At 42.2% G+C, this 144,179-nt stretch overlaps 1 protein-coding gene across 1 annotated transcript; it reads right to left on the reverse strand.

Moving 5' to 3' along the window:
* Positions 1–117,625: 117,625 nt before the first annotated feature.
* On the reverse strand, positions 117,626–118,444 carry OLIG3 (oligodendrocyte transcription factor 3). The gene has a single exon (XM_042937420.1). It carries the CDS (start codon positions 118,442–118,444, stop codon positions 117,626–117,628), a length of 819 nt encoding a protein of 272 aa, XP_042793354.1.
* Positions 118,445–144,179: the final 25,735 nt, after the last annotated feature.

Here is a 144,179-nt window from a genome sequence, read left to right on the forward strand (position 1 = left end):
CCTAACCTTAATTACCAACCCCTGTAGTCCCAACTAGAGGAGATTAGGTAGGCATGGGCATGTATTTTAGACCTGGAGATAATCTGAAGAGCACATCTGCTCTGGGTCTCTGCTTTGGAGATGTGAGAAGTACCCACTTCGCAGAGATAGCTGAGACTTGGGGGGACAGGAAAAGACAGCAAAGTGGCCACCTATGGTATTTTAGACCTCTCTGTGCTAGTGTCTCTACTGATCTGTTAAAGACCTCATTATTTTAAAGACATTATAAAATCTACCCATGGGGGCGATTTTTCTAAATTCGGAATAGTAACTGTCCCCATCTGCCAGAGCTGTTGAGAGCCTTTGAAAGAAGGATATATGTAAAGCTTGGTGCCTGTCATTCTAGTGTTATTTTGTGGCCATAAGCCATGCTTGTAGGGCAGAGAGAATGTCATTTAGCTATTTTAAAAAATACAGGGCTTTTGGGGTGCCTGGGTGGCTCAGTCGGTTGAGCGTCCGACTTCGGCTCGGGTCATGATCTCACAGTTTGTGAGTTCTAGCCCCGCATCGGGCTCTGTGCTGACAGCTCAGAGCCTGGAGCCTGCGTTAGATTCTGTGTCTCCCTCTCTCTCTCTGCCCCAACCCACTCGCATTCTGTCTCTGTCTCTCTCAAAAATAAATAAACATTAAAACATTTTTTAAAAAAACCAGGACTTTTGAATTAGAAGTCCTCTGAAAAATAAAACCTTCTACCTTATCGTTTCCTAAATGAATAAAAGTAAGGCCAAGAGGGGTAAAGTGACTTGCCAAGGTCACCCAGCTAGTTAGGGATGGGAAGGAGATGGGTGCCCAGATCCCCTCATTCCTGGTTTAAGCCTTCTTTCCACCATGTTGCAATATGCTTGTGTTCAAGTCCAGCATATGTAGCTGCGAAGGCATCCTCCAAGACCCCCCCCCCCCTTGGGGAATAAATTGCATTGTTTAGAAAAAGCGTTTGCTTTCTGGGACCCACCAGTACTTCATTTCACAAGGTGGTTCCGCAAGAGAGTTACATGCAGCCGCTGTTCTTTGTCATTATTTGATTGGGTGGGCCACTGAGCCTCGGAGAACCTGGAGTGCACATTCTCAGCGTCAGAGACCGCAGCTCCTGGCTAGACACAGCCACTGTTTCCCTCCCTCCAAAAAAAAAATGCCCTCAACCACGAATGACATGTGTTTCAGAGCAAAGACTGAACATCGACTTGCATCGACTAGCAATGGTATCTCTTCAACATCGCACAGAGAGTCAAGTATCTGGGTTCTAGAGCGGAAGGAAGTTTGCCTGCATGTAGGCCTAAGATGAAGGTGGGAGTAGATACACTGCGGAAAGAGGAAAATAGGCCAAACGGAAGAGTGTGAGAAAATTAGCTCAGCTGATTTGATGTGAACATCTGCAGAAATTGTTAATGGGCACTGTGTCTAATTAAATCCACCAGACATATGCATGCCTGTTATCTGTGGAACGGTGTTCTTCCCCATGCTGCACCTGTTGCTGGCAGGGGTAGACTTGCACTCTATCAAGCAATGTCACGAGGGTTCGAGGGAGAGAAATTTGAGGCTCCCGTCTGATTCACTTAAAGGCAAGCATATCACCAGTAGAAGACAGCCAGACTCAGAACTCAAATGCACACTAAGAGGCAGACGCACTGGGACCTCACTACTGTTCAAACCACCCGTCTGGAGCGCCTCACAACTCCTGCGGAGAGAACAGACCCCTGGGCAGTGTAGATTTCAGAGTCGAATTCACGCGGTGAACCTGATTTCAAAGAAAACGTTCAACCTGTTTTGCCGGAGGACAAAATGATCAAGTTCAAATCAGTCTCCGTTTCTGTGCACATGACTATGATGCAAATACCAAATGATCTTTGCGCATCCACACTGGCTTGTTTTTGACAGATGTGTCCTTGGTTATTCTGCATTTGGTCAGACATTGCTTTGTGTCTACTCATGTCCCAGCCTTTCCTTGGAAAAATGGTCTCCACTAATTCAGACAGAGCATCTCCCCGATGCACTGGGTGTGGGCTTTCACTCATTCCAGTGGATTGCCAGCGGGGGTACATCGCATTGAGGAGGCAGCAAGGCGTAGGGATTAATAATGCAGGCTCTGGAGTCATCCCAGCTCCCTGCTTGCTAGTTAGATAACTCCCTCCAAGCTACTTCAGCTCCTTACCCTTGGTATCCTCATCTGTAAGGTGGAGAAAACAGCAGCACCCACCCCGCAGGGTACTTGTGAGGGTTAAATGAAGCAACCTGTCAAGTGCTTAGGGTTATCCGGGCACACGGTGGACATGCCCATCAAAGTCAACTGTTTTCATTAGCTTTTCCTGAGCAAGCTATCTCCAGCAGGTGCCAGTTGTAGCTCAGCATTCAGATTTAAAGAGGAGAGACACGTAAATTAGAAACCAAGCCCGAGGTTGAATAGAGCTATTCTGAGACCTGTGATATTACGTAGACCCCATATGTTATTTATCCCACTTCCGTGTACCAATGGTGATTTTATCACATACATACCCTGCCTCCCCCAGCCTCCACCAGCCTCCACACAGGTACATGTTCATGGGCTGATGTGATGTGGTGAGTTAAAATTTAGTCTGACAAGCAGGAGAGTTGAGTTCTTGGTTAGATTTTACTTCTAATTCTGTAACAATGTGTATAGTCACTACTGCTTAAATTTGTAGCTGAAGTTAGAATCATGAGGGAGTATTTTAAATCTAGTATTTCTCATTCATGACCTAATGAGGACGTTCTAGGAAATAGATCCTCGGGGAGAAGGGAGGGTGTGGAGAATAGGTGGTAAGAGTTGGATATCCAGGCCCGCGTTGTATCTGTAACTAGTTAGGTGCCCCTCCCCCTTTCCTCATGCCCACACGTGCCACCCCAGAGTGATAGAACCCAGAAGAACGAGGTCGTGGTGTGAAGTATTTTGTGGTCTTACTAGGAGGTTTGGAATGCAAGTGGGAAAGATGCTGTGTGCACGGAAGTATCCTTGCCAATGACTACTATAACTTCTGCAATAACAAAACTCCAAGGGCAGGGGGATCATCTACAGCAGAAGATGCATGAGATTACTGTAGTTCATACTGGACTCTCCATGAGGCCTCTTAAAGGATACTTTGCCATTCTTATCTCTTCATCTGCTCTTCTTTCAGCTACGTTGAGATCTAAAAGTTGATTAAGGGGCGACTAAGGGTGGCTCAGTCGGTAAAGCGTCCGACTTCAGCTCAGGTCATGATGTCACAATTCGTGAGTTCGAGCCCCGCGTCGGGCTCGGCGCTGACAGCTCAGAGCCTGGAGCCTGCTTCAGTTTCTGTGTCTCCCTCTCTCTCTGCCCCTCCCCTGCTTGTGCTCTCTCTCTCTCTCTCTCAAAAATAAATAAGCATTAAAAAAAATTTTTTAAAGGCGATTAAAACACAGTGCACTATTCCTGTCACAATGAAATCGAATCCTTATTTTCAATCTATATTTAAAATTGTATCCTCCATATAAAAAGAGTTTCTTCAGTTAGACTTGTAAAGAGCATTCTGTGATGCTTTAAATGACTATGTTGGTCTACTTTTATAGGCATTTGGGACATTTACAAAATATAATGTCAGACAGAAAAAAAACGGTACCAAATAACCGCTACCGTTTATACTCACATCTCCTCCCTAGCCCGTCTGAGAAATTTCTTCTCAAATTAACCCCCATGGAGTAAAAGTCTGTGTAAACAGATGGACTTTGCACCTTGCTCCAAAGGTCAGCTGGCTGGAGCACTGTGATTTTGGCAGCAAATCTCTTAGTCAAGGACCTTCCCATAAGAAAGGCTTCATCGTCATCTCCATTCAAGTGACACGAACGGGACTCGGCTTCCATCATAGACACGGCATTTAACGACGCTTCCAAAGGGTTCTGTTAGCACTGACGATGATGGCTGGGAGGCTGTGAAGAATGTTATATCATCCCAGGCGCGTTCACATGCAATCTCACAATGGAAAGTTACAACCCCATAGAGTAAGAAATGCAGATGCAATTTTTTTTTTCCAGGTTAAAAAAAAAAAAGGTATATAATTCAGTTTGGATTGTGGAATTTCTCACATCAAAAGAACTTCAAAATGTGCTTGACTCTATCTCAAACGAATCCAATTTTAACATTTTTCAGTGCGTCATCTAGATTGGTCAACATACTGGCCACCCTGGGTTAGAGCCACGGGACTTCCGCGTCCTTCAGACACAGCCTACTGGGTACCCCTTGACTGGCCCTGCCGTAAGAAGAACTAACTGACTGGGAGGCAGTGGTGGATGCTGCAGCTGCATTATCCTGAGGGAATCCGATTTTCCCCCATAAGAAAATTCAGGCATGTGATTATTTCCTGTCCGTCTCTTCATGGAATCGTTGGACAGTACCCATTTTCTGTTCTCAAGTGGAAACGTTCGCGTAACTGTGTGTTTGACAGAGTCCAAAGTATGTTTCTGAACAGAAGTGCCTACTGGATCTTCTCTAGGACCACAGAACAGTTCAAAACAACTTTGTTCAGGATCGGCTAATTTTCTTTCTTTCTTTCTTTCTCTCCCCCCTGCCCCTGCCCCAACCATTGTTGGAGTGTCGCACGGGCATCTCTCTCATCTCTCAGATTGATGGCATCGTCTAGGACTTCCCACATAGACAAGATAAACGAAAGGCTTCCATGGACAGGTATGTAACTGTGGAGACGGCAGTGCTGCAGAAGAGGCCTCCTGACCAGAAAGAATGTCTGTCCCACAGTCAACTCTCTGGCTCTGCAGTCACCTTTGACATGACTTGTTGAATAGGAGTTTGTTTTCCAATTTCCATGGTTCAGCCATAGGCCATGCAAAGTAAATACTAGTAAATGAGCAACAGTAGATTCAAAGGAACATAAGACCAGAAACCCTCCTCCTTTGGAAGACAGTTTGGGTAGCATTCACATGTGAATCAATCTGTTTGGGGTCTTTGAAGTGACTTTGATTAAGAGTTGTAGCCCAAGAGTGGTGAAATGGGCAGGGTCATCAAAAGAATTGGCAGCTCCAATCTGGACGCCCAGCCTGTGCACCACATCCAGAAAGAGCCCAGGTAAATGGCCTTCTGGGCAGAATGCTTTAGGCCTCAGAAAAATGAACCAGGAACTCACTATCCATGGAGATTTGCATACAAGTGGGTTTTGTTGGAAGTAAGCAAAATATTCCACGAGACTTCATGTTTCTACAGATCTGCATTGAATTAAATGAATTCATAGTCCAGGAAAACTTTTTTCAGTGCTCTTTAAGAAGCAAAAAGCAATAACTTTCCTTTGAAAAGCAAGCAATTTATATATTTCCAATAGACACAATTTATCGGTTTATGAATAAAACCAAAAAGTAACAATTAATGCCCCCAATTTCAGGAACCACATAAAATCAAACACAATGCATTAAACTCTCCTTAATTATATTAGAAATGCTAAAATTAATGAATATTGAAATTTTGCAAGCTTACCAGAATTTGACAATCTTTCGGTATAAGAAGAAAAATAGCAATTTGTTGAATGACTAAAATTTCTATCCGCTTCACCTCAAAAGAAGAATCTTGAAAACAATTTAAGATTATTTTATATTCCTTTGCCTTTTGTCTTTAATTCAAGCCACTATAAAATTTGCATCTGTCTCATTCACGTTTTCCAATCTAACTCAATATTATCTTCACTTTGAAATGCTTTCTACTACTTCAACAAACTGTGGAATTATCTTTTGATTTGCAAAAATAGATTAATTTTGGAAGTGAAACAAAAAGGAAATAGCTGAGACCAGTGGTGAAGTTGTCATAGTGGAATGAGCCTAGGCTTTGGGGTTGGAGAGAAATTAATCACCAAGTGACCTCAGTCAGTTTCTCCTCCTTTCAGGCCTTAGTTTCACTATATGCAAAATAGGACCATGATCCCTCTTGCTGAGTTGCTCTGAAGATTAGAGATTTAAAAAATGTGAACCATTCACTACACAGTTATTTGTTCAGCAATGGTATCTGTTATTGTTAAATTTCTTAGGCCTATTTTCTGATTTTCATCAGCTCTGTTACCAGGTTCCTTTTAGGTTTATGTTATTTTGTCTTGGGGCAGGACTGTATTTCATGCACAGATTTCCAGTTTTCATGGGATTTGAACCATAAATATAGAATTGATTTTTTTTTAGGGGTGCCTGGGTGGCTCAGTTGGTTAAGCATCTGACTCTTGATTTCGGCTCAGGTCATGATGTCACAGTTCATGAGATAGAGTCCCACATCAGACTCCATGCTTGATGTGTGGAATCTGCTTAAGTTTCTCCCTCTCCCTCTGTCTCCCTCTGCCCCTCTCCCCGGCTCCCTCTCTTATGCTATTAATAACTGTGATAAATGTATTCTAGAGCAGTAGTTTTAAGTGGACATGAAAAACAGAGCTACATAATTATTGACTCAAAGTATAATGAGGACAAACACTCCCTTCTAACAAGTGTATCATTACCCAGTTGATTCAGAAGGAGTAAGAATTCTCTAACTAGAGGGGGAACTCACAGTCTCATTTTCTGTGCTGCAGACAGCTGAAATTCATTGCACACTCCATCCTCCTGGTAAGACTCTGGTTCTTTTCATCTAGGATCAAAAAGGAGCAAATGCTACTGTTCTTAGCAAATTTTATTTTCTCCAAAGCTGAAAGATCCGTCCACACTGTAAGAAAACAGACTGACCGATTCTGTATTATTCTTTACGAGATACTGAGGGCCCCGAGGAAACGGTACTCTGAGTAACCGTATGGATACTGAGCAGCTCTTACCTTGCAAGCCAAAGCTTTTCCTCTGAGTCTACCGAGATGAGATCCAGTGGAGCTGATGGCTAAGGTTCCCCTGTGCACCTGGTATGAAGGAAACCTGGATCAAAGGGTTAGCAGGTGCATGTTTACATCGAATTCATGAAGGGTGAGAAAAGTTAGGATACTGGAGGCTTTTCAGAGAATAATATGCCCGTGAAGTATGATGACACACAGAGGCAATGAGTGCTGTTAGAATATCTTCCCCTGTTTGAGATCATCAGTTTGTCCTTCTCAGTCTCAACTAACACATGCCATCAAGACTGTGAGTGCAGTTTATGTCAAAGACTAACTATCCTGGGCCCTAACACCACTCTCCCTTCCCCCCAAATAAGTCTTTCCTCCAAGAAATTAAAAATACCTTCTGCAATTCACAAAACACTCCTGTTAGTAGCATTTTGACTTACTAAAAGAAACAAAGCCCTTATTTTCCTCTTATATCTCTATCCTTCCCCATGTTAAAAAAAAGATCCACTTTTTTCCTTTATCCCAACACTTCTTTAAAGAGCAAAATAATTCCAAATTGCCATCAAAAGTTCAGAAGGCAAGGAGGAATCATTCTTTACACACTTGACCGGTGAGGTAAGAAATAAGGGGGAACATCTCTTGATGTGGCAGAGACCAGAGTCGGGGGAAGGTTCGTGAAAGCAGAGCCTTTGGAGATAAAAGCTAGTAAAGCTAGAATCAGAAGAAAAAAAAAGACGCCCCCTTCCCTACACAAAGTAATCAATCCTCAAGAGGAAAAGAAAGGAGAATAAGAAAAGAGATTTTATGGATGAATGCGGCATGCTGTCATCTCCTAAAGCCAAGAGAATGGAGAAAGTTCCCACATGAAAGGAGAAAAGAGGAGACAGGTAGGGCTATGTCACAGCAATGACTTGTTCCAGCCATTACCTATAAAAAAGAAAGCCATACTGAGGAGGGCACTTGTTGGGATGAGTACTGGGTGTTGTATGGAAACCAGTTTGATGATAAATTATATCTAAAAAAAAATATATATATATATTCCAAAAAAAAAGCAAACCATGTTTTGTGTTTACTTGTTCATGTGCTTTGCTAGCTCAAGGAATATTTCTATTTATTTATTTTAATGTTTATTTATTTTTTATTTTTTTGTTAGTGTTTATTTATTTTTGAGACAGACAGACAGACAGAATGAGCAAGGTAGGGGCAGAGAGAGAGAGGCAGAATCTGAAGCAGGCTTCAGGCTCTGGGCTGTCAGCACAGAGCCTGACGTGGGGCTCCATCTCATGAACTGTGAGATCATGACCTGAGCTGAAGACAGACACTTAACTGACTGAGCCACCCAGGCACCTCATGTTTATTTTTGAGAGAGAGAGAGAGAATGAGAGAGAAAGAGAGAGAGAAAGAGCATGAGCAGGGACAGAGAGAGAGGCAGACACAGAATCTGAAGCAGGCTCCAGATTCCCGAATGCAGGGCTCGAACTCATGAACTATGAGATCATAACCTGAGCCAAAGTCGGACGCTTAACTGAATGAGCCACCCAGGCGCACCTCAAAGAATATTTGTATTAGAGTTGTATTTGACCATTACAGTTATCATTTCTAACTGGTGACCATTCATACCTAGTGGAAACCTAATTAATGTTTGCGGCTAGGACCAACATTACTGTCAAGTAACCCTTGACTCTAATGATCCTTGATAGTTTGAGCCTTTTTAGATAATGTTTGAATTTGAGATGTCTTGATTGTGACCTACCTCCTATAACACGAAGTACTGATTACATTGGATTTGACCTGTGGTTCAGATGTGGCTCCTTCTTACTTCGTACAATACCTCCTCATAGTTCACAAAATTATCTCACATGAGTTGCTTTTACAATGAGATATGTAACATGCTGATGTCGTAGGTAAGCACACTAAAAGGCACAGAAGCGGCAAAGCCAGGCCTTCGGCCGCAATTCTAATATTCCTTCCACCAACTGGTATACAAATTAAATGCACTGGGCATGACACATGCCTTCTATAAGTCTGCAAAAACACACAATGGTGACTGTTAGTGGTATCGAGTGGGCAGAACTGCATAACACTGCCCCAGATGTCTTACTAAAATTATCCTAAAAACGACTTCAAGGATTGGCAGGACCACCATCCTTCAAGGCATGAATGATGTGACACCTCTGATTGACACAGACCCAGCTCAGACCTCAGGAAGAGTGGGGGGAAGACAAGCCAAGTCACAATCCAAATTAGTGCAGCGGCTCCTGCAGCTAGAGGAACACAATGTGTTCTTTGACTAACCTTTCAAAGCCTCGTGTAGCTTGAGCTCTGAGGTTGCTTGTTAAAGAAGGGCAGGGCGGGGCCGAGCTGACAGCCTGGAACATTGACCACCATGCTCCGACTGACGTGTAAATCACCCTCTGACTTGGGGTCTCGAACTTAGACAAGGAAATGTCATCTCCAGACTTTGCCCATCATGGCTTTATGCAGAAATGGCCCCTCTAGGTGCCTCTCTCTACCTTTGCCGACATGTGACCCAGGGCTGGTTGAGATAACATTTTTGGACTTTATTTCCAAGACTGGTTATAGTTTTTAAAAACATCCCTCTTATCTGAAATTGACCCATATATATATATATATATATATATATATATATTTTTTTTTTTTTTTTTTCTGAAAATACCACATCTTTCTATATCCAGAGGATAGGAAGTAGAGAGCCTATCTTGTCACTGTAGCGGACCCATTCACCAGGTTGAAATTCCTCTCTGGTACCTTTGCGGCTGCTACCTTCAGGACTGTCCTTCTCCCTTCTCCCTCGACGTTGGCCTCTTTTCCATACAGGTGATTTGGTCAAGATATCACCGCATCCTGAGATGGTCGATCTACCCATGTGATTTATACGGTGTCCATCTCTTTTTTTCAGAAATCTCACTGCTTGTTACTCGTGACTGAGCAAAATGAAACTAAACGCCAGCCACAACGGATAGCAACTTAGCAATTCTTGAAAATACTGACATAGAGGAAGCGAGGACGTATGTCTACATACCTGCTCAAAAGGTACAAACTTCCTGGGGTGTCTGGCTGGCTCAGTCAGTAGAGTATGCAAGTCTTGATCTCAGGATCCTGAGTTCAAGTGTCACATTTGGCATGGATCCTACTTAAAAAAGAAAAAAAAAGAGATACAAATTTCCAGTTATACAATAAATGAATCATGGAGATGTAATGTACAACATGGCACTATTATTAATAATACTGTATTGTATATTTGAAAGCTGCTGAGAGAGTAGAACTTAAAAGTTCTTACCACAAGACAAAAAATTATAACAGGTTAAGTACACTTATTGTGGTGACCATTTTGCAATATATACAAATATTGAATCATGCTGTATACCTGAAACTAATGTCATATGTCAATTACATCTCAATAAAAAAGGTGTGTATAAAATTAAGCATTTTGTCTCCCCTATGTTCATCCCTGTTAACATTGCCAATCAAGAGTTGTTTACATCAGTGACCCTTACATTTGTACATGAATTTCCTGGGGGCTTTTGATTCAGGAGGTTAGGGGTGGGGTTTGAGATTCTGAATTTCTAAGGCATTGCCTGATGATGCTGATGCTGTCGGTCCATGGGCCACACTTTGGGTAACAAAGGCCTTAATATTACTTCATAGAGATTGGCACAGCTGAGAGTGAGAGGGGGTGAATATGATCAAGGTAATACAATTCAGATTCTTCTAATAATTTATAAATATCTGATAAAATAGAGATTATACTATTGGAGGTCTGATTATGCTTTAGAACGCCTATCGGTTTATAATCAAGAGAATATCAAAATAAATCGTGACCCAAATTTCCCAATATTTACGTTCTTTAGTTTGCAAGGCACAGACAATTCCCAACTCTCTTTGTTTGTGAATTAAGTACTAGGACGTTCTCTTAAAACTGATTGTTTCCGGGAGTGCCTCGGTGGCTGAGTCGGTTAAGCGTCCGACATCAGGTCAGGTCATGATCTCGCCGATGGTGAGTTAGAGCCCCATGTCAGGCTCTGCGCTGACGGCTCAGATCCTGGAGCCTACTTCGGATTCTGTGTGTGTCTCTCTCTCTGCCCCCCCCCCCCCCCCCGCTTGTGCTTGGTCCCTCTCTCTCTCTCTCAAAAAAATAAATAAATATTAAAAAAAAAACAAACCCTGATTGTTTACTTAGCAGAATTCAGAAGGGAATTATGGAAGAGTAGGAGCTCTACTGAGGCTTACAGCATCAGGAAACTGGATAAAGTCTGGAACTTCCATCATACCTTGAAGGGCTCCCCCAAGACCACTCACGCCAAGTCAGCTTGCTGCAACCCCCCAAAAGTAGAAAGCAATGTTTTTGGGTAAATGAAGTCATCATATCACATCACTTCTTAATATTATATTTAGTTTTCAGGGATATATATATATATATATATAGAGAGAGAGAGAGAGAGAGAGAGAATGCTTTGGAATTCAGATTGTTGCACAAATATTATACACCAGGCCATTTAGCTACGGACTGTGGATACAGGGTGGACAAGACAAACAAAATCGTCTCCTTCGTTGAGATGTCAGTCTGTATTTTCTTTCTGTTTTTCAATGACATCTGTCTTCTTACAACTCTGGAACTTCCTCTTCCAAACATTCTTTATTTTTAAGCACAAAATTGAATTTTGATTCCTAATTCAAACATTCTGTTTTTAATAGGGGCAATGGGAACATTTGTAAATATCGCTATAGTTGGAAAGATCATGAATCTGGCAACTATTTTTTGGTGGATGTTTATCCAAATGCGTATGTATAAGCTTCTTTCTGGCTGCATAGTGCCTTGCATCTATATCTAATTTGGGGGCATAATATTGCATTATAATCTTGTCTACAAGTCTTTCACCTTAACTGGGCTAGTCAGTTCCTGGTTGAACCACCACTAGCCATTGAGTTGCCAAGCCAGATAAGGGGCCCATCTGGGCTCACTAAATCATGTCGATGGAACTTTGTAAACAACTCTCAAATCGTTGTTCTCAGGTTCTCAAAATCTCATTCAGGCAAATAGAATAGCCTCCTCACTTGCCTCTCACTTTGGACCTCCCCCTGACCTCCCATCTTGGACTTCCGGTCTGATGTCTACAGCGTCCAGAGGAAAGCTCTCTGAAATGTTAATGGCTCACGACACTCCTGGTTTCAGTGAATTCTCATTGCTATCAGAATAAATCCAACACAGTATACAAGTTCCATGAACAAACACATGTGAAAAACGTTGCACTCTATCTACCTCCTTTGATTCGCAGTACATTTTACTACATTCAAGGTTCTGAGAAGTGCAGTTAAACAGACTTCTCTAGTTTCATTGAACCCAGAACGTCTCAGACTTATTTTACTGTGAAATTTCTTTCCCCCAGTAATTCCTGCCCACATCCCTCCAGTCAGCATTCTCTGGGACACGATTTAAGGAGCTCACTTGGTGATGTGCAGAGCTCTGACCTCACACTGGAACCTGTGTGCCATTCTGAGGGACCCTAAGCTGGTCTTCCTCAGAGTGGCTATATTCCCTTGCTGTGCTTGATTAAACACAGCTAATTCAATCATATTTTAGAGGTATATTCTAGATTTTACACTTTTGAAATCATTGAGCACAACTCATTGATTTGACACTTGAAGCAAGGGTTCAAGATGGAGAGACTTCTTCAGGGTCACATAGATAATAAACTAGACATTGAAATGCAAAAAACAAAATCTGAGTATAGAAAACGGCAACTATGGTGCTTTGGGGTAGCAAGTGAGAAGAATGTCTGAAAGAAGAAAATAAATTGGGAAAAGGACAAAAAGCAAGCAATGACTGTCTAGAGCAGAGCTTTCCAAAAGGAATATAATACAAACTACAAATGCAAGCCACAGAAGTAATTATAATTTTTTTCAGCAGCCAAACAAGTAAACAGAAACTGATGAAGTTAATTTGAATAATGTATTATATTTAACTTAATATATGCAAATTATCATTTCAACATGTAATCAATATTAAGAACTATTAATGTTATATCTTGCGTTCTTTTTTTTTTTTTAAGTGAAATCATCAAAATCTGGCATGAAATGGGGCGCCTGGGTGGGGTTGAGCTTCCAGCTTCTGCTCAGGTCATGATTCGTGGTTCATGGGTTCAAGCCCCGTGTTGGGCTCTGTGCTGACAGCTCAGAGCCTGGAGCCTGGAGCCGGTTTCAGATTCTGTGTCTCCCTCTCTCTCTGCCCCTCCCATGCTCGTCCTCTCTCTCTCTCTCTCAAAATTAAATAAACATTTTTTAAAAGCTTGGTGTGAATGACATATTTTTAAATTTATTTATTTATTTTGAGAACGAGATCATGTGCATGAGCAGGGAAGGGGTGGAGAGAGAGAGAATCCCAAGCAGGCTCTGTGCTGTCAGCCCAGAGCCTGATGCCTGGCTCCATCTTGTGGACGGTGAGATCACTCACTACCTGAGCCAAAATCAAGAGTCGGGACGCTCAACCAACTGAGCCACCCGGGCACCCCTCCCCTCTCCCGGTGCGAATTTTGTACATGCAGCATATCTCCGTTCAAACTACCCACATTTTCACGTGCTCAGTAGCGATATGTAGCTAATGGCTACCATACTAGACAGTAAAGACATAGCGGTGATCTAGAGTGGTGGTTCTTAACTGAGGGATAATTTTGCTCCCCGGGAAACATCTGGCAATGTCTGGAGGTATTCTGAGTTGTCAGAGTTGGGTGGGGAGGAACTACTGGCATCTAGTGGGTAGAATCCAGGGATGTTGCTAAACATTCTACCATGCACAAAATGCTCCCCTGCCCCCACAACAAAAAAATTACCCGGTCTCAGATGTCAATAGGAGTGAGGTGAGAAACCCTACTCTAGAGAATTGGTGAACTAATGAGAAATGATCTATTCTGTATAAAAGCTCTAATTCTCTCACTCACTCATTCCAAAAATACTAACAGAGCTGCAAATACCACTGGGAACTCTGTTAGTAATTTAGACATCAAGACACATCAAACATCATCAAATAGGGTCAATGAATGGCATAAGGGTTATACCATATGAGATGCAGAAATGGGGCAAAGGAAGGAGCAACCAACATGTTTGTTTTTATCCATCACAGGCTCAACCAAAGGTCTTACGTGCAGATGCCTGAAAAGGGAAGATAAAGAAAGGAAAACAAACAAAACAAAACAAAACAAAACAAAAAAAGAAAGAAAGAAAGAGAAAGAAAGAGGAAGAAAGAAAAAGAAAGAAAGTCAAAAATAGTGTAATCAGAAGGAAAATGACTTTTGGAAGAAACTAAAGATAAATGATACACTAAGGTAGGTGACTGAGAAGGAAATGGAAAGATAAAGCAGAGTGAAATGGAATCTAAAGAGTGGAGTCAAACAGAGAAAGGCCAGTGACATTAACCACGACTGTCCATATTCTAATATTGTAATATCTGTTTCCCCTCTCCACCTCTCCATTCTCCATGGTCTTTCCTAAAGGATCTTCTCTGTGGCTACTTCGGACAATGATTTTTTTTTTTTTTCCTCTGAAAGTAAAAAGAGCTTATTTTCTGGAAGGATGTCAACTTGCTGTATGTTGGGATTAGAAGGCGGGCCGATTGGAGACACACGGGGTCAGTGTCTGGACAGCGATCTGTCATGAACCAAAGCCTGTCATAGATGGCCCTAGAGATGCAGACAAAGACCCACGATCATTATTTTCCAGAGAGAGCCTTTAAAGCACCTTGGGGCCGCCGTTCAGCACGGGGCCCTGAGCTCCCGTGTTGGACCACCTGCCAGGAGCTGTGCGTCAGGCTGACCTCTCCCAACCCAGTGTGAATAACTTCCGAGAGGTAGCCCCACATAAGGGCAGGGGCTGCAAGCAGGCAAAGAAAGCGAGGAGATTTATAGCTCTAGGATATCTCTCTCTTTTGAAAATAAAATGGCACATTAGGGGGAAAAGGGGGCTTGTCTGAAAGGACCTAACCCCAGGCATGACCAGTTCAATGTTCATTACCCAGCGCAAAAGCTTGGGTCAGTCCAGGCAAGTCTGTGGAGAAAAGAAAGGATTGGTGTGTTTAGTAAGAGACAAGCAGAGGCTCTCTCAAAACTTTTCTGATCCATTTTTAAAAAGTCTTACCCCAAATGCTATTTTTCCCAGAAGGCAATGTTCACCTGAAAGCGTTGGAGGGACCATCCCCACGACAAAGGAAGACTCATGTCAGCATCTAGAAACATGTTAGGTTCTACTGTAAAATTTATCGATATCTGGGAAAGAACCCTGTATGCCATTAAAAAGCTCTTCAAGATAAAAAGAGAACTAGGTTTTGTATCTTTTGCCGTCATTTTGATTTTTTTAACCTCTAAGAAATTGCTTAGACTCTTAAAAACCCTGCTCGTTCTCTTAAGCCCTGATGATTCTTTTAACCACTGAAAAGACCAAACTCTTTCTAACAATAAGATGATGGCAGATGCCCTGATACTGTTCCCACAAGGACAGAGAATGAAACCCCGAGGTCATCTCTGCTTTTCAATAAGAAGCGGGATAGCGAGCGAGTTTCACCATCAGAAAATATCGCCTTCTTGGAGGATGGTGTCCTTTCTAGAGTTCTGAGGGACAAAGAGGAGCTCTGGGCAGGAGAATCTGAGGTTCAATTTCAGAGTCCCACCATGGGCATGTCTGAGGCTGTACCAGGGAAATCCATACACAATGAAAACACAGACAAGGGAGATTTGCACAGCTTTTAGCTTAGGTCAAAAAAACATGTAATTGGTTAAGTAAGAGGGCACTAACACGTGCCATGTCACGCTGGATTTTCTCGAAAAATAAAAAAAAATAACAAAGTTAAACTTTCAGTCAACCTGAAAATATTTGCTTTTTATGGGGGCAGGGCGGAACGAATGGAACAGCAGCGTTTTTTTTTTTTTTTCTTTTCTCTTTCTTTTCTTTTCTTTCTTTCTCTTTTTTTTTTTTTTTTTTTTTTTTTTGATTGCCCATTTTCAAAGTCTTCTCAGAGCAAGAATGATAGGGGAGTGAGGCAGACAGGAAATAGGTGTGGGGGGAAAATATTTAGGAAAGGGTTAAAGATACAGCACAAGTAGAAAAGATAGGCCTCTATGACTTGTGGCCAAAATATATGACCGGACACCATGATAAATGTTTTTCTGGGTTTGAAATTTGAAATTTTCTAATTGGAGGGGTCAGTGACATATGGAATCAGTAGCATATGGGATGTTGTGGATAATGGAGACCGAAGCAATATTTTACCACTTCTAACTCTCAGGTGGCAAATACTTTTTATGTAGTATAGGTTGCACAGGCTCAGGAAAGAAGAGATTTTAATTGTAGAGAATTTTCTTCTTTAAACCATAAAACAACATTTTGGAGGAAAAAAAAAAAAAGAGAGAAAGGCTTGCCCTCAAGCATAAGATCAAAGATCAGGATTTGTGGGCCAGAATCATTTTTATTAACCGAACTCTTGGTAGAATGCAGGGCATAGAAGACATATGTGAGATTTAAGAATGAGTTTCACATCCGGATTTAAACCCTCATGTTTATAAAATGCTCTTCATTGAAAATTTTTCTTCGTTTTAGTGAATAAAAATTATATCATCAGACTTTAACATTTCCCCCCCATCTGCTTTTAAATTATCTTGACTTCTTCTTTATCAATAATTATGATCATTTTGACCTAATAAGAAAGCCCCATCTCCTGTGTGTATCTCCCCTCTGACCTTTAGTCAACTATCATGTGATTTTTAAAATCAGTTTTTAAATGAGGAGGAGGACAATGATGGTGAATAAAATGATAAGAGGATACTTAATGTCTTCTTTTCTGAGGTCAGTGGTGGCTAGTTTTTTTTTTTTAATTTTTGTTTAAATTCGAAACAAACTTTACTTCTCTATCATTAATTCCTTCTGCAATTTCAAATGTTCTATCTGGTCTCCAAGTAGAAAAACTTGTATTGAAAAATAACGGTTGTATTGATGTCCCGGGTTTTATGTTGGGACATAAAACGGTGGGCAAATGGTAAATCCACGAATAAATACGTGTTTTCACCCAAATGAAAATCCAGGGAGAGTTTACTGTCCTTACACTCTCTCTCCTCCTCGCTCATGGAATAGGCACGAATGTGGAGGGAACACTGACCCCCAGCATCCACACAAAGAGCATTGGACAATAAGGAAGGTCGACTCTTTCTACACAAACCTGCCTTTGTGCTCCGCGTGGGGCTTGATCCTTGCGGCCCGAGAGCTCAGTGGATGCCAGGGAGATAGATGTGATGTGTTTGCCTCATCCAGGGTAGCAGCTGAGCCACTTTCACACAGGCAGGCAGGTACAGCCGAGCCTGGTAACAGATGAGAACCCCTAGGGAGCCCTTGACTATGGAGAATGAAAAATCAAAAGAAACCATATTGGACACAGATACAAAGGGAGTCCCCTGCTCCTTTTCTCTCCTCCCTTGTTCCCTTTCTCCCCTTCCTTAGGAAACGTCAATGAATGTGGAAAGCTGTCTTTCCCCTGGAAGCATTTGTGAGCACTGGGACTCCAGATGCTATTCTATGCAAATGGTTTCCATCCTTTCCTGCCCGGGGAGATGCTTTTTTAACCCATCTGCATATCCATTTTCTGTCTTTTCTGGGAGAGAGAGGCAAACGAAGAGATGAAAATACTTTCCAGACAACTGTTTCCACTGCTTCACTCTGGTTGAATGGAAATGTGGCCCCGTGGAAGTAGAGTCGGGTCGCTGTGGCTGTCCACTGCACGGTGTCAGTGCCACTGGCGTGGATGCGGGGAGGGGAGATGTTCGGCAGCAAAGCCCGGAAGGGAGTCAGCGAAGTACTAGTTGAAAACTTTAAAGACACTAGGTGTTTTCCTCACATTTGGAAGTGGGGGGGTGAAGGTATTTGAAAAGAGTTGGCATCCAAAATTATGGAAGTACTTCAATGTCATGGGACCAAATTTTCTATTTCACTGTAAAAGATGACCCACTTCTACTTCCCTGTTTACTTGCAAAGTACTACAGTATGAATGAAAGTCGTTTTTGCTGTCATTGTTTTTCATTTTATAGTACCTCTCTATGAGGTCAAGCCGATTCGATCATTCCAGTTGTATGACTGAAATTTTTAAAAAAATACAAAGAAGGGTAGAGAATGCAATACCAGGATTGTGGGGTAATAAATTATAATTGTGAGGTCCAACCACTCTTCAAAGCTGGATGTCAAAGAGGATTCCAGGCATTTCAGAGTTTGACACCTCAGCGTTCCTTATCCCTTCAGCCCCTATTGATATTGAGTCAGACATAGAACGAAAGCTCAGATAACGTACAAATAAACTTGACATACACTAGGATGTTGAAGGGATATTTGAAATTATTATGTTACATATTCTTTATTAAATATGAATCTAACTAATATCCTGAGAAAATGGGTCTCATTGATGTTATATTTTAAAATATGACACGGGGCGCCTGGGTGGCTCAGTCGGTTGAGTGTCCGACTTCAGCTCAGGTCATGATCTCGCAGTCTGTGAGTTCGAGCCCTGCGTCGGGCTCTGTGCTGACAGTTCAGAGCCTGGAGCCTGCTTTGGATTCTGTGTCTCCCTCTCTCTCTGCCCCTCCCCCGCTCACGCTCTGTCTCTCTCTCTCTCTGTCAAAAATAAATAAACATTAAAAAAATTTTAAAAAAAATAAAAATAAAAATAAAATATGACACAGTTTAGGATAATTATACTGGGCTTTGACATTTCTGGTAGCATTATTGGTCTGCAATTCTATGCTGGTGTTACTTACAAGGAGTAAATCATTCACCATCAAAAAATAAAATTAATCCTTTAAAGGGGATCCAGAGTTTGCTTTGCCACATTTATCTCCAAGGACATGTGCACACACGCACAAGGCAACCTACACCTTAAAAACAAGATTCCTGCGGGGAGCTTGTGATACGTGAAAGTCCCTTGTGCTAAAATTAAAACACAGATAATGCTTTTACTGAGAACCAACCTATACTCCCAACCACACGTATATAAGATTCTGATATTAACACAGGAGTGTGGTGGCTTTTGTGTTTTTTTTTTTTTTTTTTTTTTTTTTATTTTACTTTTGGGACAGAGAGAGACAGAGCATGAACGGGGGAGGGGCAGAGAGAGAGGGAGACACAGAATCGGAAACAGGCTCCAGGCTCCGAGCCATCAGCCCAGAGCCCGACGCGGGGCTCGAACTCACAGACCGCAAGATCATGACCTGGCTGAAGTCGGACGCTTAACCGACTGCGCCACCCAGGCGCCCCTTTTTTTTTTTCTTTAGAGAACACACAACTACAGTTAAGAAGAGAGCATTTACAATGGCGGTAAAGAAATCTCAGTTCAGGTCCTGAATCAAATTAAATAATAATAGACTAATCTAAAGATACAAAGTATGGAACACATGTGCTCCCTCACACTCATGGCAGACATCAATAATCAATCATGACCCTTTACACCCTACTGCGCCTCAGAATCCTTCTCAACAATGCTACAAGGAATCACTACTATTAATCAAGCTGGCATATAGGTTAGGATAACTCTCTATTTGCCCATCCCTGCACTAGTCCTTTCATCTGTTTGTGCCTCAGTTTCTCCATTTCAGGGAAATGACCACAAAGATTAGAGTCTTGTATGGATATAGAGTTGTGGATTTCTGGACTTGAGCATCAAGGGATGATATATCTTTTTTTTTTTTGAAAGTAAAAGTAAGTCAGGTGATGTTAATATAGGAGAGTTTGGGTTAATTCTGTTTATAATAAGTTGCATTATGCATAATGTAACTGTATTCATGTTTAGAATTCTATCACGGCTGCGTCACCTCAAGAAACTGTTACTCATGATATCATTGGTAATCAGATGTACAATAAATCAGAGATTTAATACAATTCATAGCCAAAGAATGCTTCTCTAAATACATTGATTGCATAAAGGTATTGCTGAGTCTGTTACTGGAGGTCAGTATCTTTCCTAAATATATTCCTCTATAAATTAAAAAAAGACTATTCTTTCTGGCATCTGAGATACTCTTCCTCCTCTTTACATCATTAGCCCCTGTCTTACTTCATCTTGACTGAAATGCCAACACTCCAGAAAGGCCTTTCCTTCTAAGTGCCAATCCAAAGTAAATTACCAACACTCCTATTATTTTATCTCATGCATTCTGTTCTTTTCCTCTATGGCATCTACCACAATTAGAAAAAAAGCAAACCATCCATTATCTATCTATCTATCTATCTATCTATCGTCTATCTAATTTTTCATCTATCTATATCTATCTAAACTTATTTAGTAGCTATCTTCTTCAAAAGGAAAGGTACTGTGTTTGTTGTTTTTGGTGTCTGCTTATCACCTAAGACCCTTACTTACTCTAGAAACCTTGACTGCACATTAGCATCGCCTATGAGGCTTTTTAAAGATCCTTATGTTCGCGCCAAACCCTGGAAGAATTCTATCAAAGGGAGGGAAACCCAGACATCAGTGTGTTTTAAAGCTCTATCCCTGAGAACAGCTAAGACTGAGAGACTACAATGATGTTGGGGGAAGCGTTAATGTAAGTTGCCACGGCAAACCCAAGTTTTTTCATGTTAAAATACCCTAAATAATTTTAATAGTGCATTGCATAACGACACCATACGTAGCTGTGGAAGTTATGAAAGCCATGGAAAATATTAGGATCTAATCCAGCACCATCATAAAGGGGTAGGGGGTGTGGAGACAGATATATTGACAGCGCAAGACAATGTTTTTGCTCTATGTGCCACATTCTTGTACTGGCCTATGAATGGACTGAATTCAGAAACAAAGTGCTCCCCTTTTCAATGAGCCTAGCAGTTTGCCAGTGATGAGTACAAAAGCAGGGGAGAGGTTTTATGCTCATTCACAATCGGAGCTAAGCTGGTGGGATCATATCTCCCGAAAGTGTGGCTAGAGGCGATTAGAAACAAGAGGAAGATTTAAAGCTTGATGCTTCCTAGACATTAATTGGGAGTGGGTGACTCAATTCAAATGCAGCCACCTGCCTGTAAGACATGTACTTAAAGAAAGGATTTATGCAAAGCGTCTGATTGTCTTTGGCTGTGGATACCCGCTGAGTCTCCAAAGCACGGAATTGGTGAGCTTTGGGTGGGCAGCCCAGGGCCTGGCCAAAGTACTCCACGCAGGAAGCAACTGTTGGGGGTGGGGGACACAGAACTGGGGTCAGAAGAGCTGATTAGCTGCATTGCTGTGTCACTTACCCTTTTGGTAGCTCTGTGCAAGTTGCCTATCCTCTGGGTCTCAGTTTTCCCAATTTTATGTCTAATAATAAATTACCCAGAAGGACTGTGAGGGTCAGCTATAAGGCCCTTTGTAAATGCCGATCATTACCATCACTCTGCACCTCCTTACTGGAATATTACATAGGTTACTAGATAACATCATTTATTTTTGTTAAAAAAAAAAAAAAAAAACAACCCTTGGAAACACTACATTTTGTCAAATTATTCAGTCATTTGTGGTTGGATCAAAATCATAAACTAAGCACAAGTCCCAGCCTTCTTTTCCCTTCGTGAAGCCCTAAAATTAATAGAAAATTTGTTAAACATGTAACAAGTCTGGGAAATAAGAAATAATGTCTCAAGTGGATCAGAAATTCTGGAAATTCCACAAAAATTGGGAAAATAGGAAATAAAATTGGATTTAAGGAGAAAAGCAAAGACCAGAAAATATACGTGGAGAGATCAGTCCACAATGTAAGAGCAGCCCTGAGGGTGTTCCAAGCTCAGACTTGGCACATACGGGGAGATGAATGGGCCCCTCGGGTGGCTGGTTGGGTATTACAATAAAGGCAGCTGGGCACACTGGTCCTTCATTCCCTCCCTGCTTGTTTCAAGAAGGAAGCAAGGGAGACACCTTCCACAAGTGGGATCGATGATTTTGGATACCTGTGCCAGAGGGATGAAGTGGGGACAAAGCCCAGGGTGGTTGGTAAAACTCAAGATGGGTTAGAAGACTTACTGTTGGGGCAGCCCAAACAGTAACATATTCAACCCCTCCACCGAAATCACTGGAGGCTGGCTAAGTGATACTGGCATTTGTAGGCACAGTATTTATAGAAGGACTACCAGATCCCGAGATGAATATCCAGCCACGATTCACCAAGTGCTTGAATACAACCTACACCAGGTAAAAGAAGTACCAAGCTCAGCAAATCATTCATAAGTAGAAGGCAAACCAAATAAGATATTAGAGTAAGTATGATCACAACACCCAAAGTAGATGTGAGTGTATTTAGTCATGTAACAAATCAGCTAGGTATTTCAGAAATTAAGTATTTGACTATTGAAATTAATAGCTAAAGAGTAGAATGGAAATAGCTGAATTAGTGAGTCAAAACAGAGAGGAACTAGGTCAAAGAAATGGATCAAGTGGAAGAAATATTGAATGATGAGTAAAAATGAGTACAATGGACCCAGAAATGCTACCTGGTGTGGATTTTTAAAAAAGAGAACAGAGAAAAGTATATAAAATAAATAGTAGAATGATCCCTGTAGTTTAGGAAAGAACTCTTTGAGTGGAGGCTGGGGGCTTTGGAGACACAGGTATATCCCTTATAGCTATAACTTATGGAATATATACACACACATAATGAAAAGTAAACATAAAGAAAAAGCTCAATCATTTTAGAGGTCTAGGTTAGGCGAGGAGGGAAGGTGCATGTCAGGATTTTCTGTCTTTATGGTTTTACTCTCAGGAGAGGAAGACATCATTTGTACAGAAGTAACCCCTGGTATTATCTTATCCTGGAATGAGTCTCAGACTTTCTAACTTTCAACTGCTAGTACCTTACTTCCGTTAGAGAAAAACTATGGTTTTTGGTCCAGGGGACTCAGTTTTGTAAAAGAGACTTCTTAAAAATTAATGAAATTGATTTATCCTTTTATCTAGAACACAGTATGACAATGTGAATCAAGAACCTTATATTTCATTTCACTTGGTCAATTGACTCTACTCTAATGAATCTAATTGAAGGCATTCATCATAAATTTCAGAAATTCTGCGTGTACACAATCACAAAAATTAACTCAAAATGGATTAAAGACTTAAATGCAAGACCTGAAATTGTAAAACTCCTAGAAGAAAACGTAGGGAAAAATCTCCTTGACAGTGGCATTGGCAATGATTGTTTTGAAAAATACAAGCAACAAAAGCAAAAATAAACAAGTAGAACTACATTAAACTTCAAAGTTTCTGCCCAGCCAAAGAAACAATCAATAAAATGGAAAGGCAACCTATGGAATGGGAAAAAAAAACATTTGTAAACAACACATCTGATTAGGGGTTTATATCTAAAATATAAGAGATTTGTACAACTCAATAGCAAAAAAGAAAAAAAAAGCAAATAATCTGATTTTATTTATTTATTTATTTTTTATTTTTTTTTAAGGTTTATTTATTTATTTATTTTGAGAGAGACAGAGAGAAGTGCAGGCAGGGAGGGGCAGAGAGAGAGGGGGACGGAGAATCCAAAGCAGACTCTGCGCTGATAGCACAGAGCCCGATGTGGGGCTCGAACCCACGAACTGTGAGATCATGACCTGAGCTGAAGTCAGACTCTTAAATGACTGAGCCACCCAGGTGCCCCTATTTTTTATTTAAAAAAAACTTTTTTTTTCATTTATTTATTTTTGAGAGAGAGAGAGAGACAGAGCACAAGTGGGGGAGGGCAGAGAGAGAAGGAGACACAGAATCGGAAGCAAGCTCTGAGCTGTCAGCACAGAGCCCAACGCGGGGCTCCAACTCACAAACCACGAGATCATGGCCTGAGCCAAAGTCAGTTGCTCAACCGACTGAGCCACCCAGGCGCCCCAAATAATCTGATTTTAAAATGGGCAAAGGAACTGAATAGTTTTCAGAGAAGATGTATAAATAGCCAACAGGTACATGAAAAGGTGCCTGATATCACTAATCATCCAGAAAATGCAAATCAAAATTATAATGAGATGTCTACATCGGGTAGGATGTCTATTACAAAAAGTCCGGAGATAACATATATTGGTGAGGATGTGGAAAAAAGGGAGCCCTTGTGCACTGTTGGTGCGAACATAAATTGGTGCAGCGTCTATGGAAAGCAGTATGGAGTTTTCTCGAAAAATAGAACTGCCATATGATATAGCAATGCCACTTCTGGGTATATATCTGAAGGAAATGACATCAGTATCTTGAAGAAATATTGCACTCCCGTATCATTACAGCAGTATTCACAATAGCCAAGGTATGGAAACAACCTGAGTGTCCATCAACAGATGAATAAACAGAGAAAATGCTAGATATTTTATATATTTATATATTATATTATATAGATACATTATATATATTTATATATGAAATATAATATATATAGTGGAATATTATTCAGCCTTATGAAGAAGGAAACCCTGCCATTTGTAATTATGTGAATGAAACCGGAAGGCATTATGCTAAGTGAAATAAGCCCAGCAGAAAAAGGCAAATATTGTATGGCATCAATTTTACATGGAATGTTAAAAAAGAAAAATTGACCGAGGGTTGATGGGGGGTGGGAGGGAGGGAAGAGTCGGTGATGGGCATTGAGGAGGGCACCTGTTGGGATGAGCACTGGGTGTCGTATGGAAACCAATTTAACAATAAATTGCATATTAAAAAAAAAAAGAAAGAAAAATCGAGGGGCCCCTGGGTGGCTCAGTCGATTAAGCAGCTGACTTCGGCTCAGGCCCTGAGCTCTCAGTTTGTGAGTTCGAGCCCCTGGTTGGGCTCTGAGCCTACAGCTAGGAGCCTGGAGCCTGCTTCGGATTCTGTGTCTCCCTCGCTCCATGCCCCTCCCCTGCTCGCGCGCTCGCGCTCTCTCTCTCTCTCTCTCTCTCTCTCTCTCTCAAAAATAAACAAACATTAAAAGAAAGAAAAGAAAAGTCGAATGTATACAAAGAGTAGATGGTGGTTAACAGGTGCAGGTGAGTGGGAGAAATGGGGAGATGTAGGTCAGTGGCTACAAAGTTACATTCATGAGATGAGTAAGTTCCGGGGACCTATTATACAGCATGGTGACTAGAGATAATAATACTGCATTATATGCTTGAAGGAGTAGATCTCAGGCATTCTCACCAAAAAAAAAAAAAAAAAAAAGGTTAAAGAAAAAAAGAAAAGAAAACGTGTATGTAAGCTATATTCGCTGAGGTATTATTCATATAGTGAAAAATGGGAAACATTTTATGATTAAATAAATTGTGGCATATTCACATGGCAAAATAGTATGTAGTCAACAAAATATTTCTGGGGAAGTTTAAATGGCGTAGAAAATTGCTTTTACAGGGTGCTTGGATGGCTGAGTCGGTTAAGCGTCCTACTTCGGCTCAGGTCATGATCTGGTGGTTCGTGAGTTCGAGCCCCGCGTCGGGCTCTGTGCTGACAGCTCAGAGCCTGGAGCCTGCTTCTGATTCTGTGTCTCCCTCTCTCTGTCCCTCCCCTGCTAAAGCTCTGTCTTTCTCTCTCTCAAAAATAAATAAACATTAAAAAATAGAATAATGTTTCAATTAGTATGTGTCAGATTTATATTTAAAAACTTTCCACCCAAGCCCTAGAGATAAGAGATGTATGTTTCCTTTGGAAAAAGAAAACAGCACCCTACTCGAGTCACCACAGACCGTGTCACCAGATTCAATGTGGTGGCTCCAACTCATGAGCTGCGAGATCATGACCTGAGCTGAAGTCAGATGCTTAACTGACTGAGCCACCCAGGCGCCCCGAGGAAAGTTCTAGCATTTTAACTGCTCTCAGTCACTTAACTTTATGTGCAAATAAGAATTTTCTGAGATATATATCTCTCTCTATATATATAGAGAGATATATATATATAGATATATAGATATATTTTTACATATCAGATAGGCTTTGGCCCACGCACTCCTCGCCTATAAAATTAGCAAACCCACAATACCTGAAATGATGGCCTCCTGCTCCGTTACAGTGTTTTCCCACTTCCCTCAGCCTCTGTAATCTCGAGCACTGCAAGGGAGGAATGTGGTGTAGTTAATCTGGGTGAGGGATTGTTTCCGAAGATGGCTCATTTCTTTCTTGCGTGGACTGTTCAAAACCACGAAGAACATGGGACTTCTGAAGGACAGCACTTTGACTCCTAAAGCTTTCCTAGGACGTCCTTTAGGATTGGGTCCCCAGCATGCTCTTCCCATTTGGAGTGCCTGCTTAGATGGCTTGTACCGCACCTGGTATCCGCACCCTAGGTCTCCCTCACCCAGCACACGCAATCGTGTGTCAAACCCAGGACGAGTCGGAGCAGATGCTCCTGGGGTCCCCACGATCCTGCTCCGGTAAGGATGTCTTTCCCCTCCTACCTTTGAGAGAATTGGCACGTAATAACACGTCCACAACCCAACCAAAAGCCAGCCTCTTCTATACTGTTTGCCATTTTTTCCCAGCATAATTCCTTTATAAGGATCTGCTTGTCAGTTCTGCTCATCAACACAGTTCATGTGCTCCAGCATCTCAAGAAGGGTGGCTACAAAGACGACGAGCACGTCACCTGTCCTTGTCCCAGCCCAGCTGAGAAGCCAGCTCTAGCAGCTGCACAGAAGCTGATGAAATTCTGCTTTATATAATAATCTTATCCTTGGTTTATCTTATTTTTCTGTATCTATTTTCCTTTCACCTTGATTTACATACCCACTTACTTTTGCCACATTTTGTAATTATTTATACAATACCTCCAACTTGGAGGGCGGGGAAGGAAAGTGTATGAACACTTATTTATTAGCATAAAGATTTCTTCTACGTTACAGGACAGAAGCCAAGGCTTCGTGGTACCTTTTGTAATCATTGGCAGCAATCCAAAAGATTGGACTGCTGTCCTCTGGTGGAAAGAAAATAGATCTTATTTTATTTTATTTATTTTTTGAAGTGTATTTATTTTTGAGAGAGAGAGCAACAGCGAGGGAGGGACGGAGAGAGAGGGGGACGGAAGATCCGAAGCAGACTCCATGCTGGCAACAGAAAGCCAGATGTGGGGCTCAAATCCAAGAACCGAGAGACCGTGACGTGAGCTGAAGTCGGACGCTCAACTGACTGAGCCACCCAGGTGCCCCTCCCCCCCAAATAGATTTTAGTTTCAGAGAGAAATGGCTTTGACTGTTTTCCCCTCCATATACGAGTCTGGAAGCTCTTATCCTCTTTGAGGGTTAGTAAAGAGACACAATGTAAAGCATGGGTAAAATAATGCATCCGTGATTAAAAATAAAATTTGAAATATTCATCTGTTGATTTGCTCAGAATTTCCTTACTAATCTTTCCCTCCCCATTTCCTCCTCCTACTACCATGGAAGGTTTCTTTACTCTCTTCTCTTGGGGTAATATTGTGGCAAAACGGAAAGAGGAGGTAAAGCATCACCCACTGTCAGCTTTTGAGTTTCCAGGTGAACTTTTGTAATTCATGGCAGAGAAAGAAGTATGAGAGAAAAGAATCTGGAGACACAAATCCAAGGCCATAAAGGGCCAGGGCGTAAAATTTTTGCCACAAATAATAGGGCAAGAAAATGCAAGTGAATTGATCATGAGTCTTCTCATTTCAGAAGAGATGGAGATCCTTAGGATTGGAGGAGAGAGAGAGAGAGAGGCAGAGTAGAAAGCAAGATTGAGACCGGGGTGAGCATATTTAATAGGAAACCATGAACTCTCTTCTAGACACGTCAGGTACCATGGTGAGGGGAAGACAGAGCCTCTGTTTCTGAGATCGGAAGAGCCCAGGATGGGCTCTTTCCACCCAAGCCCTAGAGATCCGTGCACACGGTCATGGTAACATAGCAGAAGAAACACTGTGTCTAGGCAGAGCGAGCCTGAGACAGCCCTTCTGACGGCCTCTAAAAGATTCCCACACACTTTTGAGAGGAGTTCGAAGTGGCAGATGAGGGACGCCAGACCTGGAAAGCTTGGTTGATCATTTTTCTCCCTACGCAAACTGCCTTACGGCTCTTTTTGACGCCCAAGAAATACCCATAATAATAATGAGGTTGTGTAGTGTAGTGATTAGAATGGGTGTCTTTGGACCAGTCTGCCTGGGACTAGCCGGGATACATTATAAACTATTCTTCACTTCTCAGTGCCTTGTTTTTCTCATCTATATAATGGGAAAGGTGGTAACATTTAGCTCGCATAGCTGTGAGAGGATTAAATAATTTAACCTGTTTAAAACCTCAGAGCGGTGCCTGAACCGGAATAAGAAACTGATATGTTAACAAAAATGGTAATGATTAGCGTTACTATCATGACTACTATTATTTTGTATTCTCTCTTATACCTCCCTTTCTTTCCTGCCTTCTTTATTTGATGAACTTTAATGTATCCTTCCAAACGATAACTGTGTCTGCCTCCAATTGGGAGCCCGCCAGAGCCAAATGACTGGGAGAAAACCAAGTATCTGAAAGAAGAGAGAGGCTGCTGTTCGGGACAGACACAGTTTATAGCTGTGGTCCAAGGATGGGCATGTGGCTTAGGTTGGGCCAGTCGGAGAACTTGCTCAGATATGAAATGTTCGTGGATTAGAAATAGGGAGGGGCACGTAGGTGGCTCAGTCAGTTAAGTGTCGCTCTTGATTCCGGCTCAGGTCATGATCTCACGGTTCACGGAGCCCCGTGTCGGGCTCTGCACCGAAGCACGGAGCCCGCTTGGGATTCTCTCTCTTTCTCTCTCTGTCTGCCTCTCCCCCCTCAAAATAAATACATAAACTTGAGAAGAAAAAAGAAATGGGGAGGGGTTGGGAGAAAGGGTGATGGAGTACAAACCAGGTTGTTTGTCTTCAGAACTGAAGTGGAGGGAAGTGTGTGGAAACGGCACAAACGAATTCCTCATTCAAAACGTGTAGCTGTGAAGGGAGGGACGGAGGAGTCCTTGCCGTGGTGAAGATAGAGAAATTGGGGAACTGGTTTTAGATGGTTGTATACAGGGCTGTTGAATTCACCCTGGACAATGGAAAGAGTCTAGTCCGTGACGAATATGTGAGAATGGCCAGAACATCAGTGGTTCAACCAGACGAGAAAATTTGTAAAAGGGAAAGAATATGTTTTTTTTGCATAAAAATAAAGCAAGAGGGTTGTGGGAGTAAAGTCACATTCGAAGGCTGTCTCAGGAGGCAGAGCTGCAGGGGTCCAGCCACCCAGCATAGGAAAGGCAGGAGTATAGTCAGTCCACGTGAGCAAACATGGTGTCCTGGGGTGAATCGTGTTCCCCTCACATTCATATGCTGGCATCCTAATCCCCAGCACTCCAGAATGTGACTGTATTTGGTGACAGGGCATTGAATGAGGTAATTAAGTTAAAGTGGGTTCATTAGGGTGGGCCCTAAGACGACTACTGTCTTTACAAGGAGAGAAGATTAAGACACCCAACAACACAGAAGGAGAGGCGACCACGTAAGGACCCAGCAAAAGGGGGACACCTAGGGAGAGAGGCCTCAGGAGAAACCACACTTGCTTATACCTTGATTTTGGTCTTCTAGCATCCAGAATTGTGAGAAAATAAATTTCTGTTGTTTAAACCACCCAGTCTGTGGGATTTCGTTATGAATACACATGCACAGAGTTAACCGGGATAGGGAGTTTTACCAGGGCAGAAGGAATCAGGGGCTGTGATAATCCTCTCACTGGGGAGTAGGGCCCTCCACCAAAAAGCATGCAGACTGTTGGTCCCAGGCCAGACTTGTCTATGTGCTCCTGTGAAAGGAACATTCCATACGGGAGGAGGAGGCCGAGGAGGAATGGGCTGCTCCTCTGGAGATGGGGTGGGGGTGGGGAGGCGGGCAATAGAAGGCTGGGTCCCTATGTGGCACTTCTGAGTATTTAGGAAAGCATCTTAATTTCCAGAAGACACAGAATTGCGTGCTTAGCAAAACTTCTTGAGGCTCAGAATAGGACACTGGATCCAAGTGGGGAGACAAAACTAGTGAGGATAAGAGCCAGGAGACCCACTGTGTCAGCTCCCGAAGTTCCTGCCCACCTGACATCTTGCTACCACTGCACCATCACTGGATGGTTCACTTTGAGCTCTAAACCATGACCAAAAATTCCCAGATACCCTATAGACATGAGCACCCATGCCCACCCAAACCTAAAGGTGCCTAGCCAGGTCTAGCACCCTGACCGGTGCTGACCTGTATCCCAGTAAGAGTGGGTAACACTTACTTCAGGAAACTTCCATTAGGACCTAACCCTGATGGCTTGCTTTGGGCCATCATCATCACTTGGCGTTTCCTCTCCCAGCACTCCTAGAAATAAATCTTATGTTAAGCAGAAGCTCGTTGGATTTTCACCCTTACAATCTCTCTGATGTAAGAGTACAGAGCAGGAAATGAACATATTAAATTAATTAATGCTGGATACATAAGTACCAATGCTGATAGGATCTTAAAAGTCCTCATGACCCTCAGGGTATCTGTATCGTTATAAAACCGCCATCCCGGGATAGCAAAGGGAGGGACATGAGAGATTTTCCGATGTCAGGAGCCTCTAGAGCTCTCTGTCATTCTCTGTTGATCTATGACTTCTTCCATGCAGGTGTTTTAAGTAGTTTTTTTCCCGACAATCGCCAACGCATTCATTCCCATTCGCTTTTGGCTCCTTGTTGGAAAATCTCGGATTCTTTCCCCCATTGCCAACTTTTCGTGTTCTTAATTTGATTAAATCATTTGCTTTCTCCACCAGTGTACAACATCTAAGTGTTTATATACTGATTAATGTGCTTGCAGTCTTTTAAATATTTCCTTCCATCAACTCGATGAATGTTCAAAAAGAGAGTCAGATTTTGTCTCTGTTTTTTAGAGACTATGTCCTTTTCAGTAAGGCTAAAGGTAAGCCACGACTCAACTTAAAAAAATGTTTAGTGAAAAATAGAACAGTTCTTCTTGGAACTTCACGTCTCCTTCTTCACTGTTGCGGATATCCCTTTATTTTACAGTTTTGCAGAAGGAGTTGGGAGGACAGGCGAGTCAGAGCTTCGGCTTGTGGCCTCACTGCCTTGTTCATCTCCTCAACTTGCTGAGACAGAGGAAGGTCAGGGAAGGGATAGAGTGGAGAAGACAGAAGAGGTAAGAAGAGACAGAGACAGAAGCAGAGATAGAGAAGCACAAAGAGAAAGAAAGAGAGATAAGACAGATGCAAAGGGAATAAATGAATAAGGGAGTAACATATGGAAGCCAAAAGAGGCAGAAACCAGGCATTAGAACTTTTAATTCATCTTACATCTACTTGCTCGAATATAAGCACAGAAATTAGGTGCTTTTAATGGGGATGTGTGCACGCTATTTTCAGCCAGGATAGATAAGTCCTTGGAGCGCTTACCAGCAGGCTAAACAAATTGTCTTAACTGCCTTCAATGCTCTGAGCAAACTTGCCATTTTTATTCATGGGCCTCTGATCCATGGCTCCCAACGGATCCATGAAGATTAAATAAATTATGTCTCCAATCATTAGTGAGCCCCACTCTCTTTTTCATGGCAAAGGTGGGGCTGGCAGTAATGTCGTGGACAAAGTCTCAGCTTTATATTGGGCAAGGAAAGGTTTTTGTCTTCCCCTTTATTTTCATGCAAGGGGGCCACGCGGAGGATTGAAGACGGTGCCTGGGCCCAGCTCGGCCCATCCTGCTGATGGGGGATGGTCAGCGGGCAGAGAGGGGCTGAGGGACCATCTTGCCAGCTGGGGCCCCATAGCTGAAAGGATGACTTCAGGCAGTCCTGCCCGTTCTCCTCCAGCAGCGAGGCTCTGCCTCAACTGCAGAGGGAGAGAGAGGTGGGGGGTGGGGGGTGGGGGGTGGGAGGGGAGGTCTTCTGTGTCCCTCAGGAGCATGCCTTCCTACAAGATAAGAAGAACAAAGGCTCGCCTGGCTATCAGGAAAAATGTCCCCTCCGCCCCTGCAAGGACCCCAAGTGCCTTCCCTTGCAGTGACGTGCCCCTTCATCATGTCACCCAGACGAAGGCCCTCCGTGTGTCTGCCTCATGCCTTCACTCTGGCGATGACTTCAAACTGGACCAACAATCCGGGGCAGCGGGGACATGGGAAACCTATTCTGAAAACTGCCACTTTCCTCTGCCCTCTCCCCCCCACCTCCATCCTCCTCCCCAAAGGTTGGTTCTCCTGTGAGATGTCAAGCTGATGATTCTAAATCCCAGATGTGTCATGCTCAGTTAGGGAATAACGGACTGTCAAATAGAGCAATAAATCTTCCTGCGCGGTGACTGCTGTGCCGGGCCACCATGCCATCGCACTCACAGACCCACTAATTCTGTGTGATGAGCGAGGCTGGCGGCAGCCCCTTGCTCTCCCGGGACTGGCCTCAAGGTGCAAACATATTGAGAGGGGATGATTATTGCTGGATCGGTCCGGCTTTCCCGGCCCCTCGGTTCACGACTGGAAATCCAAAGACAATTTGCCACGTGAACACTCCGAATCATGTTGGCTCCACACCTCTTGGGAACCTCTCTCCTTCCTGAGATCTGACAACTTTTACAGAGGATGCCAGATGATCAGGCTTTCAGTATTTAATGTTCATTGTCGCTCTTATTTATTTATTTATTTATTTATTTATTTATTTATTTTACCTTTGGCAATCATTTACTCCCTCGGTGTGTGTGTGTGTGTTGTGTTATGTTTATAAAACCAGCGTTTCTATCAAAATCATGAGGTGGGAAACTGGGATTTGACTCTGCTCGCTTTTGGAGAACTTCAATGACCTTAACATTCTGCGTGTCTAGAGACTCCAGTCTACTTAGCTGGAGGCAAGCTTGGGGAAGTCCTCCTAGTCTCTTTGTCATTTTATTTGTTCTCCAACTCCTGGGGTAAGAGACTCTATCATGGGAAGGATGGGGAGGTAAAGATATTTAGGAGTAACATTGACATCTGTCTCCTCCGGCAAGGTAAAAATGTTGGTGTAGATAGAGAAAGTAACACCCAACTACAGGCTTTTCTAAATATTGATTTCATAATTTGCTTGGGTTCCACAGAGGCTACTACAGATGAAGCAAAATACAGATGAAGTTTTAACCTTCCTGGAAAATCCTCAGTGAGTCACTATGTAACTGGATCTGGAACGTGTCCTCTCCAGGTAAAAATCCTTCCATTCTCACACAAGAGCTCTCTCACATAAGAGCTACATATGCCCATGTATCCCCATCTCCAGCTCGAGTATTATGTGTGTTGCTTTTAAAACCACAGGCTAGGGGCGCCTGGGTGGCACAGTCGGTTAAGCGTCCAACTTCAGCCAGGTCACGATCTCGCGGTCCGTGAGTTCGAGCCCCGTGTCAGGCTCTGGGCTGATGGCTCGGAGCCTGGAGCCTGTTTCCGATTCTGTGTCTCGCTCTCTCTCTGCCCCTCCCCCGTTCATGCTCTGTCTCTCTCTGTCCCAAAAATAAATAAAAAAAAAAAAAACAGGCTATTTGCCCCACGTAAAATTTTATTTGTGCCCATTAATTCTTGCATAGTTAATCATCTGGAATATCCCTTCTGAAGATTCCATGATGAACTGATTACTGGAAGGAACCAGTTAATATGAAACATCAAAGATGTCATCTACTTCGTGTTTTTTCTTGAAAGCCTAAATTCTTCCTAGCTTTTGATTTTCTATCATGACAGTTTATGGAAAAGCAATTTTTAAAAAACATGTGTTATCTAGGGCCCCACTATCTCAATCTGCCAAAAGGAATTCAATGTTGGTGCTTGTGCATGGGTGGCTTACGATCACAGAATTAAATAATTCTTACACCAGAAGAGCTATCAGTGTGGCTTCATTCAGAGGAAGCCTGAAGTAGTGAAAGAAAGAAATTCTGACTCTTTCCCTCCCTGACCCTGGGAAGTCACTTATATTCTCTGAATCTCAGTTTCTTGAGCTAATGTGTATAACTTCTGGGCACATAGTAATAACTCAACGTGTAATTGCTATTAAAAGGCTATTACGCGGGCGCCGGGATGGCTCAGTCGGTTGAGCGTCTGACTTTGGCTTGGGTCATAATCTTGAGGTCCATAAGTTCAAGCCCCATGTCAGGCTCTGTGCTGACAGCTCAGAGCCTGGAGCCTGCTTCAGATTCTGTGTCTCCCTTTCTCTCTGCCCCTCCTTCCCCTCCTCTTTCCCTCCCTCCCTCCCTCCCTCTCTCAAAAATAAATAAAAACATTCAAAAATATGTTAAAAAGCTATTATTCAGTGAACAAGTTGTTTCAGAGACAGAGAAAGAGTTATGTCAAGACAATGACCTAGGAACAAATGAAACAATGTATTCAGTCAATTAATTATTCAGTGTTCAAATAAGCATGCATATAGACTGCTTATTTAATGAGCTTGCAAGGTCTATATTGAATACAGATCCTGACTTGAACATAGTTGATCAGGATGAAAAGGCATTAAAAAATGTTTCAGTTTGCAACATACCTTTTCCAAGACCAAAATCCCCCAATTTCTAGAAGCTGCTTAAATGATGGATGTCTTAATACTTGATGGGTAAATGATTCCTTGCCCTTCTCCTCCAGCAACCACAGTAGATGAATTCCCTTCTTGTCTCAAAACCAAGATCTTAACATAACAACAAAAAAGTTGAAGAAACGCAAATGTTCATCAGGAAGAAAATGAATAAATAGTTTTTTTTAAGATAGAGATATAGTGTAAAACAGTTAAAAATTAATGGACTAGATCTACATGTATCACTCAAAGATATGTTGGGTGAATAAAACACGTTGTAGAATAGTAGGTAAAGAAAATACAATTTGCATATGGACTAAAAAAGAAAAGGCTCTACATTGTTTACAGATCATTAATTATGTAGTAAAGAGAAAAAAACATGCCTTGAGAAGGATATAGTGAAAACATGAAAACGTGTCAAGGAAGGGTAATCACCAACTTCAGGAGACCATACCTCTGGGGAGAGACAACGGAGTGTCATAGGCAATGTTATAAACTGGGCCTTAATCACATTTCCAGTATTTAGTTTCTTTAAAGGAAAGATTTGATGTGCAAATAAACATATCAGCCAGGGACTTGACATAAAAGAAATAACTTCATTATGGTCTTTAGATCATTTTTGAAGATTTATTTTATAGGAAGAAACAATACTCTCAGCTAAAAGCTGTTGTGTTCTGTTTACAAGTGTCGTAGACATTTAAAGGCTGGTTTCAGCTCAGTTGTGCACCTTCCAGTCCCTGATAAGGAAACAGATATGGAAGAAGCACCTGTTCCTTCTTCACATCACGTGACAAATAGTCTCTTTCACAGCAATTGGATGCGAGCGTTCTGTCTGCTTTATCCTTATTCTTTCCTCCTGTCTTGATTCTGGCAGTTTGCCAGTCTCGGCGAAGACCGATTTAGGTTTTGTTTTTGACGCTCATAGACATGGCTTGAGCCCTTACTCGCCGTTGGGGACTTTCCTCCTCCTTGTCCCCCCACCCACTCCCCAGGTCAGTGCTCCTGGCTGCAGTCTCCAGGGTCACAGAAATCAAAGATTCCCTAGGCTTCCCCATTGCCCATGCCTGTAGATCTCTGCTAGACCAGCAGCAATCTGTGTCAGAGCACTTTGTGAGTGGGATCCTTCCTGGAGAATAATTCCAAGGAAAGAAGCTACAGATAGGAGAGGGGACACTTAGACCAATTCACAAGTTACTTGTACAGAACGCAAATTAGAAAGAAAAGAAAACAAGGTAATTGTTACATTTCTTCACAGATCAGACTGCCTAACTTCCAACCTTCTGCTTAGGAGACAAATGGGGATGGGAAGACAGAAGTGACATAGGAAAGCTTTGAATCAGAGAGACAATCAAAGGCTAGAGGAAAAGTCCATTTGCCAGCCATTTCGTGCTGAGTTAACTAGAGCTCTGAGGCCAAATATGAGTCCTGAATATAAAATAAAAGTTTTACAGTGAATTATTATTATGTATTATACTCAAGAAGGGATTTTTTTTTTAAATCAAGATAAAATGGTACCTAAGAATCTCTACACACAATAAATTTTATTCCCCACTATGTGTCATCTTTTAGAATACCTTGATTGGTCATTAATACATCTTTATACACAGATGCTTAAGTAAGGATTTCTATTGACCAGAATCAACTTCCCAACTCTATGCCTGACAGTTAAGTGCCACATTAATGAATAATTTAGCTGTTCAGTCCAGAAGGACATAATCAAGGTGCAATGTCTGCCTGGTAGTAACATGCCTCAATTGTAGACCAGCCTCATCAGCACAGTGACTCTTAGAAACTAAAACCAACAGAGAAATCGACAGAAACCTTCAGTGACTCTCCTTAGAACTGAGGTTCAGGAGCAAATGCCAGCCATTGGGAGTCACTAAACCAACTCGACCGTCACTGGCATCCTGAGCTACAGTCAGTTTAAAATTGTCCGCTCTAGGGGCGCCTGGGTGGCTCAGTCGGTTAAGCGTCCGACTTCGGCTCAGGTCACGATCTCGCGGTCCGTGAGTTCGAGCCCCGCGTCGGCTCTGGGCTGATGGCTCGGAGCCTGGAGCCTGCTTCCGATTCTGTGTCTCCCTCTCTCTCTGCCCCTCCCCCATTCATGCTCTGTCTCTCTCTGTCTCAAAAATAAATAAACTTAAAAAAAAAAAAAATTAAAATTGTCCGCTCTTGACTAAGACAGTGTCTGCTCTATTTGGGTATTTCCAGAAGATACAGCAAATGGTTAGCATATAGATTTTGAAATAAACGAAGCTACCTACTTTTAGCTTGGTGTTTTCTCTTGGGCTCTGCCTTGACTTTTCCTCTTTTCACTAGCCACAGCCCCCACGAGGTCTCACCACACCCTCCCAGTCTGCACTCACACCTTCCCTGGGAGCCCCCCAGAAGGTGCTGGCAATTCTTTGCAGCCTCGCTTTTTCGTTCCACTTTTTAAAACGTTAATTGTTTATGTGTCCGTATCTTCCTCTAACCCTGGAAGCTGGGACAAGGTAAAAACTCAGGGGGGTGATGGAGGAACCCAGACCCGGGTGAGCGTGAGCCGTCATCATCATCTCAACGATTTTGTTTAATTTCAAAAGTGAGACCCAGTCAAAGGGCAGCAACCTCTCCTCCCTTTATGGAGGTGAGATTCTTTGTGCTTTTTTCTCTTCCTCACCCCCACAGCACTCAACGACTTCATGGCATGAACTGCCAAGCTGTCCCCACGTTGTGGCAGGGTTAATTCCCACCCATCAGTGATATATGTTTGCACACAAGTCAACAGGAATTGCTCAAAACACAACAAAACACACACAACACACAACTCACACACACTCACACACACACACACCCCTAAGAATCAGCTTTTGGGTTGGTATATAGACTTTTAGATTTAGATTTAATTCAGCAAATTTGTAGAGCCCAGAACCCTGTTGGTCTAATTCCATCTAATAATCTCAGGGGCAAGTTTATAAGATTAAATTAAGAAAAGATTTTAGGAGCCTGGAAATCCGCAAAGAATAGTATAGATTTGTGCTATTGAATTTTTTTTTACTACATTGTACTTCTTTTTTTTTTAATTAAAATTTTGTTTTAATGTTTGTTTCTTTTTTCTTTTTTTTTGTTATTTAAAATTTTAAACTGTGGGAATTTTAGAATTATTTTTTTCTTCTGCATGTTTGTTTCTTAAGAGTGTGGTATGGAAATAAAGGGTGGAAATCTTTATATATTCAATGGCATTCCCATGGAAATTTAACCTGGAACTATGTAACAATCCACAAATCGCTCCATTTCAAATTCTGGTTCCGTTTCAGCCTTGCTGACCTGCCTGGATTCATACAATTTCTACTCTATAGACTCTAGTTTATTCAGTAGTGCGGCTGCTTCTTTTCTTTAGAAAAAAATCAAAAGTAAAAGGAAGATGTGGTCTCAAGAAGCAGTAAATTTAGATGGAGCAAGCCAAAGCAATTATCTTCCCAGATTCTGATTACAACCAATGCATATCACCATCCCTACGTCCAAGTCTTTTACTAAATCCAAATATTGCAAAAACTAGCTTGCTGAAGTTTAATCTTCTCTTAGTTCCCTTGACCTTATAAGAAAACTGAAATAAGATAAATCATTTAAGAATTGTGAGACTAAGTAATTGGAGGGGAAAAAACTTCCATTAAGAGGAAACTCATCAAAGCAATCCCTATTATTCAATGCCATTGAAAAATATGACCTATGTCTGTACGTTTTAACATGCAGGTTGACTGCAATATATCTTCTACCTGACTTCATGTTCCACTACACTTTCCATCGCTCATAGTGCTTTAGTCAGACTCTTCTTTCTGTCCCTTAAACATAGTCTGCTTGTTGCTACCTCAGGGCCTTTGCATCTGCTTTCCCCACTGTTTGAGGTACTTTTCCCTGATTTGTCACATAACTGCCTTTTCCTCATTATTTTGATATTTATGGAAAGAGCCTCCTTAAAGAGGCCTCTCCTGACCACCAAGAGTGTTCACATCCCTTCCCCCCCAAGCCTAGCCACCTCATTAGCGTTCAACATTTTCTTCACAGCACTTTCCATTCTGAAGTTCTTTATACGTCTGTTTATTTATAAGCTGTGTCATCTGTCTCCTGCCTCTAGAACATGTTCCCTGGGCCCAGGACCTTCGTTGACTTTGTTCACCGTTCTACCCCCAGTGCTTGGAAAAACTGCGTGGCAGACGGTAGGCACTTGATTGATACTCTGAAATCAATTAATAACGGAATCAAGGAATATGACCTTGGGAAGTTTGCTTGTGCTTCCTCAGTTTCCCCATTAGTAGAACAAGAAGAAAATAGCACCCACTTCACGATGATGTTTCGGAAATTAAATAAGAAACTGGCTGTGATGTCTAGCCCAGCTCCTCCTGATCTCTCAGCCAGACCCTGTCACTTCGCATGGAATGCAAGCATTCTTCCCTCCCCGCGGCCCAAAGTTTCTTCTGCAGTAAACATAAACCTCATTCCACAAGTTTAGGTATGCGAGGATGAAAGGTATTTTTGTACTCAATTTAATTTTTATTATGAGCCAGCATTTTTGCCGGGTGGCATGGATTCAGAGCCACAGGTCAGTCTCTGAGCTCTCTCTTTGGTTCCATTGGTCTATTAGTCTCTTCTTGAGCCATCAATACCATGATGGGTGTTTTCATTTATTTTTTTATTTTTATTTTTATTTTTATTTTTATGTATTTTTCTTGATATGAAATTTATTGTCCAATTGGTTTCTATACAACACCCAGTTCTCATCCCAACATGTGCTCTCCTCAATGCCCATTGCCACCTTCCCCTTCTTCCCACCCCCCATCAACCCTCAGTTTATTCTCTTTAAGAGTCTCTTATGGTTTGGCTCCTTTCCTCTCTTTTTTTTTTCCTTCCCCTCCCCCTTGGTCTTCTGTTAAGTTTCAAGATCCACATAAGAGTGAAAACATATGGTATCTGTCTTTCTCTGTATGACTTATTTCACTTAGCACAACACTCTCCAGTTCATCCACGTGGCTACAAAAGGCCATATTTCATTCTTTCTCATTGCCAAGTAGTACTTCATTGTGTATATAAACCACAGTTTCTTTATCTAGTCATCCGTTGATGGGCATTTAGGCTCTTTCCATAATTTGGCTATTGTTGAGAGTGCTGCTATAAACATTGGGGTACAAGTGCCCCTATGCATCAGCACTCCTGTATCCCTTGGTTAAATTCCTAGCAGTGCTATTGCTGGGTCATAGGGTAGATCTATTTTTAATTTTTTGAGGAACCTCCACCCTGTTTTCCAGAGTGGCTGCACCAATTTGCATTCTGATGGGTGTTTTTAAATTTTATTTGGGTATGGGCGTCTGGGTGTCTCAGTTGGTTAAGCATCCGACTCTTGATTTTGGCTCAGGTCATGATCTTGTGATATGTGAATTCAAGCCCCACATTGGGCTCTGGGCTGGTGGCATGGAACCTGCTTGGGATTCTCTCTCTCCCTCTCTCTGCCCATCTCTCTCTCTCTCCCTCAAAATTAAGAAATAAATTACAGTGTACCTTAATATTTGGCAGGACAAGTCTCTCTTCTTTATCCTTCTTTATAAAAAGCCGTTTCATCATTTCTGAACCTTCGTTTTTTCATATGTCTCAGAATGAGTTATTTAAAGCCCACTTGAGGTTTTAAGTACTCCTTTTCCCCTGGGCTGTGGATGAACTTCAAGGAACTTACAGGGTACTAAAATTGATGGGGAGCAATTGATCCCCAATGTTATCATTATTCACTAAGGCATCCTTCTTTTCACTTGCTGCAAAGGAATGGAGGGATTTCAGGGGCATTTAGAGAGAGGAATGGACAGGCTTGCCAATAGATTTATAGGAAGGGTTAAGAGGAGGAAGCGTACAGGATGATTCCTAGTTATATAGCATAAGCAAATGGTCGTATGATGCTGTCATTGCCTGTGACGGGGAAGAAAGAAGAAAAAAAATCAGGAATTTAATTCCGGAGCAATTAAATTAGAAATGCTTACGGGACAGCCAAGTAGCACTATGTAATAGGTGGTCAGAGCTGTGCAAGGAGAGCCTGGAGCACAGAGAAGACATGCAAGCTGGATGAGGACCACTAGAAGGAAGTGTGCACGTGCAAGAATGAACAGCTAAGTCAACAGTGACCAGCGCAACGGTATTTAAAAAATTTTTAAAGTAACTATTGGTGTGGTTTTTCAAATCATCCAAAGCAAGAGACCATATTAATGGGTCACTCTAATTTGCCTTATGCCGCTAACTGGCAACACTCTGCCCAGCCCCTGATTCAGGCCTATCGTTGCTTCCCCCCCCAACACAAGGAGTGGCTGGCCATCGCTGAGCCGGGCAGCAGGCCCCACCTCCACACACGTGGTACATGCCTCTCAACCCACCTGAGTCCTCACGTCAACGATATGCGTTGCCGACACGTGCTGTGACACCAAAATCCAACAACAGTATACGCTGATATAATTTCTGAGAGCCGGATTACTGCCGTCTGTTTTGCTAGACTCATCTCAAAGTGGTAAGCCAGGAAACATCCTTCGTGCATATCCTCTGAAGGTCAAGGGAAGAAGAAAACGAAAGAATCTCTAATCCTCCAGGGCCAGGGTCCCCTCGAAAGTGAAACTCAGAGGAGACTTTCTGAGAGCCTCCAGAGGAAGGCAGAGAATTTTTCCACCCTCTGACTTCTATCGCTCTGAGAGATGGGCTGGTTGTGCACAAGCTAAGGAATGTGGGCATATTAGGGGTTGCCGAAGATTCTCTGGATTATGATGAACTGATACTCAAAGTCTCCTGCCCTGTCCCTGGCCATGTGCCCCCCCAGCCTTGTTCTAAAAGAAGGGTTTTAACGGACATACCGGGGACGGGAGAATAACCAAGAATTTGGGTCCTGGAAAAGTATTCTTACGAATGGAATCCTGGTGCCGAGGGTACATAAAGAGACATTTGTCTTCTATTTTTCTCCTGCTAGATCAACCTAGGGTGGGAATTATAATAGCTAGAAGACAGAATACATCAGTTTACAGTCAGTTCAGATGCAATCTGTTCGTACAAATAATGACTCAAATGTGGTGGGAAAGCCATCTGTCACTTGAAGGCAGACATACCGTTACGTCTAAGAAAGGAAGCTCTGGAAGAATAGATAAAGCCCAAGGATCTTAAGCTTGGGATGCATTTGAAGAAAAGTGGCTGAGTTTTTCTCTCCCAGAGGATACATCGTGTCACGATTGTGGCCTTTTGGTCTTGGGTAGTTTTTCTATTACTCAGGATTATTCAGTTCAGGTCTCGGACCCCTTGTGATTCTTCTGGCTCCACTAAGATACGTGAGAAAGTATCCCGTTTAGTGAGGCAGCCTACGGCCAGGTACTTTGTTAGCTATTGTGTGCCTATGCATACGTGTGTTTGCCGTATGCAATACACGTGCGCGCACGCCCATCTCTGTGGTTCTAAATCCAAACCCCCTTTGTAAGTTAAGTGAGCCTAGAGAGTTGGAAACACCACGGCAGCAAAAGGCTGAAGCTTGCGGCGAGGGCGGAAAGCTGCCTATGACATAAAACTGGATTATAATGTCATTCACTAACTGACAGATCATTTAGTGTCTCGGAAGAGGCTGTTTTCACACTGCCGAAGCTCTCACAGGGGAATTCCGCGTGGGCTCCTCATTGTCAGAGCTATTTCTCACCCAATTTGTTTCCAAATGATGTCTAACCTGAGGTCTCCCCACTGAGAGAGGTTTAAGCCATGATTAATGAGGAGTGTTTGGCCAGGCCCACCTGGGAGAAGGCCCATCTGCAAACTCAGGTAACACGGCGAGGCCTACAAGGCATCAGCTCGCGAGTGGCAGGAAGCTTCCCGAGGCTGGAGGCTTTCTCGCAGCAGGGCCAAGGTGTTGGGTATTAGCCACATAACGTTTCAGCAGGTGCCGGAGAGAAGTGTCACTTTTTTTTTTTTATGTTTATTTATTTTTCGAGAGCGAGAGAGAGAGAGAGACCGTGAGCGGGGAAGGGGCAGAGAGAGAGGGAGGCACAGAATCCGAAGCAGGCTCCGGGCTCTGAGCGGTCAGCACAGAGCCCGTCGCGGGGCTCGAACTCACGGACCCGTGAGATCATGACCTGAGCCGAGGTCGGAGGCTCAACCGAATGAACCACTCAGGCGCCCCGAGAAGTGTCACGCTTGCTATTTTTTTGGTTCCTGAGATATTCATGGGGGAAGGGCTCTCGGTCTCGATATTAAAAGAAAAAACATCCTGTCCCTCAGGTTCGTTTATTCTCCTCAAAGCTCTCACACATACGCATGACAACAGCACCGAAGGGACACGCATCCAGAGACATGGCTTTGTCTCCAAGGATGAGATCATTGAGCAAACAGGAGTCGGACGTATCATATGGTGGTCTATCTGGATGTGGAACGTGGACTTGTGTGATCATTTTTGTATGTCCTGTACCCAAAATAATCTGCTTTCTCTTATATCCAATGTGCCGTGCGTTTCTTCATAAAAGAGTCATTTTCTCGGTGAAATAAATCCTGAAACAGACTTGTTTTTCACCAAGTCACTGGGTAATATCAATCCCCTAATAATTTGAACAATTTAGACTCTTTGGAGAGGGACATCTTTTCACTAAAGAAATAGAATAATAAAAATTTGCAGAATACAAAGCCATGTTTGTTCGAAGACGAAATGATACCAGTCCACACTGCTAAGGAATTCCAGATCCTTTAAAAACAACCACCCGAAAAAACGCGGGAGTGAGGGGAACATAGTCATACTTCGTAACCAGGCTCACCCTTTCTGTCATTTAACACACAACATTCTAGGCTCTCTCTCCAGACTGTCATTAAATATGACATCCCACAATTCCGTCTGTCAGGACTAAAATCTAACAGATCCAACTGTCTCCAAATAAAACAGATTGTTTGCTAGGAACATTTATGACCCATAAAGAGTGAGAGTTTATCCTGGCAAAACATTCCTTCTTGTAAACAACCAACATTCCCCGCATCTCCTCACTTGGCGTTTGGTTTCATCCACAGCTTCTTTGATGGCATCCTGTCCCCAACTGTTGTGCAAAAGCCACTTTCCATTGAACGGCTGGGCTCTGTGTTCAGACACCAAAACAATCCCGCACTTTCTTTAACGACTTCTGTTGCCAGCAACACGTTTACCATGATTTAGATGTCTATTATACGCACGAATGACTTGTCTACTTAATTTCATCAAAAAAATGAACCCTCATAAGTGGCACAGATGCTGATATGATGGTAATCAAATTAGTTTTTGGACAGGTTTATGGCCACTTGCTGTCAGTTAAGCTCTCTTTGGCTATCTTCACTCCTAATACAGTTTTGATGGTGATTAATGGCTCCATTAATACACAGTTTGTGTTATGATAGACCTAACATTCTGGTCTCATTTGCTGACCGCAGATGACAATACATTGGTAAGATTCAGGTCCACAACGCGTTAGCTCCACATCTAGGGCCAGAGTCTTCTTTCTTGGGCCTCGTGTATATGTATTCGGGCCCAACCAGTTTATGTCGCGCTCTATCTGCGTCAAAACTTTTTTAAGTTAATATTCCATTTAATGATCTTTCTCTCTCCCCGTCTTTGTTACAGTGGTATTGTCCCCCCCCCCCCCAATTAATCTCATGAACCCCATGTTCCATCCACATCCTTTTCACTTCTTATCTTGATTCTACTTTTAAATTCTTGAATCTTTCTGTGTACCGTCTTTTGATATTTTCATTTAAAATTCTTCATTTTGTGACTGCTCGAAGACTTTTCAAAAAAAACCTCTAATGATATCTTCTGATAATCATCGTCTGTACATTTTTTCCCCCCAGATAGCACACATTATCCCATTCACGGCTTCTCCATCTTATTTCTTATATTTTTCTAAGAGTAAATTTTAAATGGAAGTCTCTTGTGAGCAGCCCAAGTTTATTTGCATTTGTTCAACTGGGCCGCTAATAGGATGAGAAGAAAATGGGAGCCTTGTAGGCTAAACTACAGTAAACACATTAGGATTGTTTACACAGCTTTTTTATGTTTAACCAAACATGGTTTTTTTATAATGAAATTGAGTTTCCTCCTGCCCATATTTGATTTTTATGTTCATCTGTGCACTTGCCTAAACTCCACCCACTTGCTGCTATGCAAATACAGATTATGCAAATTTTTGTTTTGAATTGGGTGAGCCGAGCAGATGCCCATTTTAGCATAAACAGGCTTCAGAAAAACGGCTTGAATAGACAAGTATCATTGTAAAACTACCTAAACGGACATAAAGATTAATGTTTCTTTTCACACGGACAAAAATGTTAAAGATGTCTCCTTTATTCGTATGTGGAAAATGTGAGGTCGTTTTATAATAAGGTTAAATGCTGAAATTCAATTCCTCCTCCAATAGCAAGACTCCGGACTAGGCCTCGTATACTGTGGAGGATCTTTGAACCTATTAATTTATTGTAATCCCCCCTTCACTTAAGTAAATATGATCCCAGCTGTCTAGTAAATTGCCTTTATCACCGGCATCTCTGGGGCCGCTTGTTTGTTTGGTTGGTTTTTTTTTTTTAGTTGTCACCATATAAATTTACCGATGCAAAATGCTTTCCTCTGTGTTTATTGACTTATTTATCTGTATACGTTTTAAACCACTTTATTGAGGTGTGATTGACAAACGAAAAGCTGTGCATAGTTAATATAGACAATATACACAACTTGATGGATTCGGAAGTAAGTGAACACCCATGAAACTGTCACCTCAATCTAAGTCATAAACTTCTCCATCATCCCCAAAAGTTTCCTCCTGCCCTCCTATTTATGTTTTGTCTTGAATTACAGGGATTGTTAACTGTAGACAGTATGCTACGCGATGTGCCTCGAGGACTTATCCATCCAGTATAACTGTAACTTTGTCCCCTTGACTAATACCTCCCTATACTCTGTATTTATTGAATATAAACCCTTAAAAAGGCTTTAAAAGATAAAATGTCTTGTTTATTCTGTTTCAGACTAGAATTGATAAAAAGGGTAGTTATGTGTTCATTTATATTCATCTGGCTGGAAACAACACCGAGACTAATTTTGTTTTTAATTTTTTTAAACGTTTATTTATTTGGAGGAGAGAAGGGTGGGGAGGGGCAAAGAGAGAAGGACACACAGAATCCGCAGTGGGCTTCAGGCTCCTAGCTGTCAGCACAGAGCCTAATACGGGACTCAAACTCATGAACTGTGACACCACGACCTGAGCCGAAGTTGGACACTTAACCAACTGAGCCACTCAGGTGCCCCCCGAGACTAATTTTTTTAAGCAGAAGAAAATGGATAAAGGAATAATTGGGTAAAGGGAAGTTTTGCAAAAAGTTTGGGAGACCTAAGAAACACATAAGTGAAAAATATTCTCACATGGAAATGAGTTTATTTTTATTATTATTTTTAATGTTTATTTATTTTTGAGAGAGACAGAGACAGAGAAACGGGGGGGGGGGAGGGGTAAAGAGAAAATGACACACAATCCGAAGCAGGCTCCAGACTCTGAGCTGTCCAACCATCAGCACAGAGCCTGACACGGGGCTCGAACTCACGAACCACGAGATCATGACCCGAGCCTAAGTCAGACACTTTAACTGACTGAGCCACCCAGGCAGCCCTAGAAATGCGTTGTTTCTTTTTTTCTTTCCTTCATTTTTTTTTAATGTTTATTTATTTCTGAGAAAGAGAGACAGAGCGTGAGCTGGGGAGGAGCAGAAAGAAAGGGATTCACAGAATCAGGAGCAGGTTCCAGGCTCTGAGCCGTCAGCGCAGAGCCTGATGGCCCGATGTGGGGCTTGAACTCATGAATCCTGAGATTATGACCTGACCTGAAGTTGGGCGCTTAACTGACTGAGCCACCCAGGTGCCCCTGGAAATGAGTTTTAAAATGGATTCCTACATAGAGTTACCATTTGCTCCAAATTTTGAGGAAAGCATCTGACTAAGGTTAAGTCTTTGCAGACTACTGAACCATATACGTGAGAAGCCGACTCAGTATTGTCAGCTTCTTGGCTGCAAAAGGATCAATACTGACAGAGCTCAGCCAGAGTGCATCAGAGAGAAACAAATTCAGCATATGTTGCTCACTGCGTTATGCCACATATAGCAATCAGGACTTTTCTTTGCTTTTCCATTTACTAAAGTCACTAACAAATTTTTGAAAAACCCTAGAACAATGATGCTTTTGGAAACTCCCTGATATGTGTCCGTTTGGAGGGCTCTGTCATGATGAACCTGTTTGTCTTGAATTCCCATCCACAGTAATGGGCCCCAGTAGATACTCAATGAATGTGTGTTGGGGGTAGTTCTCTAAAAGGACATTTCAGAAAACACATTTGGTATACGAGGTGGAGTCTTCAGTGGGTGTGGCCAGGAGTCCACACCACTGGCAACAAAAAAATGTTGGCAGGCCAAAGATCCCTTAGGTTGTCACTGTCACAAATGGGATGTGGTATCAGTCTTTGCTTACCGTCAGTCAGGAGCCACTGAGATTTTCATGGCTGCTTCGGGGTCAGTCAGTCAGCCGGACACACTTTCTCATGCCCCTTTGGTTTGGAATGAATCTCTAAAATTTCTTCTCCAGGGTGACCTGGGCCTTGTTCAAGAACTTAATCGTTCACTAAATGAATTCTCTTCTCGTTCCCGGAGGATCCCGATAAACACAGCTTCAGTCTCATTATTCATTCTTTCAATCAGTCATCCATGTAACTAATAACCAAGCATCAGGGACTGTGTTATGGTCTGGGAATTTTAAAACAAAGGGAAAACAGTCCCTGCCCTACCAAGATTGGGTGTTGGGACAAGCAGGAAAACCATCCCAGTAGGGTCAATGTTGTACTGGAGTTGTGTGCCAAGTGCTGGGGCTGAAGGAGGGAGGAATAGACCGAACACTTCCTAGAGAATCAAGGTACTTTTCCTGAGAACAGTACCTTTGAGAGCACGTAGGAGTTTCTAGGTAAGAAAGCCAAGGATGTACCCATTCCTTATCACCCCTTCCCACCCGAACAACCTTGAAGTTTCCAGTTCATTCAGTTAATAGTTGGAGATCATGGGTAAGTGAAGTTCTTGATCCAGTATTATCATACATTATTCATGTTATATAAAAGGGCCCAAACCAACTTCTTATAGACTGCTCTAGTCTGGGTTGTCTCTATGCCTTCTCTTTGGGGTATAAGCTGAGGTTTCACAACCTGATAGCAATGCAGGAAAATGGTCCAGAGAGGTGCTTGTCTTACTGGCTTACTGTCCTCCCAGGAGCCAGGTAACAGCTTAAGGGCGGGACTGCAGCCTATAGGTCTCATTTGCTTTACAATGCCTTAATAGGGACTGTTGATTTGACCCAGAATTTCTGGTGCTCCAAGGTTATAATAAGCCTATCGTTATAGGCTGAACAGCAGTTCAGTTGATGTTTTAGTAGCCTAAAATTGATAATGCATTTTCCCAACTTTTTTCTTTTAAATTGCACAGGGGGGCGGGTGGGTGGCTCAGTCGGTTGAGCCTCCGACTTCGGTTCAGGTCATGATCTCACAGCTCGTGAGTTCGAGCCCCGCGTCGGGCTCTGTGCTGCCAGCTCAGAGCCTGGAGCCTGCTTCCGATTCTGTGTCTCCCTCTCTCTCTCTCTGCCCCTAACCCACTCACATTCTGTCTCTGTCTCTCTCAAAAATAAATAAACATTAAAAAAAAATTAAATTGCACAGAAGGCAGAAGTAAATTAAGCTTAGTACGAATAAATGGAAAAGTGAAGTGACAAACTTGTTTCCAGTTTAAAGGTCTTTGTGCTTAAAGTGGTACTGTTACAAAAAAGAGTTAGTAGGTCGTGAATCAGAAGGTTACGAAGAAAACCGCTGCTTCCTTTGTGAATAAAGGGAGAAATGTAACTGACAATTTATGTGTATTAACGCAACATGTTTCATCAAGAACTACCATCTTGAGGATTAGAATGATACACTACATTTCCTTCACCACCTCACTTCGCACCCACATAGCAGGGACAGGATGATACATATCTTCATTTCTACACTTCGTGCCCATCTAAAAATAAAGTATTTGTCCGGAAGTTTCATTAGTGTTTGCTTCATTTGTGTGCCCTCAGGGCAACAAAAGGGCGTTTTGCGATGCTGGTAATTATTGGCCATTTATTCGATTGGTAGCTACATCTCAACCTACTCTACTTTTATTATGCCGGTTCTGCCTTTCATTGTCCTCTTGGGAGAATGATGTATATGTGCAGTAGTTTGGGCTTTAGCCTGGGTATCACGTTGAATTCTTCTTGTTAGAATCTGCCCTGCAGGGGGAGAACCTATCGATATGCCATAATGGTCTTGAGGTCAACTCTTCTGAGCGAGAGTGAGAAAACCTTGCCAGCATATGATAGATACAGTCGCTGAGTCCTCGAGCTCTATTGAGATAGCTTCACTATGTAGTATTGAGGAGCTTCCACTGTTGGGGAGCAGTCTAATGTCTGCCTTTATAGCTAAAAGGCAATGGGAAACGGCGGCTGATCACCGGAGGCACAACGCACAGGATTCTAGTGTCTGGCTGGCCGTGTCTATAGGTGCTGGGCAAATGTGATGAAACTGACCTAACGGCGACTTGAAAAATAAACCACCCCAGTGAGACTTCCAGGACTTCTTGAGACAATAATCAGCAACCATGTAAAGATCAGTGTCTAGCTTACAGGTAGACAAAAATTATAAAGAAGTCCTCTGGCCTCTAAGAGGAACAAACAGCATCTAAATATCGCTCAAGTCCATGTGAAAGGCAGAGCATGTGTGATGACAGAGCATGTGTGACACCATTATGGCCTAAGATCGTAGGACATTGAGGAGGGAATTTGCTTCATCGAGGAGGAAAACATGGAGAGTGCATAAGAAGATGAAGCCCCTAAGAGGTACAGAAGTTCCCTTGAACTCTTCATACTTGTGTTATGTCACCCATGTTTTAGGCCCCTCAGTAAGGAAATCTAAGTCAAGGTAACTGGAATCAGTTAAAAGTTTAATTCATTATACTCTTTGTAAGTTACATCAATGCTCCCTCCTTAACTATGGAACATGCTTACAACTACTCGATTTTTTTACATTTTTTTTTACATTTATTTATTTCTGAGAGACAGAGCACAGGTGGGAGGCAAGGGCAGAAAGAGAAGGAGTCACAGAATCCAAAGCCAGCTCCAGGCTCCAGGCTCCAGGCTCTGAGCTCCGAGCCGTCAGCACAGAGCCCGGACGTGGGGCTCGAACCCACAAACCATGAGATCATGACCTGAGCCGAAGTCGGATGCTTAACCGACTGAGCCACCCCGGCACCCCTACAGCTACTCGATTTTAAAGAGATCAGAATCATTATCTTTCCTAGAAGAGTAATAGAGGACTGGACACGGACACGCCAAGATGGGCATATTCCTGTACCCTGGGTGGCAGTTCAGCTCCGCTGGGAGTTTGCTCCTAGGTCACAAAACAAGGAACAACGAGCAGGCACGGGACTTATTGTGCAGGGCCACCTGGGACATTGCAGAGAAAGAACACTGATATGTTGACAGTTGAGAAGGATTTAGAATAAACACACACAAAAGCTCCTCGACTAAAAGATTCCTTGAGTCTAATTCACAGTGTGCTCAGAAACTAGGGCATTTCTGCCACCTGACACCCCACGTAGGCTGGGAGCAACGGATCCGCTTCAGTGTGCGTCCTACGGCTTGATCCTTGGTCCTCTGCCCCTCTCTCGGCATCCTATCACCATTTTCCAAACAGTCCTCTCCTTCCATCCTTCTTCTTGCCAGCAGGGCCCTCCACATTCCCCTGTCTATCAAACATCCCTCCATTCAAGACCAAATCAAAATCCCATCTATTCTGTAAGGACTCCCTTGGCCTCTCTCACCTGACCACTCATTTTTCAGAAATCCGGTCGCAGGTTTTTTCCATGCCTTCATCTGGCATGTATCACACATTCCTCGACCATTTTTTTTTTATAATTTCTTGTTCTATAATTTTTATGTTTAATCTCCCCCGTGATCCAGCAAATTATTTGAAGTCAAGATTAAATCTTCTTGGGCACCTTTCCTCCCCTGAACAATAATTAGCCCCCACCGAACTTCCATCCTTGGCAAAGTCCAAACTACGTGTTGATTGGCATATACTGTGGCCACATGTGTATAGTTGAACTTCCAAAAGCATTTAATACCATTAGTATGTGGGTCTCTGGCAGCTTTAAGGAAATTTGGCTACCCAAAGAGATTGACTCAGATCCTAAACCTGTTCCTCCGTGATGTGCCAAGAGTGTCAGAACTGATGTTCTATTTAATTCATGCTCTGTCACCAAAAAAATTACTTCTGGGCTATAGATTAGGTTTAGTTTTATTAAATCTGCCTTATGAAGCCAGGCTCTGGGATGCAACGAGGGATCTAGAAGCCATTGTTGAATTCCTCCAAGAAAGTATTCCAGTGTGACACTCTATGAAGGTCATTCAAGTCCCTGAAATTGATTGATTCTTGGACTCTCTAAAGGTGTAGTCAGGAAATCACGTTAGAGCTTCTAAGCTGGTGATCAACCTTAAGGAGTCAGTCTGCAATCAGAGAAACCGTTATTCAGTAAAAGCTTTCCCCTTGGAATACAAAAGTAAGACCTGTTACTTTGATAGTACCCTACTAAACAATGCCAATATTGACCAAGAAGTAAAAGACAAAATTCACAGTCAGGCCATTCTGTTTGGTCAACTGTTGTAGCAATAATGGAGACACTAGCAACAAACTGAACCAAAGACGTATCAAACACTGGCTTCTTTCCTTTTTAGAAACCATGTCTTAGACCTACCCAATGTCATGGATGACTGAAATTTACAATGCGAAGGTCCTACGATACAGTTAACTTGTCAACTCGTGATGGCTACTGCTGTTCTCTGCTAATTTAAATGTGTCTAAGTAATATCAGGGGACCCAACGAATATCTGGGCACTTAAATGTCAAGAGGACAGGTAGGGACAGTCCCTAAACAAACACTATTCTACCATCCTCACTGCGAATGATAAAATTTGTAAGATTTTGATGATTATAAAAGATCTGAGTTCCCCTGGGCAAACAGGCTCCAGCCAAGCTTGAGTGTTAGTTGGAAGGATCATTTTAAAAAGGGAAGCCCGAGGTCAAGCAGCCAACAATCAAGGCAGAGCTTCTTTCTGGAAGAGTCTTACAGAGAAAGACTAGGAATGAGGCAATGGTATACCAACCAGAGATATCAAGGAAAACAAGCACTAATGAGCGGATAGCCCGAGTCTATAGAACGTAGACACGGTGTATTTTTTTACGGGAACCCAGTGATCACTTATGGACGAGAAGGAAATTATTAAAGGTGCTGAGGCAACGTGGACAATTTTTGCCTTCTGATCTATTTTTAATTCTGTCCTCATAATCCCTTAATTTTCTTCTTCGAAAACTTGAGTTCAAACAGTTTTTTCTGTTGCCTTACAAAAAGTAAATATTCCTTTATCTTCTTCTAGATACTTGCAAGAAAAGTCACTCCTGGGGCACCTGGGTGGCTCAGTTGGTTCAGCAACCGACTCTTGGTTTTGCCTCATGCCATGATCTCACCGTTCGTCGGATTGAGCCCCGTGACAGGTTCTAAGCAGATAGCACAGAGCCTGCTTGGGATTCTCTCTCTCCCTCCCTCTCTCCCTGCCCCTCCCCACTTCTCTCTCAAAATAAGTAAACTTAAACAAATTCACTTATTATTTAATCTTTCAAAAAAAGATGTTTGTCTTCAAACTTACCAAATTTTATTTATTTAAAATATGTGACTATTACTTCATTCATCCACTCTTTTCAAAGCACCTGCTAAGTATCCCCTCACACCTGCATTTGCATAGTACAGCATTTTAGCAAGATCTGAAATGGCCCTTTGACTATTGTTAGTCTTAATCCAGAAATTTCTTCCTATAAAATTAAATTTTAATTTAAAAATCAAATTTATGGTACATGCCACATAGAAATTATCCACTAATTTATTCTATTACAGTTTTTTTCATTATTGCCAAAATCTGTTCTTGATCATACAATTTAAACACGGGGCCCAGTTGTCATTGCATTTAAATAACTCCTTAAAAACTTAAACACACACACACACACACACACACACACACACTTTGTTTTTTTTCCAGAACATGAATTATCTGAGTTGTCATAATCTAATCCATTATTCATTTCGCTTTTTTAAAATTATCTTTTGCTTTTAAATTCCTTTTTTTAATTATTTCTTCAAGTTAGAAATGATATCTAATTCTGTGATCTGTCCCTGATAATTTGCCTTAAGATCATTAGTAATAATATTCATTTGATGTATATGTACAGGATTACACTTAAAACGAGGAATTTATTTAAAATGTGCTCTTCTTCCAGATTTGCTTTTAATCAGATATTAAACACTTTGCTAACATTATGCTTATTGAGCTTTAAAGACTTGCCCATTTTTCTTTACATTCATTAGGCAAAATTGTGTTTATTTTAAACACGACTTGCTTAAAACATCTTTTTTCAACTTTTCTAGGCTTCATTTTTCTTGAGTTACTTGCTTTAACTTGAAGACACGTAGAGTGCCATTTTTTTTTTTTTTTTTTTTTTTTTTTTTTTCTAAATGATCTGCAAAGATCTCACTGGAACACCTATGGTCCTCAGAGAGCCTATGGAAGTGCCTGCTCGTCTTTTAAATACGTTTTTATTTTCTATAGAATACTTTAATCATCATCTGATTATTATTTGGGAATCTGAGTTCTTTCCAGGGTCAAAACGAGTCATTGTGCACTATTTTGAAATTCTGAGTAAATGCATGTTCTGTCAAAGTGAACCTATTAGCAGTATAAATGATCCCCAGATCTTGGTGTTGGTTCAGGAGCGGGGAGCTGCTGGTGGTGAATTCCTGAGCCAGGTATGATGGAAACAGGGGCAGCTGCATTGTTCAGACCTGTCTCCCGCTGGACTAGCCGGGCTCCAGGCTGGTCGGGGCTACTGACTCAGAACAGGAGGGGAAGAAATGAGGAGCATGGCAGGAGAAGAAAAGCCTTCCAAGACTTTTGGTGCCTCTTTGTTTAAACGTTGGGGAGATCTGTAAAGGGCATTTTCATTCACCGTTGGCAAGGTTTGATGTGTCCTTCGATCTCCATATTTGGATTGTAGGTTTTAGGTTTTTCCCTTTAAAAAAAGCATTCCTTCTAACACATTTATTTACTTTCCCTATGCCTGTAAGTGTACTTGAATAATTATGATGCTAAAATTAAAAAAACAAAACTTTTCTGCATCCTCTACTTGTTTTCTTCGTATTTTTTAAATATGTGTCAAATAGTAAAGAAAACTACTCTTCAACTGGCTGACACGGGTCTCATGTCTGTTACTATCCTTTATTTTTCTTTTCTTGAACATGCAGCTTAATATTGTGGAAGTCACGAGTGGCAACAGAAACTCTCCATTCATATTTGAAGAGGTTAGTGATGAGAGAAATTCGTGTGTTTAGGCTTGGGTCCTTACCGGCCCCTGGAGTTGTCTCTTTGTCCTAAGATGATGATTGCTGAGGAACTAGATTTTAAAGTATATTTTGATGTCCCGTTCATGTCCAGATCTGTTTATAACCATATGAAACAATTAAGACATTTAGGAAAGTCCAGGAAAAGCCCTCTCAAATTGCATTTGACAACCAAAGCTTTAACTTTTGGCACCCCAAAGATTACTTTTTGCCTCTTCCATTGTTGGCCTTAGTGATTTCATCTGTAATATGTATAGTGATTGTTTGCAGCCTGGCAACAGCTCGAAGGAGTGAGGGGGGGCTGGAAAACTATAGCCCCTTGTTAGTTGCAGTCCCAACTTCAAAGGCTTTGGGAACATTGAACAGACAGGTTTCAGCAGCCGATAAAGCAGCCAGGCAAACAAAAGGCAGCTTCCCTCTCACCGAGGTGTCTCCAGATCCAGGGTGATTTTCAACCCACTTTTTTCTTTTATTTGTGATGAAACTCCTGGCAATAAGAAAGACTCATTCTGCCCACGGTTGTGTGCCCCCTTGATTCAGCATCAGAGGGAGAGATGGGCATTTATGGCACCATAAATCAAGGGATAAACCATACATGAGCAGCTGGCACATGTGCTAATAACTATAATTATTAATCATGTCAATTTCACACCCTTCAAATTTATGCTATGTGCTTTCTGTAGGAAAGCCATCGCTGGCGCCTTGAGCTGTTTATGGTATGAAAATATGATGTGCTGATGGTCTTTGATAATTGTCTTATGACAGTATTGATCTGCCTACAATTGGGTTTGTGGGGCATCGAAGCCCCGCAAAGTGGTTGTCCTTGTCTCCTGGTATATATCATTGTCACACATCCCCCATTGTTAGTGAGTGGCGTGAATTACTTTCAGCATTTGGCCAAGTCTCTAGCTGCTGGGTCACCATTATTCTATCCTTATGTCACTGTGAGGACATTTACTTTGATGTTTCCTTTGTACCTCTTCGAAGGCAAAATCCTTTAACTCCAGAATGGTAGCCTGCAGCAGGGTTTCAAAGAGAAAACACACTACAGGTTTGGGGCAATCGGAGGCCAAAAATTAGAGAAAAATGTGTTCCCCCCACGAAAGACAATTTTTGCTTTCCTTTTCTTGCCCCTGTCAAGGCTCGTCTGCAACCGAGGAGGCGCAATGAACGGGGAACTGGAGACTCCAATCGATTGCCAAGGCTTGTGCTCATTAAACAGCTCCTTTCAGGACACCCCAAAGTTGCTGCCACCCACCAAATCATGAATCTCTGCTTGTGGCACAGATGGTCAAGCTAAGAAACCGGGCTGGCCCTGAGTGAGCAGCTACCTGGGGCCAAAGTAGCCAGTCAACTCCAAGTGATTCATCCCCCGTGAAACCATGATGTCTCCTAAAAACAAACCCCTCCAAGACCAAGAGCAAAGCAGCACCTTGCTGGTTGGTCTGCATATTAATTTGACCTTGCAGCCAATCATCTCTGAGAGGCCGCCAAGGGTGCAGAGTGCATGGGACTCTGCCCACTTGTTTGGAACTCTCCCCAGCCCTCATCGGGCAGTGTCAAAATCACTCCTGCTGTCTCTACAGCTGCTCTGTTCCAATGACCCCCGGAAGGTTCTGGGGATTGTTAGAAGAGATTTCTATTAATCAACTACAAACCGACTGTTACAATTTCACACTTTTTTTCCCATCATTTCACACATTTAATGAATTTGGGTGTCTTTTAAATTCAAAACATTTACAATCGGGCCAAAAAAAAAAAAAAAAAAAGCCCACAGCCCTCTTCCCCCCCACCCCCCCACCCCCCAAAAAAACCTCTTTAACACAATAGGCAGCAGCAAGACAGCAAAGGCCCCTTCAAGACCGAGTTGCTGGAACCGGCCATTTAACTAAGAGTGACTGCCATTCTGTAGACAGCTTTGGAAAATTGTTACTAGGCAGGAGCGGGCTGTGCAGCCTTTGATTAAATCATCAACGAGAAAATAGAGGAGTCCTCTGACGTTTCAATTTGTTGTTCTTGGGATTCTTTCAGGGAGTCCTTTTCTAGGCCAGACTAGAGTTCAAAACTAAATCTTGCCTTTTTCAACAACAGGCTCAAAGAAAACGTGAAATTCACCCCTTCTGGGCAGTCCGAGACTCAACATTTCATGCAGAGAAGGACTTTAGGCTCTCTTAGGAGTCTGGCGTGGGCCATCATCCCCTGGTTCTTCTCACTCGGGCATCCCCAGTCCCGGATTCCTGGGACTCTACAAACTAAAGGCCATGGGTGACTCACGAAGATCCAGAACCTTCAAAACAAGAAATACCACTTACAATCTGTTTGCTGTTTAATCTCTAAGCCCGGCATGGCTCATTTCTCCACAGTACGTGAAACTTCTTGTGTTGTGTGGGGCCTCGGGCCCCTGACTGCCAACCAAAGCTTTTAGTTTTCTCAAGGGCTTACCTCTCTCCAGCTTGTTCATAACTTGTGCACAGAGACACAGGGGCCTGGATTGTTCTCTAGCAACCCCTGCTGGTTGACATTGAATGCCAGACACTAATCCATAGGCGTTTGTATATTGCCCTCTCCAAAAGGGAAATAAAGAATTCCAGGGTTGCTGGAGAACTGGGAGGACAGGAGAAGGTAGATGATGTGAGGGGGTAAGTACTTAGTGTTCACTGATTCTAAAAAAACAAACAAAAAGTCATGGTGAGCATTGAGTAATAGAATTGTTGAATCAGTCTGTTGCACATCTAAAACCAATGTAACATTGTAGGTCAGTTACATCTCAATAAAAAAGAATCAAATCTGATTAACGTTAATATTTGGTGTGATGGAAATTCGTAGTCTACCAATCTGTGGAAATCTAAATGGTTTTTTTCCATGAAAGTTCATGAGATTTCATTGTTGATGGCAAATCACTAAATACAATCCTTCATTTAAAAGTCGGGGCACCTGGGTGGCTCACTCGGTTAAGCATCTGACTTCACTCGGTTAAGCATCTGACTTCGGCTCAGGTCATGATCTCACGGTTCGTGGGTTCGAGCCCCCCCGTTGGGCTCTGTGCTGACAGCTCAGAGCCCGGAGCCTGTTTCAGACTCTGTGCCTCCCTCTCTCTGCCCCTCCCCCGCTCTGTCTCTGTCTCTCTCCTTCAAAAAGAAGCATTAAAAGAAATTTTAAAAAATAATATCAATATGTTACTCCATAAACTTAAAAGACGTCAACTTTTTTTTTTTCTCTCTGAGAAATGCAGTCGATTTTTGTAGGTCCCTAAAAGTGTTGTAGATTCCGTCAATGGAGAAGACAGTTCTGCCTCTCTCGCAAACATCCCCCCCAAGGGCACCGGAGCATTTTTCTTCAAATGGCCTTCGTGTCTAAAGACATTTTGGCATCACCTTACTCGTTAGCAAGAGCATCTGATTCTTACTTATGTCTTTATAACCATTTCCTCCTCTACCGTAGTGTATAGGTTTAAGCAAACACTGGTTACTGGTCAGGAAGCCACGGTAAGGGAGGAAAAAGTTTTCCTCGGCCCTCTTGGGGCTCCTGAATGAGTCTGAAAATTCAACTGGCAAAGGCAGAATGACAGGAGCAAAGCATCCACATTGGTTAAATGTGAGTTTTGGGTGACACTGGAGCTTTTGCCAGGAAATGAAGAAGCGAAGGAGCAGGCCTGTTTCTGCTTCTGTATGTTTATGCTTGGCCTGAAAAGGGAACAGTCATGGAACACTCTGATTGGTTAGAAAGTATGAGGTAAGTGTGGTGAACAGGCAAAGACTTACCTGTTAGGATTCTTCCTTGTCTTGAAAGATAAGGATGCTCTTCTCCTCTGGGTCCTTGGAGGGCATCTCTCACATGAGAGTTGTATGACCTGCTTCAGGTGGGAAGGGAGGCAGCAGGTCAAAGGGACCTCCTGCTTCTGCTATTTTCTCAAACTCTGTCAGTCTGAGACGTCCTCAACAGGCCGGGTGCCCCAATTCTGGGGGTGGCGTGCCCTGAACCCCGTAACCACCCAAGCAGCTACGTTCACAGGCCCTGGAGTTTGTCCTGCCTCTGCATTGAAAATCTAGCCTTGACTTCCTGCAGGCATTTCACGTTTGGACAAAGCTGCCCGTGAGCATACTTGCACGTACGCGCACACACACACCCATTTACGCCAATTAATCTGTTTTGAAACAAGACAAAACGAAACGAAACAAAAAGAACACCACCGCCCAGTTTCTCTTCTTTTCATTAAATTGCCACTTCAGGACTTAAGGAATGCACCCAGGGATTTGCTTTCTTAGGAAATTGTTCCAGAGGCAAGTGAAACAACAACAACAACAACAACAACAACAACACATCATGTCTAGTGATCTGAGCTGCTGATGTTCCATGCTGAGGACAAGCCCGTTTGAGAGAAATGCTGGGAAGTAGCTGCTTTCCCGGAGTCTGGCCTAGGTGTCCACACCGCCGTTCAGCAGAAGGCAGGCTGAAGCGATGCGAGGGCGGAACCATTTGGCCACTAGAAAGGAGACATCCAAATTCCACAGGGACTTTTTTCTTCTTCTTTTTTTTTTTTTTTCGCCCTTCCTTTTGAGGATGGCTCTCCCTGACAAGGAATATCAGAGAAAAGCACAGCTTCCTTCAGCTGTCTCTTTCTGTGGGTTTTCCCATACGAAACTCCTCCCAGGCTGCCGCTTTGCACTTTGTTATTATGACAGGAAAAAATGAATTTCTAATGTGCTACCTCTACCAGCTGCAAGAAGCTTGTGGATCTTGTCACCAGGCACCGGGGGTAATGAGTCTGGGTCGGGGTGGAGGGCCAGTGCACGTAACACGAGGTCTAGGTTAAAAAATGTACGGGTATTTTGCAATCAGCATGGAGACGTTCTGAAGAACAAAGGCAAATTTACACACACACATTGGAGGGGAAGGCCTTTGCACCGATGTCCCTTTATTGAGCACCTGACTGTCATACAGGTTACATCATTAATTCTCAGAACACTTTCAGATCACGTTAGCCTCCTATTTACATACCAAGAAACTGCAGGGCAGAGAGCACAGGCATACTGGCTGAGGCTGCGCGGTTAGTGGCTGGGCTCCGGCATTTCCCACACCGACACCCTATATTTTAATCGTGCGTTGCATTGTAATACACAGGAATTGGTTGCCTGCCACCCTGTCGTGTTGCAGGAGCGAGTCTGTCCATGCTTCTGACAGCATTTGGTGTTTTATTAACCCCCACTGAGTGCACGTATGTGAGCAGGCACGGTTTTTACATTTGCTTAGTCCTCTCCAGAACTTTCAAGCCATGCAAGTGAGCACGAGTCACAGGAGACTGAAATGATACAAGGAGCAGAAAAACGTCTGGCAGGTCATACGAGTCCACTCTGATTCTTATCTCAAGGAAAACTTAGTGGCCTTCAACATTTCACATTTGAATGATTGCAACAGCTTCTCAGCTGGTGATTTGCTCTCACTCCTGGCCTCCTTTTACACTCCGGTGAAAAATTTTAATCTTGATTCTGATCATCTCATGCTACCTATTCACAAATAATTCTACCAGAGTTGTTAGCATCTGTGGCAACTTGCTCTTTGCCTCTCAAATCCATTCTTTCCTTCTTCCTTGGAGACACATCTCCGTCAGAGACCGCGTTTCCTAGTCTCCCTTGTGACTAAGCGGTCATGTGACTACATTCATACCAATGGAATAAGCTGAACTAATTAAGTGATAAGTACACTTAAGTAAAAGAAAATTCCTACTCTGGCTTTTCTCTCTTTCTCTGCCCCACGAGCTAAAACACGGATATGACCATGACCCAGTTTCAATAGTGCATGCAAAGTCAATGCCCCCGGGGAGGCAGAGCACTGAGAAGAAAGGAACGTAATCTCTGAACAACTGCAAGGAGCAAAAGCCGCCATTTTCCTCAAGGCTGTTACTTGAATTTGAAATAATTTCTGCCTTATTTAAACCACCACAGCTTTGGGGTTCTTTGTTCCAGCAGTTTAGTGTTACCTAAATTAATGCAGCGTTACCCTTCTCAATAGGATTCTTGCTTCCCTTTCAATGTCATCAGTGGCCATACCTTCAAATGACTTCTACGCTCTAAATATAAGTTATAAATCTTCCAGTTACATGCTAAGATCATACATAAAAACACTTTTCAGCCCTTTTACAGAGGTCGTTGTTAACTGCCTACCCATCGTAAATCGCCCTTTCCGGGCAACCATACTTTGATGTCTTTTTGAAGAACCTAACTCTCTGCCGTTCTTAGCCATGTGATTAGAATGGGATTGGCCCACCTCCAATTTTAAGGATCGTTCTTAATTGGCTGAAGCCATAGCTCTTTTCCATCAGCTACATGATAAATTAAGAGATGAGTACATAACCCAATCAGGTCTAATGAGCAAAAATGAATGCCAAGACTTTTGCCACATTCCTCTAGATAATGGAGGGTGTAATTATGAGGTCTGGAACTGTTTTGCCATTTTGCTTCCATGAGTAGACCCACCCGATGATGAAGAAATGCAGAGCTGAGAGAGTCACAGAAAGACGGAGCCCAAATCCTGATAATAGTTCTTGATTGAGCCCTAGATCGGACTATAACTGAAGACAGACCTACACATCTTCTGATTCAAGCCAATTTGAGTTGAGTAGTCTGTGAGCTTTAACATTAAGGATTCTAACACACTTTGGTAATGATCTTTCTTTAGACCAGTTTGTTCTGAATATCCTTCCTCGTTGGCAAAACTCCTATTCATTCTTTAAGACGTAGGCTATCTTTCACCTTCTCTGTGAAAACTTCTTTGACTCTCCATTAGTGCTACATTCTTCAGCCAGAGTTAATTGCTTCTCCTAAAACTCTTGAAAGGTTTCGTGTTGATGTTATCATTTTCTCATGTTGCTTAAGAGTACATCTCCCACAAAATACCTAATGACTGTGAGGTCATGTCATTAGACTTTGAAGCTGAAGATCACGTCTTTGTTCTTTCTTTCTTTTTTTTTTTTTATCATGAGGCTGAAGATCATGGTCTTTTTTCTTTAATCTTTTTTTAAGTTTTACTTATTTGAGAGAGAGAGAGAGAGAGAGAGAGAGACTGCACAAGTGGGGGAGGGGCACAGAGAAGGAGAGACAGAATCCCAAACAGGCTCCACACTGTCAGCACAGAGATCAATGCAGGCCTCGAACTCACAAACCATGAAATCATAACCTATGCTGAGACCAAAAGTTGTATGCTTAACTGACTGCGCCACCCAGGCATCCCAGATCATGGCTATTTTTTTTGCCATAAATTCTAGTCTTGCAGAATACTTGGAATGTAAGCACTCAACACATTTATTATTCTTTATTATGGGGTGAAGGAGACAACAAAGTTTATTTCACTTAGTAGCAAGAAAACAATGACTTACCATTAGATTTTTTTTTCACAGTTATAATTTGTTGCTTTGTGAGGTAGTGAGCAGCCCGTCACTGGAGGGGAAGAATAGAACCTGAGTATCCTGTTTACCCCATAGTAAATTCAAGGTAGGGACAGACATTCTTTCAGTTCTAAGATTTTCTGAGTGATGTCTCATTTCAATCCACTTGATTCTGTATGATGATTGAAGGAAAACCAAAGTGACGACAAAATTGGAAACCCAAAAGGCTAGATGGAACTTTGGTTAAAGCCATTGCATGTTGAAAATGATGCACATCACTTAGGTCTAACCATAAAAGCCATGTTTCTTCCCGCTCAGTCTTTCTTTATGTGGGAATATCTAGCTCTCTGCTTAAACTTTGAAATTTGTACAGATTTCCAAATAATTAATACCTCTTGTCTAGGATTATTTAAGAACAGTGCATCTTGAAGACAAACTTGGGTGCCTCAGTCTGTTGAGAGTCCAGCTTCAGCTCAGGTCATGATCTCATGGTCCGTGGGTTCGAGCCCTGCGTCAGACTCTGTGCTGACAGCTCAGAGCCTGGAGCCTGCTTCAGATTTTGTATGTTCCCCTGTCTCTGCCCTTCCCCTGCTCACGCTCTGTCTCTGTCTCTCTCTCAAAAATAAATAAACATTAAAAAAAAAAGGCAAATTTGGTTCATGCATGGACCATGAGCTGAGCACAATGACCTCTGAGGTTTCATTTCTTCAGTCCTGGGTTTCATGATTAAGTCGCCATAAAGTGTGGGATGTTGTGAGACTTTGGTGCAATCAGTCTCAAAGCAGGCTGGGACTTTGATAGTCTCAAGCCCAGGGAGCAGGTAGAGACAGATCAAAGCCTAGTCCAGGGGAGAACAATTGGGCATGTCTAGGTGCAGTTGTTCAATATAATTCAGTCTCTACTGGTTGGTCCAATGCCTAGCCCAGTATAGCAGAGAAAAACTAAGACAGGTAATTCATTCACAAGCTGAATTGCTCCCACAGTGCTGATGGGAGGTAATGCAGCTTCAGTGAGAAGACGGGATGCTGACATAGGAAAGATGGAGACAAGAGCTGGAACTTGACCAGATACATTGGGGTTTAGGCCAGGGCAGTCAGACCTGCAGAGAGACTGGGGAGGCCATGGAATGAGACCCCCACAGAGAAGCCTAGGCTTCTGGGTTGGACCAACCCAAAAATTTGCAGTGATGAAACCTGGGGACAATTGGGCCTCACCTCTAGGAAACTGGATTGCCCAGTTGGTGCTGAAGGAGTCTCCGACCTAGACAGATCTGTAGAATTGGGTCTAGTGAGTTTAACTTCAGATTCCTGTGGACTCTGGAATGAAGGCTGCTATATGTGTTTCAGTCTTTCAGGACTGACTTAAAAAATAGGGTGGCTTGATTCCGCACGAGGGGTATAACAGTAAATACAAATTTAAGAAGCTAAGTTAAGATCAAGGCAAAAGAAATAAAAGCAGATGCTGCTAGAACCCCTCAATCAATAAGGACAATAATTAATAGAGACATCAAGAGTCAGCTGATTTCCCCTTATGGGTACCATGATCACAATTCACCCTTATACTAGTAATGGTTTTAAAATTAATGGTAAGTCTGTATTCTGGGACTAAGTTTCAATATGCCATGTCCAAAGGGTTCATAGATTGAATTGAAATAAATACACAGATTTCTCCCATTTGCTTTCCCTTCAGTGTTGAGCTAGCAGGACATTTTGCACTGACCTCTCTATAGAATGAAAGAGCTATGATGAATCAGATTCCCTTTAAATGTTGCTAAAACAATTCAGACACGTTTAGAATCTTCTGCTTTCTTGTAAGAATCTGTCATATAAACCCTTGCAGTCTTTTCTTTCTAAGACTGGATAGTCACTTCCCCATCAGAATACAAACTCAACAAGGGTAGAAGTTTGTTCACCAGTTATTCCAAGAATTTAGAACTTGGTGCCTGGCACATAGTACATGTTCAAAAAAATATTTGTTGAATGAATCTCAGTGTTGGCAATTGGGAAGTGGATGAGATTTTTTTTTTCTTTTCATTGTCTTCTATTTTCTTCTATCCTTGATCTCTTGTTCGTTAAGGCCCCTGTAACGTAGATGGAATTTTGAAGAATTATTCTGTCTTAACAATTACTTAGAGAATCTACCATTAATTTAAAAAAAAGAGAAAGAAAGAAAGAAATGAAGCCCGGGCTGTGGACAAGATAGTAGTCATTGTGAGAAGTGCAGGTATGAAAAAGACAAGGACCCTGTCTTTTAAGTTTATTGTCCAATAAAGGAGATAAAAATATTCATAAGGTACTGTAATGTGGGATATTATGAGATACGTCATTGATAAAGAGGCATATAATCCATATTGTGATCTATATGTGGTTATAGTGATGTGTACAAATGCCAAAAGTCATGGCTCTGTATACTTAAGATTGTAAAATTTGTGTCACGTTGAGGTATGATTGATGTCCCTCAATTTAAAAAGGGGTTCAGAGAAAGAGAGTTTATGACAAAGAGATAAGTTTAACTTATACCTCATCTAATTAGCTACTTGACATTATTTAGGCTGGATTTGCTTGATATTAAAATGTCAACACTAAAATAAACACACATTAAAAAAAAGAGTGTGTTTTGCCGTGTATAAAAATCCCTCCTATGTTTGCCTGAACTGCCCAATATTTGATTTTAAATAATGACCCACCATTTTTCGGTAAATACAGAGCAAACCTCACCTTTATTGATCTGACCCTGACCAGTTGTCATGAAGGTGAGCGAAATCACGAATGTGTTGGTAATTCTAAAGGTGGAGAGCTTCCTAGAACTTACAGGTCGGAGCAAATAAGAGTCCCAGGCTAATACCTTCGGAACCCAGGGCATAGATAGCCCCACGGGGGACTGATGGCCAGCTGTCAGGCCTGAGTGACTGACTGACCATTGGCTGGGTCCCCGCAGGTGGTGGTGACATTGATGGAGGATGATGGATGACTCTTACACAGCCCCACCCCTCCCACTTACCCATATGCATGACAGAAGGGTTCCAGCCTCTGTACCCTGGCCACAAAGCCTCCGAGAGGGCATTCAGATGTGTAAAAACAACGCATTCAGATCCAGCAGGGCTTTGGCTACAAACCTGGAGGCATTTAATGAGTTGCTAATGTGAAAATAATTTTCTTTTCTGACTCCTGAATTGTAGGAGTAAAGATAGATAGAGGGAAGCCATACAACTGGTAATGACTCTGTTGAAGAAAACAAAGTTGCTTTCAGGAAATGTAAAAAAGGTGGACCCGTCTTGTCAGAGGCTGACGGGAGCTTATTGAAAGACATCTCTGCTCTACTTGTCTTCTGCTTCCTCTCCCTGCCCATCCCAACCTGCCCTGCGTTGTGCACGTGTGTATTCACTCTCCCCTCCTTTTCCCTGCCCTCTGAGCTGAATTCTCTCCACCTCTCTACCTCTTGATCCCTCCTTCCATCCCTCAGTCCTTCTCTTGCTTTTCCACTACGCTCTACTCTTCTCTGTCCTCTCCTTACCCCTTAATCCCTCTCACCAGCCCCTCTCTCGCACAGATTGTTTTCCTTCCTGTTTTTGTCTTTGTCTCTAATCATCGTTTTGGAAAGGATGTCAGGGCACGTGTGTCTTTAGAAACAAAACCCGGGAACATTGTAGAATAAAAAGAACAAGGAAATTAAGAAAGGATTTGTCAAATTTAAAAGCCACCTTGGGACACGAGAGGGGGAGAGGATTAGTCATCCAGGATTGTCTTGTCTGTCTAGGAGGACTGATGGGGGGAAGCCTCTGCAGACAGATCAGCTATTGGGGCAGCATGGATGATGGGGCACTGTTTGCACTGACCCTTATTCGGTTCAGGCGGAGAAACTAAATATCACAGCCGGCCTCACTAATAACTCATTTTCTGGAAAGTTCTGGAACATTAGGGAACAGTGAATTATAAAGCACTTCTACAGAAACAAACTTTTGAAGCACCTGGGTGGTTCAGTCAGTTGAGCATCTGACTCTTAATTTCAGCTCAGGTCACAATACTAGGATCATGGGATCTAGCCCCTCATCGGGCTCTGGGCTGAGTGTGGAACCTGCTTGAGATTCTCTCTCTCTCTCTCTCTCTCTCTCTCTCTCTCCCCCCCCCCCGTCCCCTCCTCCACTCCCACTCTTTCTCTCTAAAATAAAATTTAAAAAATATTAAAAAAAAAAAAAGAAACAAACCACACAGAAGTAGCATCTTCAGCTTCTGGGAGGTTAGTTTTTTGACTAGAGAACAATATGTTAGCAACAGATAAATCTAATTATGACACATCAAGTGTACGTAAATAAACATTTCTGCTAAGGTTGTTTGAGAACGGTTTACCTCCAACATTAACTGAAAAATGCGCCCTTCAGTTTTGCTTACACTATTAATGCATATGGCAAACACACCTTTTAGAGAAAATACTGGTTAAACTTCGTCCCAGGCACTATTTTGAACCATCACAAACCCTAACTGTGTGAGGCCCGTATCAGATATTTATTATCTTTAAATAACCTTGGCTGCAAACAGTTACGGACCAGAAATATTGGTTGAAAACGTCGGTGACTTCTTTCTAGCTCTAAGTTACTGAGAAGTAAATGGAAACACATGTTACAAATATTATGTGAGAGCCAGCACCACACCGTTGAACTTCCTGATTATGATCTACCTAACAGCCATATTTGAATGTTTGCTCTGCATAACACAAGACCTGGGCAACACTTTCAGAATAACTCACGAAGCACTACCAACTCGTTGTGTCTTCAGGGACACCCAGGGATTTGGGGTTTTGTCCGAGTGTTAGACATCCACTCTTGTACTGGACCCCAGAGATTTAGGTCCCCAGCCCTCACTTCCAGCTCACTCCGGCAAGTCATTGAGCATCTGAAAGAACCAGAACACATGGGCAAAAAGTCACTGCCTAATTACGCCATCAGACAGTGAAGATGTTGACAACTTGAGAGAGACTTCTCCGGGCCCTTGTGGGCTAGTTTCGAAACCGTGGCCTATTGGTAGAAGATAAGGAGAGAAGGCCACAGGATGTGGCATGAATGAGAAGAACCTCAGGACCGTTCTTGTGTCATAACCTCCAAAAGCTCTAGAATGGAAATCATTCTTCATTTCAGGGGCTCTTGGCAGCTGGCAGTCTCCTTGGCTTGGTCCACATGGATCTACAGCGTATAGAGGCCATTGGTGCAATCTGATCTATTGAAGGATTGCCAAATGGGGCATCAGCATCAAAGTATAATTTCAGAAGCCTGCCAGTAGCAGACCCTAGGTTTGAATCTGAGCTCTGAGGCTGACTTGCTATGTTACCTTGGACAAGTTACTGAACCCACATGTGCCTTAGTTGCCTTGTCTTTAAAATAGAACAAGATTATGGGGCGCCTAGGTGGCTCAGCTGGTTAAGTATCTGACTTTGGCTCAGATCCTGGTTCACAGTTCGTGGGTTCTGGCCCCGCGTCAGGCTCTGCGCCGACGGCTCAGAGCCTGGAGCCTGCTTCTGAGTCTGTGTCTCCTTCTCTCTCTTCCCCTCCCTGGCTCATGCTCTGACTCTCTCAAAAACAAACATTAAAAAAATATTTTTTAAATAAAATAGAGCAAGAATAGACAAAATGACATGATACCTGAGATTTGATTCAGAAATCGGGGAGGGGGACACAACAGCAGTAAATAGGTAAGCCAGAATTGGCCACAAATGGGCACTTGTTGAGCTGGGCTATAGCTGTATGAAAGTTTATAATACTATTCTCATTGCTTTCAGTTCTCCATGATGAAAAGCTTGAAAATTCCCATGAGAAAAATGCTTTTGAAAGTAGCGATAATCACTGTACCCCCCTCATAAGGTTGTGCTAAGGATTAAACGAGAGAATGTGTGAAGGCCCTCAAGCAGTGTTTCGCCACAGGAAACACCACCGACGTGTCAGGTGCGAGCATTATTAATATTGCTGCTGTCGTCATCTGACACAGCAGAGAGCTATGGCGGCGACATGAGTGATATTAGAACTGGCTCATCTCCGCAATCCCATTCTTTTCCCTTCGACTACCAATATTTTAGTTCAGGGCCTGTCTTTCTCTTTCCCGAAGATTTCCAAAGGCCTCTCAACTGCTTCCCCGCCTCCTGTCTTGCCCTCCGCCTCTTTCAACGCAGCCAAATGCAGGACAGAGCTTGGAAGGGCGCCACGAGGTGGGAACCTCGGGGAAGAAGCACGGCTGGCCCTTAGGGAGCACGCACGTGGGGACGCAAAGCTGCTGAGGTCAGATCATGAGCTAGACGGGGAGGGCAGATGAAGCCGTTCTGGAGGTTACGATAGTACTCTACGCGTGCGATCGTGTGGCGCTGAGCCAGGCCAGCGGCAGTGAGAAGGAAAAGAAGGTAACAGGAGAGACAGAGACAGAGAAGAAGTGGTAAAACCAAGACAACTATACTCCTGGAGATAGGCTGAATGTAAAGGCTGAGAAAGAGACAGAGGTGCCAGATGACCTCCCAGCCTTCGGTCTGGGTAAGGAGGAGAATGGTCATGGCCACAAGCAGGGCCGCAAGTGTCCTACCCCGAACTAGGAGGGCCTGGGGGAAAAGGGTGGGCTCCGTTCCAGAGGGGAAGAAAGAACACTTCGTTTGAGTATCTTAGGGCCTGTGGCTGGGTCTGAAAATTAAATTGACACAGACAGATTAGCAGGAGAAAGGCATAGAAACTCATTTAATATGTTTTACGAGACGTGGGAGCCTTCGTCAGGAAAGGAAGACCCAGGGCAACTGTTAAACCTGAGTGTTTTATTTGGTATAATGAAGCGCGGACAGTCGTGGAGGAACGTGACAGGTCAAGGAGCATAAGGGAAGTGTAGTGAGTGAGGAAGCTTAGCAAGGCCTGGGTTGTTTGGACATTTCTCCATGGCCCTTTGTCTTGGAGATAAGGATGCTCATTTCCTACCGGTGTAGGGAAGGTACCTCTCTTAGGAAGATCTTATGACCTGCTTCAGGGATAAGAGTCGGGGAAGGGCAGAGGGAGAGCTCCTGCTTCTGTCGTTTCATCCATTATGCCAAGGTGCCACATTTTGGGGTAGCATGTCCTGAATCCCAGCAGCTCGAATCAGCTTGTTGTACGTCAGAGTATCTACAGAGAATTGTCAAGAAAAGCCGATAGAAATGAGAACCTGGTTCATCACTGAGGTTCCCTTTTCTCCCCTTTAACACATAGATGTGTTCAAAATACACAATCTTCTTAAAGTTGAGGGTAATCAGAATAAATAAAACGGGAGAAAAATAAAAGACCTAATTAAGAAAGTTCTTCCTGACATGTCAATGCTGAGTACAACTGAATCAAGAAATAAATCAGATTCTAGGAAATATGCTTAAAGATTAAATTGAATTGCGTCTGGTGTGCACGTGATAGACACATCCAGATTCTCTCCTTCGCCTCCTGTCTCTGACTCTGTAGTCCACCCCCTCCCCTCCCAACACACAGAAACTGTTTTCCCCATTCATCAATGTAGCAAAAAGAAACCATGGTGCTGAGGAAGGAGTAGATGATCACACCCAGCCTCCCGGTTTGATTAATAAGTGACAGAATCGTGTTCCTGTTTTCAGGGAGCTTTCCTATCATGGCTATAGTCTCTGGAGAGCTCAAGTCTACAAAGCGATAACATCTGGTGCCCATTATTTCCCCAGATCTGTTGTGATTAGTCCATATGATAAGCCTGGCCAATTGCTATGGGCAAGGGATTGCTACATTCCCCCCACCAGGGTACTGGAACTGTCACTTCTGGTTTGTGGCCCCTGCTAATTTGCCACCATAATTTCCAATATCTGCTAGAATCCCACAAGGAAATCTCAATGCCTTGCAGGGGCGATAGGCTGTGAGGCTGTAGACAGAAGGCTAGCGCTGATAATAAAAAGGAGAGGCTTATCAATTAACTCAAGCAGCGCTGGGGAGACAGTGACTGGCTGCCCACTCCCACTTGCGTTGTGCTTTGCTGGGGAAACGGTCCTGGATGACTTCAGATTTGCTGATGACAGAAACAATGAAGCACCCACAAGTTAGAAGGAAAAAAAAAAAGGTCAGAATAAATTTAAAATGTTATTTTATCGATCCTTCTTGCTTTTTAAGAAAGAGAATTTGCTGGCTTTCCAAGCGTCTTTCATTCTCCCTTCTTCAGTCTCCCTCACAAGCAGTGATGCAGAAGAATAATAGTTGGAGGCCGTCCAGGTGGCAGAATGGCTTGTCACTTCAGATGGTGGAAGAAGGCTCAAGACCCTAGGAAGAGCAGTTACACTATTGGATAGAACTCGCTGGTATCAGAGCTGACTGCTGAATTATGTGTTCCCTTAAAAACTTTTTCACAAGTTTGGCAAATTTATTAGGAACAATTATGTTCTGAGTGCATAAACTGAAAAAAAAAAAAACAAAAACCAAAGGCAGTCAAATAATTGTAATTTTTACCAAATCCTAATGATAACTGGATAATTTTTTTCTCTGAAATGAATGCTAATTTTGTCTTTAAATGAGTTCTAAAGATGCAGTTTGGGACATGTCACCAAAAGGACGTATGAAGGTACAGAGAGTAAATTAGCGCTTCCTGTATATATTTTTTTGTGATCTTAGTAATCATTTAAATATTATTTGGTTCAAAAACATTTTTAGAAGCACATGCTTGTTTTGATGCCTTTGATAGTAGTATCAGTTAATAACTCAGAATTCAAAATTAAATAGTAAAATATAACAACTTGCTATCACTTATTCAATAGAGTCCGTAGTTCCTAACTACTGACATACCAAGTGTTGTGGCTATTGTCACCAATGACTTAAGTCCATATGTCAGAGAAAAGTGAAAGTGTCAATTAATCAGGTAGGACAGGTGCTTGAATTTCTGTTCTGCCATCTAGGTGTTTTGCCATCAGGCAAACACGGACCTGAGGTCTAGGGAGGAAGAAGGTAGTCTTGGAATTAACATCAAAGATGTTAGGAGCAACTAATTGCCGGATACTTAATGTGGTAGACACGGGTCAGATTTACATAGCCAGACTCATTCCAGTGAAGTGGGTCGGTGGGTGGTGAAAAGACAGAAGGAAAAGTTTGGCTTGTATTAGCAAATAATTACATTGTTGCCATCAGCATCAGTGTCCCGAAAGAAAAAAAAGGAAATGTTGACTTAAGGCAACATTACCAACAGTCCTCCCATCTTACGTTGAGTCCTGGAAGCCTTTTCCCCTTTTCCTTTTGTATTAATCCAATCCTAGTCTTGCTCTTGTCCAGAGCACCTTTAACCACGGACTGCTGGCCTGACCTTGGTGATCATTCATTGTTCTATCCCTACTTCTCGTTACTTTCCCTTTTCCCCTCCCACCCCCTGGCCTCTCTTCCGGGCTCAGAGATCCCCTCCCCTCCAATAGCCAGGTCTACCTAGAAGGTCAAGTAACTGCAGGGGTAAAGCAGTTATTCTCAGAATGGTGGAGCCTAACCATCTAGACCCTAACTGGATTTGGAGAGGCCTGAATGTTACTGACTGGTTACGTGCAAACCACATTTCCCCAGTATTTAACTCTTCTCCACTTCAGTTTGAATGCTGTTGATTTAACCAAGAGGTACCCTGCAGGCAGATAACTAAACGGAACGGAATGAAAACTCGGTCATTACCGAAGCTGCCTCCACAGGTAGATCTATGAAGATAGATCCTGGCTAGTCAAAGTCAAAGCTGAAGGAAGTATGTGGTCCTGGGCCATTCATTAGTATGGACAGTTTAGGCTCCAAAGTCTTGCTCAATTATTAACCTTTTTCCATTGTCTCTGAATTACATATTAATGTATTGTTTCCTTCAAAGGAGAACTATCTGAAAAAAAAAGTTGTTGCTGTTAATATGAGGAAATCAAAATGCAAAACTGATCTGCAGTACTATGTAAATGATATAAAAATATTGTAATCGAAGTGTAAAATTTTATTCCCTTTGTGTTTCTTTAAAATTTAAAACTACTGCTTCAACATTTTGGTTTTTCTCTGCAGGAATAGTTATATTTACGTCTTTTTAGAACGGTGTCCATCCATCGTATAAAATTGACGATCCCAGTACAAAGTTGAAATCCTGGGACTCAGAATATTTTGCAAGTTTTCATATACATGAACAGATTCTGGTCATGGTCCATTTACCCAAAGTAGAAGGCAATGCTAATTTTTGGACATATGATCGGTTATTTTTTATTTTTATTTTTATTTTGCTTTACAGCATCCTTTCTTTTTTCTTTAACGAATTTCTTTCATTACCCAATTTTTCGTCCTGTTAAAAGTAAACAATTACTTCAGTAAAACGAAACATAGTAAAAAATAAAGAAGACCCAGGAGTTGTTTTCATGGTGACTCCAAATCACATTACCCATTTTTCCAGCAAAGGTGTTTTGCCAAATTGTCAATTGCTGCCCCTGACCCATTGCTCAAGATAACCAAAGCCAGAATTTAGAGTAAAGAACAAATCCAATTTCTGTTAGCAGCAACACAGTTTTGAGTGTCTGTGTAGCTTTGGTGTGACGAAAACAGTCATTCTGCCGGTTTAAGATATTTTACATTAATAAATAAACTACTTGCCACAATTATTTTTTTTTTAAATCATGTGTATTTGGGTGTGTTCAAGGACTTCCTTACCCAACTTCGCTACAATTACACTTTGCAAACTGGAAGTGGAATTACTCTTGCTTTTTTGCCTGTAGTGCACACAAATGTAGAGTAGAATCTCCTGGGGTGGAGACATCATCTTCCAGTCCTTGCACAACCCGCTAGTTCCACTTGACTAGGCTTACAGAGGAGCCGAAGGAGGTCAGACCCTCTCCATTGACACTAATGGACCGTTTTATGCAAAACTGTTCATTTTCCGGAAGGAACCATGTCTGACTGGTGGAGTGATTCACAAAAATCACTTCATTAAACCAATACTCTTCATGCGTGGCCTTATTCCCTTTAGTGGGGTGGAAACTGAGCCACGCATGGGTACCCAAAGAGGGGGAGCTCATCCCCACAATGTGAATCCAACCTCAAGTGTTCAGACAATGACATCCTGGGGCCGGCACACAGACTAAGGCAAGCCTTGTGACTCTATCTGTCCCCTTAATGTCTACTTCCGTGGGACTCAGCACCGCGCACAGAAATTGGGAAGCCAGTCTCACAGGACAGTCCCTGAAAGTCTCCAGTCTCCACACCAACCCTAGTTTTATTCTTCGCCCTGATTCTCCACGGAGCAGCAAATAATGCTGTTCACCATGGGTGTAGCCAGTGGGGACTCCAGCTTGACTCCTTCCGGAAAGGCCCTGGAAAGCTCTATTCGCTGTACGCCTGGGAAAGCAGCACACAAGCTGGAGATGCTCTCTACTTCTGACACAACACTTGCGAATTCCCTCACAGTCTCCAACAGCGTGGAGAGTCCAGAGACATGAAGAGATCCCTGGAGGAAGGTGCTTAATTTGGAAAAACAGTAGGAACAGGACCGATTGAGGTTTGGAAGGCGAAATGGAAGTAAAAAGATGAGAAGCCGAGAGGTTGGTTAGAGCTTGATGAAAATGCTCGGAGATTCTGGTACAACTTTATCCGAACCTTTACAACTTCAGAAGACCAAATCATTTCTACCCTCGGGTCACTCTGTTCTCCCCAAATCGCCTTGCTCGGCCGAAGTCAGTGCTCCCAGCTGCAAAATGCCACAGCTTCTCATTTCTCCGGATGGCGATTCTGCTTCTCTGATTCAGAAGTCCCTCGTGCTACTTTTCAGCTTCTGCACTGAGTCTGGTGATACTAGGTTTCATTTAGTGTTCAGACACCAAACGCTTTGACCTTTCAAAATACTGAAAATGAGTGCTTTGCCTTTAAGAGCGCTGTGGCCAGCGGTCTGTGAAAGGTCCGTTTTGCTGTGATTTGCACAGCTCAGGACCGCTGGAGCTCAGCTGCACCAGGCTAATTTCCATAAGCATCATGTGGTGTTACAGAAACCACATTTTGCCAAGCTGTCAACTATACAGCCTTCTCTTTGCTAAACAGACTCCCATTAAAACTGTCTGCACAATTTGTCAGTTAAATGAGGTACAAGAGGGACGCTCTATTTGCCCCTAATTAGCTGCGCAGACTACCTTTGTCTGTTTGATTAAGCATTCACATTATCAATTTTGTTTAATCTGATTCATTTCACACACCTCCCCTGGGACAAAGCCCATACGGTTAACTAATCTCTGATATCATCTCTCATATCAGGCAGCTCTCATCTCCCCCAGAATACATTCTACCCACAGGCACCGTGATCATCAGGCTCCACAGAGGGGAGCTGGTCTGATGAGGGGCAGAAATTTAGCTTAGGAACTGGAGCTGAACGCCGACGTGCGTCACTTAAAGTTTAAAGCAGATTCTCCCTCAGTGCCCTCTGTCCGCCATCATCCACCCATTCATGTGTTCATATTCACTAATTCATTCATTCTGGCAGTAAACATACTGTCTGCCTACTATGCACCAGGGCCTGTGCTGGGAGCCAGGAGGGAAGCAAAGACGTGTAAGAGAAGGTTCTTGCTCTCAGATCGCTTATCTTCTCAACCCTAGAGAGCACTGTGAAAACAGCCAACCAGACAGGAAAATACACTTGCTCCCCGAGGCCAGTTCTCCTAATGCCTGTCACGCGTGGCCTGTTCAGCTTGGCTACCAAGCAGCTCTCCAAAGAAAGATTTCAGAGAAACACATAAAAGCAAGTGGTCACGGCTTCCTGAAATAGTCTCCCTTCCCACTCCCCTTTGGAAAAAGAGTCGGCAACGGAGGAGTTTTCGGAATTTAGAATGCACGAATCACTTGATCCTAAACAGCTCTGAAATGTCATTGCATCTGATACCTTCACTGACGTTATCGCTTAGTGAATTCAAACGGAGTTGCATTCAACTGACGTCATCGGTAGGTTGACGGAAAGAACGCCTACTAAGCACTAGGAGAGCACAAGTGAAAGTTTCGAGGGAAAAAGCGATTGGCTTAATTTAGTGGGAAGTACACAAGTGTTCTGGCAACCGGATTAATGGAAAAAGATGCACGTATTGGTGACCTGTGAAACACTCGTATTCCTGAAGAACTCATATTCCTGAAGAACCTTACACCGCCAAGTGTGGTCCAGAACTGAGAACCGTCCCCAAGAACATCTGGCATCTGCAGTTGGAGTGGGGCCCTACCCTGACTGCAGACCACATGGGGTCCAGTTCTGCCCAGGTACTCTGAGCTCCTGTCGGCTCTTTCAAGGGCCCCGTGGCTCTATGGATTCGTACTGGCCCAAAATGCTTAGGGTTTGTTAACCCCTCGCCTGTATTCACTTCTCACCCCTCTGGATTTACCCTGTTCCTCAATTTTATGCTAATCCTTGTTACCTATTATGTACACATAATCCTTGTTACGGATATATACACCTATACATATGTGCACACATATTATCTTGTCAACACCAGTTCATTTTAGTTTCTGGGTTGAGATCTGATTGTGCCCTCTCAACTTTGTGTGGGCTCTCAATTGGACCGGGATGGCATGACTGTGTCATCTAAGTGATTGATTCAAATTTAAAAAGAATAAGAATAAAAGTGAGTGAACAGAAAGCCACTGAGGTTTCTGGAACAGTTAAAACAACTACTACCAGGTATTGAGTGATTAGACATGCCAAACATTAAGTACTTTATATGTCTTCCCCCATCTAGTGTTCAGAAAATGGTGTTTTTAGTGTTTAGTATCTTTAGCAGGAGGTTGGTTAGAAGACGAGAAAATTGAGACTGGGAGCCTAATACAATAACTTGCCCTAAAGAATGTAGTTAAAATTATGTGGAGCTAGAATTTCCACCCAGAACTGATGCGGGAGCCTGACTTATTAAGCACTTTATGGTATCGACTTCTTCATATCTAAGAGAAAGGAACAAGACATAGGCAAAGACAATGACAGCAATAAGAAAGTAGAATTCCAGAAACGCTTGCCATTTACCCCATTTGTTCGTTTACCATGCACCCCTCTCAGGTGTAAAGACTTAAATTCATGTACTCCTCTGTTCAAGCCAGAGGGCTCCTTATGTTTCACTTATTTGTTCTTTAAATCCCATTTTCCACTTCCATGTATCTCCCCGCACTGGAAACCTCACAAATGTGTTTGATCTGAAATCTTGAATTTGTATATGTCATTGTAAAACATGTAGCGTTATTGTTTTAGCTGTGTTTATTTATATCATAGCACGCACTACATTTCATTTGTTTCATGGCCTCTAACCCCTGCATAGTATTACACAATGTATATCCACTACATTTCATTTGTCTATTCCTCCAGTGACAGATACCTAGACGGCCTCCAACTCTCTGCTGTCCCAAGCAAGGCCAAGGAACATCTTGGTACATGAACCTTATCGTGATGAGTGAGAATCTCTCTGCATTATAAACCAGGAATGGATGTTCTAGGACATAGACGGGTGAGTGCTAAACAGGCCCATTAGCAGAGTAAAGGATTTCTGTTTTCCTCCATAAATTTGGTATTTAAAAACTTTTGACTTTTGCCAATCTGATAGGTATGAAGTAATTTCTCATTACAGCTTAACGTGGATTTATTAGTGGGTTTGAGTGTCTGTCCATGTACTTGTTAGCCATTTGGATTTCCCCTTCTGCAAACTGCCTTTTCACATCTCAGCCCATTTTTTCACGTGGTTTGTTATTTCTAGGTGAGTTGTAGGAATTCTTTGCATAAAAACATACTCGTTACATCTTCTTATTTTCTTGTTTATTTTTCAGTTCATGTCTGTTTCCATATAGTGAATAATGATAAAATTTGTCAAAAGATTTCAACCACCAATTCTGTGGTAACGATCTTTAAATCTATGACCATCCCTTAGCTTTCTGCCTGGATGGACTTTGGGCCCCAGAAATGCAGTGCACCCCTTATTTCTACCCTATCATCCATCCTTCTGCATTCTGGGTATGTGACTTAATGACATTGCTATCTACCCAGTTGTCCAGTTGTCCAAACGAGAAACATAATAGATTTCCTTGGCCAGTGTTTTTTCTTTATACACCATAGTCACAGCATCATGTCAATTCTACCTCAGATATACATCTCATATCTCTCACTTCATCTCACTTTCTGTTACCTTACACGAGTCTGCACTGTCCCTGATCTCCAATAGGTCTCCAGATTGTTCTGTCTCCACAATGTCTCTGCTTCTCACAACCCTACCCTACCATCGAGGTGCATTACAAACAACAAATGTGGGGGTTTCATGTTATGCATATTTTACCACAATTTTATTTTTTTAAATTTTTTAAATGTTTTTATTTATTCTTGAGAGAGAGAGAGACAGAGCATGAGCGGGGGAGGGGCAGAGCGAGAGAGGGAGACACAGAATCCGAAGCAGGCTCCAGGCTCTGAGCTGTCAGCACAGAGCCCGACTCGGGGCTCGAACTCACAAGCCGTGAGATCATGAGCTGAGCTGGAGTCGGACACTCAACCGACTGAGCCACCCAGGCGCCCCTACCACAATTTTATAAAATACATGCGGTCTTGTCATTCCCAAGCTTACAAGTCTCCTTTGTAACTATTATTGCCATCTGACCCTAACCATACTCAACAGACCATCCTAGCCATTGAACTCAAACACACTCTCTAGTCCCCAAATAGGCTTAAATGTTATACATTTTCCCCAATAGTTTATTCTGCCTGTAATGTCTTCTCTTTACTTACATACAGGAAAACTTACCTTAAAGTATAACTTTAAGTTTGTACTTCAGTCTCTTTTAACAAATAGCCTTTCCATTCTCTCAAAAACAAACATTAAAAAAATAATAATAATAACATTGTTTGTTTCCAGTGTAATGATATTATGGGTAAAACTATTATTAACACTTGCATACTAATCTTTTACAGATATATGTTTTTATTTAGATTGGGTAAATATCTAGGAAGGAAACTGCTAAATCATAGAGCAAATATACATTTACATTATAAGAAAATACCAAACTGCTTTCCAGAGGCTGTACTATTTTGGATTTCTACAATCAATATATGAGAATTCCAGTTGCTTCACATCTTCACCAAAGATTTAAGTGTCGTTAGAGTTTTAAATTTTAGCCACTCTGAAAGGCGTGTAGTGCTATCTCCTGACGGTTTGAATCTGCCTCAAGACTAATTACATTGAATATTTTTTCAAGTAGTCAATCATATTCTTTGGTGAAATGTCTGTTCAAACACTTGTCCATTTAAAAATTCAGTTGTTTAGGGGCTCGTGGGTGGCTCAGGTTGGGTGGCCAACTCTTGATTTTGGCTCAGGTCATGACCCCAGGGTTGTGGGACTGAGCCCCATGTCAGGCTCTGAGCTGAGCATGGAACCTGCTTAAGTTTCTCTTTCAATCTCTCTCTCTTTCTCTTTCTCTTTCTCTTTCTCTTTCTCTTTCTCTTTCTCTCTCTCTCTCCCTCTGTCTCTCCCCTCCTGCTTGTGCTATCTCCAAAAACAAATTCATTGGTCTGTCTTCTTTAATAGGTTAGTAACAATTCTTTATATATTATGGAAACTAGTCCTTTATCAGATAAGCATTTTGTAAACATTTTTTCCCCAGTATTGGTTTATCTTTTCATTTTCTTAATTGCATCTTCAGAAGTTTATAATATTTATCTACAAAACAGTCGTAGTTATAAAAATGTTGATTCTTATGTCTGGGATGGACTCAACTCATTATACTCATTATATTGTAAATTTTATTTTTTTGATGACTGGATGTCTGAAAACCGGAAAACACAGTTCTTATATATCATCACATTTCAGCTGTTCATCTTCCTGAGGAAAACCAGAGACATTTACGATATAAAATTAAAAGTTTTGGGGCGCCTGGGTGGCTCAGTTAGGCATCCGACTTCAGCTCAGGTCATCATCTCATGGCTTGTGAGTTCGAGCCCCGCGTGGGGCTCTGTGCTGACAGCTCAGAGCCTGGAGCCTGCTTCAGATTCTGTGTCTTCCTCTCTCTCTGCCCCTCCCTCCATGTGTGCTCTGTCTCTCTCTGTCTCTCAAAAATCAATAAAAATGTAAAAAATAAAGTAAAATTAAATTAAATTAAATTAAATTAAATTAAATTAAATTAAATTAAAAGTTTGGATGGCTGTAGTGTTCTGGAAATTAGTATTTTATACCAAATAATGAAGTAATATGGGAGATCTTAAGTAAGGATGAGTTGAAAAGTTTTCGACATTGTATTTGGCCTTTATTTTTTCCTAGATACTTCTTGATCACAAAAGGTTGAAGCATCATCTTCCTGTTAAACTTGTTTCTTCCAACTCACATTCTCATGAGCAAGCACATTCTTTTTTTTTTTTTTTTGAAGTAAATAGATAGGTCACTTTCTCATGGACTGTTGGCTATAATTGGAGCCCATTTGTGTCAATAGAATTTTAAAGCAAGATTTAACATCGATAAACCAAATTAAGTCAGATAATCTAGTCTGTCATACACATTTTATAGGCAACCGTCTGGTCTGTTATATACATTTTATTTCAGGGTAAAAAAATAATTATAACACAGATAGCAGTTCATAATTTTAGGAACGTATACTGAGAGCATACACACTGTATGCTCAGTATACAGCTTGAAAAGGAGGGTCATATAACTGTAGTATCTGTCACTTTATTGGTTCACTGTGTTTGTTTCAGATTATCTGCCTAGATATATTCGTATCCTTAAGCTCTGTACTTAGTTTAAAAAGTTAATTTTCCCAGGGGCGCCTGGGAGGCTGGGTCAATTAAGTGTGTGACTCCTGATTTGGGCTCAGGTCATGACCTCATGGTTGTGAGATCCAGCCCCACGTGAGGCTCCGAGCTGGGCGGAACCTTCTTAAGATTGTCTTTCTGCCCCTCCCCCGCTTGTACTGGCGCTCTCTCTCTTTCGGCCTCTCTCTCTCTCAAAAAAAGAAAAAACGTTAATTTTCCCAAATGGGGAATAAGGGATAGGGGTTTTAGGTCTAGAATATACCGTTCTCAATTTTCCTCACTCAGAAAAACTCTCTTTAGTATTTCTTTTCTTTTTTTTTTTTTTTTAACGTTTTATTTATTTTTGAGACAGGGAGAGACAGAGCATGAACAGGGGAGGGTCAGAGAGAGGGAGACACAAAATCTGAAACAGGCTCCAGGCTCTGAGCTGTCAGCACAGAGGCCTATGCGGGGCTCGAACTCACGGACCGCGAGATCATGACCTGAGCCGAAGTCGGCCGCTTAACCAACTGAGCCACCCAGGCACCCCTCTCTTTAGTATTTCTTAAGGTACAGGTCTACAAATGACCAATGTCCTCATTTTTTTTCCTGAAGAATGTTTATTTCTCTTCTTCTGTGTGTGAGTGTGTGTGTGTGTGGGGGGGGGGGGGTGTTTTTATTTTATTTTACTTGTGTGTTTGTTTGTTTTGCTTAAAACAACTAACATTATCTTATCCTGATTCTTCTGTGCATCAGAAATACGAGAGCGGATAGTCTGGCTCACAGGTGGCAGTGAAGAGTGCAGTCATCAGAAGCCTTGACCGGAGTTAGAGGGTCCTCTTCCACCGCACTTACACGAATGTCAGAAAAAGCCCTCAGTTCCTTACAGCTGTTGGCCAGAGGCTTCTATCCTTTTCTACATGGGCCTCTTCATAAGAAGGTTGGAGCGTTCTCGCAACATAGCAGCTAGCTTGTTCCTTAGCAAGTGATCAAAATTGCTATTAGCCCCCTTTCTTGAAAGATATTTTTGTTTGAATAAAATCCTAGGATGGTAGGGGTTTTTTCTGTCAGTACTTTAAAGAAGCCTTGCCACCCACCGTTCCCTAGCTTCCAGAGTTCTGGATGAAGAGTTCTGCGTCTTTGAAGACAAGTGTCTTGATTCTCTGGCTGCGTTCAAGATTTTGTCGTTGACCGCAATATGCCTGTGTGTGGTTTTCTTTGAATTCTTCGTGCTTGGTGGTAAGCTTTTTTGACTCTGTCCGTTCAAGTCTTTCATTAATTTTGGAAACTTCTCAGTCATTTTTCTTCAACTGTTGCTTTGGTTCCATTTTCTCTCTTTTTCTCTATTGGGACTCCAAATGCACATTAGATAGTTTTAACATCTCTAATAGTTCTCACGCTCTATTTTGTTTTGCTTTGTTAATTCTTTTTTCTCCCTTGCTGCACTTGAGTTGAAAATTTTCTGTTAACTCTCTTTTAATTCTTTCTGTCCTTTGCTTTCTCCAGTCTACTGTTAAACTCAAAAAATGAGGTCTTAGTTATAGATATTGTATTTTAAATTCTGGAATAGTTATTAGATTTTTAATATATTTGAATTTTTGTTGAAAGCCTTCAATTTTTATTTATTTTGTCTATATTTAGCTCTATTTAAAAAAAACACATCAATCAGTTATTTTGCTGTCTTTTTCTGCTAACGTCAATATTTTGATCATCTCTATGTCTCCTTCTATTGGTTATTTCATGTGTTCAGTAATGGTAAAATTTTCTGTTTCATTGCATTCTTGTATTTTTTAAATTGTATGCCAGGAAATTTGGATGATACATTGTAGACACTGTAGATTATTTTATCTTCCTCTAAGGAGTATTCATTTTGTTGTTGTTGTTGGTGGTGGTGGTGGTGGTGGTGGTGTTGTTCTGCTGGGTTTTTTTCCTGACAAGTAATTAAATAATTGTTTATTTGACCTGTCAGATCTTATGGTTAGACTTTATGAGGTTAAGTCTATTTTATTTTTCTCTCATTCCTAGGGTGTAGTCCTGACCCTTATAAAGAGTGTTCACCTAGTTCTCTCTCTTCTGAGTCCAAACTCTATCTCCCTGCGACTCAGAAGTCCCCAAAATTTCTGCAAAGCACTCTAGCCTCCCATTGTTATGCTCTGCTAGGTCTCCTAGAATCTTACTCTAGGCATGTGTATTGAGAAGTGAGCCAAAGAAAACTTTTAATGCATAGTCTGGGACTTTTTTTTTTTTAATGTTTTTTATTTATTTTTGAGACAGAGAGAGACAGAGCACAAGCAGGGGAGGGGCAGAGAGAGAGGGAGACACAGAATCTGAAACAGTTCCAGACTCCAAGCAGTCAGCACAGAGCCTGACGTGGGGCTCGAACTCACAAACCGTGAGATCACGACCTGAGCCGAAATCAGATGCTTAACCGAGCCACCCAGGTGCCTCTAGTCTGTGGCTTTTTATCTGTAGCTTCCCTCCTTTAAGGCACTCTGCCCCTGAATTCTAACAGCCTTACAACCCTGAATTCTGCTCACTGTTTCCTCCACTGAGTGGGGTTTTCACTCTCTGCTTGGCCTCTGTATGCTGCACCACAGTTTAGAAAATACTCTCAGGGAGAAGCCCAGAGTAAATGCTGTGCTACTCTCAATGGTTTTCTTTCTCAAAACTTAAAGCCCTGAGTTGGTTGCTGCTCAGTCCTTGCAAACAATCTATACCAAAAGAATTTTGAACTAATGTGTGTTATGTTTGAGAAAACCTGACTTTACAATGATAACTGACTATGATCAAGTAGTGAACATTACCAAAATGCAAATATATTTAACATTAGAGCATCTATAATGTACTATTTACAAGAAAAGATTAAGGAAGAAAAATAGCATGATTATTTCCATAGGTGCAGGGAAAATAATTTGATGAAATTCAACATCTATGTATAATTTTTTTTTAAAGCAAGCATTTTTCTAGATGGTGAAATATTTAAACCATTTACAATCAGCAATAAGACAATAATGTCTGGTATCACCATTTCCATTCAACGTTGAACCTAAGGTCATAGATAACGTAAGAAAAAAAATATATGAAAGCATAAAGTTAGTGAATAAAAGGTGAGATTATCTTAATTCACAGAATTCTATATGAATAAAACAATGTAATCTATATACATATATAATTATAAAAATCAACATGTTAGTTTAACATGGGAACTATAAAATCAATATACAAAAATCAATTGCATTTTTATAATCAGCAAAAAAATTAGAAAATAAATTTTACAAATGGCAGTAAAGCACATTATGAAATGGTACATATAAAATGACCCTGTTGAAACATTTTATATACATTTTGTGCATTGAAGGTTGGAAAGATACCCGTCACAATGTTAATCACTGTTTCCTTCAGAATCTTGCCTTATCTTTTTGCTTTCTTTAAACAAGATTTCTGTATAGCTTCATTTTCTAAATAAATAGATTAACTTCATACTAAGTGCATCAAGAATATTATACATGGTCAATATTAAAAATCACACTTTTACTTCAGCTATGTAGAGCTGAAGAGTGAAAGGTAAGCGTGTACCTAGAGGTTAATGTCAAAGTCCACTACATTGCTGAAGCTTCTAGTTGGTGAAAAAAAAAAAAAAAAGGGTCAGAATAATTACTGTTGTAAACTCAACCTGTTGGTTCATTGATTTAATATTTAGTTCCAAACAGCCTTTTGAACCTCTCAGAACATTAGAGAATCATCTAGTTATCCAATAAATGCTGAAAATCTCAAAAACTTAAACAATAGACTTGTCATTCCTTGATTGAAATGACTAAAAGAGAAGACAGGTTCAGTTAAAGGACTTAAGCCAGGAGTTGTTTAGAAAGTGTGTTTTGAGATCACTTAAAGGTACTAAGTGGAGTTTTATTCCCATATTTACTTTCTTCTCAGTGGGTCCCTAACAGCTACTTGGATGTTTTAATTTTTAATGTAAATATTCTAAGATCTCTTATTTCCCAATAAACAAACTGACTGATTTACGTTGAAGACTAGCACTAATTTAAAACTCCAACCTCAAGAATAACTAGATTGTTCTTCCTGGTATTAAACTTCTGTGAATAAACATAACTTGAAATGTTTATAAGTGGCCAAGAACATCTGGCTTACATTCCTAATAAAAAACATTAAGTTAAGAAAAAAAATTTTTTTGTGGGTCCCCAGAAAAATTTAACTTCATACGAAAGAAAATGTAACTTTTCACCTGCTTATGGAAAGATACAATAACTACAGGTAGAAAAACTGAACTATTTTTTCAATTAATTACAGAAATATAGTCATTGCCAAAAATATGAGAAGTCAGATTAATGTAAATGGATCGTTCAAAATTTCATAGCAATGGCTTAAACTATTCAGTCCCTCATTTACACAAATAAGTTTTTTAATAGCTCTATATGCTCTGCTCTGGGAATCATTCTGATTCATTAGTTTCTTTCCTTGATACTATTAAGTATAAATACTTATGCTCTTTGGCATTGCCATCAGTTTTATATCAATCTAATTAGTATCCCTACATGTACTTATGTTAATTAAAAAGGATATCAAGTCTCAAAGATGGAAGTTTTATTCTCCTTCACAGTATTTGGTCAAAGAATTGCAAATAATTATGGACAAGTATAAGAATATAAACCCATTCTGCAAAGAGAAGCAAATATTGGGAGACAGTTTCCCTCTCCTTTTGTAAAGAAGTTTATCTTGTGAAGGAGGCTTTACTGTGTTCTATGAGACACACAAAATGAGGGAAATTGTGGTTGTTTATTTAGTTTATTCCATTTTTAAAATTTTAAGCCAATCCAATATTAATCAAACCATAATAGTCCCAGCCCTAATGTAAAAAGCCCTATGCTTTTTAATTCCAAGTAATTTATCATGCATATTTTTTGCTGAAATCAACTAAATGAATATTACCATTTGTTTTTTGTTGTGCGTTCATTATTTCATTCATTCATTCATTAACAGATTATTTGATTCATTGAGTCATTCATTTGATGAGTAAATATATAATCAATACTTACCAGAGAGAATGTATTTTGAAGTGGTTAAAAAACATTCCTTTAGGGTGCCTGGGTGGCTCAGCTGGTTTAGCATCTGACTCTTGATTTCAGCTTGGTCATGATCCCCAGGTCATGGGATTGAACTCTGCGTCAGGCTCTGCAGTGAGTGTGGAACCTGTTTAAGATTCTTTTTCTCTCCCTCTGCCCCTCTCCCCACCTTGCATGTGTTCTCTCTCTCTCAAATAAAAAATTAAAAAATTAAAATGAAAAGAACATGCTCCTTTGAGCCAGATGGCTTTGGACCTTGATATCCTCATCCATAAAATGAGGAAAACAATGGGAAAAATAATCATAGCATTAGCAATGAATTAATATGTTATGTGCTTAGGCAGCCCTAGTCTATCATTGTCATCTTGTCATCTTGTAATTTTATAAATATTAGCTATTGTTACATGTACTAAATGCTGTGGACTGAGACACTACTTAGTACTCAGTATAATATAAATTTCAAACTTCAAAAGCTATTTTTAAGTCTCCTTGCACATGGTAAGCTCTATAAATATTTGACTGTCACTATTAATCATTCTCATGCTGTATTTTCCACATGAATTTCTCTGTATGCACCAATATGCATAGATTTATTTTACATGACATTTTTGTTCATCATTCTTTTCTACTAGATTATAAATTTCTTGAGAATAATTTTTTTTTTTTTTTTGAGTTAATGAGATAAGTCTCTCAATATCCTCTGTGATTTAAATGAGTAAACCAAAAACAGTTTGCCAGGCCACAAGTTTAGGCTGCTGAAAGTTTGGATTTCCTGAGAGAGGGGAGCTTCTTTATCACAACAAAGGTATGAAGAAGGTGGAGGGAGGTCCCTTGCCTCAAGGGTAAGCAAGGTTGCTATTGCTATATTGTGTGCAATTCATTAACTTCCAGGCCATGGCAAAATATATAAGCGGTGTTCTGAAATGTTAATTGAGAGACTGCTTAGACAGCTGTTTCAAGAGGGGAGCAACCACAATCCAATAGACTATTTAAAAACATCACCCAAGAAATTTATCAGCACACTCCAAATTTGTCCTCTCATTTCCTATTTTCTTTTACCATGGCGTTCAAACTTCTAGATCATATTTTAGTATATTTAGCATCAAGCATATTTCATTTTTTAAAACATTTCCTAACTTAAGGATAAAATTAAGGAAATTTATGTCACTCAGTTGGACACCCAGGGGCATGCTGTGAATCACAGAGCAAACCAGCCACAATTATGTGAGGACATTCTGAGCGGCCAAATAAAACTAGACTGGTAACCATATTAGTTTGTTCCACTTATGTTACATATCTAAAATGTAGTCATATTTGTCCAAAGTTCTGTAAGTTGGTGAGTTATACTTTAGAGGGAATCCATGTGAACCTTTCCCATCTTCTTATTAAAATATTGGTAGAGAAACCTTGAGTAATAATGAACATCCTGTTGAGATACTCATTACTATATTTATGGAGTCACTCCATGATTCTGTCATGGAAATTCAGTAACCCAGCTAAATATAGTGTTAATTTTGGCTAACTAAAGACTTACACTTTTTGAAGAATTGTTTAAGAATAGTAGATGCAATAGTGCCTAAGCATTAGCAAATATATATATATATATATATATATATATATATATATATATATTTTAGTTTAAATTCAAGTTAGTTAACAAGAGGGTAGTCTTGGTTCAGAGTAGAACCCAGTGATTCATCTCTTACATATGACACCCAGTGCTCTTCCCAAAAAATGTCCTCCTTAATGCTCATCATCCCTTTAGCCCAACCCCCCCCCATCTCTCCTCCAGCAATCCTCAGGTTTTTTTCTGTATTTAAGAGTCTCTTATGGTTTACCTCCTTCTGCATTGGCAAATATTTAAGCTTTCTGGTAAACAGCCATTTACTAGGACCTCAGATACCAAGTAAAAGTTTATTTTTTCATAATACCCTGATGGGCAAGATAGGCTAAAGTGATCATTTATTTCGATAAGTTCATACATAGATAATGATCGAAGAATTAAAAAAACAAAAAACAAAACACGAGGGAATGGTCTCTCCAAATACAAGCCTTAAGAAGATAATTCTTGCAGTCGGGAGGTGGATCAATGAGGGAACCGATTCTAGAGACAAAGAAACTAATTAGAAGACTTGAAGATTACTCAGGCAAGACATGTTTGGATCATCATTTAAGACAGGGGTTGGCAAGTTTTCTGTAAAGGGCCAGATAGTAAATAGTCTTTGTAGGCTATATAGTCTCTGTTGCAACTACTCAACTCTGCCATTTTAATGTGAAACAGCCATAGAAATGCATGAATATGAGTATGAGTGTGGCTGCATTTCCACATATTTGTATTTTATGGGCCTTTAGATTTAAATTTCATATAATTTTCATGCGTCATAAAATGTTATTCCAGAATAATATGGAATTATTTGGAATCATATGAAAAAATGAGTTTTTCAACCACTTAAAATATAAAAACCATTCTTAGCTTTCAGACCACGTAAAAATAAACAATGGGCCAGATCTGGCTCATGACTACGTTTCCCCTGATCTAAGATAATAGCAGTGGTACTAAAGAAGAGAGGAAGGGTTTGGTGATATTTAGAGGATAGAATTTATAGAATTAATGACTAATTTAATGTTGGAGGCAGAGGGAGAAGGAATGGCCTTCGATGAGTCCCAGCATTCTGGCTTGGTTAAATGGTCTGATTCATTAAAGGAGAGATCTAGAAATAAGCTGAACAGGAAGGAGCCAGAAATTGACATTGAAAGGTGCTACATTAACATGTCAATGGGATACACAAAGGAAAACAAGAAATTCTTCACTTGTTGGGCACTGGTAGTGAAGTAAAAGAGAAGTGAGATCTCAGGAAAGAGACCTTAAATTGTGCATCATTTTATTAGAACGAGTCACAGGTATGTACATATAATCAATATATTTTTTAAAATGTTTTAACATTTATTCATTTTTGAGAAACAGACCACGAGTCGGGGAGTGGCAGAAAGAGAGGGAGACACAGAATCTGAAGCAGGCTCCAGGCTCTGAGCTGTCAGCACAGAGCCCAATGTGGAGCTCGAACCCACGAACCATGAGGAGACATCATCGAGATTAAAAAAAAAAACCACGCTAATTATCACAAATTAAACATATTTTTATTTGAGCTGAATAAAGTGTTTATAACTAAATCATGGTATTTGAAGGCAAAGCAAGCAATACTAAATAGCAAATAATACATCAACCCATCAGGAAAGAATGAGAGGACAGAAAAAAAGAGGATGAAAATAATGGCGCCCAAAGGAGAGAAATAAGACTGGCTCTCTGTGGTTGCCCAATGAGCCCTTGCTGAGTAGCCAAGAGAACCAGGCAGAGGTGTGTCATCAAAAAATACCCAAAGCATCCCAGCTTAGAATAACCACATCCGTTTCCTAACCCACTGGTTGATAGGGCAAGGACTACGAATAGCTGGCTTCTCATTCATTCCAAGGGAGGGGTAGATCTGCTGTCAGTTAACTGACTACTTTTGAGGTTCAACCATCCTTGTATTCCTGGGAAGAATCCAACCTTTTTTTTATATAAAATAAATGAACACCATACTTACATCTAAATGATTATTTATAAAATGTATTATAAACAAATATTCCTATATAACCACCATTTAAATATCTGTGATTAAGTTGGAAAAAAAATATATTTTACAAATTATACTGTATATTTTAAATAAAATCGATGTAAATTATAGATTATATTTTAATATATATTATATTTTATATATATCTGTAACTTTGTCTTGCTGGTGTTTCATTTAGGATTTTGTGTTCAAATTGATAAGTGGAAAAACCCGCAATTTTTCTTTCTAAGACTGTTCTTGTCTGGTTTGGCTTTCGAGGTTCATCTCTCTGGTAGAATAGGTTGGGGAGCCTTACCTTTGACTCCGTTCTATGGCAGAATTTATATAAAATGGGAATTATATGTTACTTGAATATTTGGAACAATTCACCAGTAAAAGTATTCTGGTTGGACTATTTTTGGGAGTATATTTAAATTATTGATTTCAGGGGCGCCTGGGTGGCTTAGTCGGTTAAGCGTCCGACTTCGGCTCAGGTCATGATCTCACGGTCCGTGAGTTCGAGCCCCGCGTCGGGCTCTGTGCTGACAGCTCAGAGCCTGGAGCCTGTTTCAGATTCTGTGTCTCCCTGTCTCTCTGACCCTCCCCCATTCATGCTCTGTCTCTCTCTGTCCCAAAAATAAATAAACATTAAAAAAAAAATTTTTTTTTAAATAAAATAAAATAAAAAAATAAATTATTGATTTCAGTTGTTTAAAAATTGTGAGGCTACTTATTTATACTTCTTGAGTAAGTTTTGGTAATTTATATTTTCTACAAAATTATCCATTCTATCAGTTTTCAAGTTTATTGTAATAGATTATTCCACATTATTCTCATATTTTAATCTCGTACTCTGTTGGATTCTCTCTTATAAGTTCCTAATATTAAGAATTTTCCCAATTTTTTTGGAAATTACTTTTTGCCAATTCCTAATATTAGGAATTCTTTCCATTTTGGTGGGAAATTCTTTCCAAATTTTTTCCAAATTTTGTCTATCTCCAAATTTCTCCCTTTTAAAAGGATAGCAATTTTATTGGATTAGGGTCCCACCTTACTCCAGTATGGCCTCATCTTAACTGATTACATACGTGATGTCCTTATTTCAAAATAAAATCACATTCTGAGGCACTGGTTAGGATTCCAACATACGAATCTTGGGAGGACACAATTCAGCTTGTGACAGTACCTCAATCCTATGGCTGGTGTTTTTTCTCAGTACATTTGCTGAGTACTGAAGCTGCATTAAGAAAGGTGCTTAAAGTCTACACCTCTTAAAATCAGGTAAAGTTTTTCTGTATCTTGTGAAACAAAGGTTAGAATTGGGTTCTCACTGAAATGTGGGGCCACATAGAATACACTAGCCTCCTAATTGAAATTTAGGAAAGCTAAGAGTTAACCAGATAAAGACTATGCCTTTCTAGAGCTGAAATCCAGTCTTGAATCAGTAAAATCCCTGATTAAATTAAAGTGACCAGCAAGCAATCTCTCTATCTGCCCAGTGGAAAGAAAGGTAAACCTTCTCTAGAGGAAAATTTCATCATATGAAGCAATTATTTTATATACAAAAATTCCTAGAATCCTCCAAGATAAAGCCATATGACCAAAATCAAAAGGGAAGTAAAATAAATGATAGGAGTAGCCTACAAATACTCCAGGTTTAAAGTTTAGATGACAGGGACCTTAAAATAATTATGATAAATACATTCAAAAAGATAAATCAAAAGATGGGAAAATAAACAAAAAGAGATTAAGAGTCTCACCAGAGAATTGAAGTCTATAAAATCTGAAAAGCTGAAAAACTGAAAATCAACAACTCTTTTTAGATCCATCAGAGGAATGAAGTCACAGGGTAAACTGTCACTTGGAAAACTAGAAAGACAGTAAATACAGAGAATCATAGCTTACCTGGAGCAGAAGATCCTGGAGCCAGTAATTGGTAAATACACTAAAAGAATAATTGACGAATTGGTGGAGGCTGAGTGCAGATAAGCTTGAGAGTTAAAACTCCTGATGTCTCTGTCTTAGATGGAATCCACATTTTCATGAGTTTTATCTCCAGGAGTCCCAATAGGTTCTTACAGTAAAGTGCAGAGAAAGCTTTTCCATATGCAACATTCAAGGGGGAAAAATAATCATTTTGAAATATTCCCAAAGGGACACCCTCAAGGGAAACTGCCTTACCAGACTGTTATCTGACCCAGGGGGAATGGCAATTAGCAAATCCAGGCTCCTATAGCCTTCCTGTCTCCAAGGCTAAGCAGGCTCTTTTGAAGGTCATATCCCAGTACAACATTGGACCAATTTAAAAACATGGAGATTTAATAATAAGGTCATGGAATGCTTCCCCTTCTTAATACTTTACTATTCCATCGGCAAGACTCCAGTATAAAACAGTGTATTACAACTGATAGCTCTAAGATACAGACTTTATTTAAGATTTTAGGGAAATGTTAGAAACAATGTAGGGTAGAAAACAGTGGAGCAACATTTATAAAATAAAGAATTGGAGAGAACCTATCATCCTAGAGTCTAAACAATTGAAAGAAGATAGAAAGAAGAAAAAAAAAATGAACAAAAAAACAAATGAGCAAAAAAACAAATAGCAAGGTGTTAAATATAAATAAAACCATATAAAAAATCACATTAAATATGAATGGCCTATACACTCCAATTAGAAGTCAGAGATTGTCAGGTGGAATTTTTAAAAAAATAATACCTAATTTGGGGTGCCTGGGTGGCTCAGTCAGTTAGGTGTCCGATTTCGGCTCAGGTCATGATCTCACAGTTTGTGGGTACGAGCCCTGCATCGGGCTTTGTGCTGACAACTCAGAGCCTGGAACCTGCTTCAGATTCTGTGTCTCCCTCTCTCTCTCTGCCCCTCCCCGACTCATGCTCTGTTTGTCTCTCAAAAATAAATAAACATTTAAAAAAAAAAAACAAACTAAGACCTAATTCTTCACTACCTATTAGAAACTCACTTTTAATAATAGGACACAAGTAGGTTAATAATAAAAAAATGGAAAACCATATAGATACCTACTAATCATAATTATAATGATACATACATAATATTAATTAAAGGAAAGATAGAATGGTTATGTTAATATCAAGCAAAGTGTATTTCAGAGTAGAGAATATTCCCAGGGTTAAAAAGAGTTATTTCCTAACGACAATGGGACTAATTAATCAAGAAGACAGAACAATTTTAAATGTTTATGCTTCAATATACCAGAAACAAATAGGACTACCAGGGAAAAAAAGACATTTACAATTATAGTTGGAGGTTTCAACAGCTCTCTTGTAATTACCAAACAAATATAAAATGGTAAAATATATATTTGGACTACACAATCAACCAACTTATCCCAATTGACATTTATAGAACTTTCCACCCAACAACAGCAAAATCCATGTGTACTCAGAACATTAACCATAGATCTGGACCACACAAAACAGACACATGGCTTTATAAAATTGCTTTCTATAGACCCACTTACTAAGGAAGAAAAGTTTTTAGACCTGAGATTACAAAGGGATCTGCACCATTTACTAACCTCCACTGGAAGTGTACTGCTAGAACATGACAATTTCCATCAGAGTTGCTCTTTAAGGATAATAGGGAAGGGAACTCTTCTGGCTGGGAAGAATCAAACTTATTTTATCTGGATGTCTCTGAAAAATTAACTATAATACTTTTTCTTTTTTCTTTTTTAGTGTTTATTTTTGAGAGAGAGAGAGCATGATCAGGGGAGGGACCGAAAGAGGGAGACACAGAATCCCAAGCAGGCTCCAGGCTCTGAGCCATCAGCACAGAGCCCAACGCGGGGCTCGAACCCAAGAACCATGAGATCTTTTGATCTCGGATGCTTAACTGAGTGAGCCACCCAGGTGCCCCAACAATAATACTTTTTCTTAACTATTGCCTTATGATTTTACCAATCACTTGGAATTTGGAAAGAGAAGACTGAACCATTCATGATAACATCTGAGGAAGAGGTAAAGGAACAGACCTCTCAGAATCAGACTGGTGTGTAAATATGTTTGTGTGCCTTTTTAATGCTCACCCAAACCACCAAAGAAGGCCCTCAACGATAAAAGACAGGTTGTTCTATGCATGCCACTCTGTCTCTTCTCCAGCCACTTCAAGAGCATGCTAAGTGGGCTCATGAACAAAATTGTCGTTGTAGCAGGGATGCAGACTCTGCCTCTACTCAACACAAATGCTTTGCCTTCCCAAGGCTGATCTGGATGAGAACCTGCTATGCTCTCACCTGGTCACTAGAAGTCAGCACTGAGTCCCACACACAATTCCATGTTCCAGATGTTTTAACCTCAATCTGAAGACAGACTGAATACATTGGACCCCTTCCATCATGGAAGAGCCAGTGATTTTCCTCCCTGGAATAGATACTTGGTGTGAATATCTATTTTCCTGTCCTTCCACCAAGGATTCTTCCACTGACACTATATGCAAGACTTATTAAATAGTCTTTTCTTCTAATACCATAACTGTGTCTCTTTCAAAATTGCATCTAACTAAGAAAATGACCTTACTAAAACGACGTGGGGAAATGTGCTAATACCCACGGGACTTATTAAAAATGACATGCACATCATTACTCAGAAGCAGCTGGCTTTATGGAACAACGTATTGTCCTATTGAAGATTCGGTATTAGTACCATCTGAGACAGCATTTAGCAACGTTGGAGTACTATTTGCTTACAAGATGCAGTATATGCTCTGAATGAATAAGCGATATACAGTGTTGTTTTCCACATAGCTGTACATCATTGATTGTGGGGGGCAAAATTCCACCAAAGGGTAAAAATGGGAGTGATTTTCTAACTATTACACCCAATGACTCACTCCCATTTTTAGAACTTATTCCCCTATCTTTGGGCACTGCATATACTAAGTCCTAGATCCCGAGGAAGTATTTTCACTCAGAATGTTTCCACTAAATTAGAAGCTGGGTATTTAAAATATTCACGCTGTTGGACATATGGTTTGGGGGGCGCTAAATTCTGAGTTGGCTACGGTAATTAGGTTCTCAAGATTAAACAGAATTGCTGCTCAATGGTACGTCCAAAAGGAGAATGTCTGGAACTCAGAGATGCTTTAGATGATAAAAATTAACAGAAAACTCTAGCACCGTTCAGGAAAAACCATTCTGAGTTAAGATGTCTCAGGAATGAAGGCTTGCATCACCACACCAGGTACAGAGTTTTTCCTAGGTAAGGTGTTTGCTGTGTCAAAATATCACAGAATGGGGATTTCCTGCCAGTAAGTGGAAACAAGTATGCAAAATAATGTAAGGAGTCGTGGATAAAATAGTATCCACCCACAAGGAGCCAAGGGGGTAAAGCTGAGCAGCATTCTTCAAAGTGTGTTTTTCAGGCCCATGCAGATCCATGACCTGGTGTTACTAGTCTACACTAAGAAAAGTATAGAAATTAAGAGTTAATGTGTAGGGGCGCCTGGGTGGTTCAGTCAGTTAAGCGTCCGACTTCAGCTCAAGTCATGATCTCATGGTTTGTGAGCTCGAGCCCCGCGTCGGGCTCTGTGCTGACAGCTCAGAGCCCGGAGCCTGCTTCAGATTCTGTGTCTCCCTCTCTCTCTGCCCTTCCCCCACTCACACTCTGTCTCTCTCTCCTTCAAAAATAAATAAAGATTAAAAAAATTTTTTTTAAATAAGAAAAATTAAAAAAAAAGAGTTAATGTGTAGAAAATTTTATAGCAACTTAGAGTAACTTTACTGTTGAACTTTAAAATAAGCAAGAAACAATTGGGGGAGAAACATAATCTGGGTAGTTGAAGAAGGAAATTACATATATCAACCATGTCCTTTGATCTTTTGCAGAAATGAGGACTGTGATATCCAACTCTTTTCCTTGCTGTGTCATGTCTATATATATATCCATTAATATGTATACACGTTCATTAATTTGCCTTTTCCTCAACTTTTTACTCTATTTTATTTCTTCATAGGTTAACATTCATGAAATGTGTGCATGTACATTTTTGCACGTGTGCACCACTGAGACACTGGAATGCATCTTACAACAATAGCATGTTATGGTTGAATGACCGCGTTTCTTATTTTTAAAATTGTAAGTGGAATAGCACTGATGACGATAAACCTTGCAAATGGTAAGTGTCTTAGATTCGTTAAATTCAATAAATACGATACGCTGGCACTGGTTAACTTTAAAATGTGGTATTAAAAATTACAGAAAATCAAGACGGGATTGTAACTGTAGTGGAGGAGGAATAACCATCAACCCAACACGCTGAAATCAGTCAGTAGGTGATGAGACTGACTCTTGCTCTTTTGGGGACAACGTGAAGGTGTGTTCATTTTCGAGGGATAGTTGTGTTGTGTTAGATCGGAGGGTGCAGTTGACGCTATAACTGTTTAGAAGGCTAAATATAAAGGAAGGATGCACGTTGGGCAATCAACAAGTAGACTGTACTGGCCATCAGCTGTACGTAACCCTCTAAAGTCACTTGCCATTCTGCCATTGTAAATCCTGTATTCTTCAATGAAACCCCGAAACTACATCTTCCAATCACCTGTGAGCGTGCAGGTACTGGTTTTCACTGAGAAAAAGCACCCCACACACGCAGAGGGCAGACGAGAGAAAAGAAAATTTAAACAACTCATGTGCTAAGGGAGAAATGTTGTAAGTTATAAGCAGTGAGATTCATGTGATTGCCAAAGCCATGCTAAAGAATGTAAATCCCGTTTCTTCAAACGTAGGATCATCTCAATGGTCCCCTGTTTGGTATTCACACTCTGAGATATATGGAGAAGATTGTTCCACACTGGGGATTAATAAAATAGAGATGGCAGAAAGTCAGGGAGACAATAAGCCTAAAACTCCAGGAAAGAAATTTGAATTATTTATTTGTAGGGTCTAAGGTAAAGCAATGGACTTAAAAGTTAGAAAGAAATGTAATAGTGATAATAAGCACATAATATATAAAAAAGGGGAAAAAGAAATATATATATTATAATATATATGAATATATGATATATATATCACATATATGGTGTGTATATATGTGTGTGTATATATGTGTATATATATGTGTGTGTATATATGTGTGTGTGTGTATATATATATATATATATATATATTGAGAGAGAGAGAACAAAAGAGATACACACAGAAACACAAATACTGTACAAACAGCTTGTTTTAATGACAATATTGTCATTACGAATGACAATTAGGAATGACCTTTCACTTGTCCACCTCTTTATTGCTATTGCCAGTGGGCCCTGAGAGCCATGCCCTCAGGGATAGTTCAGCCCTAGGACTGAAGAGAACTCCAGTGGCAACATTTTCCCCTCCCACTCTCATTTTGGAGCTATGTTATTGTTCCTGCAGAAAAGTTGTACTCATTGTTTTCCCTTCTTTTTACACATTGAAATTTAAATAGAACACAGTCTCCAGAGGGCATACCCCTTGTAGTAGCTGACTTCAGCTAATAGATTCCCAAAGAAGCCTCTGGGAATCTATGCTCCCAGGTTTTGTGGTGCTGACACTGAATTTGGCATTGTATAACTGTTGAACCAAGTTAACAGTACAGAGTTAACAGAAGGCCTTTCTAGAATAAGATCAGAACGAAGTACAAAGACCCATCCTTTAATTAATTTCTGCCCCAGACTGCTTTTATTCAGCTAAAGTGTGGTCAGTTAAAAACAAACGAACAAACAAACAAAGGCACAGAATCTTTAACACTCCTGTCGAGAGCTGAGGTCTATGTCTTATTCTCTCATATCCAAGTGGGTTGTACCCCTGCACTGACCAATAGAATAAAGTGGAAATGGCAGTTCTGGGCCCTGGCCTTAAGAGACTGACAGTTTTCATTCCTCTCTCTCAGAACACTTGCTCTTGCCCCCTCTTGGCCATATGAGCCCCTAGATAAGAAGTTCTAGTATTTACTGGAGAAAACCACGTGGCAAGGTACTGATGCCACATAGAGAGAGACCCAGATGAACCCAGTATCTCAGCCTTTCCGGCCAAGACTAGGTATGATAGTGAACCTGTCTTTGACCCTCCTAAGTGAGCCTAAGCCTAAGCTACCAGCCAAGTACCCCTGAGAGATCCTCAGTCGTCATCATGTGGAACAGAAGTGCCCAACCATGTTCTGCCCAAATGCCCGATACACAAAATCATGGGATATAATTAAATGGTTGTTATTTCAGGCCACCAGGATTTGGGATAGTTTGTTACACAGGAATAGATAACGTAAAAATGAAGTATGCCTGAAAAGCTGCAGGTAAAGATGATTTTTATAAATCTGCCATAAATTTCTCCTGAATTGACCTCATGATTTAGAGCTGCCTTCTGTTGTTTTCGGTGGGTACTTTAAGAAGTCTTGTCTCTTAAGTCCCTCTGTTAAGGAACTCCTGACCTGTAAACATAAGCTTATATTCATCTGGGAGTTCCATACTTGAAGTGACAAAATGAATAATTTTTTATTAAAATAACACAAAGCACAAATCTCTCTGGTTTTCACTCTTATTTTAGCTTCTAAGTAAAGCAGGTAAGCAAAGCATTTACATGCTTATGTTTTATAGCTGCTCAATCACATATTATTTTGCATTTTTTTTTAAACAGTAGGGTACTGCTCCCTGCAGTGGCTTGGCTCGACCTAACGCCTAAAGGCAGAATGGGTGAAGCTATTTGCCAATCCGAAAAGCATTTGGGACCCTCCTGGGTAAAATGTGGGGTTGGCATTAGAAGACCATTATCATTAACAATTGGCAGGAGGCACCACTCATTTCTCCTGGAGAGATTACAGGGGTTGAAGGATGTTTCCCTTAATCACCAAGCTGACCTCACCTGACAGAGGCTAGTGCTCGTTGAAGGCGAGCCCACTGCCCGGCTCCCTGAGGTCCCAGCGTCCCCTGGCTCTGAGCAGAAGGGACGCAGTCCAGGGGAGGGAAATGAAATTCCTATGCCAGACAAAACGGTTATGTCAGTCGCTGGTCATTACTCAGAATATTGCTTCAGGGGGAATTAGATGGGAGGAATGTCACAGAAGGAAGAAGAGACACATTTAGGACAGCTTCCGTCCTAATTCAGCTTCATCAATCTTCACGCCTAACCCAGACACTCTGGTACAACGTCTCCGGCCCACATTTGAGGTGGCCGCACGTGGCTACATGATCTAAACCCGTGTGTAGCTACTGAGTAAAAGGATAGTAACTGTAATGACAGAATACCTGCTGGGTGCTAGGGACTCTGTCTACCTTTTCTCATTTGCCACCAGAGTAGTTCTATAAATCAGAAGTATTTGTCATCAGGTAGATGAGCCAGCTGAGGCTGTGAGAAGCTTAGTAACTTGCCCAGGATTACACAGCTAAGAGATGCCATAAATAGGATTTAGCTACTTTCTGATACAAAATTGCTGACTTTTCCACTTCTATACACTGAACCGAGAGCACAGCCTTAGGATTCAGATTCACCTGCTAAACGGACGAACAGACAAACAAGAAAACAAGCAATAACTAGAAATGCAAGAGCATCAGAAGAGAAACATTTTGCCATGGTGGGGATTCTAGAAGGGTTATCTACCAATAAGGAAACTGTGATCAAACAGTGAAATAAATATTTGACAAAAACACAAAAGCAGTAAAGAAGAGAGAGCTTGCTATTGTCTAAGTATTGCTCAAAATACTTACGTATTAACTTGTTTCATCCTCCACAATGACCCTATGAGGATCGATGTTATTAATAGCCTCATCTTACAGATGAGGAAACTGAGGCATTGAAAGGTTACGTCATTTGCTCAAGTTCACATAGCCAGTGGGTAGCAAGGCCAGGTTTGGAGTTTGGATCCTCACGCTGGAGTCTAGTCTCTTAGTCCCCAGTTCATTGGCCGGAATGGGAATGCTAATTCTGCCTCTTTCTAGATTTGTTACTTAACCCCCCGGAGTTAGGCTTCCTTCATCTCTAAAATGGGGATTTTTACCCATCTACCATCTCTAGGATGGTACCCAAGCGAGGAAATCCCTGGGACATTACCCAATTTGGTGGTCACAGCATTATCAGCCAGCACAATGCTTGGCTCCTAATCCTTCCATCCAAATTCTTGACTAGTTCGCTGCTTGGTTCTCCCTTCCTTTTTCTCTCCTTCTTGCTCTTTCCTGCCCGTCCTCTCCCACATCCGTTCATTAGCGCCTGCCTCGTGTGGGCAGCCACCAAGGCATTAGAATAGGCCTCCTGCCTTCCAGCAGGGAGTGGTGCTCGGACCCTCTACCACGCTCTGTTCTTCCTCCCCCTGCATCCAAGCTCATGCCCCGGAAGGTCATTTCTGTATGAAGTCTGACCGAAACCCTGGGGTGAGAAAATATCTGTTGCTCTGAAGATCAAAACTACCCCAGTGGAGAGTTCCAGAAAGTCACTGCAGGAAACGCTGGTACCAGAACTGGGGTTGCTCCAACAGCGTTTATTTGGTGACAACAGCATTGTCACGGAGTCGGCTTTTGGATTCGTCCGCATCAGGCCCGGAGAACCAGAGCTGAGGAAACATCAGCTGGGCTGGCACAGTCCTTATTTCTTTCATGTCCCCCTTGTCAACAGTTTGAAAGTGAGATGGCTAATTTTGTGCCTGACAAGAAAGGACGGATCATTTTCTCAGATGCTGTTATCAGCAGAGTCAGAGCTGGTACATTCTCTGAGGGAGTCCCTGAACCACAGGTTACTGGCAGGCAGACAAACACTCGCTGACAGCCATTTGTGACCAACTATGAAACACCATCTGCTGTGGTTGGGGGAGGAACAGCTCCAGCAAGAGAGAGCCACCATAGAGCCTTTCCCTGTGTTAACTCAGGGTGGCCTTTGGGTAGCCCTAGAGGAAAACCCGTTGTGCATTCCCGGGTGGTACGACTCATCCAGATTCGTCCGTATATAAATGATAGAACGCGGACATTTTTTTCTAGGAGTGAAAACATTTGAACCTATCTTTATCTTAAAATGCAAACATTAAACAGCTGAATAGAGCAAGACAATGCTGTGCAATAGATACAGTCCAGGACTGAGGAAACTTCCTTGGGAGAGCTGAGCCAACTTATGTAGGGACGCCATCAAAAAGACAGCAATGACTGGACAGATGTGTCTGGGGCGTTTCGGTGCGGGATTGTTTTTGAAAAATCTTATTTTGCCTGCCCTTTGAGGGGGAGGAGAGGAGCCTGACAATTTCGGAAAGGAGTTTGACTTTACGGCTCAAGATGTAATTCAAGAAAAGTAGTTATTTGTAATGAGCGGCAGAAACATTATTCAGGAGAGAAAGATACTTGACTGAGAGGAAAGATTTCAGGTCTTTAAGATACTCAGGAAAAGGAAGTCTTTTTTGCTCGTTAACTTTAATAAGGCACACAGCCAGTGGCATGTGCCAACCCTCTCCCTCTCTGGTTGGAAGTCTGGGTTTTCATTTTCAGGAGCCTTAATAGTCTTGTGTCTCATGATTAAGTAATGAGAGCTGGTTCCAAAGTACCTAAAGTTTAGCTGATCTTGCATTTGTCCTCATAGGCCAGGGAAGATTGTAAAACAAAAATGTTTTAAAGCCAAATGTACAAGGAAAGATAGGTAGAGAGAGAGAGAGAGACACACACACACACACACACAATTTAAAAAAAAGAAAAAAAAAGAGTTCTTTCTGATTCTCGACTTGAACTCAGGGGCCTCGGCAGGAGTTGCCACATTTGCTGGTAGAAAATAGTTTTTACAGATGAAAATAACTGAGTTCTTCATTCTCGCTTCCAACTGAAAAGCCAATCCATTACTGAATCACTCTGATTACACCTATCAGAATGTGGGGGCGACTGGACGGCTCAGTCGGCTAAGCGCCCAAGTCTTAATTTTGGCTCAGGTCACGATCTCATGGTTTGTTGGATGGAGCCCCCAGTCGGGCTCTGTGCTGACAGCTAGGAGCCTGCTTGGGATTCTCTCTCTCCCTCTCTCTCTCTCTCTCTCTTTCTCTGTCCCTCCCCCATTTGTGCTCGCTCGCGCCCGCCCGCACGCACTCTCTCAAAATAAATAAATAAAATGTTTTAAAAAAGCCTATCAGAACGTCCACGCTTACGTCCTTTCGAAGTTTTTAGGATGGAAAGAGATCCGGGATGTGTGCCCTGGCATTTTAATCTTCTAGAACAGGCAGCTTCTGTTCCAAAGCTGAAATCCAATAACCTCAAGAGAAGAATCCAGTTCATCCCTGAAATCTGTGCCTCAGAGGGAGAGGAGGGTGGGGGTGGCCGTCCAGGCCTTTATGAATCCCATTACACCAAAGCGTGGGTAGGACCCGCTCATGGGAACAGAACACCGTGGTGATGGAGGATAGGGAAAAAAGATTTAAATGTGCCCTCACTTATGGCCGTGCAATATGAAAAACAAATCTAAACATTTGTCTGTAGAATCAGGTGATGATTGGCTGTCTGCTGTCTCAAGGGGGGCAGGAAAATGGTCCATGCACCTGCCACCTAATTCAGTTTAAAACCTGACACATTTACCAAGAGTGGGCTGGCATAATGAAGTTCATTCAGGCTGTCAGTGGAGTCAATAACTTATCCCCAACTGCTTTTGTTTCAGAAGCGGCAGTGCCTCTGATCGGCTGAGGTACTTATTCAAGTAAAATTTATTTTCAATTGCCGGCCATAATGCCATGGGCACAAGCCTGGCTTTGACAGAACCTTTTGCTCGAGGCTAAGCTATTGTTAAAGTTTGTGTCCATTGTCTGGGGTCTTTGATCTGTCAAAGCTGCTTAACAAGCTGGTTAAAAACTGTTTCAGATAACAGGTGTGTCCTTTGAGGGCACAGGGACATTTTTCAGCTCCTTTAAAAGACTGGTTTGAGGATTGACTAAAATTTACAAGCTGGTTGGTGGTGATATATGTAAAGCGCTTTTAAAACAAGAAACTGAGATTTAATGTCTTTACTTCCTTGGATTTCTGCAAAAAGGAATCTTTTTAAATGAGAGATTTAAGAGACATGTTGTTGTTTATGAATCAAATCAAGTGTTAAATTGTTTGTATGTAGATTTGTATGGAGTTAGGGCCAGAGTTCAAATGTGCACTAGAGGTGTGAGAGACACGCAAAGGCCCCGTGGTCACTGATGGCCAACTAAGTGCTTCCTGAGACACCAAGTCTTCTAGCTTCCACAAAGGCCAGTCTGACAGCAAAGGGGGACAGGCATGCCCTAGACAGTGATAAAAATTGTCTCCTTTTCCTAACTCTTGTACCATAAAGAACAAAATTAGATATTACAAAGGTCCTCTCTGGGAGCCAAGTGATTTCTTCCTACTAGTTTCAGAAACCGCCTCATATTTTTCTGTGGGCAAATCCGCCATCAGCTTTCTCTTTTCAAGTCTATCATAAATGCTCTTACTCCCTCCTATTTTATGGCAGTAATTTTGTTTTGGCTGAAGATTAATGGGGCTAAAAAGATGTGGAGGCTGAACCAGGGGCACAATTGGGTCATTTACACTCTTCATTTGCATAAAGCTGCCTCAAGTTCACCCAACCTTCTTGGGAAAGAGTAAAAATTGGAGTGAGTTTTAACTCTGCGTGGAAACTTTGGCAAAATACCCTCCACCACACCCCTAAATTTTCTAGATATTTCTAAAGTGGGTCATAAACAGGACATTTAAAATTCAAGAAGCCGACTGTATCCTTTTAGTCCAAAAATCATCCCTAAAGAAGCACATCCACAAAAACCTGACTAAAATAATTATGTGCATTAGTTTTCTTTCTAAAGTAGTATGCAGCTATTATACCTGAAAGAAGTTTCTTTAAAGGTCTCCATGAAAGGAGGTTAAAAAAGGAAACAGGTAGAAAATTGTTATTAAAAAAATATCTTCGTAAACTTGTTTCTTATTCCCCAAAACAAAGCAAAAGAAAATAAAACGCAGAAGGAGCACAGTTAATGTGCTTACTACGTATAAAAAACCCTTACCATATGCAAGAAAGACTCTACTACATAGAAATGTTTCATGTGCTGTAGAGACATCCTCAGTAATGGGAAAGAGGAGGGAGAATTAATAAATCACTCCAGGAAGTGTGGTTGGTTACAAAGGGAGAAAAATCAACTCTGGTTCTCACCCTGCATCATGCTCTGAAATATTTCCCAGGTGGAGACACTGTAGTTCACATGTGAGTGGAAACGGAAGTTTGAACTTGGCCAAATTATTCGCTTCTCTGAACCTTATCTGTAAACTGCTGCTCATTCATAAAATGAGGACAATTATGGTAGCTACTTCAAGAGAGTGTTTGGGGATGAACTATGATAACTTTTAAATTGTAAGTTTGGCCCCCTAGGTATTACTAGCTGTTACTATTGATTCACATCATGTAATTGCTAATATACAGATCAATGATTACCAATTTTTGGGTATGGAAGGCTTTGCTAAAGCAAAAAAGGAATAAGAAAAAAACGGATTCTTGGCTATAATGACATGTATCTATAAATTCTCAGTGAATTGGAGAAAAGTAGCCGACAGTTTCAAGAACAAAGATGAAAAGGAAAACAACAAAAAAAGAATTAAAAAATAGACAGCAACAAAGTCACCAAAATTAAAAGGCAGAGGATAATCCAGAAAAGGCATGTTTAAGAAAAGATTTACCACCTTCTACATAACTTAGTGAAATACTAGTTTGTCAACAGATAATTTGGTAAAAATACATAAACTGACAATTTCCATGGAAGAAATACTATTTTTTGATGACCATAACATCAGATTATGAGCTCTGGAAGGCCCAGAAACTTTATCAACGTTGTTTACTGCAGTATCTCCAGACCTACCACACAGCCTATGCACACCCCATCTTCATTATTTAATGGAAACATGTTCTTTGTCTTCAAAGAAATGCAATTTTAAGCGAGTATGTAAGAAGAGATAACCCTGGGTACAAAGAAAGCAATATACACCCAGCTGTTTATTCCAACTGATTAATGATAATGAAACACCAGCGAAAAACTCAGTATACAAATATAGAGAAAGGGCAAGTTTTTATCTTATAAAAGGAAAAAAAAATAATCTTAATTCTTCTCCTTTCAATGCTCATTTTTAAAGAGAAATAAAAAATTGTTCTGACACACTGCATACGAACTTCTATAAACCTCAACTTTTATAAAACACTCTGCACAGGCTGCTTTGCTGTTTTCGTAAAAACTGGATTTTGGGTATAACTCATGAGTTATCAGTCAGGCATTCGATAGCAACCTGTTTTCCTAATCCTTTCATATTCCAAGGGCAGGTCGGAAAGGTCACTCACATGTGCTCCTATCTGGGGAGTATTAAAGTGTCTTCCTCCCTGTCCATCCCCCTCCCCATACCCTACTTGAGTTCTACTCCTCCCACCCCCACCTGCCTAAGGCACCCCCACCAAAATTACATACATACCTACAAACACCCGTGCATATGTAAGCTTGTATTTGGATCACACAGGGTATATATAATCAGTCCACAGAAATACAAAAGGGTTTCTGCTTAGAACAGAACAACGTAGCATTCTGAGCTCTCAGGCAGCCGTGACCTCCTCAACTTCTCCTGATCTTCCCTCCTGAATTGCATGGTCCATAGAGCAAGTCTGGGAGGTTAAATGAAGGCAGGGTAGTTCTCCCAGCTGGAATAATTCCCCTTCCAAGATTCATGTCTTCCCAGAACCCGTGAATATGATCATACTTGGAAGTAAGGTCTTTGTAGATGCAATCAAGTTAAGATGGAGTGACCTCCATCTTACTGGAGTAGAGTGGAGCCCCAGTCTAATGATGAGTGTCCAGAAACACAGAGATGCACAGAAGACAGAAGAAGAGATTGGAGTTATGCAGCCACAAGCCAAGGAACAGTTGGGGCCACTGGAAGCTTGAACTGATGAGGAAGGATTCTTCCGTAGCCCCGTTGTAGGGAGCATGGTCCTTCCAACACCTTGGTTTCAGACTTCTTGCCTAAGAGCATGAGAGAATACATTTCCATTGTTTTAAGCCAACCAGTTTGTGGTGCTACATTATGGCAGCCCCAGGAAACAAATACAAGAAGTCTCAAAGGAGATATTGAGCAAAACTGCTTAAAATCTGGGTCTTCCACCAAAGGAGCTTGCACATGGTTGGGAGATCTGGTGGAGACCTGGCCAAAATCCTGGCTGTGGAAAATTCACTGGTCTCGATGCTCTCTGTCCATAGCCCTCAGAACCCGGCTGAGCGTGCCAGCAGCCGAAGGTCAGGATGAGGCTTTGCGGATTCTAGCAATCCTTTACGTATTACACGACTGGCAACAACTGCTTTCTAGGACTGGATTTCTGAAGTTTGCTGCTCTTGGCAGTGGATCAGTAGCTCTCCATTCATCCTCATCTGCCTTCCACTTGCTCTCAGAGAATCACAGACGATTAGAGAAGGAAAGAGCCTTAAGAACATTCATTTTCATTCATCTCTTCACAGAGAAGAAAACAGGCTCAGAAGAGTTCAGTGTGTGAAGTCAGGTCACACAGCTCTGCTGGAGCAGAACTGACACCAGAATCCGTTCTCCTGACTCCAGATACCATTCCCTCAGATAGTAAATATTTGCCAGCGTCTCTACTGTTCAAGGCCCTGATCCCAGTGTTTAAGGAGATCTAAAGAAGAATGAAGAGACAGCCTCTGTTCTTAGAATTACATTCTTAATTATGTAATCCATTGTTTTATGTCTCTCTCCCCCTCTGTAATGAGGCTTTTTGAGGGCAGAAGTTGAGTCTTTCTTTAGTGATCATCAGCTATCAGTCTCTATATAGAGAACGCCAGACATGTATTTTAAGGAGTTGGCTCATGTGATTGTGGAGGCTCCTAAGTTTGAAATTTCTAGCGCAAACCAACAGGCTGGAAACTCAGGCAGGATTTCTATGAGAAACCTTGTGGTTTGTTTGTAAGTCCTTTAACTGATTGGATGGGGCCCACCTTCTCTGGAGGGTAATCTCCTGCACAGAAAGTCAAATGATTGTAAATGTTAATCACATCACGACTGGACACTGTAGCCTAATCATCACACGTCTCCACCATCTAACCCATCCATATATGCCAGTTCCCACCACCTGGGTTTCTCTAGCCTCAGTTTGTCCTTCAGGTTCCAGCTCATGTGTCCCCCGTCAGCAGAGCTCTCCCTGACTTGCAAGTCAAACTCAAGACGTTCTGCTTTTTGGATTCCTTCGTACCTCTCCTTTCTACCTTGTTAATCTATGTGTTGTTTGCCTGCTTATTTTCTGTCTCCTCCCTAGAACGGGATTAGGGAGCCTTATCAGCCTTGTTTCCCACTTTATCCCAAGAAACAGTTTGCGATATGGTTAAGATCATGGACATTGGAGATGGGCTGCCTGAGTTTGAATTTCACCCCTGTCACTTAATGATGATGTGTCTTTGGGGAAGTGACCCAATCTTTCTGGGCCTTGGTTTTCTCACCCTTGGATCTGGAATAATAATAGCATTTAACTCCTAGGGTTACTGCAATTGTTAATTGAGTTAATAGATGTGAAGCAAGGAGGAGAATACATGGCACATAGCAAACACTGTATGTGCAATCTATTTACTATTGTAGTAGAAACTTAGTTAATATATAAATTGAAAAAGATGAGTGAATGGATTGAAGGGCTCCTTGGCGACTGGCCCCTCTTACCTGGACAGCACAGCATCTTGCTTTGCTCTGCTCTAACCGCATTCACAAAGAGGAATTCTGTACTCCAACTGCACCAAAACTTCCTTCAAACCCCCTCTTCTGCTTCTGGATGTTTTTCTGTTGTTGCCCATTGTCCTACTTGTATGCTTGACTAGGAGTTCAGCTTGATACACCCCTAGATGTGGTGAAATGCCCATGGGAACTACTGTTGTGCCCTCTAGCATAGCATTTAGCACACTGTTTTGTCATTTGCTTGATTATTTTCCCCACTGGCTTGTAAGCTTCCTGACTGCCAACATCACATCTTTCTTATTCCATGCTGTTCCCCCAGAACCCAGCACGGTACCCAGAGCAGGGCAAAGCTCACTGAATGAGTGAATGACTAGAGCAAAAAAAAAAAAAAAAATGCCAGGACACCTGATGATTCTCTAGAAACAAGGCCTCATTACGAAGGCAGTGGAAGCCACTGGAAAGGATGGAAAACTTATGTAAGTTACCATCAACATGGCTACCAGGAAGGAGAGGGAGAAGCCAAAGAAATAGATCAAGAGGATATTTACAAAAATATAAGAGAGCTTTTAAGTAGCACCAACTTGGAAGTAAGACAGCACAGGGTTCAAAATGCAGTTGTACAATTTATGGTCTGGGCACCCTTTCCAGGTTACTTAACCTAACTCTTACTCTCCTCATCTGTAGAAAGCAGCTACCGATACTATCTTGACAGATTATTGAGAGAATAAATGGAATAGCACTGCATGTGACTCATTAAAAGGCAGCGACTATTAATAAAACACACAGAAAATGAAGCAGTGAGGGTAATAAGGTGGATCTCTCCTCTTAATTTTATCTATAATTAAACAACTTTAAGTTATAAAGTTGTTTTCTAGCCCAAAAGGTACCTAGAAGCATATGTGATAAGTGCCCCTATTCCAATGTAGCTATCTTTTTAAAATAGAAATAAATGTATCTGGACTTAAAAATCTGATTTGGACTTTGTGATTTGGTATCATATGGTTAGCACATCTCATAGTTAGAAGGGAAACCGATACAGTTACCCATCCAAAGCGTAGACTGCCTCTATAATATTTCTCATTCAATGGATTTGCAAAATGTTCCCTACGCACCTAAGATGTTCCAGACACTTTGCTGGGTCCTGACTTATAGAGTTCACATTCCAGTGGGAGAGAAAGACAAGCAAATGACTCCAGGTGGTGAGCTCTGTGAAGGGAAAGTACATTGGGCTCGAGGAACACATGGGAGGGTTAAGTACTGCTCGCCCAGGCTCCCCAGAGAAGTAAGAGTAAGCTGGGAAGCAAAGCTTGGATTAGGCTAGGTAATGGGGAGTAAGGTGGAAATAAGTGTGCCAGGCAACAGGGTTTGAGAGGCTTCCATTTAGATTTGAATCCATCTGCAAAGTATTCTTTCAGAATGAGCAGGAAGTTCCTTCTTAAGAAAAATCTTTACTACTTACTGTAAAAGACACAGTATAATAGGTATATAATAATGTAGAATATAAAATATAGTAGAATATAATAATGAGCATTATCTCTGCACCTTTATAATTAAGGGGAAACTTGCTTCTAAGCCCAGACTAATAAGGCACTGATCTGTCTCAAATAGGAGGCCAGGAAGCTTGAGAATTCCTGCCCATGATTACTAGCTTTGAGGTTGAGAAAAGAGAATGAAAAAATAAAATTATTATAATAACTCCAAGAGGCCTGCATATACATGTATCTCATCTCCCACCAACACTCTACCACCTGAAGAAACAGGTGATAAAAATCTTGTAATAATATCAGCATCGAATCTAAAAGAAAAAAAATCATTATTCCAGTTGACCTAGAATGTATTCAGTTTGGAATCAAATAAGACCATCCTCTGAAAAATTTATTCTCCCTGGATTCACTTTACTATATATTAAGAGATATGGGGGGCCTGGCTGGCTCAGTCAGTAGAGCATGAGACCCTAGATCTCGGGGTGGTGAGTTCAAGCTCCGCATTGGGTATAGAGATTACTTAAAAATAAAATCTTTAAAAAAAAGAGAGAGAAAATACGAAGTCATAAGAATAACAATACACTGGTAATGGCATAGAAACAGACTAATATATCAATGGCATAGAATAGAGGGTTCAGAAAAAGACCCATGAATATATCAAAACTTGATATAAGAGAAGGAAAATATTTATATTAGCAATGATAGCAAACAGCGAATGGCACACTATCGTTTGAGACAAAGCCACTGTCTATTCCTTTCTCCCATACAGACACGGTTGTGTCTTGGATGTGTATGAAATGTAAAATCCTTGTAAAATAAGCAGTGTTGCTTTTGTGTGGACCTATTTCTAATTTACATATGGATTGTAGTGTAGCCCTCCTTCTGTTTCTTCTTTCCCCACTCAACTTTATGTTTTCAGATCTATCCATCTTGCTCCCCACTTTTTAAGAGAAAGAAAATCACACATAAAGCTTTCATCTCTTGGAAGTAAACCAACAAGTTCCTTTTTCTAGAGTAGCGTCATAATGACCTAAAGCCTATATATGTGAGGGTCAAAGTGTAAAAGTCATTCTTGGTACTATGCTACCAGCAGAACTGTCTTGCATTTTTAATTTTTTCTAATATTTATTTATTTTTGAGAGAGAGAGAGACAGAGGTCGAGTGGGGGTGGGACGGAAAGAGAGCGAGACACAGAATCCGAAGCAGGCTCCAGGCTCTGAGCTGTCATCACAGACCCTGACCCGGGGCTTGAATCCACAAACCTTGAGATCATGACCTGAGCCCAAGCCAGACACCCAACCGACTGAGCTACCCAGGTGTCCTGAGAAACGTCTTGCATTTTTTAAAAGGTGGCCACCGTGCTTCCTGCCTTACCTGCCCCACTGAATTAATCCATTTCATCCCTTCTTGGCTGATTCTATGCCCCCATCTCTCACGAATGATTTTTTTCTTTCAAGCCTAAAGGATGGAGAAACACTGGATTTCAGGGAATGAATTTTAGTTTCAACAAACTCTAGAACATCCTTTTATACCATGATGGTATATATTTTATATAAGTAAACTCCACAAAAAATTTCAAAGGAAGTTAATTCTAGAAAAAGAAAAGAGTGGTCAAGTGAATAACTATAAGGAAAGCATCTCACCTGTCACTGTCCCCTTTGATGAGGTTTAGGGTCTATAGAGTGAGAGTTCACGGAGCCACAATTAGAAGAGTGTTCTCCTATCCATTTTTACCTCCCTCCTCTCTGGTCATTCTTCAGTTCAATCAGCATCAGCCAGTTTAAGGACATGTTCACATTCGATGGAATTGTAAATAAAACTATTGTCCCCCCCCCCCAAAAAAAAATAGTTCTCTCCATTTTTAATATGTTCCCAAAAGATTTTACTCTTAGTGTTTTCCTCAAATTACAGTTCCCTAGTAAATTCTTTGTATTGAGACCTAATATTTACTATGAACACTACAGTGCACGTTTCTTCATATTTTCTACTTTAAAACTTGTCCATACCAATCATGATGAAAGTTACTTGTCCTAAGTCAATGTACTCTGTGGCCCCAAAGAGAGCAAAGGTCTCAGTGAAGAGCCTTGGAAAGAACACTCCACAGGTTAAGGAAATGCTAGAAAATCAAGTACCTAAGGGTTAAAAAACAACAACACAACAACAAAAAACATCTGCAAGTCAAAATGCTCTTTGGGGAGGAGCGTTAATAACTGACTGCATTAATCTCTGCAAAGCAGGAAAAAGGAAATGAACCCTTCTCTCCCTTGCACTGTCACTATAATTTCGAAAACTGTACTTTATTCAATCTTGGAGTCTGACTTATTCATCTTATAATCCTAGTAAAAATTGCAAACAAATTGCCTCCTCTACTTCTAGTATGCCTTCTCGCTTTCGTAGTTGTCTGTTGGTTATAGGGTACCGCGGGGAAAAGTCCGGATCCTGAGAACACCGTGGAGTACACACGCAAAGATGGACTTTTGTATGGGTTTTACTGAAAGGAAGAACACTACTGGGGCTACAGAGATCACAGTCTGTCCCCTGTATCTCGATCCCCTTTCTCACATAAGTGGGATGAACAGCTAACCATCTGGAAAACCAAAACATAAGGTCAACGTTGACTGGAAGTCAAGCTGAGTTTAAGTGATTAATCTGTTCTTGAGTCACTCGATCTTTACACTTTTCCAACGACAGAAAAGCGTATGTTTGCCACAAGTCTCAGTGAAACACAATTATAGGCATAAATCTGATGCCAATCACCTTTGAGCTAACCTGCCTCATGTCCGTGCCTTCTATTGATTAGCTCACATACCACACTGGGTCCAGTCGTCTGTAGCTTCCATCAACAAATGATCCTTAAGTGATGGTGGATACAGCAAACCCGATGGCTTGACAGACTCTTTCTGCTATTGTCTACTTCAAAGAACTGATTTTCAAAGCGGGTCATGCCCACATCTTGATCACTTCCATAGTCCACCTCTAGAGTTGCCCCATTTCATTTTTCTGCTATGTGTTATTTAAACGGGGCCCCTATGGGGTGCCTGGGTGGCTGGGTGGGCTCAGCAATCCACATAGGCTCAGGTCATGATCTCACAGTTTGGGAGTCAGCATCGGGCTCTGTGCTGACAGCTCAGAGCCTGGAGCCTGCTTCAGATTCTGTGTCTCCCACTCTCTCTGCCCCTCCCCTGTTCACACTCTGTCTCTCAAAAATAAATAATATTAAAAAAATTTTTTTAGATGAGTCCACAAAGGCCAAATGGATAGCAAATTGAAACTGATACTTTGTCAATTAGTGTAGAAAATAAATGTTTTATGTGTATCGACTTCCTTAAAGAGGCGCTTTAAAAATCGAATTTTTCTGCTTAACTATCTCTAATGCCAAATCAACTAAATGATTGCTCAGTTTTGCTTGGGCTTAAGTAGAGTTTATAACTTTTTTATTTTAGAAACATATGTACTTGCATGACTAACATATTCACCTTACAGATGTGAAAAGTCATGGAGAATATTAACCCAAATCTACCTCCTAAATTTTGATTCTCTACTTTATTCCGTATTTACTATGACACTCAAATTTTTCTTCTTAGGTTTAAATTATTAATAGAGAGAAGATGGAAAAGATGACCAAAGTAAAATGTGTTCACTGATGAAATAAACTGTAATTAGTATTTTTAAAAAAAAGATTGGATCAAAGAATAGTCAGAGTCTCAAAAAAGATAAAGAAATGCGACAAGCGAGGATACGGGGACAGGAAAGTCCTACAAGATCTTCTTTAACTTCCGTGGAGAAACCCCTGGCCTCAAGCTTTAAAGACTGCTGAAAGCCCCAAAGTGCTCCCTGGGATCTTCTCTGAGGATCCAGCAAAGATTCAACAATTGTTATGCTGAATCTTTGTGTGCTAGGTGGGATTATTTATCAGGGATTTTGTTTTGTCTGGGATTTCAATGGCTCAGCCCCAGCTGTACATTTGGGGACAGACCCCGGCTTCAATCAACGGAGGGTTTGTAGCCATCCTTTCGGAAGCTTCCCTCCCCCTGCAGGGATGGAGTAATTAACAGACCATTAAGTCAATTCTGCTTTATTGAGGGGGACACTGTGCAGGTCATTTCTTGGAAAACTTTTGTTCTTGAAGGAAATTACAGGATTGTTTTATGTTTGGAACACAGCCTGGTGAACTCCGGAGTCAAGAGGCTGGCTTCTGTAGCTCGGGGACCCACGGAGACAGGAAGATAATGACTCTAATCCCATTAAAAAAAGATGTCTCCCAACCTCCCCCTCCTTTTACTTTTTCTTTTAAAAACCAGTGAAAAGAAAAACGATTTGCTCATTTGGTAATAACTAATGGAGACATGAGTTACGGAGATGCCCCAGACTGAAGTTTATCTCAGTGTCAATAAATCTCTAAACAACTGCTAAGAAAGTAAGTACTGCCACCATTGCTTCTTTTTATTTCCATATTAATCAAAGGCATCTGCTCCTGTCCTTTCTATCTGGGAGAGAGAATGCGCAGCGAGCATTCTAGCATCTGAAAAGGCCTCTAGGAGAACGTGGTTCGCAGCGCTCGTGTTTTGTGCGGCCAGGGGACTTTTCACCGCCGGGCTTGGGTGACCTGTCTTTTCTCGCAAGGCTCTGAGGGCCTTGAAGCGGGGGGGGGGGGGGGGGGGGGGGGGGGGGGGGCATTGCTTCCGCATTTGAATGCGTACTTTTCTTGCTTTTGTGCTCATCATTTTTCTCCGGCGCCCCTGATGCTTCTGGCACAGCCAAAGCACCCAGAAAGTGTTCACTGCTGAAGCGGAGGAAACTCCCCAGGACCCAGCGCCAAGGCTCACTCTGCTGGGGTGCGCTCGAGCGCTCTATGTTTACATGGGTTGGAACTATTGTGAATTTCCTCGTCCTTTCCCGGAACAGACAAGCGGGGTGAGGGTGGGGGCAGTTGAATAACCAGGAGGAGAGAAGAGTCTCCATTAAATGTGCTTGCTCCAACCTCTATCTCCTCGCGTGCGGTTCAGAATTCTGCCTTTGGCAAAGATGCTTTTCCGGGCACCGCAGCCCTGCAGAAAGCGGAGGGGGTCCCTCTCAGAACGGGGCTTCTGGAGTTTTCCAGGCCCCAGGGGAGATGAAGCGTGCTTGAGAGGCTCAAGCACTTGCATCTTGCATGTAAATTGCGGCGCCCCAGATCAGATCAGACTCCGGCTCCTGCACTCTCTGAGTTGTCCGTAGCAGACTGCGAGGGAAAGACGGCCGGGGATCAAGTCAGGGCCAGACGAAACCCCAAAAACTTTCGGGAGCAGCTACTCCAAAGTTACCTCACAGAGCCTTAGGCCCTGTCTCCTCCTTGTCCTCCTGGAGAATGAGAACCCCAGCCATTCTGCTGCCACTTGAACCCCAGGACACCGCAGCAACGTCCAGGCCCCAGCTTTGAGTGCCCAGGTCTGCGTCTCCCCACCCCCTTCTCTGGGGCTTCAGCCCAGCAGCCCCGGCTCCCCCGGACCTATCCCTAGGGCACACTCCCCGGACGTATTGAACTTTCTCTCCCCAGCGCTGGCTGTGCGGATAGAGTCCACACTTGGGTGCAGAAGCCCGGGCAAGGCCGGAGTTTGGATCAGAAGCAGGGACTCGATGCCGGGGGCTGTGGCCCGGGTCCGCCGCGGAGAGCGGGGAGGCTGCTCCTCGGTGAGGTCCCCAGCGAGGAAAGGCGGCTGGTGTAGGCGCTACAGCCGGGGCCACCCGGGCAGACCGGGACCGCATCTCCTTAGCAAAGTTCACAAACCGTCAGCGCGGGGCTGGGCTTGGGGGGCTCAGGGAACAGAAAGGGAAAAGCGCTCCTGTAGCTCTCGGTCCGAGTTTAGATTTGTTTGTTGTCACTGCTGCTGGTTTTTCTCCCTCCCAGTTTCCATAAATGCTTAGGTATTTCGAGACACTTGCAAGTGTTGGCGCCGTCTGGGTTGGGCCTAGCTCGGCGACGTCCCTCCCTCGTTTATCTGCCTTTTGTAACCTGTGCCCCCGGCTCCCTCAGCCTGCCAGAGTCGGAGGTCAGGGCGCGGGGACTGTCACTTCCCACGAGACGAGGCCCCAACCTGAACAAGCTGTAGTCTCGGCGCCGACCCCTTCTGCGTGAGGCCCCAGAACCTGATGCAAAGTTCCGGGACAGTTTCTGTAGCGCGGGGCCCTGACGCCGGCTGGGCTCGTGGCTCATCGCCACCCGGTGCAGGAGTGCGGAGGGAGGGGCCAAGCGCCCAGCGGGTGGGTGGCACCGCGGGAGTCTGGCCCCGAGCGGGTCCCGAGGTCGCCACTGCTCTCGCCCTCTTCCCCGCGCCCTTCCCCGCACCCACCCTCGCTGGCCCCCTCGCAGCCCGGCGACCTCGCCTCCCCGGGAAGGGTTCACTGAAAACGGACACGCCACTAAAAAGCGATCCCGTAGACCTGAACCTTCGGGTTTGGGCTCCTCCCAAACCCTGCTTGTCAGGGAAGTGGGTACAGTAGAGGCTCAGAAACTGCGAGGTGGAGAGGTAGGGACGCCCATTCTCCTGCGGGTTTGCGGAGAAGCAGGCGGAAGAAGAGGGTGCGTCTAGTTCACCTGCCGCCCCACCTCGGCCCACTTCTCTCCGAGGACACTTCCAGCGCCCTTCTGCCGCGCCTCCTGCTCTAGCTGAGCTCCCCAAGCCTGGGCGTAGCGGGGCGAGCTAACCAGGAGCCGCCCACATCCCCGGCGGCCTAGGTCGCCCGGCGCCTGGCCCCGACGTCCCCTCCTCACTACTCCCCTTTCCTGCTCCGGCCGAGAGCCACGGGCGTGGGGTGGCCTTGGGCCTCGGGACGACAAGGGTCCGAGGGAGAGATGCAGGGACTGGAACCCTGCGAGCCAGGGACTAACTCCTGCAGCTCTGGGTACCTCCAGAGCCGGGGAGGGGTGAGGCTGAGCTTCTGCTGGGGCGCCCACGGGGTCGCCGAGGTTCCACCGGTGCCCAGGCCCCAAGGCCTGTCCCCGGCGCCCAAGGGCGGCAGAGAGGCAGGAGCGAGTGGGGGGGGGGGCAGGTTGGGAGTCCACCCTTCAGACGGAAGGTGGGAGGACGAGAGTGGGGCCCAGAGTTCCCAGAAGAGACCTGGAGAGGCAGTTAAATCTTGTTGGCTGAGCGAGACGCTCAGAGAATCCGGGCTTTTGCAATTTCTGCTAAGGGTGTCAGTGGAGGCTATGAAACTTCGCTTGACCCAGCTACTTAGGGGGAAAAAAAAAGTTTGAAGACACCCAAGTCCTCTTCCTGTAGGAGTTAGGAAACCTTAGGCCGCCTCCCCCAGCCCTTCCTGGAGATTTAAACCCAAGGTCCCAGAACCTTGGGGAGGGAGCTGTGTTCCTTAGAAATAAAGTTCTACTGTACCCAGCTAAAGCCGGCATGCTTTCCCTTTCTAAATGTGACTTTCTCCCGCCCTTAAAGTTCGGCCACCTGCTTAAAGCCCCGCGAGGCTTTTATAGAGTGCAGGACTCCTGAAGCTATCACCGCCCACGAGGATTTCATTTGGCTGTTCTTTTAAATGCGAAGCAACGTTTATTCTGGAATGAAGGAATCCTCGTCGCGTTTCTAGATTGAATTAAAAACCGCTTTAGACTTCAGAACTTTCGAGAAAGCAGCAAATTTACAAGGGGGGAGGGGAATCGGGTCAAGAACCTTTTTTCACCTTGGCGGACATATACTTTTGCTGTTGGCGTCAGTAATTCGAGAATTTAACGGGAATTGCAGGCAAGAGTCGCCTGCAAAGTCACATCCCCAAGCGGACCAGCTTGCTTGGGGACAAGACCTTTCCCTGGAGGCCGGTGGCTAATGTTTCTTCCCAAAGAATCAAGAAAATCCAAACAATCTGGCTCTCAAATCATTTTTCTCCGTGAGTTCCTGTCCTGTTCTTAAAGGAATCCTTCCTCCCAGTCTCTAGCCCAAAGGAGTTTTTGTAACAGAGGAGTTCAGCCTGGCTAGGGGAACTTCCCAACGTTGGAAGCAGTGTCTCCTTCCTGCTTCGGTTGGATAATTCAAGATAGGATTCCCTCGCCTGGTGGTTCCTTTGAGTGTAGTTTCCCACGAAAATGGACCTTAACGGCTCTTTAAATTGACCACCGGATGTATCTAAAGGGATTGGACAGGCAGCACCAACTCAAAATTCACCATTCCCTGGTGTAAGGAGTGTGGCTTTTCTCCTTTAAGCTTCAGCTCTAGAGAAGGGGTGAAGCTCAGCTCGAAGCCAGTGGTCAGCACTGCTGTGGTCTTCCCCCAAGACCAGGCCTTTGGAAACGGGACTCCAAAGAAGCAAGTAGCTCAGGGGAAAGTCATTTTCCTGATTGATGAAACTTCTCGCTCCCTCCCCTTTTTAAATAATAAGCTCACCCGGAAAGGCTGGAGGGCTGCCTTGTGTTGGTTTCAGATAAATCCTCAACAGCTCTGTCCTCACCCAGAGAAATGAATCACACTTGGGAAACAGACGATTATTCCCCCATCTGTCTGCGAAAACCAGGGGAAATAAGCACCCTCCACTGGAGACCCTCACTTTGGTCTTTCTCCCTGGCAGTGGGGGAGCTTGAGGGGATGGGGGAGTTGGAGGAGACTGAGTTCAATAGAACCTGGACCCACAGAGATGCCCTCCCAGGGGCAGGCAGTGGGGAGCCTAGGGAGGAAAGGGCAGATAATTCCTAGATGTGCTCTCCCTGCTGGATCCTGGGGAGAGACAGCTCTGTTGCTCTGCGGTGAAAACCATCAGCTTCCCCTCTTGAAGAGGAGTTTAAGCCTCAACCAGCTGCCGGTGATGTTACATCTAACCCAGAGACCAATTCCGAGGTGGTATATTTCAGTCAGGTTTCCATTTTCCTTAGTGAGAAATACAGGCTTGTGCCATGGGAGTCATCATCACTAGGACTTGATTCCTTGTCCTGCACAGACAAACAAATAAAACCCTCTTGCTGGATTACTTTTGCCTATACAAACTATTTGGAAGTGTTATGGAATTGGTGAGGGATGAAGAGAGAAAAGGAATTGGTTAGAATGACCCCTGTTTTAGCCATCATTTATGTAGAAGATGCCCAATGTTTTCATCTAATCAGACCTGCAATCTAACGGAGGAAAGAAGGGAGAATTACTGCTATAAATCTTCCAGATGCTAGGACTTAAGAAGTGGTTGGCCTCATCCTGAGCTCACCTTACAAAGCGGCGTGGCCTTCCCTTTCTCTCTGGGGCCCACTGCCCAGGGGGCAGGGAGAAGTGTGGGTACTTGATTATTTTCTAGGATGCCCTCTTTGTTGACTTTTCAAACATATAGTGGATTTTAACCTGCTCATTTTTTTTTTTTAAAGGCCACACGGCCAATATAAAGTGAAAAGAACCTAACTTACGGCTTCGTTCCTGCCAGTTGTCAACACAGCGGTGCAGCCACTGCCTCTCATTTCCTGTCACTCTGGGTTTTCAGATTACTTTTTCAAAATCTCAATTGCTGACTTTATGAGTGCCTGATTACTGCAGAGAAATAAGGAGCTCAAATATCACAAGGCTACCAGTGTGGACAATGCTCCTATTTGAAAGACATCTGGTTGTAATAATTAACACCAATTTATCTGACCTTTTTACCTGTGAAAGACCAGAGAAAAGTCTTTGTATCTGCCCACCCACTCAAAATCTCTCACCCGCTGCCAGGTACACCTTACTGGGTCCATGTATTCCTTACCCACTATCCCCATCTTCAAAAATCTTAGGCAAAGGCACAGCCAGGATTTAAAGGTTCTTTTTTATTTGAAATCTCATCCAGAAACACTGGTTATTAATAAATATATCATAGTTATCAAGAATATATAAAAAATAAAGACAGGTATTGTCTTTGAGGCCCTAACAAAATATTTCAAGCAAATGTTCAGGAAAATAAAAACGGCACCCCTCCCCAAACCATGATAACTTTTCAAAGCTGATGATAGAGAGAGCCAACCCCGCATGCAGAATCGCTGAGCAAGGGGGGGGGGGGGGGGGGGATGGGGCAAGCTAGTAGAGGGAGCCCAGGCTCTGGCAATAGCTGGCCCCTAGAACAGCCTTGGGATGGAGTTTGGGAACGGAGTTCAGAGGGGGTGGGGTGGGGGAAGAAGCGCTTGTGCGTGAGTTTGGGTCTTTGCACTCTGCCCCCTTTTTTTCATTTCATACAACCACAGACAGATATATGGATACTTCGGAGAATTCACTAATAAATCCTTGTTACAAGGAAAATGGCATCATGGCCTGCACAACATGTTTCGAGAAGATTCATTTAGAAGCTTGCATGCATTCTTTTGACCTACACTGCGTCTTAAGGAAAACCCACATAAGAGATGTCATGCCCTGGACCGGGGTTGAGATTCAAAACTTGGGTCTTGATCTCTCTCTCTCTCTCTCTCTCTCTCTCTCTCTCAACGTCTCTAGAAAAACAACTGCGGAGAGATAGTGACAATCGTAATTGCATCCATCTCCAGGAAATATTTACATCTGTTTTTGCACAAAAGGGATGTTGTCTTTTCCAAGGTGAGAACACAGAGCCAGAGAAAGCCAACTCTAAAGTCCCTTCGCAAGTTTTTGACCACACCGATCCCGTCTTTACACAACAAATGCAGTTTTGACAAGAGCCTATGTAAGTGAGAAGCACCGGCGCGGCATGGGGAAAAGAAGCATGCATGCAAAACACATGAAGTCTGGTTCGAGTCCCCCTTCGTTACCACCTAGAAATTGCAGTTTGGTTTTGGTCCTTTCCCTCCGGGAGGTCAAGCGGAGTCTGAGGTCTCCGACGGAGTGGGAGGCCGCGGGACCCCGCGCTCACCCTCCCGCCGGCCGAACGAGTGCTCAGCCTCCCTCTCCCCTCCCGGCCCGACACCGCAGTCCCTCCCGCCTCTCTCCCCTCATCCTGGGCAGCTGCCGGGCCGTCCTCTGCTCACTTGAGCAAGTCCTTGGACTCGGCCGACAGCCGAGCCATGTTGGCGGTGGAGAGAGCGGAAAGGTGCGGCGGCGGCGGCATCTGGCAGATGGTGCAGGGGCAGGGCAGCCCGGCCCAGTGCTGGAAGCCGCTGCCCAGCTGCAGCGCGGGCGGCGTGGAGGGCGCCTTGAGCAGCGAGTGGGGAGGTCGGATAGTGCCGATGGCCGGCAGCGAGGCGGCGGACAGCGGCGACGAGCCGTTTCCGGACGAGAGCGCGCCGCCCAGGATGGGGTGCACGGGGTGCACCGCGTTGGCGGCGTGCGCGGGGTGGCCGGCCGAGTGGCCCACGGTCCCGCAGTGGAAGGCAGAGTGGTGGCCCCCGTAGATCTCGCCAACCAACCTCTTCATCTCCTCCAGGGAGCTGGTGAGCATGAGGATGTAGTTTCTGGCCAGCAGGAGAGTGGCGATCTTGGAGAGCTTGCGCACCGAGGGCCCGTGCGCGTAGGGCATGACCTCTCGCAGCCCGTCCATGGCGAGGTTTAGGTCGTGCATCCGCTTGCGCTCCCGACCGTTGATCTTCAGCCTCAACTGCTGTAGGTCCTGCTCCGACAGCTGCTTCTTGATTTTGTACTTGCTGCTCTCGCCGGTGGCCTTGGCGCCGGCCCGCGAGAGGCTTTCCCCGGGCATCTTCTGCACCATGTCGCCCTGCGTGGAGGAGACCGAGTTGAGACGGCTCTCCTGGTGGTGGTGGTGGCGGTGGTGGTGTTCCCTCAGATACATCTCATCCATGTCCGGCGATGAAGCTCTGCTGGAGACAGAGCTCGAATCAGAATTCATTTTATTACGGGGGATGCGGCCCTACCGCGGGGAGGCTTTAGGTGGGAAATTAAGGAAAATCTTGAAATTAAAAAAAAAAAAAAATCTGCACAGCCCAGCGACCCACTTCTCAGTGGCAAGACTTGAGAAGAAAAGCTGAGGCACTGCCTTTCCCCGCCTCTCTCCCTCCCCACTCCCTTCTCTCCGGTTAGGCTGTTTCCTGGACAGCGGGTTGGTGTTTGCTGGGACTAACCTCACGCTGAAAAAGAGGGGCTTTTATAGAGCTGCGGCGGAGAAAAGAGACAAAAGGAACCCTCCTATCTATCCTGGGCTGGTTAGGACGACGTGCCGTCATTCAGGGCGGTGCGCTTTGCTGTCCCATTTTGCAAGGATTCCTATTCATATTCATTGTGGGGCCGCCCTGGGACACCTCTGCTCCGAACCGCTAGGAGCCCCAAGGCACAAAACCCTCTCTGATTGACACACTCACCGCTCCAGCTCGCTCCTTCCTGGATTTTTTTTTTTTTAACTTCTCTCCCCCTCCTCCCCCCCCCCCCAAATTTCCCTAACCAAATCACACCTAAGGAACCAACCGCCGGAAGGAAAGGGAGCCAGGCAGTAGTCGGAGATTCCTCCGGGTTTCTAGAGAGAAACTGAAACATTCTCTTTTCTTCATAGCTACTCCCAAGTTTTGGGGAATGTGAGCAAAAGAAGTCCTAATGGAACCGTGTCAAGGACAGAGATGCGGTTGGAGGGCAGGTTCCCCGCGCCAGGGGGTGGGCGCGGGGGTGGAGGGAGAGGGGGACCTCGTGTCGCTGGGCACTGTCTGAACTGGTTGGTTATTAGGTCTCTTTTCCTAAACACTGATACGGTGTTCATTTTGTTTATTGAGCCCTTCTGGCCTAATTGCAATGGGACCTCCGTTTGTGGTGAAGGGCTTGCCCCGACACTGTTATAGGGATGGGTTTTCTTTTCTTTTTTCCCTTTCCTTTCCTTTCCTTTCCTTTCCTTTCCTTTCCTTTCTTTCTTTCTTTCTTTCTTTCTTTCTTTCTTTCTTTTCTCTCGTTTAAATAGATTACTGAAAGAATTTGCTTTGCACAATTCTCTAACTTCTTAGACCTGGACCTGAGGAAAACAAACAACAAACAACACCAAAAAACAAAACAAAACAAAACAAACAAAAAAAAAAAAACCAAGGGGAGGGGAGGAAAAATGGTGGAGTAGTCAGGGAGGGAGTTAGAGATAGGAAGGGTTCCCAAGAACTCCAGAGAGATTGTTCCTGCCGGGGCTACCCCGCAGCCCCCGGACCCTGGCGCTAACAGAAGCTGGTGGGGCAGTCCCGGTCGGGAGCTGGCGCGCAGAGGCGGGTAGCATCTGCAGCTCGGCGCCACTGGGCTGGGGCCGGTGGGTCCACGGGGTGGGGAAAGCGGGTGCTGAGGGTCGAATAAGAAACAACGTGTGTTTGTGTAGGCGCGCGTGTTCTGCAGGGAAAGGATTTGGAGAGCCCCGTAGGCGTGCGCGCGTGGGCACTGCGGGCCAGTGCTCGGCGGATTCTGTGGATAAAGAGGAAGGAGGCCTGGAGTTTGGAACCTTCGCTTCCAGGGCGGAGGTCGGCGCGATCTTTCTTCCCCCTTGCTGTGTTTTGTCAATGGGACTAGCTAAACAGTTGAGGGGCGGGAAAGCAGAAACCCTCGGGAGCCCGCGGGAGGCCTCTAGAAGAGCCTGGGCACCGCCACGCTCTGGGCTCGGAGGAACCCAAGACAGGTGCCAGGTTGTAGTCGAGTGGATGCAAAGTGTGAAACCGAAACAATCCCGGAATCTCTGGCAGTCAGGGCCTCGGACTGCGCGGCGCAGTCAGTGCATATCTTTGGGACTAGCAAGGTAGAGGAGGCCTCACTTTGCCTCCACTTTGTGGACAAAGTGGAACGGCCAACAGAGAGGGTTGCATGCCTAGCCCGGGAGTCTGTAAGCTCTGCGAGGCTTTGCATCTTTGGCAGTCTCGCCTCGAAAGCTGCGCTGGCAAGTACCAGTAGGATGGGGAGACGCAACATTGGAGAGGATGCTTTTCTGCACTGAACTTCGCTTCTCTGTAAGAGAAGAAAATGGACGAGAGTCCCTCCTCAACGCCAGGACCTTAGGGACCTTGAAGACTGGACTTCTATCCTCCTACCGCCCCCACCTCCGTAGAAGGAAGATTTTTTAAAACGAAGAATCCAAATGATTCGATTTGGATGTGGAAAGGTTGATTGTCCAAACGCACTTCTAATATCCCAGCCAAAGAAATGTTTCTGAATTCACCAGACCCGTCCCTTTGAGCTCAGACAGCGACATCCACCGAACTGCTTATGAGAAAAAGGCTTCCAGAACATCAGCATGTATTCGGACAGTCCTAGGTGATGGTGATGGTGGAGAGGCGTGGTCCAGACCGCCGCCCCCAGCGCTTCTCTGCTGCTCACGTCGGGTGGCGGGGGAGCCCTGGGAACCCCACACTGGAGGAAAAGACGTTTCCCAGCCTTTGGGCCAGTGCACAGGCCCGGCCCCCGCCGCCTCCTGAGCCACCTTCCTGACCCTCGGGCATCGACTCGGGCCTTTCTCTTGCCCAAACTGAGAATGCTGTAACTCAGTTTTTATTTCGGGAAGTAGCAAAGTCTAGTTAGAATAACTGATTACAAATGAAGGAGTAGAAAAAGTTATGCTGCTAAAGGCTTTTTTAAAAAGCATTAAAAAAAAACTTCCAATTTTCTCAGTGGGCAATATGAAACAAGGTATAAAATTTTCTCACGTTAATCGAGGTGGCAGGGAAAAAGGGAAGCTGGCCTTGAAATACAAACTGGAAACTCACTTTCGGACTGGAAAGACCAACACCAAGCTTCTGGGAGTCCGAACCAGAAGCCCCTCTTCCTCGGCGCCGCCTTTCCGCCGAGTGGGGGGACGCAGCCCCTGCGACCAGCTCAGACGGGAACTACGCTAGGCTGGAAAGGGGCCCCGGGCCTCTGCCTACAGACCCCCTCCCCCTCTAGCGGGTTTATAGCTCCGGCAACGCGAAGGTAGATGTGCTTGACCTGGCAGAACTGCGTGTCCAGGCCGAGGGCCCTCGGCCACAGTCCAGGACGCCGCGCGCCCTCTCCTCCCCGCTTTCCCAAAAGGCTTCCACAGGTGAATGTGAAATGGTCCAAGGTCCAGGGCCCCAGTCCGGCAAGCACTTCTGGCGAGGCCTTACAGGGGCCCAGAGTCTCCTAGGAGGCTTGTTCCCTATTCCCTATATTCTGTAGGAATTAACATCAAGAGGAGGAAGAATGAACGAAGGAGCCACAACTTTGCTCTCCATAAAATGGGTTGATACCGAACGGGGCGCAAAAGGCAGAGGAGCCCCAACTGGCTGTGCAGGCGCTGTCCCCAAGAGTTTGCCTAGCGAGGTCGCTTTGGACTCTGAGGGTGAACCCGAAACCTGCGCCCAGCCCCGAGCAGGAGCAGGCGGGGAACTTAGAAGGGCGAGCTGCGCGAGTTCCTTCAGAGAACAGTCTCTGCCGGCGCTCACGCCGGGCGTGAGCAGGGGGCGGGGGGAGTAAGGGAGCCGGCGCTGGGCGGAGGCTGCGGCAGCTCGGCGGGGCCGCGGCAGCCCAGAGGGGCCTCAGCCGGAGACGCGCCGTGACCTTGGCCCTGGCCAGGGGCCCTTTCAGAGGGCTGAAACAAGCAAGAAGAGGGAGCCAGCGACCCGGCGGCGGCGCGGGGCCCCGCTCTCTCGGGCCGCACCCGGCGCCCTCGCAGCCTGGGGGCGCAGCGGGGGCGGCGCGGAGGCGGGGGCCGTTCTCCCGCAACAGGTGCTTCCGGAGGCCCGCGCGGGCCGTTTCCCGCCACTCAGTCTTGCTCCCGGCAGAGCCTGTGAGTACTTTGTACTACCCGAGGCGGCAGCGGGTGCGCGCGGGGGCCCGGTCCGAAGAGCGGCGCAGCCTTCCCCTCGCGCCCGGGGCGCACGGCCTCAGCTCTGCAGCTCCGGCTCCCGGGAACCGCGCCCTCCGGAGGCTTCCAGGCAATTCCTGTGCGCCCCCCCCCCCACCTCCGGCCCCCACCCCAGATCTCCGGCGAGCATCTCTTACCCTAAGCCCGGTGGCGCGCCCACCGCTCCGCAGCTCCAGCCACCGAGCTCCTCTCCGGAAGCTGCCGGCTCTGCCCGAGGCCGCGGCGATTTGGGCTCCACGGCGAGCACCCCCCACTCCTCGCCGGAGTCCGGAGGCCAGTGGTCGCGCTGGCCGACCTGCCGGGAGGCCGCTGTGCGGAGCCGGTGGATCAGCAATGTCCAGGAGCTCCCGTCGCTCGCCCAGCCTCAAACTTGACCGGCGGAAACTTTGGCCGAGACCGAACGGCGGGAGGCTGCCCTGTGGGCTTCACCTTTTACCCCAGGCCCCCTTCCAAAACAAAAACGACCCAAGGGGAACCCCAAACATCTCTAAGGGTGTTCCGTCGTGGGCAACCAGGGGAATAGCCTAAACACTAGCTGAGCACGGAGGAAGTTCTCAAAAAGTAGTTTTGTATTTGAGTAAAACAATCACTTCACCACATTAGCAGTGGGGGCGGGTCATTGAAGCAGTTGAGTTGATCAAAGAAGCCCTTAGAGAATGAGAGAGAGAGAGAGAGAGAGAGAGAGAGAGAACAGTTTTTATAAAAATTAACGTCAACAGAAATCTCAGGCAGGCAGGAATTCTCTCCTCTTGCAGCCGCGCGTCCCGGGTGCTGGAGTGTGGCGCGAGTACTGAACTCCGCGCCCTGCGGTTAGAGATGCCAAAATGGAAATCCCAACCATCAAGTAGGTGCTAGAAGGGCCCGAGTGGGTGGATCTGGACAGACCGACTAAAGTGTTTCAGTTTTCTGGGTCTCCCCATATTTTGCATCATATCTTGAACATTCACTGATCTAGCGTTTTCCCCCCGTCTTTTAAAAAAATCTGGCTTTCCTACAGGAAAAAGCAGACGTTGAAGGACAGCACAATTTTATGAGGTGATAGTAACTGCTTTTTGCAACGTTGGGTGTGATATTGGAGGAACTGAGGAAGTCCCAGAATAGCATAAAATGATGAAGTGCTAATTATGTGAGTGTATAGACGAGTGAATACGTTGGCAGAACTAGAAGTTCGATTTTAATGATGTGTAGGAGCAAGCCTGGCTAACACTTACAGACTAATTCTCATTATTGAAAGGCTGCCTTAAGTCAAAGGAGGTAAGAACTTCTAGACTTCCTTTACAGGATTTCACTCAGTCAGTGAGCGTTTCTGTACTCTTTCTTCTTTCCTTTCTGGTAACACCTGCTCAGTTGCCAAAACTCCTGAGTTTCCAACCCTGAAGGAAGCCTATAAATTGAAAGCATTTTTCCTCAAGATTGGAATGTTTAGGTTGATGTAAATATCACTGGCGATCAATCACATGGACTGATGAGTTCTATTCAGATTTGCATACTTAGACACACATTCTTGGCATGTGCCCTGACGTTTTGGATGTGTGGCTCTGTTAATCCCAATCCTTTAAAAAGCATTAAGTGGATGATGTATTAGAATCTTATTGTTATTAATTTAATTCTTTGTGACTTTATAGTTAAAGACACTGTATACAGCTTGGTATCTTACTATAAAATAGCACACAATACTAATGGAATTTAGTTTTATTTTAGAGACAGAAGTTTATTTTAGATATAAATATCTTATGCAGCATATGTGTTATTTTCATTTTGTGCTCAGTAACATTCAGGCTTATACACAAAGTGTGTAAATGAATGGATGCCACAAAGAGATCAGAATATAAGAACCTGTGTATAGAGCAACAGAAGATTAAAAAGATGTTAATATTTACGTCATCAGTTTCTTACACTGCTTTTTATTATAGGTATTTATACGCATATATTCTGAAACTTACATGTGTATTTGTGTAAATACATTAAACTATTTATTTGAAGTCTTGGAGTCCTAAATAAAAAGAAATGTTATTTTTCCGATGCTAATCAAGACAAGGGGAAACATTACACACCTGTTCATAAATAGAGTTGGAGTTAATAAGTTATATTGACCCCGAACAAATACAGATTTACGCACATTATTTTGAGAAAATGATAATTGAGGTGCCTGCTACTGAATCTTGAAAAGTTAAAATGGCAGTTTTCAAGAATGAACATTTCCATGGCTGATTCATTTTATGCAGAACCTGTGGTCTGGACCAGACAGACTCTGCTTCATCATTTCTAAAAAGAAATGAAAATGTAATATATGCTCCTTTCTCATTATATTTTTCTATTTATAAGTATTTTTATTTTATTTGCATAACAGACTGAATGTAAAAGTTTATAAACCAAATTGTCACCATTTACAATATTGGCCGAATTTGTATCTTCATCTTTACATATATCATAATATATAATAAAATTGGACCAATTATTCAGACAATTCAAACCTCAAATCTTGTTATCTTTTTTTTTTTTTTGGTGGGGGGGGAGGGTGGGAAGAAAAGAAACAGGCTGAAAGCAAATTATCACTCAAAATTTGTAGATATTTCTCCTATATTTTACTTGCAGATCAGTCTGAGTTTCCTGCTCAACAACTGAAATGATATTCTCTTTTTTTTTTTGAAATGATATTCTCAGTACTATCAGCACTTTAGTAAAAACATCAATTGTTAATTTTTACAACATAAAAAGATAACATATTTTCATAACATGGCATTATTTAAGATACTGATGAAAGAAACTTGATAATCTTCTAAATTCACATTTTTCCCCCTAGTAAATTTTATTATTTCACAACCTTTGTAACGAGACATAGCAGAATCCTGGACTACTTATGTTCACAGATGCAGTTCAATTAGATACTTTGGAACTTTGTTTCTACCCTATTTTATTACGGCAAGTCTCATAATAGGAGTAGACTGTTAGGAAAAAAAACAACTTTGTAATGGGGGCGGGGAGAAAGAGAAGGAGGTCATATAAAACACTGTGCACATGTCCTTAGATCATAATACATAATCCTGATTCTACCTTTGAGTGAATTTTGTAGAGTTGTTTGTAGGAAAGCCCTCCTCAGAAATATGTTTACTTTATATACTTAGGGAAATGTTACGGTTGATTCTAATATTTTAATAGAGAGCACGTCTGTGTCTGCTTTCTAAAATCCGAGGGATAGCAAGTTTGCTGATCTCATATAGGTGCCCAGGGAACCCCACGGCACGCTCCTCTAGGACTCATTCATCCTGCAATGTGTTGTTAAGCCGCTGAAATTGCCTGAGATAAAGCTGTGGGAATGAGAACACTGAGCAATCCTTCGAGGATGGTGCTTCTAGGTACTGGAATGCGTCAGAAACTGCTTTTAGAAGGAAAGTGGAAAACTGAGAACACTGTCAGACTGAAACCCTGCTAAGGAATAGAATTTTTAATAATTAGTACCATAGATACCCTGATGCTGTTGAACGGCGCTCCCGAAGAAGTTCTTTAGTTTTTCAACAAGGAAATAAAAATCTTTTAATTTTATTTGTTTAAAAAACCTTTTAGCTTTATATTGAGGACAACTCCAGTGTCCCAAGAGTTGCTCCTAAATGCAATAATGCGTTTGCTTAAATAACAGTACAAGAGTAGAAAGCGTAGTTAGGAAAAGACATTTTTATTTTGTTGCGTGTTATTTCTAAGCTGATTTAAAAATTCTTCCCAGAGTCAGTTTCCACCCTGCTCTGGGGAATGGTTTCATATGGCTTAATTGTAGAAAAACAAAAATGTGATTATGTATATACTTTTCAAGTACAGTTGCTATAATTGTCTCATTTCTTCATCTTTATCAAAGTTTTGCCTCCTATAAAAGTAAAGCTGTGGATAATAGTTCTTTGGCTCCCGTTAGATTTATTAATTGAAGTAATTACATTAAATGGAAAATAATGCCTTTGGGGAAAGTAATGCCAACAACAGACATCCCAGAGAAAAATACTGCTAAAAGATAATGTGTGGCAGGAAAGATGTGGGCCAAGAGTCTAGAACCAATTCAACTTAAGAGTTTTAAATAGCTGTAGAAACTAAAAAGTAAAGGGCATATGCAGCTTGGCATTGAAAAACTTTTTAAAGACAGGACTAGGATAACAAGGCAATAGCTCCTCTCAATGTTTGTGGTGTCCTTCACATCCCTCTTTGCAAAAGCCACCAATAACAAAGGGAACAAAAATACATGTCAACAAAGAACACAAATACATAAGGAATATTGTGTAACTTTCTTTCATAAGTTGTCTTCTGGCCAAAGCTGGCAAATACCATGGGATTAGAGGAAAGACGAGCTCTTGGAGGGATATAAATTATTAATAATAATTAAAAAAAATTCTTTTGGGGGCGCCTGGGTGGCTCAGTCAGTTAAGCCCCCGACTTCAGCTTGGGTCGTGATCTCGCGGTCCGTGAGTTTGAGCCCCGCGTCGGGCTCTGTGTGCCTGAGCCTGGAGCCTGCTTCGGATTCTGTGTCTCCCTCTCTCTCTGCCCCTCCCCCATTCATGCTCTGTCTCTTTTTCTCAAAAATTTATAAACATTAAAATTGTTTTAATAAATAAAAATAAAAAAACTCTATTGCTGTAAACATACGGATGCCACTTGCCCATTGATGAGAGTGCCTTTCTTAGGATATGAAGACTAGAGAGAAGGCAGGACCCAAGAAAGACTTCACAACCCAGCAAATTTCCTGGATAGGATTTGCTGCTTACCAGCTGTGCACATTTATGTAAGTTTCTTACCATTTATTTTTTCTTTTCTTTGTTTTTAAGTTTATTTATTTATTTCAGAGAGAGAGAGAGAGAGAGAGAGAGAGCACAAGTGGAGTAGGGGCAGAAGACAGAGGGAGAGAGAACTCCAAGCAGACTCTGCTGACACAGTGCAGAGCCCGACGTGGGGCTCAAACCCACAAACCCTGAGACCATGACCTGAGCTGAAATCAAGAGTCAGACACTCAACTGACTGAGCCACCCAGGTGCCCCAGTTTTTTCACATTTCTGAACTTTTGTTTTGTCACCTGCACAGTAAGAATGGTCATGATCATGACATATGCTTTTGTGAGAGTTAGCATTTTGCAAACCTCTTAAAATCATGCAGTATTATGCTTTTGAAATAAGATTTTTTCACCCTGTCTTCTGTATATATTTTTAACATCCAAAAATATTTGTCCAGCTTTATTCTTCTATAAATATTATCTTGGTATTCTTTTAAAATTGTTTTATATCTATTCTCGCTATTAAGGCAGGACTCATTCTTCCCCATTGTCCCCACTCTCTGGCAAGTTGGGAATTCGTAATAAATATAAAGCATACCAAAGTACCTCTTAGAAATTGGAGCAGGTGCTTGGAGACTGTATAACTTTTAGAAATAAAATTAAGGTATAGAATTCATGAGTTATAGAAGGTAGTATAAAAAGTGCTCGGTTCCTCTAAAAAATATGGCTGGGAAGTGTCTGATTGTTGATTAGATATAAAGAAAGACTTTTAGAAAAAACATGATTTAAAATTTGTTTTGTTTTTCTCTTATGGAAAGCCCTCCAAACCAATAGGCTTATTTGAAGTCTGGGTCCCAAACAAAAATTTTCAAGCTCAGTCTTGCTATTACTGTGTAATCACACATCCATCCTTGATATCCAGGCTCAGGGTTGGTGAGTCTTTGGGCCTAGTAGACCAGGATTGGTCTTATATGGAGAGGCAGGGATATGGTATTTGCACATTCAGATTTGGAAACGTTGCCAAATTTTATTCTAAAAGACCTTCCAGTGATTGGCACTCAGTCAATCCTACTTTCATCTGGCCAGAGTCCTACCACTGATATCTTGGGGGGGTGGGGTGGAGTCACAGTGTATTGCTTTCTCATTCATTCATTCCCACATTTTTTGAGTGGTCCTATGTATCACTTCAATTAGAGGTTCTGAGGAAACAAAATCAAGGAAAACATAGCCTCCTGAATCTAGGTGCTAAAAAGACAAGAAAACCAATCATCTCCTGAAAGACAATATAAAGGTGACCTTGAGGTTTTGGCGATTAATATTGGTTATTTTAACAGATTGGGCACTTATTTTGGAGGTACAAGAACAGACCCGAAGGATCTTTTTGTCTTAGCCTGTTTCTCTCTGTACAGGACATTTATTTGGAAAGTGATCCCAGATAACAGGAGTGGGGGTGTGGGGACAGTAAAACAGAGAAGGAGAAAGGATCAGTACAAAAGGTGTTTTGTCAAGCTGATCACTGCTATGGACAACTGGGCCTTGACTTCTCTTGAGTCCTTCTTGTGAATAAATAGAATGCGTTCACCCAAGGGTGAAATGGAGAAGCATTTATCCATTGTTTCTAGCCTCTCCCCTCCCATTGGTGAGAGCTGTTCATGATCAAATACCTCCACAGTTCTGGGCCGCACACGTGGGAGTGACAAGGCAGTCCCCACAGGCACTCCCACGAAGCCCCAGACAGAAAGCAAGGGATGTGCAGTGCACCTGTGGCCAGCAAAAGCTGGACTGAAAAGATGGGCCATGAATATGAGAAGTAGAATACAGGAAAAGTCCGCTGATTTCCAAATGGAGGAAAGTGATGAGTAAGTGACATCCCTGAGGTAGGGTGTGGCACAAAGGGGAGTTCTAGCCCCAGGGTAGGACTGTGGACAGGCCTGCAGTAATGGACATTTGGAAAGAGTGTTTGAGGAGCCATTGCAAGAACTGAGGGAAGCTAAGGCAATTTACTTTGTCTCAAGCTAGTCCCAGATAGAACCCTTGAAGAGTGCTCCAAATGCGGAATGCTTCCAAAACAAAGATATGTCCCAGAAAGTGTCTCACCAGCCTCTATGTCACTTTGGCTCCTCTACCCTAGGTCCTGAAGGGATTCCTCCAGATGGCTGTAAGTGTAATTGGGAAACCTAATGTCCATATTTACAACAAATACGTTTTTTGATGTGAAGGAGATCTACCATGATGGAAAGCCCTAAAGCCATAACGCCTATATGATTTCCTCCTATTTGTTCCTGACCACTGGATATTTTTAAAAGTCATAATATCTGAGAGCTCTTTTTTCAAAGGTGAAGTTAAAAACGGAAGCAAGAAGGGCATGTACTAAAATGGAAAATTGTTTCTTGTTTGTAATGGTAATGTCACAAGGTCTCTCCTGTCACATGAGGACCGTAATCTTATTAAAATTGCCAGATGGCTCCCTCTCTCTCTTTTCCTGTCCCTCCCCTGCTTCTGTGCACTCTCTCTCAAAATAAATAAACATTGAAAAAAGAGGGGAGGGTGCCAGGGTGGCTCAGTTGGTTAAGCCTCTGACTCTTGATTTTGGCTCAGGTCATGATCTCATGGTTTGTGAGATTGAGCCCTGCATCAGGCTGCACACAGCTGAACCTGCTTGGGATTCTCCCCTGCCCTTCTGTCCCTCCCCGCTTGTACTCTCTCTCTCTCTCTCTCTCTCTCTCTCTCTCTCAAAATAAGTAAATAAAAATTTTTACTTTTTTATTAAAAATAAACAATTTTATTAATTTTTTATTACATAGGTCTGATGCAGCTTGACAATGTAGAAATTGTGTATAAAATGCCTTGCCAGCCATGAATTCCTTACACGTTTACAATATAAATGTATTTATGATGTTCAACTTTCCAATGTTAAATCTTTACTATAAATATAATATAACTCTCCACTTATTTCCTCTTTTGAGATGCATTCAATGCAATTTACAATTTTTCCTGTAAAGGTCTCACATATCCTAAGTCAATGTCAATTCTCCTCAATTTGATGTGTCGTTTCAGTAAAATTTAGCACAAAATCCCAGTAACATATTTAATAGAACTTGAGCTAACTCTAAAATCTATAGAGAGGAAAGTAAAGGAACAAGAATAGGCAAGAGTCTTCTGCTGAAGACGGGTACAGATGAAATAATTGCACTATCTGATGCCAAGGCTTATTTTAAAGCCTAAGAAACAATGGCAGTGCAGAATTTTTACAATTGGCCAATGAATAGAATAGAAAGAGAAGAAGGGTATCCGTATGAATATCAACCACTGAAATATGATACAGAGAGTATATGCATGAAAGGGGAGAAAGATGTGGGGAAGAAATGGTTATTCACATAAGACTTTGAAATTTGGGGCGCCTGGGTGACTCAGTTGGCTGGGTGTCCAACTTCGGCTCAGGTCATGATCTCAACTTTCTGAGTTCAAGCCCTGCACCCGGCTCTGCACAGACAGATCAGAGCCTGGAGCCTGCTTCCAATTCTGTGTCTTCCTCTCTCTCTCTGCCCCTCCCCTACTCACATTCTGTCTCTCTCTCTCAAAAATAAACATTAAAAGAATTTGTTTTAATGAAATTAAATCCCTGCCTCAAATCATGAACAACAATTAACTTCAGGAGGAACAGATTTAAATTTCAAGAGCAAAACTTTAAACCATTTAATAAAAAATAGATTGATACATTTATGATTTTGAAGTAGAGATACATTTCTTAAATAGGCAAAAAAAATGGATAAAGGAAAAGGTTGATAAATGTGACAATATTAAAATTATGGACTTCCTTTAATCAAAACTTGTCTTCAAGGATGGGAAAAGACTATTTTCAAATTGAGAAAAGACCTTTGCAACATACAAGACCAATAAAGGGGCGCCTGGGTGGCTCAGTCGGTTAAGCCTTGGACTCTTGATTTCAGCAAAAGCCACGATCTCGAGTTTCATGAGATCAAGCCCCACCTCGGGCTCCATGTGCTGACAATACGGAGGCTGCTTGAGATTATCTCTCTCTCAAAATATATAAATAAACTGAAAAAAGAGAGACATAAACAGAAATATCATATGAGACAAAATCCATGTGGCCAATAAACTTATAAAAAGTGGGGAGCTTGGGTGGCTCAGTCCGTTAGTTAAGCCTCGGACTTCAGTTCAGGTCATGATCTCACGGTTCATCGGTTTGAGCCCCAAGTCAGGCTCTATGCTGACAACGTGAAGCCTGCTTGGGATTCTCTCTCTTTGCCCCTCCCTGCCTCTCTCTCAAAACACGTAAAAAAACTTAAAAATATATATATATTAAAAAAAAAAAGATGTTCAACTTCATTAAATAGTCAGGAAAACACAAATAAGGGCCACAAGGGGATAGCATTTTAAATCCATTTAAATGCCAAGTACTAAGAAGTTTGAAAATACCAAATATTGACGGCACTGTAGTTCAACAGGATCTCATGCATTTCTGGTGGGAGTATAAGCTGATACAGCCTCTTAGGAAAAGTTTCGTACTAGTTTCTAAAGCTGAACATTCACACACCCACGACTCAGCAATTCTACTCCTAGATTATACGCCTCCACTCAAAACTGTTGAACCTGTACTCCTGCAGATCTGCCCTGTACTAGAATCCTCATGGCATCCCTGTTCCAGTAGCAAATGGTTATTAACAGGAAAACAGTGATATAAATTGGGGTATACATGCAGAATTATTCAGTAGTTTAAATGAAGAAATTATACCTTCATGCAAAAATATGAGTAAGTCTTACCAACACAAAATTAAGAGAAATAATGAGAGTCCAGGAGATTACAAAGAGAATGATAACATTTCTGTAAAGTTAAAACAACAAAACATACTTATTAAAAATACACAGAAAAGTGGAAAAACTATATATATATATACACATATATATTTTTAAAATGTTTATTTATTTTTGAGAGAGAGAGGCAGAACATGAGCGGGGGCGGGACACAGAGACAGAGGGAGACACAGAATCTGAAGCAGGCTCCAGGCTCTGAGCTGTCAGCACAGAGCCCGACGTGGGGCTCGAACCCAAGAATCACGAGATCACGACCTGAGCCGAAGTCGGACGCCCAACCGACTGAGCCACCCAGGTGCCCCAAAACTATATATATTTTTAAAGAAAAGAACAAAAGTAAGAGAAGGATCAGCCCACATTCCGGATACGTAGACACTTTAGGGGATGGAGGGAAAAATATGGGACAGAAACAAACCACAAATTATAGAAGACATTGTCAGTGTTCCAGTTTCTGTATTGGGATGGGTGTTCACAAGTCTTTATTGTATTATTCAGAATAAACACAAACACACACACAGGGACCAATTATGGGAGCGTGCTATGAACAAAGAATTATAACTAATTGAATTCCCTGTTCTTGTGGCCCCCAAAACAAAGCAAAACAAATAATCAGAATGTACCCTGAAATGGATAGCTTGGTATCTGTTAGTTGTTTGTATAAATACAAAGTGGCATTTACAGCCTTCATGCGGTGGGACTCATTTTATCTCTTCAGCTCCCATCCTCGTCCATCCTGACAGAGAGCCTGGATATGAGTCCGTTTTCTTTCTCTCCACACATCTTGTTCACGCATTCCATGCTTCTGAGTAGAGTTTCTTCTGCTGTGCATTGCCTCTTTCTGTCTCCTCACCCATGCAAATTTTGTTTTGTGTTTACGTTTACCTAAAATTCAATCTCCTTTAAGAAACCTTCCCCAATGACCTTAAATCCCTGAAGTGCTTAACTTCTATACCACATGATACAGTTCTTAACCAGATACATCACACTTTCGGTATTAATTGATGAGTACATCTATTGCATGGCATCGTGCTTTTTATTATGAGGGGACAAAAATTTGATTCATATCCGATCCCCATTTACAAAGACTCTAGAGAGGTCACAGACATGAAAAAATCCCTATCATACTAGATAATTCTAGCCATGGTTTGCTAGAACTTGAGTCAAGTAAAAGAAGGTGTCACAAGAACAGGAGGCATCTTGGTTGGTTCTTGAAAGATAGGGGGGGATCTCTAAAGGCCAAAAATGGCACGAGAGGGGTATTCCGGGTACAAATGATAAGAACTAGTATTTATTCAGTATTTACTATGTGCTAAGTCTGTCCCTTAGAGTTTGTATCAGTCAAGTTAGATGAGCTGAGGCTAACGGGTACTCCAATGGCATTGCCTTAAAGATCTAAGTTTTTTCTTATCTTTAAAAGCTGAAAGAAGGCAGTCCAGGGCTGAAATGGTGGCTCTGCTTCATAATGCCCTCAAAGAGCTTATTATTTCCAGTGTATCATTCCGACACGTGTAGTGTGTGACCCTCGTGCTCTTGGCTCAAAGTGGTAGTTACCACATCTGCATTCCAGGAAGTGTGATGGAGAAATAAAGAAGAAAGGAGCAAACATCCTCACACATTGATCTCTAAGAAGTCAGCGCTGGTAATAAAAATCATTCTAGTTATTTTAAGCAGTAGAAGATTTAATGAAGAAAATCACCTGCCTAAAAAAACCTTTGGAAGGACTAGAGGGTTGGGCTCTTGGCTTGGTCTCCAGGAACGACTCTCAGAACAATACAAAAATAACCAACCTGGAGGTTGCAGTTTGAGTCATAAACCCAAGAATACGGAGCATCAGTTGACCCTGGAATCAGGAAGCTCGGACCAAGAAGAAATAGTCATAATTGACTCTTGATAATCAGGAGCAGGAGAACGGGCCCTGGAATACCGCCAAAGAAAAAAATCTAATATGTCTATGACAGAGCCGGCGAAGACATAATTTTTTAACAGGTGCAGGAAAATGATTTCTGCTTCACTTCCACTTTCCAAATGTGGCATGCGAGCCTTTGATTGAAGGAATCCAATCTGCATCCACTTGTAAGGTAATTAGTGAAATGAAGATTTAACTTTTCATTCTAATTAGAAAGACAGTAGAACAGAGGTTGAAAAAGCCAATATATCATGCCCGCCACAATCTACCACCGTGGTTACCTTACATCCCTGAACTGCCTTCTAGCCATAGATAAACTTCTGACCAGCAACTGTTAGAAACATAAGCACATCCAACATAATGCATTCACCACTTATGCAAATAAATTAACAACAAATACGATGTATTCACCTTCTCTCCTAAAGGGGAAATCTAACATCTTACCACACATTATGTCTATCGCTGGGTAATTCTACTCTTCTTCCAGTTTAGTTAATTCTATTTTGATAAACCAGATAATCTGTAAGTTAAATTATTTATTTAAGTATCACTACAACAACTTATCTGAAATATTAGGGGGAAGGCAGAAGAGAGAAAGGAAAACTGGCTAACATACACTCATATATTCATATATAGCATACATATTAAGCAGAGTAAGAAAAATTGTGAGCCAGTATCAACGAAGTTATAGTTATACTGAGAAATTTCTTTTCTTCACTATCTGTTCCCTCTTCTTTTTGCCCTTTGCCAACATCTCAAGTGGCCAAGGTTCTTTACTTGGTGAAGGTAGCCGGACTAGCATTCTTTTATACTCCTACATGCAAATGTTATGGTCATCCATGAACTCTTAGAATTGACCATGGCACTAATGCTCCACGCCCAGAAGATCTCCTTCCCTTTCCCCATCGTTCTGCCGTGAGACTATTTCCTCTTGATAATCAGGGTACAAATAACTTCAGCCAACATAGTAAAATATTTTTTCTCCCTCCCTGTGGTTGAGTGATGTGAAGGACTCAAGGGACCAGGTGATAGTCTCAATTTCCACTTCACTAGAAACCATCCTTTGTGTTCTCGTGGAAGGATCCCTTCCCTTGCTAACCACTTCCACTAATTGAGCAGAACTTAACGTCCATGAGGACGGTGCAACAGAGACTGCCAATCATCTACCAAACCTGTTCTCCTCTGACCAGCTTCAAGAAGTCCTTACTCTCAGATGTTGCTATGGGATGAAGTTATCACCAATAAAATGTGTGTAGAAGTCATATGTGCTATATGCAAGTCTGGGAGTTATGACACTGGACGTGGTGCCCTTTCCACCTTTTCTTCCTTCTCTCTACTTTTTAAACAAGTTTTTACTTAAATGTCAGTTAGTTAACACACAGTGCGATATTAGTTTTGGCTCTCTGCTTTTTGGCCACAGTTCAACCATGCAGATAAATAAAGATGTCTTTTGTATGTGTAAAGCAGAAAGACTCTAAGCCCCAAATTATAGCATTGAGCAGAACTTTTCTAAAGATCTGGACCATTCCTATTGGAATTGTTACGTGAACAAGAAAGAAACTTCTTTTTTATAAGTCCTTTTATTTTTGGCTCTCTTTGTTAGAGCAATCTTGTCTTACTCTAGCTCACATAAACATAGAGCAAACATTTTCCAAGTGGATTACTAAATATCTGCAGGAGGAAGTGCTAGATGGGGGTGCCTGGGTGGCTCAGTTAGGTTAAGCCACTGACTCTTGATTTCAGCTCAGGTCATGATCTCACGGTTCATGAGTTCGAGCCCCACTGACAGTGCAGAGTCTGCTTGGGATTCTCTCTCCCTCTCTCTCTGCCCCTCCCCTGCTCACGCTCTCTCTCAAAATAAATAAAAAAAACTTAAAAAAAAGTGCGAGATGGACTAAATTATGTCAGTGGATAAAAAGGTTAGCCCAGGCCCAAAGTAACGGCACTAATTTGCACTGCGGACTTTTCCAGATAAAAGTAAACTGTGTTCTCTGATTAGTTGGGTAAGAAAAAACAAATAAAAAAGACATTCGCAAGATTGATAACCACTATTAGAGTAAGGGGAGAGACTTTGGAAGAGTAAGCACCCTGACATAAAATGTTTGTATATAATATACATACACACGTATATATACATACACATGTATTTGTATATAATATACATACATACATATACATACGTATACGTATACATATGCATATGCAAATGCAAATGCATATGCATATGCAAATGCACATACATATACATTTCTCAGTCTTGCCATGGCTCAGAAAGCCCCAAGTTAAGGTTTACTCATACCTCCAACCACAGCACCCTGAAACTCCATAATATTTATCTGATGTGCATTGTGTCATCTGCACCTAATATCTATGCTTTGTGTCTAGTTTCTCATTGCATCACCAGTATCACAATGTCCCTAAGTTATTTCCTAAAAGCTAGAAATCATTCGTTCATTAAAAAGTAGTTATTAAGCCACTACAAAATGCCAGCTGCTATTCTAAGCACAGTGAATTAAACAATGAACTAAATAACCCCGTAACCTTTCCCTCAACTGCCTTACCTTATAAGGGGAACACACAATTGAGTGAAATGCCCATTATGTCAGATGGTGACAATTGCTATGGGAATAAGTAAAACAGAGAAGGAAGTAGGGAGTGTTAAGGGAGAAGGGATAGGAGACTGGTGGTTGCAACAACAAATAATGTCAAGGAAGATTTCTGAAAAGTTGTGACTTAAGCACAAAAGTGCTTAAGCACAAAGTTTTAACACCAAAGAGACAAAACACCAAATAACTGAGATATCTGGAGGAAAAGCATTCCTGGCAGAGGCATGAACATACGCAAAGAGACTCTGAGGCAGGAGCAAGCCTGCTAGAGAAGCAGCAAGGAGGCCAATGTGGCTGCAGCAGAGTGAGTGGAGAGATAGTTAAAATGATATCAAGGAGAAACATCTCTGGGGTTGAGGCAACAGCCGAGGGTCTAGAATGTGCAGAGCTATGTAGGAAATTCTAAGTCTACTCTCTCTCTCTCTTTTTTTAATAGGAGTAGAACCAAACCTCTCCTTTTTTTAAATTAATTTTTTAATATTTATTTATTTTTTTTGAGAGAAAGAGAGCATGAAGGGGAGGGGCAGAGAGAGGGAGACAGAGGATCCAAAGCAGGCTCTGTGCTGACAGCAGACAGCCCGGTGCAGGGCTTGAACTCATGAACTGTGGGATCATGACCTGAGCTGAAATCAAGAGCTGGACCCTTAACCGACTGAGCCACCCAGGTGCCCTCTAAGTTCTACACTTGAGTGAGAACTTTGGCTTTTACTCCAAGTGTGAAGCCATTAGAAGGTTTTGAGCAGAGGAATGGCTTAGAGTAGATGGAAGGGGGCAAGGTTGAAATCAGGGAGGCCAGTAAGAGGGCTATTGTAAGAATTCAGATGAGAAATAATGGTAGCCTGTACCGCCTGTGTGGTGGGGATGGTGACGGGTGGTCATATTCTGGATATAATTTGCAAGATGAGCCAACAGGATTTGATGAGAGATTGGATATGGAGTGTGGGAAAAAGAGACAGATTAAGGATGAACTCTAAGGTTTTGGTTTGATCCTCTAGAAAAATGTGGATTCAATCCACTGTGTCAGAAAAAAATTGTGAAGGGCTTTGAAATGGGAGAAAAAAATATTACAAGATTAATGAGTTTTCTGTCCAGCTCAGTCATTCAGGTCAATTCTGCCTTCCATTGTCTTTCAGGTGTTTTACAACGATGCATGTTGTAGAAAACTGGTAATAATGTAAGTTATTTTTTGTCCATAAAACTACATTGATTGTGTTTAGTAGAATGCAATCGACTGTTTTCTGTAGATTGACCATTTTGTATATATTTGTAAATTCACTTCAGAATTTATTCTCTATATATGTCTTTGCTCTTTGAATGTTTTTTTCAACTGGTTGTAACATCTTATTTCCCTCACAAATTAATGAGTTCAATAAAATCTTTGACATGAGTTCATTTTATATCTGTATGGAAGTCATGGTTTTATGTCATCTTTTAACAATTTTCTCTTAACAACTGAGATGGGAAATTCTGAGGAAAAAGACATTTTGAATATGTTAAGTTTGAGATGCCTATCCAAATGAAAAGAATATGTAGTAAGCTGTGTAAACATGTCTACCTTTCAGGGAAAGACATGAGACATGAAATCACCACAGGATTGAATGCAGATAAAGACTAAAAGGTTCCAAGCAGTAAGCCTTGCTACACTTCCTGGAAGGAAGGAAGGAGAGGAAGCAGCAACAAAGGAGACAGAAGGAGCAGCTCTTGGGGTAGGAGGAAACCCAAGGGACAGGGGTATCCTAGAAGCCGAGGGAACACAGGCTATTAAGAAGGAGGCAGTTATCTGCAGGGTCAAATTCCCTTGATGGGTCTGGTGAGAGGAAGACTGAGACTAACCCATGCAGATTTATCACCATGGACGTCACCGACGGCCTGGACTAGAGCGGTTTTGATGGTACAGTGAAGGAAGTAGTCAGAGTGGAGTTTAAGAAAAAATGGAAAGGGAGAGAATGGGGAACATAAGTAAACCACACAAGCAACCAAAACCCTGTCAAATAGTTTTGCTGAAAAAAGAAACAGAGAAATGGTCCTGAAGAAGTTTGTTTGTTTGTTGTTGTTGTTTCAGATGGGAGAAATTACAGCAAGCTTGTATGTTTCTGAGAATGATCTAGTGGCAAAAAGAAACTGATGATGCAGACGGGAAAGGGGACAATTGTTGTATCCATGCCCTTGACTAGGTGAGAAGAGATAGACACTATACATGAGTAGAGAGGACAGGCTCTAAATAGGAACACAGAAGTGGTAACAAGAAGGAAGACAGAATAAATGGACCCCGATGCGTGAAGACGTGCGGAAGTGGGGGTAAGTGATTCTGGAAGATTTCTTCTTTTAATCCCATTTTCTCAGTCAAGTAAGGAGCAAGGTCACAGCTGATAGTGGGAACTGGGGAATGAAAAATTGGAGACTTGGAGACGGGAGATGTGAACTAGTCTTTTAGGAGAGTGGAAAAGCACGCGGACTAAGGATATGTGGAAGCCAACCCACTGGCAGAGGAGAAGGAGGAAAAAAGCAAACATTGATTGAACCTCTAGATCAGACTTGGATCAACTTCCTAACAATCTTTTCTTGAGTCTGATGAAAGTCTTAGTTTGTTAAAGCCACTTATTTGAATATTCTGTTGTTTGCAGCCATATGCGTGTTCACTACTATTCCTAAATTCCAAACTGATCAATCAACATTTTAAAAGTTTACATTATAACACATACAGTATATGGCTATATAAAAAGGAAGAGACAGTTCCTCCTTTCTCCAAAAATAAAGTATGTGAGTTCAAAAATATTTGGGTATGTATCCAAAAAAATGGAAAGAAGGGCGTCAGAGGCATACTTGTACACCCATGATCACAGTATTATTTGTAAATTTTAGCCAGAGTGGAGGCAAGCAAAATGCCATTGGCAGGGCGCCTGGGTGGCCCAGTTGGTTGAGTGATCCCAGGGTCGTGGGCTTGAGCCCCGCATCAGCTTCTGCGCTGAGCATGGAGCCTGACTTGGGATTCTCTCTCTGTCTCCCTCTGCCCCTCTCCCCTGCTCACATTCTGTCTCTCTTATTCAGCCTTAAAAAGGAAAGAAATTCTGACACAGGCTACAACATGAATGAACCTTGAACACATTATGCTAAGTGGAATAAGCAAGTTACAGAAAGACAAATACTGTATGACTCCACTGATATGAGATACGTAGGGCTGTCAGATTCATAGGAACAAAGCAGAATGGTGGTTGCCAGGGGTGGGGGAGAGGGAGAAATGGGGAGTTGTTTAATGGAGATCAAGTGTCAGTTTTGTTAAGATGAAAAAGTTCTGGAGATTGGTTGCAAACAATATGTATATCCTTACCACTGCTGACTTGTACGTTTAAAAATGGCAAAGAGGGTAAATTTTATTTCATGTGTATCTCACCACAACAAAAATAAGAATAAAAAATAGAAATCTTGAAAACAAGATAAGGATAACTCAAAAGCATAAAGCTTATTGAGACGTATAGTATCCATGAAAATCAAACACAGTATCACAGGATTTTTTTTTTTTTTTTCAACGTTTTTTTTTTTTTTTTTTTTTTATTTTTTTTATTTATTTTTGGGACAGAGAGAGACAGAGCATGAACGGGGGAGGGGCAAAGAGAGAGGGAGACACAGAATCGGAAACAAGCTCCAGGCTCCGAGCCATCAGCCCAGAGCCTGACGCGGGGCTCGAACTCACGGGCCGCGAGATCGTGACCTGGCTGAAGTCGGACGCTTAACCGACTGCGCCACCCAGGCGCCCCAGGATTTTTTTTTTTTTATCACGACAAGATTTTAGCAGAAGTTGGTGTTTTTTTTTTTTTTTAATTTTTTTTTTTTCAACGTTTTTTATTTATTTTTTTGGGACAGAGAGAGACAGACCATGAACGGGGGAGGGGCAGAGAGAGAGGGAGACACAGAATCGGAAACAGGCTCCAGGCTCCGAGCCATCAGCCCAGAGCCTGACGCGGGGCTCGAACTCACGGACCGCGAGATCGTGACCTGGCTGAAGTCGGACGCTTAACCGACTGCGCCACCCAGGTGCCCCGAAGTTGGTGTTTTTTAAGAAAAAAAAAAAACGATTCGACTGTGTGAAATAATTGGAATACTTCAAGAAGCAAGTAAAAGAATGAATAAGTCAACCAGAAGGTATTGGCCCACAAGTGATGCCTCGGATACCAGGAGGTTTTTACAAATACAGTAAAACCTTGGATTCTGAGTAACCTGTTCTGTGACTGTTCCACAAGACGAGCAAACACTTCTAATAAATTTTAACTTGATAAACGAACAACGTCTCGCGATACGAGTAGTTCATGGTGCCGAGTATCACATGGTCACAACTTAGCCAATGGTTCTTCCCTCTCTCTCTCTCTCTCTCTCTCTCTGTAGGATTATGGGTGATCCTCTCCCATGCTCAGAGGCTCAGTCTCAGGCCGTGGTGTTTGGCAGAAATCAGTGATTTTTCAGAACATTGGAAGGTGCCCACAACTGACATTAGTTAGTGTATTTTTTGTCACTTCAAAGCACCTATGGACAGCACTTTTCCATCCAAGAGTGAGCTTAGGAATGCTTTGCTTCATTCTAGGTCAGGTTGCTTGCACATATTAGACCCTTTCCTCTGCTGCCTTATTGCCAATTACATTAAATCCAGTATATGACAAGAGTTTATTAATACTGTACTGTAGTCAACATCTGAGCGAGCATATGCAATGGCCCCCATGCAGAAAAAGGTTGAAAAGAAAGGCAGTAAGAAGGAGATAATTACGGTGGAGATTAAGAAGGAAATCATCGAGAAATATGAACCAGGTATGCGAGTGGTCAAAATTGCATGATTTTATAAGGAGTCTACACTGGCATCTCATCTGCAGAGGAGGAGGAGAAAAAGGCAGAGGAATCCCTCACTTCAAATGAGATTAGGGAGATTTGTAAAATGTGGGAAACAGTGCAAAATTTGTAGAAAGGCACAATCTGAATAAGGCTGTAGCAGTGTGAGTGATGAATCTACTTAACGACAATGTAATGCCACATTTCTGTGAAACCCTCAAAAGGAGGCAAAAGCAAGGGTCATTGGATAGGTTCTGTGTTAAAGCTACATAAAAAGAGATTACATTGAGCCAATAGATGCCAGTGATTCCATTAGGGATATTGAAAGTGTGAAAATTGCCCTACACTATAACCCTCCTCTCTCTTGTCTCCGTCACACTAGCATGAAGGTTTTCAAACGTCAGTGCAGGTTCATTTGTTTATTTTTCTTTATATTTTGTATTTTCTTTATTATTTGTGTTATATTACGGTACTTTAATCATTTTTATATGAATATTTTTGGGTTGTGGACTGAATCATCTGAATTTCCATTATTTCTTGTGGAGAACTCCGCTTTGATATACAAGTGCTTTGGGTTGCAAGCATGTTTCCAGAACGAATTATGCTCGCAAACCAAGGTTTTACTGTATGTCACACTTGTATAACATACAAATTAATTTGTAGAAAACAGAATTGCTTAGGAAAAAATATGGAGAGAAATCTTGGAGAGTTGTGGAATTTTATCCATTAGGAAACTCCTGGGTGCTGTACTCAACAGCATGGCCTTTTGAACACACTGATTTTTACTTCATAACTGGAGCCACTTAATATTTGTTGAACACTTACTACATGGTCGACTTTTCACATGTAGTATTTCTAATCTTGGAAATAGACTCCAAGGCATGTATTATCATCCCTACTTACAGATGGGGAAACTGAGGCTCGGTAAGGTTGTATGGCATATCCTAGGACATATAGCAAGTGCATGGGAGTCCAGGACTCAACTTAGTGTTGTCTGGTTCCCAAATCTGTACTTTACCTACTATACCATTCTAAATGATCATTATCAAAATCTGATTACAGGGAACAAGGAATCTGGATTTGTATCCCCACCCTGTGGCAAAAACTCACTTATCTTTCTTGCCCCTGCCAGAGAGGTTTCTCCTGCTAATATAGGAGATTGAAATAAGATCCAGAGTTTCATAACATAATATCCAAGATGTTCTGGACACACTGAAAATGACTCACCAGACTAAAAACTAGCAGATCAACTTGAACGAAAAAAGAATCCACAGACACCAACAGCAGATGACGTTGATGGAGGAATTACCTGACAAGCATTGTAAAGCAGCCAACGTAACAATGCTTCAAGGAGCAATTACAAACGCACTTGAAACAAATTACCAAAATGAAAGAACTCAGCAAAGAGACAGAAGGCATTAAGGAAGAACCAAAGGGAAATTTTATAACTGAAAAATATAACCAAAATAAAAATCTCACTAGATGGGCATAATACAAGAGAGGAAATAACAAAGGGAAAGAGCTCTGAATCTGAAGATAAAACAATAGAGAATTTACTCCATCTGAACAATAGTGAGAAATCAGACTGAGAAAGAAAGAAAGAAAGAAAGAAAGAAGGAAAGAAAGGAGGAAAGAAAGAAAGGAAGGAAGAAAGAAAGAAAGAAAGAAAGAAAGAAAGAAAGAAAGAAAGAAAGACGGAAAGAAAGGAGGAAAGAAAGAAAGGAAGAAAGAAAGAAAGAAAGAAAGAAAGAAAGAAAGAAAGACAGCAGACAGAGATGTAATGCAGCACCACACAATCTTTCTGATATTTGAGATCATGTCTTACAGAGATGGTGCCTCATTATAAAATATCAACTCCAAATAATTCCCGCTCCAGAGCTGTGGCAATTAATTTATTTGAAGGTGACTTTTCTTGTCTTACGGGGATGTGTCTGCTCTATGGCAGAGATACCATAAGTGGCTTTCTTTCCAAATGATTAGGAAAAGAAACAGAATGTTTAAGCTTAAAAATACTTAGAAGAAATGTGTAAAAGCAATTTATAAATGGTACTGTGTGAGGGACGCAAGCTGTTAACATTTCAGTCCAACCCTTTTATTTTATACATGATGAAGGTGAGGACAAAAGGAAAACTTGGTGACTCCCTTAAGGTGAACACCTAACTAATGACCGATTTGGGACTGGATCCTGGGTCTGATAACAACTGGTGTGAATATTTTTCCACTAATAAAAATACATTTAGAAAGACACCCTCATCCATGAGAAAACAGATAGGATTCTTGGTATCACCTGTTCATTGGAAGTAATACTCCAGAGTTCATGAGAAGCTCATTTGTAAAAAATGGGCAGCATTGTGAAAGATGTCAACGTACTACCAAAATAAATCTATGTAGAACCTTATAATCAAGGCTTCTTGTTGCTAAGCAAAACACAAATGAATCTAGAGCAAAACTTGCCTAGTGAGTCAGCTACTGCGAATATGGAATCCGTGGTGATAGGATACAGTCTAAAACAGTGCTGGTTGCTCTCCATGGATGTTTTGCACCTTCCTAAAGGGAAACAGGCCTTTATAGGATGGGAGATTGCGGCGAAAACAGCGGGTTGCTTCAGGACCTGAAAACCGAAGTGATTGACAAGCAAAACAGGTCTCTGGCGTGGGTGGGGAGGGGTATCTACTTCTGTCTCCGCGCAAAGTATTAAGAAACCATTTCAACAACTGTATTTCAGATTTCAATTCGACGACATTTTCCTTTACTTGCCAATGCTGGGTACGCCCCCATCACCAATAAACGAAAACAAATCAAACCTCTGCTCTAAGTCATTGCTGGGAAGCCGAGTTTCATTGTTCGACCCAGCAGATAGAGTCACGGAATATTTTGCGAGGGAGA

The sequence above is a fragment of the Panthera leo genome, chromosome B2, assembly GCF_018350215.1.
Source record: "Panthera leo isolate Ple1 chromosome B2, P.leo_Ple1_pat1.1, whole genome shotgun sequence".
Classification (NCBI taxonomy): Eukaryota; Metazoa; Chordata; class Mammalia; order Carnivora; family Felidae; genus Panthera; species Panthera leo.

What these genes read in the sequence shown, in the direction of transcription:
- OLIG3 (XM_042937420.1), bottom strand. Translation starts at nt 118,444, where the DNA reads ATGAATTCTGATTCGAGCTCTGTCTCCAGCAGAGCTTCATCGCCGGAC.